Consider the following 132,155-nt stretch of genomic DNA (forward strand, 5'->3'; position numbering starts at 1 on the left):
AGAGATTGCAAAATATTTGTCATAATACATTTAAGTTCATGCCGAGCGGAGATTATTTCCCTGTTCCGGGGCCTCTGATTGACACATGTCAGTGTTACGAATGGACTGAAGTCGAGGGCTGTGGCTCCCGGCTCCATTTGTTGTCTCCACTTTCGTAGTGCCCACCCAATCCCATCACACGGGGTCAGTTTTATCGATGTGCTGGCAAATTTTTTATTCAAAAGGTAGCCGGCAGAGGAGCATCAAATAAATAATTGTTTGGCATGTTGGCCATCGAAATGTTGGCCGGCAAAAGTGGAAAAGGCTGAGGACCCTGCGTCGCGCATGCCTTTGCTGCATTATCACACATCCTGTCTAGCCTGGGCGGATTGGTCGGGGGAGACGGGAGAAGTGGGCGTGGGTCCTGTCCGGCCAACGGATGATAAATGATTGCCATAAATAAATGCGTTACTGGCAAGGCCGCCTTTTAATCGCTTGGCACATTTTATATTTCTTTAACATTAATCATTCGTTGTGATTTTCGCTTTCCCTTTCACCTTGCCTTTGTACTTTTAATATTCTTATATTTCGGGATTATCATTTCCCATTTATATGATTTTAATTTATTAAAAAACTTTCCAACCCCAAGACATTCATGTATTGATAAACTTTTGCGGGCCCGGGGCATTAATTATGCATTCGGCAAACGGGCATGAGCCCATATTAAATCTAATGCATTTGGCTTGTTGTTAATTTAATGCGTTTGCCATTTTAATATTTTATGCAATTTTGCCTTGATTGCGGCTTGCACATATATTCATTGTGGTTAATTTTGATTTAAATGTGCAGCGCAGAAGGGCGAGGGTGAGGGGTAGTATTTTCATTTCCCGTTTAGGGGTAGTTTTGCCATTGCGACCTTCGGACTGGATTGCGAAGGGGAAAGCCAATCGCTGGCCACATGTTGCCATGTTTCCAGGCGATTCGGCCCTTTTCGGAGTAAATGTTGAGAAGACGGCGAATAATCTTTTGAATTGTGCGCGCGAATCGCGTTTTTCAATGGCGAAACTGAATAATTCTATTTTATAACTAGGCCGGGATGAGGTAATTACAATTACCGTTTTAATTAAAAGTATATTTACTTTTTTCAATACTCTCAATGCTGGGAAATTGGTCTGACCGTAATCAGAATTTAAATTGCGTAAGCTACAATCTGCAAATAATTTACGAGAATACCTATTCCAGCCATTGTGTCGTTTCATTAATATTAATTCAACATTTTACAGGCCATTGACTACTTATTTAATTGTAATTTGCGCCATTCCGTATTCATCGAACAGCACACTGATGCGGCTTAATAAATGCAATATTTAATCGCGGGGCTGAAATTAACAGGCCGAGGCTCCTGGACAAATTTCAATTTAGCGGCCAGCATATGAAACATAAATAAATTATCGTAGCCACGTCACTCGCCTATTTCATTAAGTTGCATTTTAAGTGAATGCAAACAATTATGAACTTATGAGATAATTAACTGCAAAAACAAAGTCATTTGCATAAGTAAGTCAATAAGCGTCGAGTAATTATAAATTATGGCGGATTTCGCTTTGTTTATCTTATGTAATCAGCTTTACGTGCTTAAATAATTAACATTGAATATGTTTTAATTAATTATGTATGCGAACTAACGGAAAATTATTTGATGTGGCGGTTAATGAAATCGTTCAGTCGACAAACAAGAATTTTGAATTAATTCGCAACATATTTAGTGGCCACAAAAATCTTTTGAAATTCTTTCTTGATTTTCAGGACATCAGATCACACACAGGACATTTTTTTTTTTGTGGTAACCTAATAATCCCTTGAACACCATCGAGAGTTCGTTAACAGAAGCGATATGGGCGCTCATCTATATGAATCTCATGAGCAAACTGTCATGGAAGGGTGCCCCATTCCCCCACATTCCTCGGGATCTGCCCCACTCCCACCTCCGATCCGATGGCACAGACTGTATTAATGCGCTTCATATGTCAGCAGGGGCCATTCATCATCATTATGCTGATGCCAACTGGATGGCTGGCTGCTTGGATGCTCGTTTCAGCCAAACAAGCCAACAAACATACCCCTTAGTTTATGAGCGGAGCTCATCAGAGCAGCCAGAGAAATGATTTTGATACAAGTCTGTGTGCTGGTAAGGAAAAAGTTTAAATAACTTTTACCCGGTTTCATGTCACAGCATTTAAAATGTACAAACGTTTGCCTCTGTCTGGCGGAGTGTGTATGTAAATTGATGCTGGGGAAGGGGAAAGTCTGGCCTGTGCTGGAAAAAAAGAAAAAATAAAAAAAAAGCTCAGCCCAACAACTTACTGCCTGTTGTTATGTGAATGCTCTTGTTGTTGGCCTTGTTATCAAAACGTTCTCGCTTAAACTTTATTAGTTTGACATGTGTGCTTTTAGAATTTTAGGCACGTTTGATGAAACGTAATCAAACAAGCCGCAGAACATTTTTGCCCTCTGAGGATTCGTGTACCTCCTAATGGTAGAGTTTAAGGGTATATCGTGTACATATACTCAATCTGAAAATTTACGTCGGTTTTGATACTTCTTAAAAATTTAAAACCCAAAACTTATGAAAGCGATAAAACCGAAATTTTTGTGATGTGATGTAATTAGTAATTATTTTTCAGCTTTCCAGAAATGATTTAATTTGTTCGAGTTTATATTGGGTATCTCAAAGTTGGTACAATCGAATATTGTTTTTTTGTTGATGAACCTAGTCAGACTGTCGCATTTTTAGGGAAATTTAAAAAGTATAAGGCAATCTCGGGCCCCTTAAGAGCACTTGTGCTAATACTTGTCGTAAGTTACAACTTGTAAGTAAATGTAGCTTTACTAGAGCGCAGACTGATGCAAAACTTTGCTCGGCGACATGTGAATCCTTTGTGTCCTCATCCTTAACCCCCAACCCCCTTCCCGCTCTCCAAACTCCGATGCCGATTACGATGCCATGGCAATAGTTAAGGCTTAGCCACTTCGCAGTGTGTCGTCGTCGCTCGCTGAACATTTTAATCGGCAGGAAATGATGTGAAAAACTTTTTAATCCCTTTAAATGGCAACTTTTCAATGCGAGCAGGAGTTCGGGACGTTAAAGCGATGCCAGCAGGGCCGGAAAAGGGCTTAAAGCCGGCAAAAGTCGTGAAACTTAATTATCCAGCCACTCAGGTGTGGGGCAGAAGTTAATTTAAATGCTCCTTAAAGGTGTATTTATTGCAGGCATTTGACTTTTGCCGGTGAGATTTAGGGCTTTGCCAATCTTTGATGGTAAATATAATTTGCAGCTGCTTAAATCTTTAACACAGCCACCCGCCTGAAAATATATGTACATATATGCAAGTATATTCCGGCCGATAAGCACCTGCATATTCATAATTCAGATAAGTGACGCTTTTCGGCCAAAACCCAACCACCCTGCATCCGGCCAGCGGAGCATTAGAGCAACCCAAATTCATGCAAATTATGTTAAAGTGGAGGTGCTGGAAGGCAAAAGTGTGTGGGGGACCAGTGCAGCTGAAAATTGTGTGTTTCCATGCCCGAGCATGAATGTGTGTAAAATAATATTTTTGCACATTCTACGCCTTAAAACCATAAAATTGCATAATTTATAAATTTGAATATCTCACACATAAAAGGGGGGGCGCCCGGCAAAGGTCCCAAAAAGTGGTATGAATTTATATGGGCCTGGCTTCGAGGAGGCCGAGTCAAACGTTATTGCTTCGACCGAGCATTTCAAACACAATTTGGCCAGCTGAAAATCGAGAAGAGACAGAAGCATTTTTGTTTCAGGTCAGTCAGCAGAATTTGTGGTCGAGCACATGAGCAAAGTAATTTGACTACGAAATTTAAAATGTTGTAAATGCCTTTTTGCGTTTTGGCCAGGACACTGGCAATAACAATAACAAGGCTGGTCAATATTTATTTGAAATTGAGAATTTCCTGTGACTTATTCAAAACGAAATCCAATTGACAGTTGATGCTGATTTCTTGATTACACGCCACACACTGTGAGATCCCCAAAAACGTTCGAGGGTGAAATAATAATTTCTGATTTATGGCTTACCGAAGCAGTCGGTCCGGTTTCGTCTGTTTGCCAATTTAATTGATTTCTGGCCTGCAACTAAAATTTGTGGCATTTCTTTCTAATAACTTTCAAGTCCTTGCGGTTGCACTTTGGGGGCGTTTGCGTTCTGCTGCTCCGGCCCCTGAACTTCCATGTTTATTTTTATCGCACTTCCTTGACGCGTCGAGTTTCAAAGTTTTGCGAACAGACAAGTGCGAGGGTTTCGTATCTATATCTACCAGCTACATAGTGGCTACATACAAGGCACACGTGTAAACACCCATGAGTTTGATTTTTGTAAAGTGCTATGGGAAAGTTGCCAGGCGGCAAGGTGGCAAGGTGGTAACCCCGACATGTTTATGAGCGTCTAAACTATGGAGTTCATGGACTGCCGCAGCTACTAAATTGATAAAAGTTTCAGTCTTTTCCGCGTGCATAAATGATAGTCGTCAGGATAGTCAGGAATTTTTTCCTTTTCGATGGACTGTAATTTTCATTGTAGGATATTATCACAACAGTTTGATTGATTTGGGGATAAGACAAACTTGCTCGTTATCCCCAATTTAGTTTCCTATCTGTGTCCCAGCCATTACAATTAACAATAATAATTATTATTTACGGGCACCTTTTCCAGTTAGACGTGACAACGGATTCGTTTCATTTAATAATGCCGACACACATTTCGGGGGAGTAAATTATACAAATATCTCGAATGCCCGGGGACCTTAATTGTCCTACGGTCATCAACTTGTGGCTGCCTGCCAATGTCCAGATAAATTCTATGCGGCAAACTATTGTCTCGGCGCTCTAGGAACTCTGCTGAGCTGTGGAGCTGTCGACCCTCGAGTGCGTGCTACCGCAAGTATTTAAAATTGTTTTGGTAAGTGCTGGTTTACACCCAGTAACCCAAGCCCAGACCCGCCCACCTCCACTCCCACTTTTTGGCTGCCTGGCAGCGTTTGGCAGCAGGTGATAAAAGTTCAAAGTCATGTAAGCCACGTGGTCGAATGGGTTGGGATTGGGGTCGTGGGTGCTGGGTGGTGAATGGTGGGTGGTGGCTCCCCCTTGCAGGAGGCGCTGAATCTGCTTTTTATTTGAATTTTCCCATCGCTCGCACGCAACTCAAGTGTCGGGACAACAAAATGGATTTCATCCTGTAGACTCGCTTCATTTTTCAACTCGTTCAACTTGGCGGCTTGTGAAGTTGAAACGTTTCAAGACAAGAGCAAACAGACTGCGCTTTTGTGAACCGAGCTCCAACTCGTTCCCCCTAGGATTAAGTCAATTGTCGGTATCCGTGTTTTTGTTCTAAGCATTGAGAAAATCTTATATTGTGTATGTAGTATGCAGTATGCATATCATATCAGCCAAAGTTAAATAACTAAAAATAATAATAAAAAGCTTTTATTGAGTGTAAACCACATATACCTAAATTTGATACAAAAGAAGACCGAATTAAAGTGACATTTTTAAGTTATTTTCTACAGTGTAATATTGTCAGTGAGTTAAAAGCGTTTTCCCCCAAGGGACCTTACTAGAGGGGCGACTTCCAGGTTGGCAGTATTTTCCAGATGCACTTGCAGACAATGCAGATCGTGGATGAGAGCCTCAGATTTTTTCGCAACGGAACGGGATGCATCCACTGGCGCCTCATCTTGGTGAATTCGTTGCGCTGAATAATGTTGTCTCTGTCGTGATCGAAGATGGAGAAAATCACATCCGTAAGGTGTTCGGAGAGTTCCACGCCGGTCACTACATGTGAGATGTGTCGCAGTGTTTTGGGTGAAATGTCCGCCCCGGTGAAGTAGTAAAAGGCGAGGGCATTATCCATGACACTCACATCCTGGACAAACCGAAAAAAGGCCAAGAACTCCTCCAGACTTATTCCGCGATCCATATTTCCAAACTTCTTCTTGACTCGCTGCAGCGTTTCGAGTCGCTCACTGTGGGAATTTCGAAGGCCCAGCACCAATTTGGCAAAGTCCAGTTCGGAGATCACCGATCTGGGGATACCAAAACTAAATCTTTGATAATTAAACCTGATAAACTAAATATACCTTGACCCCTTCAAGAGATTCTCAAACTGCAGCGTGTGGATCTCGGTGTGCAGCTCTTGCAGGAACTCCAGGAAGTCATTAATACCCATGGTCCTACTGAATCGCGAGTCAAAGAGATACTTTCTCAGGTGCGAGTTCATCACGGATGCCTCGCCCTGGGTGATGGCCACAAGGACTTGTTCCATGTCCTCGATGGTCACGTCGCCGTCACCATTCGCATCAAATAGCTTGAAGCCAATCCGAACGTTTCGCTCCGGAATGGAGAGCAGGATTGAGAGCAGCACATAGTCACTGTAGGTCAGCAGGCCCCGCTTCTCGATCTTCAGGAAGATGCTGTCGTCACTGACATCCGGCTGCCATTTCTGTGCCGCCTTCTCGTCGAGAACATGGAACTTGTCCAAGCCCAAATGTTGTGGCTGAATTTCCCCCGGCTGTATGGATCTCAGGAAATCTCTGGCAGTCATGTACAGCTCCCATTTGCCGGATTTGTTCTTCATCTTTATGGTGGCAAAGTAGCGAAAAATCTTCGTGGGATGCGAGAACAATCTGAGTCGATTTTCATACTGCCTGATGGTATAATCACGGAACGAAGCTCGATGAGAGCTTAAAGGTCCGCGTCGCTTAATGGTATTACTAGTATTTCCATTGGAGGCGATTCCAGAGGAGATTCCAGAGGTGGCATGCAAAACGAAGGACCATGGCCATATTCGTATCCGACTGGTCCAGTTTTCACCATTGTTGTCGCTCAGAAAGTGAGAGAAAATTCCCGAAGTAGAGCGGGCCCAAAGGAAAATCAGAGGCCAGAAGTGCGTCATATTTGGCTATTTCAAACTATCATAAACAGAAGAAGAAAACCACGAGTGATGGAACTCCGAATTTAGCTGGTGGTGCGGTGAAAACGATTTGGGTTTGCTCAGAATTTGGGTCAATTTTCTTTTCCGGCCAAACTCAAACTGATTGATGTTCCTAGGCCTCTTGATGATTTCCCCGCCCACCCCTTGGACCACACACACACACATTCGCACAGCCGATGGAAAGCATTAAAAGTAATCAGCAGCGCAAATGTTTGCACTACGGAAATTCTGGTGGTGATGGTGCATGGTGCTCGGACTTTATAAGGCCCCAGGGAAATTTGCGAACAATAAACTGGGCCGGGCGGTAAAGGGGAGAAAGTTTGCTTCGATTTGTGGATTTCCTCTAATTTCTGCACTGGATTTCAATGCATTTATGGGCGGTCAGCCGGCAATTTCGCCTGCCATTGTACTGAGGTGCTCGGAATATCTGAAAAAGTTGCCCCCAACTTCTTATTCTCGGTTATAGTCGGGGTGCGACTGTGAAGCACCCTCGTCGGTAAGTTTCGTTTTCAAGGACTCTCGTTGGTTCGCAAAACTTTCGATGGGTCCTCAAGTCCTGCATTTGGCTAATAAAAGATGGCTAAGACGTGTGAGACATGGGAAAAAAGTAATAATACAAAAATTTGCAACAAACGTAGTATAAAAGTTTCTAAACATTTTTAAACAAAGCCTATTAAGCAAAATCAATTAATGCACAAATATAACTAATTTATGATAGGGTTTTTGTGTTCACAAATATTGCCTTGAAAAGAACACAAAAGATTTAAAAATAATCCTTAAATTAATCTTTTGTTAAAACCATCGCAATTTCATCCTTTATTTTATTTGTACTAATTAAAATTACAGATTTTCATTTAGGCCTTGCAAAAATCCCTTTGTTTTGACTTATTTGAACTGCTCTTAATAAAAGGATCATAAAAGAATTTTCAATATGGCCAAATAAATGTTAAAAAGTTGAATAACTGTTTGTTTAAGTTAGCCGAACTTGTTGAATAGATATTTGTCGACAATATAAATTATGCGTTTTAATAAATTCGAATAATGCTACTGTAAGTTATTTGTGTTGCAAAATGTTGAAAGCATTTTAAAATATTTTATATATTTAAATATTAAATTGGTGTTCAAAATGGTGCTTTATTTGAAACTAAGTTGACAATATGTGGCTGGTTTTGTATTTTTCCATAACAATATCGTTTCACAAGCGTAATTTTTGTAAATGCTGATTGGCAAACGGATTGATTTCGACGCCACGTCCCGAATGTTAATTTAGACATGGTGTTTGACACTTGATTAAAGCCTGACACTTGCCGTAGAAAAGTCCGTGCTGCTCCACTTTGCTCACGTAGGCCCGTGGAAATTCCCCTGTGACGGGTGACGGGTGAGATTGGAGATGGGAGACTTGTGAAAGGGAACGTGGCCAACCAGGTGAATAATGCTCGCCGTGGCACTTAAGCCGGGCCAAAAGTTTAGGCTTCCCTTTTGTCAAACGGCTGTCAACCCGAAGCTCAATCCTTTTGTCCGTTTCGTTGGCCTGGCATTCTGGTATTCTGGCATTCGGGTGTCCTTGTGTCCTGGCATTCTGGCATTCGGGCATCCTGGCATTTGCATATTGTGTGTGTGGCCCGCTTCACATAAACAACAATCAGAGCATAAACAAAGGTGGCGCCAAAGCCAAAGCCAGTCGAGCATTTGGGCGCAGCCGAAAATTAAGTTAAACAAAAAACAGCCGTCGTCGCAGTGCAGTGAAAGTCAAACGGAAACGGATACGCCCCCAGGCGGAATGACAGAAATTGTCACGTTTCTGCTCTTTGAGTGTGGGTGACAAATACGTCGCCCCCACACACACACACATTTATTGCTTTGATTTAACATCAATTGTAAACTGCTTGCGTTTGTGATTTGTCATGTGTCACAAGCCTGAAAATGAAAATGGGGAAAGTGGCTAGTGGAATAAGGAGGATGGAATGGTGTTGCCTACTTAAATGCGCGCAAAATTAATCTACTACTTTATGCGACGATTTACAGATGCACAGAAAAAAAATATATTTGCATTGGAAATATATTGGTAAACTTTGAACAATAAATTTTAAAATTTATATAATTTTTCTTAAGCCGTGTAGTCGGTTGAAAAATGAAAGAAAATTGGTATCCAAAAAGTATTTAACTGAAAACTTCTTTTGAAATCCCCATCAAAACCAAATTCTAAATCCGCCAATGTTGTAATTTCTTAAATGTTATATTATAAAATTTTGTACAAAATTCCTAAAGCTAAAAACTCTTTTTTTCCTGTACCTAATCCCTTTTGCCTTGCATATGCAAATTGCGAAACCGCTTTTGGTATTTGGCGGATTTGTCATGACCACTTGACACACACAGACTTCCCTTTCATGATTGGCAGGCATTCTGCGAACTAATATGTGCGGCATACATGCCAAATGCAGTGAGGGAAACTTTCGGTTTCACCCACTCACTTTTATCGAACTGCTGCACAGTAACGGATTTCCAATCGGCTGAGCGGAAAAGCCGGGAAATCGTTCGGGGAGTTGTCTTTCTTCGGCGGCACTCATTTCCCCTTTTGTTGCCGCATTGCATTTCTTTCACTTGCCTGCTTCCCAAGACTTTTAATTTTATAAATTGTCTCGCATGTGTGTGCGAAGGCGAAGGCGAGGGTTTTCCTTTGTCGCCGGGCTGCCATTGTCGTCAGCTTAAGATTTTGATAAGCCATTGAAAAGTGTGTCTATAAGCACTCGAGCATTCAAGTGTCGTTCGCTTTGTTTGCCTTAACTATAAATGGCTTAATAACAGATTTCACAGCGACAGTTTCTTCAGCTTTTCCTTCCTCGCCTCCACTTTCCTTTTCTTTTTTTTCTCTTATAATTTTTCTGCACTCTCCCACTTCACTCCTCTTACTATAATTTGTTTGCGTTTGCATGTCGATGGAAAAGGAGAATTATTGAAATTTGAGTGGACTTCAAAGCGATTGCAAAAATCGAATTAGAGCGCAGGGCAAAAGTGGGAGAAAGACAATGTGAAAGGACTCTTGTCCATGGAGCGTGAATTATGTGATTTATGGCGGCGGCTTGTTTGCCAAACGCTTCGCAATTACATAAGCACTCCCATTCTGCCCTCTTTATCGGATCACAAAAACAAAATAAATAAAAAACAACCCCGAAATAGGCGTAAAATATGAAATAATATTCGTGCCATCGTATGTTAAATGCGTTTGCAAATATGTTTGCCAAGAAAAGTTTTTCGCGAGGGTTCGGCTTGGGGTCACTCTTCTCGACACAAGGGTTTCGGTTTCGGCAGGGTATTCACAGACCTCCATCATCCATATGCTGGTTGGAATTTTATTTTTGGCAAATTTGTTGCCTCAATGGACACACAGCGTACTTCCGCTTTCTCCCGGAGCTCCTTCTGCTTTTTTTTGCTGTTTTTGTTGTTTTGTGCTCGGTTCCTGGGTAATAATTCTAGATTTATGAAAATTGTTTTTCCGTTAATGTTTGCCATGTTTTCGACGTTTTTATGTTGCCGCTCCAAGATGAAATTTACCCGAATGCACACGCACACATACCCGGCATAGAATCTGTTTCATTCCGTGAAGTATGTGTATAAACAGCTGTGGTTAAAATAATAGGACTACATTTTGATTATCTCGTCTTATGAAAAATAAATTCTATCTATTTCATATATGATCTTTATAGATAGAGGAAAGGCTTAAAAAAGGTAATATATTTAAAGGATTTTCTACTAAGATTTATTTTAAAACATATAAATGTTGTTTCTTTGTATTTTCACCTCATATGTTTACAAGTAGACTGTAAGTATTGTATTTGAAGGACATGTTTCTGGAACGAGTGGTCCACATTCCTGGCTGTGGAATGTGATCCCCGCAATTTTCGGCCATTTCCATTACGGTTCTGCTACCGTACTCCTTCCCCCAAATTTTTCCGGGTGGATATGAAAGTTTTCGCCCAGACGCAGTTTGCAAATTTCAAAATTTGATTTCTGGAACCCACGAAAGGGTTGTTCGGCGTTTGATTAAATTTCCACCAGACCCCCTGACATTGTCATAAATCTTTCGGGACTTTTAGAGGGCGTTTTCTGGGGGGTGGTGCCTGGAAAATTGCTGCATACGTAACTGGGTTTTATGGTGCGTGTGCAGTTAGGAGAAAGTGCGTGGTAATGAGCGCTCGTCCTGCAAATCCTCTGCTGATAAATGGGCAAAGGACCTGCCTGAGTAGGAGTGTTTTTGAGCCCCAGCACCTGCTGGTGAAATCTCTGACCTGGCCACTAATTAACAATTAACTTACCCAGACAAAGGCAAATAAGCCACAAACAGCAACTGCATAGCCATTGCAATTATTTTTGCATGCAAATAATTATTTTTGCAAATAAACAAATGCAATCGAATGTAAATTGATAATTATGCAAGGCATGTGGCTGCTAATTATGGCCAAGTCTGGTTGTGATGGCGATTGTGGCCCGTTGAATTGGCAAGATAGCCAGTCGAATTAGTCGAACTGCAATTTCCATTGGCTAGTTGCACAATTTCAATTTGTGAAAGGGGGCCTTCTTTGAGTTTTTGCTTAAACTCCTCCTAATGCTCTTCCTGTGGCCAGCAATTTGGACCGCAATCTGTTTATAGTGTCAATTGTGAAAGTGAATTTATCTAAATCTACTTTTCGTTCAGCAGCAGGAGCAGCAGAGTAAGTTCATTGGCTGGCCAAATGCAAATGTAACGAGCGGCATTTGCATACATCGAAGCAGCCAAGGATCCCCTCTTTTTGCTCCCTGCTTCCTTTACTGATAGTGTGTGTGTGTGCTCCAGTGGTTGGAGACAAACAGATATCGATTTTGTTTCGGTGTGAGTGCGTTTCCTGCTAGTTTTGCACTTCCGCTTCCGTTGTTTGGTAAATTTGCAATATCCTTTCGTTCTTGGCTCGGCACCATCTCTTTGGGTCTTTGGGTCTCACAAAAGCCCTGGCAAGACCCATTAATGCCGCCCATTGACTGTTGACTATTTCTACATCTTTGAGCCTTTGACGGGTCAGTTTGTTTTCTGCCGGTCATTCGACTCTCTTTCGAGTCAGGCTCTTTTTCAGCTATTTCTACCATTTTTTTCCTCTTTTCCCCAGCTGCAAGTGCTCAATATTGCAATATACAAACACAGTTTTTCTTGCCTTCGGGCACGCCCCGAAAATGTCATTTCACATTCTCACTAGCCAGGCGGCCAACAGGCGAACAAACACTTTGCATATTTTAACCTTAAGCGGATTTTGCGTTTGCAAATCAGCTAAAATTTACCAACCGCCTGCTCCCCCTGCTCCACCACCGAGTGGCTTTTGTTCCAAAAGGACTGCAACGGCTGCTGTTGCTCCTGGTGTTGCAGGATACTACTTTCATTGTCTGATGGCAACCGCAAAGGGTGACGCAGCTTCTTCTGCGCCACTTCGTTTCCTGCTGCAAGCGGCAGCTGTTGCCCCTTGTGGACTTTTTGGGGACTTCCAGCTGCCTTTTGGTGCGCTCTATAAGCTGAGAGAAAATTCCATTGTTACCGGCATCAAAAAAAATATGACAAAATTCCATTGTTTTATTTACAACTTTTGAGGTCTTAAATAAAAATATTACGTCATCTAAATTTAAATAATTGAATGGTCAATCTATTTTATTTAATTTACTATCTTACAATATTATTGGTGGGTGAATCTCCTGGAAAAAATTTAATTGACTTCAATGTTCCACGTATTTTTCCTCAGTGCCATTGCATTTTGTTCCCAAGGACCCCTAATCGTCTTTCGGTTCCTTGGAGGTTCATTCGCTCGGCGGGTCTGGTTTTTAGGTGGGTGCACCTTGTTAAATTTTGCATTGGATTGCCATCTCCCCTAGTTGCTTGCAGGTCGCCTCCACGTCTCGCACGTCCGCCGGCTGCGTTTATATTTATGCAGTTTACGTGTCAGTCGGTCCCGGGTAGTTCCTTCTCAAGTTTCTTCTTTTTTTCTGGGTCTGTATGTGCAACAGCATTTGTCATATTTGGCATGATGGTAACTACTTCCGTGTGTTGTGTGCCCACCCGCTAAGTTCTCCCTCGGCCCACTAAAGCCAGTGCATTACCTTCGATTGCTCACGTCGCCCCAGAAAATGTTGATTTCTGGCGACCTGAAAACATACATAGCCATGGAGCAGCAGCAAAGTCGTCTGGCAAATTAAATTTAAACAGTTGCGACGTGCAAAGTTGCTGTGCGCCAGGGATGAACATTTTTCCGAAACTTTGTTAGTTGAAAAATTGGGATTCTTACCGAACAACACCCGCAAATTTTCGATAGTTTAATAAGGCTGCTTGCATTTTAGGTACACAGAAATCCGTGTTGACTTTTACTAAGATGACTTTGTTTTGATTCTTTTATTTATTTTTAAAAGCTAAAAATGAATTCGATTTAAAAAAAAATAAATTACATTTTGTCCAATTCAAAAGAAGTAAATTGTCCAAACTAGGAATGAAGTAATAAAATACCGTAGTAAAATCAATTGGGATTCAAGTCAAGACACTTTAATTTTATGTGCTTTTTTTCAAAAACTATATAAGGAGCAACAATTTGGGTGGGGTACTAATTTTAACAGAATTACGACAAAAAACGCAGAGAAATTACAATATTTTCTATGGCATTTTGTAGTTAAAAGAATTTATAAATTCAATATGATCCACATTATTCCTGATCCTAGATATTCTTTCTGTGTAGGGAAGCGCATCCGCAAGTGCATCGCTTATTAAACAGAATAAATTAGATGGGCACACCGCTAATTTGTATAGGTGACACGGCCGCAGAGCATATAAATTTCCAGGGCGGCCATTAGTGGTGCCGTCTATCAGTCGCCATTAATAACATTCAACATCCAAGATGCACATGCGGCTTTTTGGGGTGGCAAGGATCCGGGATTGGACTAAAGCTGTAGCTTTAGCCGAGGGTGAAGCTGTAGCTGAGGCTGAAGCTCCCAGCAAGTTGCTCCCAAATTGCACTTGGCACTTTGCGGCACAAACAGAAATTGGCCCTACCAATAACATTGGGCTCAGGCCGTGTCCGGGCCTGTTGACTCTGGATTGCCTTGGCCGTTGTTGGTGGTGCTGCTAAAATGGCTAAACCAACAGACAGCTGGCAGATGGAGGCCCGGGATTACCCGGGATCTGCTCCTCGGGGCGTCTTTTGACCAGGCCATCATTATGGCCCATCTGTGGGTGTTTTGGATTCGCCACACCCCCTTCCCCAAAACTGCAACCCCCCCAAACATTTGTGTTTGAATACCGGGCATTTGTCGGCTGGCTGGTTTTCGGTTGGTCAACTGAATGCGAAAGAAATGTTTGCAATTATTTATTAATTTCATTTGTACCGCTTACCGGTCATTCGTCCTGCCTCCTGTCATGCAGGGCACTTAAATATTTGATTGAACATTTAAATATTATTTTAATTAATTTTGCAAGTTTACCTTTACTGCATTGTTTGCATTCGGCGGGCTTATCGGGGGCGATCGGAGCTATTTGCCGGACATTGGCAATTCAATACACAATTGCCCCAACCATGCATAATTTATTTAGTGGTTTATTGCGCTGCGGTCGCCTGCAAATGGTATAGACTCCTGTCAGAGGACGACGACTGCCGCACCCGTTGGTGTAGTGAGTACAATATAATCATTATGACACACGACCGCAAATTTCAATAAAGAGATTTTTTGGCTGGTCGATCAATCATAAAGGCATTCGCCACGGCTTAATATTCAGCAAATTGTTTCCAAAATTTTTTTCGACTTTCTTTCCCAACGAACACTGCATTCGCCTTAATTATTTCCCCACCTTTTTTGATTTGTTTTGCTTCTACTCCTCGAAAAAGGCAGTGCGAATGCGTTGGTTGTTAGCAGGTGAGTGCAGAAACATGCAATTAGTGCCAAAGCCAACTGAGGCAAGAAGATGGCCAATGGCTAGTCTGCGAGTGTGAGTGTGGGCCAAAATGCGATCAAATACACACACACACTGCACACACTCATAGCCAAACGAAATAAACTAAAGTGCCAGTGAGTTTTTGGGCCTGTGCACCAGCTGCTTTTTGAATTTTGGTGTTTAGCTTTTAGCGCCTAAAACTATGCTTTAGTGGTCAAGTGGAACAAACAACAGAATCCAGCAGCAGCAGCAGCACAGGGCCAGACTACAAAAATCCCTGGAAAACCAAGGCCAGAGTGGAGTGGGTGGATGGGAGGTTGGGTGGTTCGATGGAGGACCCAGTGGGCGGTGGGAGCATAGGTGGTCTTGGGGGCCAGGCGGGCTAATGGAGGGCCAGGGCCCACGTCTGGTCATTTGCAACATGGTTTATGTGCTGGACAATGCTTTTTGCACTCAATGAGAAGGGCCTGTAGCCTGTACATGGATGGCCATGTGCTGCTGGGGTCCGGCTCCCTGCACCACCGGTATGATTTACAGCTATGCAGCTTAAATATTAAATGAATGAATAATATGTGTGGTGTCGAGACTGTTGCTGCTGCTCCCACTTATGTTACTCCAGCACCTTTTTGCTCTGGGGGAATCCAATTTTGTTTTTCGGAACAGGTCTCGCATGTGAAAAGAATGTTCCACTTTAAACTAAATTAAAAACAAGAATTTACCTAAGCAGAAAAAACCATAAATAGTTAAAATACAATATGATTGGAATAAATATAAATACCTACTAAAAAGTAGATAATAAAAAATGATTTTAAAAGAGAAGAGAATTTATTAAAGCCAAAAACAACCTACTATATTATTAATTTTTCTTAGTGCAGGCGCCTCGTTGGTTACTGATTTATAGAGCTAATGTGTTGCTTTTTGCCAACCAAAGGAATGAAATTTGTAGGCCGCTGGCAAATATTGAATTTTCTTAAATTCCACTCCTGCGGGATGCGAATCTTGCTCCTCTTCCACTCCGACATTATATGTATTGCTATGCAAACGAGCAGTGAAGTGCACATTAAACTGCAAGTAAACGATTCCGCCGATGAAGCCGAAAAAAGTGCAATGCAAAATGGCAGACACGAGGAGCAGGGACACTTGACTGGGCGATTATTTTTCGGCCAACTGGCAGGAGCAGGAGGAAAAGCGTTTAAGGACGAATAAAAGAAATTCCCTCGATTGCTTGGCGCGTGCTTTTTGAGAGCAATCGTGTGCGTTGAATGGTGCAAGGCAAGCCAGGAATGTCTACCTGTTCGTCTGGCGCTCGATAGTCCTGCCCTTAATTGCAACTTCGATTTGTTGATTTCGCCTGGGGAAATGGAAAGGGAAAGGTTCTTCCCAACTTCCTCCCGATTTGCAGCGATTGAAAAATTAATTTGCAACTAATTGACTTTCGGGCACTCAGATGTCTAATTTACGATCCATGCAGGAGGGCCACAGCCTGCACATCCACATCCACATCCCTGCCCATCCTGGCCGGCACAAAAAATGAAGAACTCCGAGAAACGGTCAGCATTTCGGCAGGACTCAACTCTACTCGACTCAACTCAACTCTCAGCAATGACAGCGTTCCATTTCCGTTCGTCTGCCGGCGTGTTAATTGCATTTGCGTGTTGCAGACTTGGCCAGCGAAAGGGTTTTGTTATCGGGGGTCGGCACTGCGACTTCTGCAGCCAGTGGCAACGGCAAACAAGGTTGTAAATGCCAGTTGGCAGTCAGCGGGGACACAGACACTGGCTAAAGTGACTTCCGCTCGCACAGGACACACACCCCCACCCCCTCCTCATCCAAAACACACACCCAAGCACACACGGTTTGAGCCGCAGACACATGAGTTGGTCTGTCAACGAGAAGGCTCATTTACTTGGTCCATCATTGTCTCCAGCAGGGATGAAAAATTAGCCAATTTCCTGCTAAATCTAGCTTTTTTAAAAAGTCAAATTCGGACAAAAATAAAAACACTTTCATTCATTAAAAAAAAGTTCTTATATTTACAAAGCCACGTAGTAATTTTTAAAAAATATTAGGGGTTAAAATGATTTGAGTAGCTCGTTAATATCCAGTTATTTATAACAGTGAAAAGGTTTATTAGGATTTTAATAAAAAAAATTTTCCAAAATTCCAAAGAAAATATCATATTTTATCAACACCACGCGCGGATCGGGTGAAAAATTAAATAAATTTGGGTATTCAAAAAGTATGCAACAAAAAATTTCTTCGGATATCCCCTCAGAATCAAATTCTTAATCATCCACTGATCAACATTAATCATATGCTTTATTTATTCCTAGGTATTCATGAAATCCAACTAAATTGGTCTATTGGAATAATGGGTGTTTAGGATCTTACCGTATTTTTGTGTTATAAGTGTTCATTGTTCTACTCACTTTAGGTGTTCTGTTGTGCACAACACTGGCCTCCAAGACCTCACTGCCACAATGTGCTCTGTTTGGGTGAGTGGTGCTATAGCTGAGCTCAATGCACCATGGGTCTTTGTGCCTCGTTTCCGGTCATCGAGCTGCGTCTCAGTCCTCAGTGCCCGGCATCATCATCTCCATCTCCATCTCGAGCAGTAATTGCCTTTCAAATAGCGCCAAACTACGAGCTAATGAAGGCCTTGAGTGCATGCGTAATGGTGTAATAATACCTCCTGGCTAGCTGGATGGCTGTATAGCTGTATAGCAGTATAGCTGGATAGCCTGCCAGCAGCCACAATAACGACCCCATCATCGGGCTCATCCCCTCCTAGTCGGCTTCCATATTGGGGCTGCCTTCTGTTTTCTGGCTTGCTGGCCCTCTTGTTTGTTTATTGGTGACGCAAAGTTCTTGGGCCTGCTGTCTGGTCGCAAATTGATTGCCATTGACACACTACTGTGGCACATTTCACTTTTATCGAAGCCAAATTTGTTTGCCGACCAGCCCTGTTAATTAATCCTCAAGTCCTCGACGTCCTGCCACCTTTTTCGGTCTTACATATGAGCGTACATATTTGAAAAGCTGGTTGGCTCTTCCATTTTGCCTGCAATTAAGCTGGTAAAATGTTTTTCTTTCTAAATGCCCAGCAGAGAGCAGGAATTCAAATATCTATCTATTTCCTCGGCCGCCCAGTTCGATCGTCGTCGTAATTGCGGGCATTAAAATAAAATGAAAATTGCTTCTAATGCGGCAATTTTCAGTTGCTGCAGCGGCAAATGCCCGGCCAAGTGAGTTCAATTAAATATTTATTGCTCCTCAATGCTGAAATCGTCTTTTGTGGGAACGGTAGTGCAATTTGATATTGAAGCGCTTTGCTTTGGCTACCACTTATTTTTTACTTTTTACTCGCTCGGCTCTCGCACAAACGATTTTTTGTCATTTCACATTGTACATTCTGTGGAAGGAGGAGCGGTGAAAGCACCAAAAGCGGCAAGAGCAGGAGCCACGCACACAATGTGTCCTTGATTGGCCGGCAGGTCCAGGTGGGTTCGCTTTTGTGTCCAGTCCATTCCATTCCATTCCGGCCATACCAGCCATGCCGTCCATTCTTTGCCGGCCCGAGGAGAGCGTGAACCGGCAGCAACAATGACCCGTCGAGAACAATGGCCAACGACCCGGCCAAGTCGCCTTCAGTCTCTCAGAGTCTTTAAATGTTAAATATTGTGTAAAAGTAGCTCCTCCGTCGAGGGCTGATCACTTTCAGGTGCAAACCGCCCACGAAACGATTACATCCCCGCACGTAGCTACGTAGGGCGAAAATACGTTCAGATAAAGTGCGTGAGTGCGGGCGACAGGAAGTGGGAAAGGGGAAGTTGGAAACTGAAAGCTGGCGTGTTGCGTAACCGCAGTCCCTGTCTGCTCCACTCGGCTCCTGGTAAAATGCCAGAAAAGTATGTTAATCAGTCGAAATGCCGAATTTCGATACAACGCCCCCAGAGAGGCGCCGTCATCAACATCATCGGCATCATCAGCAGCAGTGCAGTGCAGGTGGTTGGAAAATGGTACACTTGGAAAACTAAACATCGATTGTATAATATACATATATAGATATATTAAAACCTTATGGTAGTCCCATATTATTTCGTTGAAGAAATTTAATTTTATGAGCATTCCCTTAGAAATAAATTTATTTTACAATTGTAAGGAATTGGCGCCCAACGAAGGATCTTACCCAACTGCATTTCTTGAAGGCTTTTGCAATGGTTACAATATTTCTTTACGTTTTTTGAAGTCTTACAAATCTAATTGATTTTTCAATAAATTCATTCTGGAACCCTATTTTATCCAAGTGCGTTTCGCTGGCTTACAAGCCCATTTGCTTTTCCGTGTGCAGGTGGGTGCTGTCGTTTTATGTTAATCATACGCCACGTTGGGCGATAATAACGCGGCAAACAAGCAAACAAGATGAAATACGCGTGCCGCATGCGTAATAAATTTTATCAACATCCCAGCCAGAGCGCATACGTAATGAGTGAAGTTTTGTCTGGCACTTGAAATGCCGCCGGGAATTGAAATGCGAATGGGAATGGGTATCCGAATTAGAATTAGAATTGGTAGCTATCTGTGAAATGCACTGACGTTTAGTTTATCGGCACAAGTCAGGCCTGGCATGATGTATTGGCTTCTGGCCGGCCCACAACGAAGAAAATAAATATTTATGTTGCGCTGCCGAAAAAACCTTTGAGCGAGGACGAACCAATGTTCGTTTTCCTTTGAGCGGAGCAATGAAGCAATTTATCGATTGCCCGCAGAGATTACTTGTGCCGCGCAATTATATTTCTTTTTGTACATCGCTTTGCGATTTTATTGCTCCAATGAATTTAATTGCCAGGCGGTGGATGGGACACATATGTAGACGAGTGCGACAATTTGAAAGCAACATAAATTTTCGCCGAACGAAACCCGGAAGTCGCTTGTCACACGTACTTAAGCATTATGTTAATTTATATGCCCAGGCCCGCTCACAAACGCACAAGCTTACAAACTCACGCATCCAGCGTGCAAGCGACTATGAAATTTGAAGCGACAGAGCGTCGTTTAAGCCGGAAACAGACAGCAGGCAGCAGGCTGGCTGGGAATCTATGCATATCTGTATCTGTGCGACTATGTCCCGGCATTCCGTTGCTTGGCAGCCATGGGAATCGGAATCTCAAGCACATGCAGCTAATTCTCCATCGCCCGCGCTTAAAACTCCCACTTCAGTTCCGTAGACCCGTGCACGTAGCCATATTGCGGATGCGAATGCGGCTGGCAGGAAGCCGCTTCGGCGATCACTTGTCGCGCGATTCCAGGACCAGAAGCATATAAATTTTCCCTCGAGGTGACACTTGGCAGATAAATCTCTGTTAGATTTACCCAAAACAATATCTGCGATGTGTATTTATCGCGGGCACGCACTGTATCTGTATCCGGTGGCCCAAAGCCGAAATGGAGGAGGTGTATAGTGTAGAGTGGGGTATTTAATATTTTGTGTATTTTAAAAATAATAAATAGTTAGATGTTAATCAATCTATCTTATGTCCGTAATTCCGTTTGTCCGTTTGTTCTGAAAACAGTTTGTCCGTTTCTCTCTGTCCGTTTATCCTTAGGTTCATTTGGAGCTTATGATTATAAAACCATTAAAAATATTTAGTAATTATTATTAATAACCATGTGTTCGTTTGTTTTAAAGATAGATTGTCCGTTTCTCTCTTTGTCCGTTTGTCAGTCTGTCCTTTTGTCAGCTGTATTATCCGTTCCTTATCCTTAGCACATTTGCCAGCCAGATTCAAGGAAACGCCTCGAGTTGTGCAACATAATTTAATTAAGGGGCAATAAGTACTGAGCATCTCCTTGTCGTAACCCACGACTACACCTACAGCCTTCTGTCTTATTTCTGTTCCACTTGGCCTAATCCATGCGTATATGTGTGTGGGAGTGCCGAACAGCTGTTGCTAAATGCCTTTGATCATTATGCCATGCGCTGCATAAAAAATGACAAGGATTTCTCGGCAAACGAATCGCCCGAAACCGAAATCTTGACCCCCAGCAAATGGCTGGACATAAAGAAAACTCATTAAATCATTTAGGCGGACGCCTTTGACACAGTTTTTGTTGTTTCTGCTGCAGGACGCCCCCCGAAATGAAATAGATGAGCGTACATAAACCACAGCACTCGCTAACTGGAAATGGAAGAGGTAGAGGTTATGTGGTCAAGGGCAAAGGCAAAGGCAAAATGGCCAAGAAGGTAGGAGCGAAGCGAAGGTGGCAAAGGTAAAAGGACAATGCTCAGACAATGGCCTCAATATTTCTCTTTCTCGGACCAACAAAAGGCAGACCTCGTGGCCTGAAAAATCACCAAAAATAAATTTCAAATTGTTAATAGAACCCTTCGTTTCCTGCTCCGCATCCCCCCATATAATTACGGCCGGTGGTCTAAGGCTTTGGATCCTTTCGGTTCCATCGAAGCCGGGGAAATTCAATTAGAGAAGCACACCAAACAAGTTTGAAGAGCAAATTTTAAGTCTGGCCAAGACAAATACAATTTGTGTTGCAAACAAAGTGCAGGGAAGTGCTCAAAATTGATTATTAAATGCCCAGGAATGGCTTTGACAAATATTTAGCAAGCAATTCAATGCAAATTTCATCGGCCGGAACAATGCGAGTGCTGCCATCATGGACTTAATGCATATTAAACCATGCGCCATTAATAAAACGTGCACAAATGCCAAAGCATAGGCAAAGTCTGGATGGTTAGGTGGTTTGGGGTGCTTGGGTGGTTGGGTGGTTGGGTGGTTGGCCAGTTGGCCTGCTGGGTGGTGCGACTGTCGGTGGTCATCGTCAAAGTGCCATAAACAGCAGACAAGTCCTGTGTTCGGCCGGGTCACAGTACGATTGAGTCCTGGCCCTGGCACATACTATATGTGTTTGTTATGAATAGCTGCAGACGTGGAAATACATGCATACGCTCCGAAATTAAGCACAAGCTGGTACACTGCTCAAAATGGGACTGCTATTTTCTATTTCTTGGTTAGTTCTTATTATGTGCTGTAGGTATTGTTTAAAAATAATTAAACAATTCAAGCAGGCTCTTAACTCATTATTTAAGTGATATTAATTAACTGATTTTTTATTTTATGTCAATCAATTATTTATTATTATTATTTCCTTTTAATCTGATATTTTTATCATCGTTATCGAATGTTTCAGTCCTTTATTTTCAAAGGGCTTTTTCCCAAGTGCTTCTACTACAAGTGAGGAGCCACCCAACCTCCGGCAGCGTCCTTTGGCGTAGGCGCACGTACGCCTGACCAAGTCGGTTGCCCATCTGTGGGTCTAACCCAGTTCCCAGCCCGGACGCCAGGTGGCCCAGGGGGTGGAATGGTGGGAAGATGGGTCAGGAGTTGGCCATACGCACGTGAGCGTCCGACTGATGGCCCATAGAAAAGTGCGGCTGGCCGCAGGCCGAGCGAACGTATGTACGTGGAATCGTAGCCACTCAATGGACTCCGACCCGGAACTGCACACGTACCCCTACTGCGATCCCGAATCCCGACTCCAAGTTCTGCTCGTTTTCGGAACGCATTTATGCACGAACCCCAAGTGGGACATGTGATTATTTATGTCGCTGTTGATTATGAAGTTGATGACCTCTCGGCTTCATTGGCAGGCAGTTTTACGTAATCTCCCAGAGCAGCGGGTTCAGTGGGGGATTATGGGAATGGAATGGGTTGAATGGAACGGAATGGAAACTGAATGGATCGACATGTGCACTTGTGCGCCGCACTGTTTCAAACAAGAGGTCCTTATGCTATGCAAATTGATTGATAATCGCCTTGAAATTCCTGCATTCGATGCATGTTCTTGGAGAGGACTTTCCCCAGTGAATGGCTTATTTTAATCCAAATCTGGCACATATGAATATTTTGATGGAACCGTAATGCACTTGTATTGGAGGCAAGAGCCACAGCTGCCTTGAATCCATTTACACGAATAGAGTTGTCAACCTCAAATTGAAACTATAGCTAAATCGGGTACGCAAATATCTTACTAATTAAATTCATTATTAAAATATGATTGAAATAAATATGTAATTTTTAGTTTATATTAGTAAGTTTAAATGTATTTCTATGAACTGTATGGTTATATTAAAATGTAGGGATATTTATTTACAACCTGATAAGCTATAATTTTAATGATTGCGCTATAGTTTAGCCAAATCGACAGCTCCAATGATTGATTATACATTCGTATGAATAAGCATTCACAGGTCCTCCACAATTGTAATCAATGTCGGTTTACACTATGAGTGAAATTGGATTTCCGTCAAGGAATACCAGTTTGGTCCTCTCCATCTTATTACTGCTGCTGTTTCCCCCTAGGCTTCCACATCCTGTTTATCTGACACGCTTCATCAATGCCCTACACGGCGTATGCGTGTTACGCTGCAACGTGTAATCTGGCCCATCGATTGAATAGATTTTAGTGCATTTCGAATGGAATACCCACACCCCCGATTCCAGCTGCAACTTTGGCCTTCAAATCCGTGTGCAACTGATATCAGAACGGGGCTGCGTGCTCATTAGTCGATTTGGCATTTAATTAATTTTGCTAAATTGGATTAATGAGATGGTTTGCCAATTAGAGATTCATTTCGTGTTCGGCCCCCTTTGTTGTTGCTCATAATGCGAAATGGGAATTTACATAAATTAATTTGAAATTTACAACATTTACATATGTACGCAAATAATTGGAAAGATGCGATGATTTGCCGATAAGCGTGGCGCTCTCTCATCCTAATTGAAACACCACTGCACAAATTGGTCAAGTTGCTGGGATGCTGCTGCTTTGTGATTTCAATGCAAACATCCATCCAACCACCCACCCAACTACAGAGCCACAAAAACACAGACGACCACGACCCCACAGCCATGATAATTTGCTCGACAGCGAACTCGTAAAAGTGCCCGCCTCGATAGCCACTGAAACATTAGTCTATCGGAAACTCGATATTTTATTGTTTTCCCAGTTAAGCTCTGGACACGAGGACATGCTTCTCGGACTATATCAAATCAAACAGACACTGGCTCACCCGCCTGGTCGCATAAACAAACCCATTCGGACATCGTTTCTGTGTAACCCCCCTGGGAGTGGTCTACACTGAGGGAAATATGGCCTGTTCTTGTAAAATATTCCTACAAAAATACACAAACAACGAACTTTTAATACTTTATGCATTACAACACAATAACAATAAATTTTGTTTATTTTTAGGTCAAAATAAATTTTTTGAAAAATATGGTATGCATATGGTCACATTATTTTATAGATTTTCATACTGTGTGACCATGCACTTTCATTTATACAATTAAAATGAATCATTTTTGTTTATCTAATTTTATTCCGGGTTTTCTCTCTGTGTACAGCATATATTGGCCGAAAAGCTTATGAAACGACTCTGAACTGGATGGCTGAATGATGGCACAAAGGGGCTGACTGGCTGACCCTCACGATAGTCGATTCAAACCGCATAGACTTGGTAATGTTCTGTTTTTCGGCACAGACCCTAAGACGCACATTTCAATTTATTGCAATTTTTATTGCTGAAAACTTCGTGCGAAGATTTTTATGCGTCGTCAAGTGGCAACGGGCCAAAGAGCTGGAGTTTTGGGGTAGTGAATAAGCGCTCTGCACTGTCCGGGCTGATAAGAAAATAATAAACTTGGCCAGTAGCAAAAACATTTCACAATTATCGTACTCTCGTCGAGAGTGAAAACTTTCTGCCACCCCACAAAACCACTCTTGACTTTGACTGTGTTTTCCAATTCTTGGTTGGATTCGTATACGTACTCATATACGTTTTCCTTTGCCATTGCAACTTGCACTTCCGCTCGGCACTTTACGCAGACAGCCAGATAACAGCACTAAACATATAGAAATATGTGCCCGATTTACCATTGTTGTTATTTAGAGAATTTTTGTTATTTCCGCTTTAAGCTTTTCACACTTTATGGCGCTGACTTCCGCTGAGCACGGCTGAAAGCAAAAGTTTTCCCAACTTTTGTTTTGTTTGGCGTGGGCGGTGTACTTTATGCGGTATATATCCGCGTTTACATTGACATTGAAATATCTGCAAGGTGGCAAGCGAACCGCAAACCAGCAGGAGACAAAGGACATGGCGATTTATTTGTGGGGAGCGAAGCTGGACTTTAAAAATTTGTTTGGCACTGGGTTAAAAAATTATTGTTTTACTTTTTGGGGTCAATAAATGGAACATGCTAATTATTTTTAAAAACTCTTTTTTAAAAAGTATTTTAATTACAAGCCATAGAACAAAGCTTGATTTTATAACCATTCATATTTATATAACTTAACATATTTAAATATATTTCTTTCTTTTTTTCAGTGCACCTGTGAATAGCAATCGATCGACAGAAAATGCGGAAGGAAGCTGACGAAAGGACCGCCAGCCAAATATGTTTAATTCATCGAATGCACTTGCAGACGAAACCCCGTTGTTTGGCATTGTTTTCTCGTCCTGCTTGCGAAGCTTGCTCCTCTGTTGTGGCTTTTTGACTTTTGAATTTGCCGGGTAACTTTTCTAGCATTATTATCTCCCTTTCCGCCCTTTTGTCTCCTACATTTTGATTGTCATGGCAGTTAGTGCTGTTCGCTCGATTGTTTGATATTCATCATACGCCACATTGGCTGGGAAAACTACAAGAAGTGCTGCTCAGGAAAAACCGAGCACAAACAATCATGCAACCTGACAGATGGAGTCAGCTTAAGTGCTCGAAGTAACAGCGAAAAAACTAACGAAACTGCAAACAAGCGAAATTAAGAACATGAAGGGAAACTTTGGGAAACATTAAACAATTAAAAAGTTTGCTCTGTTTGGCCTTCGTTACTTTTCACTTTTCACTTTTGTTCGTTTGTCAGTACGAGTATCTTCGGCTATTTGGCTTGCAATGCCCGCAGGTGCAGCTGCATGAACTCTTCACTTATTAACTGGGCTTCCTTCGGCGCGGTCCTTCGCCTCCGCCAATTAGCTGATTACACTGCCCCGCGAGTCTCTGAGTTTGTGTATTTGTGTGTTTGTGTGTGGGCGGCAATATTTCAACTTTCCTAATAATAAAGTTGTTGCTGGGGAACCCTTTGGACCAGCACGCAAGCGGCCACTGCTCCACGACCCAAAACAAGGTCCGTCGCTGATGCGAAAAGCCGTTAACTGGCCAACGAGCAGCATAAACTTTGCTAAAAATGTTTGGCTGCCAAAAGTTGGCTTACTAAAAACAAAGCCCCGCCGATGAGAAATGAGCTCGAAGTGGGCCACACAACATGCACCAACCAAGGGCCATCCAGTGGGTGGGGCTGGGAGAAGGGGGGATCCTTCGGACCATGCAACATGCAGCTGGCTGGCCCAAAACCCAGAGCTCATAATGAGGACGCGACAACGCCAGCGAGAAAGCTTCGTTTTTATACCTATTACTCTCTGTGAAAGCAAGGTATTCTCATAAAATGGGGTATTAAAAATCATATAATAATGATATATTTTGAAAAGCTTCATTTACTATTTTTGTATTTATTAGGTTCTCTTTGAAAACTTGCAATCCCAATTCGACAGCACATACATCATTTATAATATCATATAGTTTTTTTTAATAAATAATTTTATTAAAAAACCCTTACAAGAAAGCTTAGAATTGTGTATCATATTCTTCATTCTATAACCCAATTATATTAAATCTTTTTTGATATCAGGTATTTTGCAGTCGACTCATAGTTATTTCTCTAATTTTTTGTGTTACTTTTTGGCAACACTTGGCTTTGGGTTCGAGGCGACAACGACAAAAGGCAACACACGCTCCAAATGAGGACGTTGGCAGTGCCGCTTTTGAAGTTGTTGCTGAGTCCTGCCCCCGGGCAGTCCATAAAGTCCAGCCGAAAGGGATGGCGGGCTGAATGGGGAAAGGATGATGTATGCGAGAGTCTGCCTTTTGACGACAAACTTTTTCGGGCCATAGTTTGGCGCTTTTTCCACTGGAGAAAGAGGCTAGAGGGGGACTGGGGCTAGCCAGCCAAGAGAGTTTATTTTTCGGCATGTTTACAGATATTAAATACTTTTTAATTAGTTTGGCACACACTCGCCGACAGTGAGCGAACATATTAAATTAGTTGGCAATAAATTCAAGGCCCGCTTACACGCTCCGCCGGCGATTGAATCGCTGCATAAATTGGTCAGCACTTGCAGGCAGTCTTTTACCCTAAAAAGCACTTTAGTGTGCTCGAGCAATCAATTTCGACATCGACTACCAATAAATTCGGGTAGAAACACAACCAAACTTGGCCAGAAACTTTTTCAATTTGCACACACACACACCAATCATGTGGCATTAGTGCCTGTGTGTGGGTGATGTACTCCCCTTTGAAAGTGTGGTTTAATTTGCTGTTAAATTGCGCCAAAAATCCAAATGCTACCCCCAACATACATATGTCTGTATGCAGCCCCATCGAAAGACCCTCAGTTTGACTCACATGCAGCAGCAGTATTTTAAATGCCCGAATCCGACTCCCCGGCTTTGGGCCCTTCTTACATCATCATCATCATCATCTTCGTCATCCTCATAACAATCATTTAGCTGGGGAGCCCTTCCTGAGGCAAGTGTTTTTGCACATTTCTTTCGAGTGGCTAAATGCGCACTTCGCCAACAATTTGTGCATGCACATTCGTAATTGTCTGGGAGTAAATTAGTTCAAGTATCGCCGGAAAAATAAGTCAACGCGACTCTCTTCAGTTCCCCACCAAAAAGCGCGCATTTTCATAAAAAAAGGTTGGGGTAAATTCAAAGTTGTTGCGAATTAAAGTTTTAAAATGGGATAAAAAATAAAAAAATAAATGTGTTTTACAGGAGTATTTATTTGGCTCCCCTTAGTTGATTACCTGATATATGGACAGCCCGTTACTCACTCTTTTACAAAAAGTGTCTCAAAAGAACCCGAATCAAATAACATCCATTATGTATTTTCAATTCATTTGGTGTAAGCCGCAAAAAGTGTTTTGCGTTGAATTAAACTAATTAAATGATAGTAGAAGTGTTCATGTGCATTACTTAATTAGCTAAAAATTGATTTAATCAAATTGTATTTTTACAAAGCAAAAACAGACAGTGTAAAATGCACAAGCCTTAAAGGTTTTTTTTTTGCAAATACATGAAGAGCCGCCCTTCGTATTTCATCGCCATTGAGTTTTCCACGTAGCAAATCCTTCGCCTGGCCATAAATCCCTATATTCATAAAATTTCGACAGAAATGTTCTTCAAGGGGGAGCAGAACATAACAGAGCTGGATCTGGATGGTTCATGAGGCGGCCTGCATTATTTATCTGCGAGAAATTCGCATTATCATTTTAAAAATGCTCAGAAACGACGTTAAAGTGCGATATTTCATAGGCGTAGACAACGGCAGTGGGCGGGGGTTCGCCATCAGGAGCACTTTGGCCTTGGCTCCTGGCCGCCACATGGAAACCCTCGAAAGAAAATATTCGGGATGGCGCCGATGAGCTGCTCGAGGTTTTCGCATGCACTCTTGCAGCTGAGTGGCTGCAATCGCATTTTGGGTGGTTTTAATAGTGATGACGGCCACTTATTTAAGAAAGTAAAGCAAAGAGTTAAGGCAAATGTTAAGTGAAATTCTTAAATTACGAATTTCATTTTGTGTTTTAAAATTACTTATAAAGGTACGTGAAAGTATGCAACAAAATTTAAAAAATAAAATTGTTATGGATTCTTTGCTAAACAATCCTTATTTTTACCCAAAATTATTTGTTTTTTTTTATTATTATATAATTTTTATTTCACTAAAAACTGTCTGATGCGCAAGAAAGCCTCTAAATATCTGAAAATGATTTTGTAAATTTCCTAGTTGCTGACTTAAGAATAGTAAAAAATGTAAATAATTTTGTTAAAAATGTTTCACCAATAAAAGCCCTAATTGGCATCACTGGCGTGTGCGAATAACTTTCAGTGCATGCGTTTAATGAGCTGCCGCGATGCAGCGCGGATGCCATTTTGTGGGCAGTTTGGTTAAATACTCGCCGTGCAGGCAGCTATTTGGGCCAGGCGACGACAGCCGCGACAAGGACTTGAAGTGGCCAAAAGGACGAGCAGCAGCCAGGAGGTCAACAACGCACAGATAAGCAAGGAGACAACAGCGCTAACGACACCAGCAGCCAAAAAAAAAAAACAGAAAAATACGAGAGCAGAAAGCAAAACGAAGGGCAAACAACTTCCGGCCCAGCGACACAACTGCGATGGCGAAAATGCGTGGAAAATGTGTAAATGACACCGAGCAATTTACAATAATTGCTGGCCGCGTCGCGGGCAGACAATACAATACAAGGCAAAGCGGGCCGAGGCAAGCCAACCTTGTCTCCAGATGCCTTAAAGTGCACTTGAACTCAAGCAGCCGGCACAGAACAGGACGAAGTCAACCGGGCGGGGCAAGGCCTCTGGGAATCCGGTGACCAGATTCCAGATTGAAAGAGCCAAGGAGGAATTGTGGGCGGACCTGCGGACCGAAACGGCCATAAACGACGACGAGTCGTAGAAATCTTATTAAAACTTACAGCTGCAATAAATAAAATAAATTTATTCCATTATGTTAACCAAACACGATTTACGGATTATAAAGATGATTTATAATCAGATCCAAACACCGTAATCCACTTGCATAAACAGGCCGAGTCGAGTCGAGTCGAGTTGGGCCAAAAGGGGAGCCGAGCACAGGGAAGCGTCGACAGAAACAACAACTTGGCAAAAACATGAAGCATAACAAGCAGTTGGCGAAACCACAGACCGAATCCCCCGGACTCCGCACTCGGACTCCCTGCTCCTTATTCCTTATTCCTTATTCCAACAGGATGCCAGCCAGTCGCCTTACCTGACTAACGGAGGTGGCCGGCTTATGAAAACTGAATCGATTTCAATATTTACACAGGAGCCCGACGACGGCGACCAAAGGCAAGACGTATCCCGATCCTGAGTCCTGAATCCTGAGTCCACCGTCGTCGTCAATCGAGCGAATGTCGGCGCACGGAAGCGGAAGTGTATAATTTAAAATTGACCCCAAAGCGGCGGGCGATGGGTGAAATCTGTGCAAAAGGTTAAAAAGGTGCAAATATGATAAGCACAAGCATTTCTCTCTATTTATTTATTTTCCCTTTTTTTCCCCGACTTTGTCGATAAATGGTCGCACTTAAATAAGCTGCGATTTGGGTTAGTCGGGCTGCTTTTCTCAGCTGGCTGAAATTGCGCTAGATTAGCCACACCGCCAATTGAATGTGCATAAAAGAAGCCAATACAGTGCGAAAGCTTTTAGTAAATGCATTCGTCTTTCATTCCCAGAGCATGAGTTACCCATCAATGTTGTCGAGCACTGAGGGAAAAAATAGGACTTAAATTAAGGTAATCCTGCGGTAAATGGTACTTAGTTTAAATTAAAATTTTCATTTTATCCTATATTTGATATTAAAAATGTTTAAAAAATCTTACTTTTTATAAAAAATATTTTCTAGCTAAATGATTTATATTTGGTTTGTATTTTTTACCCCTTTGCCTTAGTTTCTTTCAGTGCATCACAGCCCAGCTGTGTAGGTGGAAGTGTGCCAAATGACTCCGGTTCTGGCTCTCCACCTGAATCTCCTATCCCATCCCCGATCCTTTGGACTGCCGTGTGCACGGCTGTTTGGCTGCAGCAGCTCAGTGCGGCTCAGCCGAGATTGAAATGAGGTTTTCAGTGTGTCCTCGATGGAATGCGTGTGCCAATGCCGTACGAACTTCGAACCGATGCCGGTGCAGCAGTAAAGGGCATCCTATTTGCATATCATTACGGGATGGGCAGGGCGGGAATGTGAACGTGTGTGTGCGGGACTCCACTCTGGGGGTCGTCATTTCCACACCATCAAACCGAGACACTCGATAAATCAGTTTGACAAATACACAAATCGATCAGATTGAAATTTTCCGCGGGCGTCGAGCGTGATTTTAGTTGTTGAGCTCTGCGATTTGTGCACTTGAAATCGTGTTACAGTATTTTCTTTTATTTCTTTAATGAAGTAAAATCGTTTGGTAGTTGTCCAGATTGTCGTTAAGCCATCTCCTAATTAGCAATAAAATGACTAAAAGCTCATAAACATTCGATGCCCAGCAAAGTTCAGATCTTCGAAACTCCAGAACTCTCTCTATAGAGCAGTCTACCCGCCCAACTGTCTGTAACTTTATGCGATTGCTTGTTTCTTGTGATTTAATGAACTCATTAACATAATCTTAACATCTCATCAACTCGTCAACAAGGCGAACTCACGCCAAACACGCATGTGTGTGTATTTCGATGGTTAGTTAACAAAGGGCAGTGGAGTGGGGCGAGGGGAGGGGGAGGGATAGGTCCTGTGGCAGACAACATGTTGCATGCGTAAAGCGGTAGGATACGACCTCCGTGAGTTATGTTACGGAAATTGCGCTCATGTAACCATGTAATTATTGCATTGCAAGCCAAATCAATACACAAGCCTGGAATTCGTACTTGTGCACTCGAACAAAAGGGCATTAAGTTGTGGGTAACCTGGGCTGTGAAGTGGAATAAGGGTTATATTATAATTGAAGTTATCATTTATATTACTTCCTGAAAGTACAAACTCATTTTACAAGTGTCATATTTTTAATAACGGGTTATTTGTTATGGCGAGTATATAAAAAAGAACAATATTTAATTTCACAGAGTTTTGTTCCTGGGATTATAATTATCCATCTCATTTTCAAATTAAATTCCTAACTTAAGGTCCTTTGTTCCTTTGCTTTCCCGAAGTGCAGTTGCTAGGCCCAACTACAAAGCACAATAATAATCATTATGGCCGCAACCGACAACTGCCGAGACATCTGAGACAACCGGCAACAGGACGAGGCTGGGGTTGAGTTTCAGCTGGAATTTGTGGAAATGCTCAACTAATTGGGAACACCCGATAAGCATTGCCTCTGTGTGTGTGTGTGTTGTGGGTGGGAGTGGGTGTGCTTTGCCAGTTCATCAACAATTTGGGAGGAGTGCATCGCTTTTCGGTCTTGTAGCCAGGTACTTAATGTTTAGCTCGTTTAGGGGGCCCATAAAATGTGAGTTCTGCAGTGCTTTGACTGATTGCATGATACTACGGCTCGAGGGCTGTAAATCACGAGAAGGCGAATTAAAACTCAAGCGCATTAGGGCAATATCTCTTTGAAGGAGGCAGAAGGATAAGCCTTGAACGCGGGGGCGTGGTCTAATAAACTTCATAATCTGCATAAAAAAGACCGCTTGGCCCCCGACCCACTGGGGGAATTTTATAATCAAAAGTACAGAATGAAATATACACGCGCACACATTTAGATACATCTTGGATCCGGAGCGACACCAGCTTGTTGAATACAATTATGGCAGCCCGGCGGAGATTGAGGCGGCTCCGAATCCCGCCCCCTCGAGATGATGAAGTTGCCACTTAGCTAGTAACAGCAGCAACAATAACAGCAACACAAGTGCCACATTAACAAGGCAGCAACAACGGCAGCAGCAGCAGCAGCAGCAACAACATAATCTAGGGACTTTTTATTGCCCGAACAGGCGGCAGGACGAACACTCCACTTCCACTCCTCTCCTCTCCTCTCCACCATTTTCCTTTCCACTCCCAAAGGGCAAAGTGCTGCAGCAAGTTTATATTTAATTTCTTGCGCGGGAGGCTCAGATGTGTGGCATGGTTGGTGGAGATGGAGGATGGAAGGGAGCTCCATCGAAAGGCTACCAGCAGCACCACCCATCGGGAGTTCAGGTGCGATGGCAGTCAACGTGTCGCCATGGATCAAAGCGACCTGGCAGCGGCGGACAACTCGTCGACGGTTATGAAAAATTACCAGCATGAAAGGACTCAAGGAGCCGGGACACTGCGACAAGTGAGTCGAGGCAAGAAGAGTCGCGTCGAGTCGAGTCGAGTTGGCCTGAAGGGCTGAAGGGCGTGCGAACGCGCGAGTGAGCAAATAAGCATGGCCGAAATGAGTCCTCGACTCGTGTTGAGGAGGGGGCGTGGCAGGGTAGGCAAATGGGGCAGAAGACCCTTGCAGATCAGGGCTCAAAATGAGGTAGGTACACTAGGGAAAAATTGTGACGCAGGAAAAGAAAATATAAATTTCTTTAAAAATATTTAAAATTTGGGTAGAGCTAAATTTAAAGAGTTTGTAAAGTTAAACTGTTATTTTCAGTGACTGCTTCTGGTAAATAGTTTTATATTCTTTAGCCTCTCAGAATATTTTTGTTAAATTGCGAAATCGTTTTTCTGCATGTAAGGCTTTCTGCTGCTGGCAGGAGGTTGGCCGTGTAAAAGACAATAAGCGCATAAATTACGCCCGAAATGTGCAGGGTGAAAGGTGAAAGGTGGCGAGCAGCCCACTCATACACACACACATACTTTACCCACACCTACGGCCGAAGACACACTCACACCACGACGCCTGTCTTTACTTGTGAGGTTACAAACGTAATGAAAACGTAAATCCCAGCGCGGCATTCACAACTCAACGCAATTTCTTTTGGGCCGGCCAACGCATCGCCCGCCGCCTGAGCTTAACCGAGGCTCCGGGTCTTGGTCTCCGGGTCTTGGTCTCCGGCTTTTGCGGAATACGAAATACGGAATAAGGACTACGGACACACGGATTCTGATTCTCGCACGCACAGTCAGACACAGCAAAAAAAAGGTGGATTTACATTTGGAAATAAGTGTTTGATGTGCGTATTATTCGTGTGTTTCAAATACACCTTAAAATAAGCATTTATTGTCAATTTAAATTGCATTGTTATTATTTATAATAATTAAAAAGATGCTACTTTTGTTATAGGAGTTAAAATACATTTCTGTTTTCTATCAGATTGTATAGGAGTTGACCTAAATCTATTTTAAATGTCAGATAGTATTTATAATTCTATTTTAATTGCAATTAAAATTCCTTTTTTGAAGTGCAATTCAGGGATATCTGCTGCCCGGACTCCGTTCTTCTTCCCGAAGATCCGTGAACGCCGCCTCACTGAGCCCACGAAATTTATTATAGTTGGCTGGCAGGTTGCCTCCACCTGCCACGCCCTCCGCCCTCCGCCCTCCGCCCTACGCCCACTGCTCAATTCCCGGACTGGGCGGCAGTGTAATATTTTTATAAGTAGGCAAGGGTCTTTGCGGTTGGCGCACTGCTTGAATGTATTGCAGGATCTTGCCGAGTCATAAAGTAACTCGTCTTTTCCGCTTATACTTTTCGTTTTTCTTCTTTTTCCCTCTTATACTTTTTTTTATTTTTTTGTTCACCTGCCCATAACGGAAATTACATATTTCTATGTTAATTTACAGAAATAGAAGTGCAGGTGTGGAAGGCAGCAGCAGCCCCATTTGCCCATTTTTCAATTTTTCCCGCCCGTAGTGTTTACCTCAGTCGTGTATTATGCGTAAATTGCCGCAGCGTTAGCGACCGCAAAATGTGTCGGGGAAACTTTGCCTAATTAGAAAATCACAGCGACCAGGAGCAGACTGGAGCGTTGGTAGCAGATTGCATGCTTTTCCAGCTTTCCACTGGGTTTTGCACTCACTCGCCCCTCGCAAAACCTCAGTTTTACGGCATAATTTCGTTGCGTTGGCCACGTTTTGTGGCACTGGCAAGTGCTAACAGGACTAACTGGTTACAGAGGTAGAGGTTACGGGAAGGAGGACTGGCAACACCAACCGAGCGGTTTAGACCGACCAATTTAAATGGGGGGCGCTGAGGGCGTGGCCTTATGCAAGTATTTCTTTCATTATTTGCGCGCTCCACAGGTTGCAATGTAATTAGTGCATAAAGCGGTATTTGCACGCATTCCCGCTGCCATTTGCTGTTAATGAAATAAATATGTTTGTCGGTGTGGCCACAACAAAGGCGAACGGAGAGCAAAAAACGAACTTTCGCCATATTTGTTAAACATTAAGTGGGGACACTGACAATGGCCGCCGGAAACGGATATGGATAGTATTCCTGTGTGTATGTGTGTGTGGTTGGTTGAGTGTATGTGCGCCCTGCGTTAGGCAACAAAAATTTGGCGCTAACCGCGGAACCGAAAAATTGATGTTGCCGGCACCAAAAGCAACCGGCAACCAGCAACAAACAACATCCAACAAGCAACAACCGACAACGGCGAGCGGTCAAGAGCCATTTCAACTGAACATTAACGCGTTAATTGCATTTTCATGTTGTCCGCCGACTGTTTATGTATGCGTGTGGGCACGCATGTTCGTCTACATGTGAGCGAGTATGTTTGTGTGGTCAGTTATGCGCTGGTAATAGCTGTACACTGCAAAAAAATATTATTTTAATTTAATATTTAAAAATAAATATACTATATTTATTTTTTATTTTTAGAAAAACAAATTACAAATTTGCACAAGGTATGATAATAAAATACTACAATTTTTCGGATAAAATTACTTATTTACAGTACCAAACTTAACCGATTTAACTGCTTTAGATCAAAAAGCAGTTTTTACTGTTTCAATTAACATTTATTATTTTAGCATACTAAATTAGAAAGCCTAAACATTTTTGTTTTAAAATAGTTATTTTTTGAGCTTACTTTCAGTGCATATTTTTTTTATGTAGTCATCGTACATATGTTAAAATTAAATTATTTTAAAATCACAAAAATTAATTAGCCAATCGCAAATGTGATTGCCAAACCATTTGATTTATGTGTTTTTTTCCGTGCACACTTGTTAGCCTGCCGAAAGACGGATGCCGCCGTGGCACATAATGCGTTAATGAAGCGCACTGGACCCCGGACCCCCGATCCCGACCCCCTGCACCACCCTTAGTCAGCGGACCTGGCTGCGATTCCTCTAATGGCCTAATGAGTCCGCAGGCCATACAAACCCAATACGCAAACAAACAGATTGCCGGCGAGCGTGGGTCAGCTACTATTAGCTGGAATTTCAGCTGCGGCAGAGGAGTGGCGGTGCCCATATCCTCGGCAGGATCAGGAAGTGGATGTGCGGAGCAGGAGCAGGAGCCAGAATAACAACAGTTGTCAATGTATCATTAGCGTGCTCGTCACTCGCTGTTGGCCAGTTACTGCGGCAGGACAAACACGGCCCACAAGCCGCCGACTGATGCAATAGATTAGCCATATCAGCAAATGACAATTTCCATCGGCGTTCAGTCGTCCTCCTTTCGCTTTCAGAATAATTGCCAGGCCCTCGGGGTTTTCCTGACTGGCTAATGAGTCTTGGGCCCGGTTGTTTTCCTTTTTTTTGCACAGATTTTTTGGGCCGAAGGGAATTGTTACAAATGCGGCAATTGGATTTCACGCCGGGATGATGAAAAGTTTTTACATTTTTAAGTGCAACCCTTGCAGATGTCGCCCTCGAATCATTAGTGGCACTCAATCAGGAAAGAGAGATTGTTGCACCACTTGTTAGCCCAATAATTGCGGGGTGCTTTCCCTTCCCTTCGGTGTTAACCAGCTGAGTGTTTTCTATCCTGGCCCTTTCCGCACTTCAAAGGCGAACATTTCGCACCTTTGTGCTCTTCGCCTGTTTGGTTGTCGGTTGTTTGTTGTTCCTGGCATGTCAAACACTAAATGTCTTGAGGGGCTTTCCCGCAGTCGCTTCGCCATTTCGTTTCGTTCCATTTGTTTTGAATTTGAATGCGGCTTCTGTTTGAATTGCGTTGCCGCTTGGTTATACGCGGTAACTCAATTGTTAAGGGTATATTGAGCGGGGAAAGGTTGAGCAGGAGGGTAGCAAAGATCATAAAAATATCTTAAGATCAAAGTAATTTTAAAGTAATAATTTTCCCACTTTTTGAGTAACAGTGTTGTTTTTTTTAAGCAATAAAAACAGGTGTTTTGTTATAAATAGCTGAATTATATAATTCGTACAAAAGGATTAATATCCTCTTCATGGAAATCTGCCTTTATAACTAAGTTTTTTTTCTTGTAAGAATCATCATTCATTCCTATTCGAAGTACCAGGTACTCCAAAAGTCGTAATAGCCATGTATACCATTTATTCTTGTTACTTTGGCCGTTGATGTTGCTCTGGCTGTTGGTGCTGCTGGTATTGTTGTCGTGTTTGTTGTACGCTCTGCACAGTTTGTTTGTCCAAAAGGCAATTTGAGTGGCAGCGTTTTGGCTGCGGGTGCAGAGTGTGTGTGCGTTTGACTTGTTTGTCTATTAATTATGCATTTTTGGGCCCCGCACATAACTGTCTAACCGGCGGTGTCAACATTTCCGTTTGATTGGCCACGCCCACTCGATACGGCTTCCGCCTAAATCAACGCCACGCAGTTGGAAATTTTAATTGTTTATTTGCATTCAATTTGCATTTTAATTTGGCCATATGTTGGCAAAAATCAGGGATATATTTTTCCCAAGCATCCCCTTTTCTGATCCCCTCTTTGGCAATCACAGCACTAAACACTAAACAGTAAACACCCCCCAAAAATGTATAAATATATATGCTTATGTGCTTTAATAATTTAGTTGACTTATGGCTAAGCACACACGAGCATCCCGTTTGGGCCATCATTCAAGTGGAATCGCTGCTTCATTGGCATTTTGTCAACATGGTAGCGCTTTTTGATGTCACTAAACGAGAGACGAAATGAAATAATTCCAGCTGGCTGTGATTTATGCGCTCCCGGCTTATTTGCCATAAATTTGCCATTCCCAGTATGCAAATTGGCAGCTGCATATTTCGGCTTTGGCCAATACTTGTGGCATGCGTTTGTTGTGGCGACTTAGGTCCCACCTTTTGGCCGACATCTTAATCATTTGTGGCGCCTCGAATTAATCACTTAATGCGACATTTATGCTCGAAGTTATATGCAGACTAAACTGCCGCTGGGATTTGGTTTTGACCCTAAGCTGGATTTTGGCATCAATCAATTGAGCCGAGCGGTCGGTGTAATTTCCCCAGATGAACTGCAGCTGGAGGGCTGCCCCGGCTAATTGAGATAAATACCCCTCGAATCCACTGCCTGCATGTTGCAAATTGCTGAGAGACATTCTCAAATTCATTTCGAATGGCAAATGAGTCTAAACAATTCAACTTTGCCCTCCGTTTTCCCCCTTGTGCGTGGTTACTTTCTTCTTGATCTTGTTGCTGGGGTTAACTGAAATAAATGCTGATTGACTTTTATTGCTCTGTCATTGTTGTTGCCGCTCAGCTAATAGGGCCATAACATTAACGCCCTTCCCACGATTTACTGCACTTTGGCAATTCACTGGAAATATTTAAGAAATACTTGAACAGGGGTTGCGATTGCGATTGCGAAAAAGAAGGCCAGCGAGTGAAATCGGAACTGCAAATTGTTGGCAGGCCCCGATAATAAAAGTGCCCCAAACTGACAGCGTACACATATAGTACATACGTATGTATACGTGTAGCAACCCCTCCTGACATGAAACAATAACAGTAAAAGTATTGACTGGATTTTCCAAGCGGTTGCATTTCATACGAGAGCTTCTATTGTATCGCCTGTATTCGTTCTCCCTTCAGGCAGGGGCTGCAGTTTAAAGTTATTGGATGCGAGAAGCGCTGGGTTCTGGGCTCGCCTCCAATCTGTAAATTGCTTTAATCTTTGAAGTGCGCGTGTGTTCTGGATTTATCTGTGAGAAGCCCCCAGCTCTTCCTCCCGGATTCCCGGAGATGTTGATAAGCTGTGACAAACTGCACTTGGATAAGCGCTAACTTCTCCCGCAGTCATCAAATTCTGTATATTTATACAGGGTATTGGTGAAGTGTTTGGGTATATTGCATTGCTGAAAATGTATGTTAAAAAGGGAGATGATGATATTCTTCATCAATAATGTTCTTTCCAGGCCTAAGAAAAATATTTTTGGAACTGTGGAATAGCTGTTTAGCATCTCTTGAAAAACTAGGTTAATTATATAAATGATTCTCCTTGATCTCTAGTCAGAATTGGGTATTTCGTAGTCGTTGACTTGGACCAACATATTCAAGTTGTTATAAACTTCGTTTGCTCGCAGTTTTCAATTGCCGATCGTTTGTCAGCGATAATATCGAATGTCAATGTCAATTTTGGGCCGAGGAGGGTGAAGTTTCCCGTTTCGCTTAACTGATGATGTGAACAGAGAGCTCTCTGCACTTAATGCAGAACCGTGCTCGAGTTGAGGCAATTTTCGAGCGATTTGTAAGCGATTGCCTGAAATTTATTGCCCAGAGACAAGGGGTTTGAGTCAGTGCACAGAGCCATCCTCCTCCTAAGCCCCAAAACAATTTCAGTAACTTTCATAATTCAGACTACGCTCTGCGATTCAACTGCTGCAAAGTAGAGCTTGGTTTGGGCCACGGCAAAAGCACAAGCAAAAGGCCAAGTGCTCGTTCAATTTCCATTAACATCTACAGAACGAGTGGGCCAATAAAATAAAGAAAATATGCAACAGCAGCAGCAGGTAGAAGCGAAGAAATGGCAACCACATATATAAGCAAATGCGGCAGACAGGTGGGTTGGCTTTTTGTATTGAATGTTATTTGTTTTCTAAACTGCCGCCAAAGCTGGGAGCCAAGTGGGGGTATCTGCACTTAAGTGTATTGAAAATTATTGCAAAAATATAATTGAATTGCCTCGATGCGATGGTCATGCGGGAATTGCAGGAACACGAGTTTGATGGCCCTTTTCGAGTGGTTTTAGTTTTTTTTTGGCCAGTCGCGCGCCGACTTTTGATTTATTTTTTTGTGGGCATTTCTCGCCAACCTCGGGATGATGGCTTAGATTTTTTTCGCCCCTCCATTGGCCGGCACTCAAATTTGGCAATGCGTGTTGGTTTTATTTTTTACATTTTTTCAATTGCCTATTTTTTTTTGGGAAAATACATTGCAGCTAGCATATTTGCTACCCTTTCAGACAGAGTGGAAATTCAAAAATTACAGAACGAAATATTTACGTATGGCTATTGCTGTCGGGCTATTAGAATAGGTCTAATCCGGCATCGATTTCACAGGTTGCTGCGAGTTTTATTGCCGCACTACACTTTTGGTAAAATAATTTATGAGGGTCGACGAACAGGTCGAACTATATAAGCTCAGTCGATACAAATAGAGCGGGAATACGGAATCCAGGATCTGGGTCCTGGGATCCTTGTGTGAATTACGCGCCGTGCCAAAGGGTTCAGCGCCTTAATGGCTTTATGAGCGCCACGGGGCAAACGGCAAACGAGGCATTATTATTATGTTTACGAGCAGGAAGAGCAGCGGCAGGGGGGAAGCAAAAGCAGGAGCTGGCTCACATGACTATTTACCGGGCCACAACACAGAGCGTTCCATTGTCGGATGGAGTTGCACAACCGAATGCTGCAGTCATTAGCGCCGCCTGTCTAATGAGCTTCCCGGGGGTTGACTGCTGCGCCTCCGGCTCTGCAGGGCCATGTCCTGTGTGTCCTGCGTCCTGTGTCCTGTCTATCGATGCAGCGCCTAGTCCCCCGGCACTCCCTCGGTTTTGTTATCGGGCAACTGCAATCGACACTGTTCCCCATTATAAACTGCGACTAATTTGGTTTTTGGTAGCGGCAGCAGCGGGGCGGCTTTATGAGGATGTCGTGTACATCGCACATTCATTAAACCTGGCCAAAAATGAAGGGTGAGCGGGGTAGAAGGGAGCGGTAGGAGGGGTGGGTATGGCTCAGGCGGACGGGGGTGGCTCTGCCTTCAGCGGTTACTAACCATTGCCATTGCCATTGCCAATGCCTCGGCTTTATTGTTTCTGCCGTCGTTTGTTTCAATATTTTAATATTTTGACATACGCGCCGAAAGTCAGGACCCGCCTGGTCTTTGCCCCATCTCCTCAAACGGAAGACCGCACCCTCGGGCTTCGCTGCCAGCCCTTTTCGGGGGATTATGCACTGTGGAAAAATGATCTTTTAACTTTAAAATAAATGATAATAATAAATGATAGTACTTAAAGCTTCTATATAAAAACTTTAAAATTTTGGCTTAAGGTTTGGATTGGATACAACATTTTAGCAGAGCCAAAAAACTTAATGTTGCTTAGAGACACTGAAGTTATGGAGATATTTGTCATCTTATGATTTTTTAAAGTAGAATATTCTTTAAATTTCCCCCTAAATATTCTGTGGATTTGTTAAGGTACCAACTTAAAAATAATAGGGTGTTTCATTTCAATATTAATTGGATTTCTCGCAGTGCAGTTGAACCCTCTCATTACGGATTGCCGGAGACGCCGCGGGATATTCCCGGCGACTGCTGACGTTCGCTGTCGCTTGGCGTTTTCCTTGCTGTTCCCATTGCCTTTGGGTGCTATATCCTGGGTACTGGGTGGTTCAGATACTGCTATAGCTTCAGCTGATGTTGTTCGGACGACGACGACGATTCCTTGGCGAAATTAATTTTAAGTAGGTGGACAGCATTTCGCCGCCGCAATAATTCTTCATGTAACTGGCGCTGCTGTTATTTTGGTTTCCCTCTGCGTTTTTGGTTTTTTCTGTTGCCTTTGTTGTTTTGGCTGCGCCGAAAATTTATAGCGATTTCTTTTCCGGTCTTTTGGCAGCCTCTCCCCGTCCGTCTGGCCATCAGTCGCTTTCCGTAATGAATTTTTATTGTGATGGCGCGTTTGGCTTCACTTCCTGGCTTCCTCTTCCCGCCCTCCCCGATTCTCCCGCTTTTCCGACTCAAGGCGGCTGCGCTTTATCCCTGGCTGTTGCATATTCATGATCTCTATCTTGGCCAGCAGGCCTCCCCGTTTCTGCTGCTTTTCATTTTAATGGCCTTGCCTCGCGCACAAATAAACATCACTCATTTTTGGCCAACTTCGACCCCCTCTGCTGGTTTCTGACTGCGGGCCGTAAATTTATGTATGGTCGAGAGTATTCCGTCTTTCCCTTCCATATGCCGCACATTTCGGAATTCCGGGTTCTCCGCTGCTGTAATTGTTAAATAGGCAAACGGAATCGGCTTGCAAGTACTTATGGCAGGGAAGACGCTGCCCTAAAAGCAATTTCTTGCTTTATGCTGCGGCATATTTCTCCATTAAGCACACTTTCCGAGTGCTCGAATCGAGGTGAGTTTTCTGGTAAGAGGTTGGGTGTAAATAAATATTTATGCCAAGAACATGACGGCATTAGAGCAATAATCTTCTGGCCTAAAATAGCAACTGGCCGGGGAATACTCCTTTCGCCCAATCCCAATACCGTTCGGGTTTAATTTCCCATTTTTCTATCTATCCATTGAATTAAAATTAATGATGCCTGAAGACCGAAAAGGTGTAAAATGCACACAAAATAAAAATTTATTGAACACGAAATTAAAATGAATAAAACTTAATTTGAAAAGTAGAAGATTATTTACTCTTGCAATTGCAGGAATTTGTATTGTAAATTCAATAATAAATTACAAGAGGTAGAAGAAAGTTTCGAAAGGAATCTTTGGACATAAAGAAAATATAGTTGCACACATTCCTATACTGAAAAAATATTATGATATGTATGTTTAATTATGAAATGAATAAAGACAATTCTAACAAAATTTGAGGCTTCTTCCGAAAGGGTATAAAATTAATATCACAAATGGTATTCAAATTTGTTGCAAATTAAACGTCAGCCAGTAGAAACTGGCTTAGAATTCGAAATGAATGATATTTTGTGAGCAAAAAAGCAGGAGCGCGAGTCACGTGCCGCTCATTAAACGCATCACTTGAAATCTGAAAAATCAGCTGCCAGCCCGCCTGTCAACAACTGGGGACTCAATCGTCGCACGTTGCAGAGTCCCGGGCCGCTCGGCTTAATTACCGGCGCGTCGCAAATCTGCGGCTTAATGCATATTTCAGGACTCACTGGCGAAAGGAGAAGGGGAGAGGGACAGGGCAACCCTTCTCGGGACGCCTTTCTTGGGTCCTGTGGAAAAACACGTTTAGACTTGAAGTGCGTTTGAGCGCAAATTAATTAGACCAATTAAAGCGGCTTAATTGAGTTGTTGCGTGCCAGGCACAAGGACACTGTCGTCAGTCGGCTGTCGGCAGTCAGCTCAGCATCAGCCTGCTGGGAAGCTGGGAAGGTCCTGCGCCCCCGCATCCCGCGCACAGATTTGCAACCATTTTGCTCTGCCTTTCTCGAGCTCTTTGTTTTATTGCCACTCCGGCTGCTCCTGCTACTGGTTATTCCACCAGTTGGTTCTGGCTTATCTGGCAGCGGCATTTGACAATCTGCTGCTGCATTACTTAAGTCATTTGGGGGACAAATCAGTCCGAGTGCTGGCTGCTGCTCCCGAAAGGACACTCTGTCGTCCTCGTCCTGATCTGATTGCTCCTTTCAAGCCACTCCAGCTAATTGCACTCATTTGGGGCACCTTCTTGTTGGGATTTGCATTTGGGCAAAACTTTAACCCTATAAATATTAGCAGAAAAGATTTAAAAGATACAAAAAAATTTTAAATGTATAAGAAATGTTTATTAAATATTTTTTAATATTTTAATTGCATACATTTTTGCCAGAAGCCATTTTAATGCATTCTTAAAAACTAACTAACTAAATTCTCAAAAAGATCAATCCTTTGCCAGCTCTTTCTTTACAATCTGGGTTAATCACCCCGATTTAAAAAAAAGATATACGATTGAGTCGATGCTAGGGCGACATGTCTTTCGCAACATTAGCCACAGCGAGTTTCTCAAGTTTTCACTATCGATATATACATCAAAGGCGACAGCAGCAGGCGTTGCACTAGCCGCAATAACTTCAAAGGCAGTTTGCTGGGCGAAGATGGAGCGGGATGGGAATGGAAATGGGATCGGGGCTGGAAAGACGAAGATGCTGCTAACAAAGTTCTCGAAAAGTCAAAGGGAGCCAAAGTGGCAAACGGGTTGAGAGAGAGGGATATAAAGGCGGCCAAGAGGATGGAGTCGAGGGCCGTCAGAAATTCCCCAAAGTCGCATAACTCCAGCCAGGCAGCAGTGCAAAAAATAAAAGTCGAACGAGGAGTACGGTCTGCTGAAGGAGTAAATTCTAAGCGAAAGGAAAGTAGGAAATGTGGCGCGAATCCTTTCTGCTCTCCGGTTCTTCCTCTGTTTTTGTGCGTCACCAGCGCCGTGGCTGTGGAAAAATGGTTAAAGGGAACTTTTCACATTATTTTTGAGCCATTTCGACCTCATTGAAGCGCAGCACAAAGCAGCACAAAGTGCCACCAATGCCGCAAACGAAAGCCAACATAAACTTGAGCGAGTGATGGCCAGTGCTGTTCAAAGCATGCTAAAAAAAGAGCTAGAAATAAAAACACAATTAAAAAAAAAAAACAATCATAAAATTTTCGGAATTTATAAAATATGCTCTATACTTATTCTCTTATTGAAAACGTTAAGATATTTTGTTAAATAAAATTTAATATTCTTCATGAAATTTTAATTCTAATTTATTGTAGGATTTTCTTAAAATTCTAGTCAACCATTGTTTAATAAATATTCAGAAAAAGAACTTTGGAATTATAAAATTATAAAAAACTCTTAAGATTTCAGGAAAGAAGTGGTGTTTTCAGGTTTTGAAAAATGCTAGAAAAAAGCTAGAGCAGAAACAGAAAATCCGAAGAAGGCGTGGCGGGCGCCAGTTTCCCCATTTGGGAAATGGAGGCAGCAGCCTGGGAGTTTTGGCCAAAAGTCTCGCAAGGAAATCTATTTGTGATTTATACTTGGCATTGGAGGGAGCACAACTTGCTTCCCCTTTGTTGCAAGACTCCCATAACCAAAATTGCGGCTGCCATTCAAGAAATGGGTTGGGGCTATGGTGTGGGCGATGTGATGTGGGCAAAGGTACGTAGGTACATTAAAGTGGTGGCCGGGGGTGAAAAGGACCGCAAGAAGGAGCTGCAGCCGCACAGCCATCGACCATGGAGTGCAGGTCAACCCCCAGGAATCCGGCCAACCGGACGACGATGAGGACCCAGGACTCCCTTTCGATGACGCCTAACGACTTGTGAAGCAATCGAGTTGAAAGCTGAGCTCACTGGGCAAATTCCATCGTCGCCGTGGTACAAGTTTTCGGGCTACAGTTGCGACATGATTGCGCTGCCGTTTCTGTTTATGCAACTCAATAAATCATGGCCCCATCCGGCGGCTAAGTGCTCCGCAGGACCCAAAACCCCCTTCCATCCTGAGCAAATGAAACGAAACAAAGGCAAGCCATAGGAATCGAAGGCATAACAAATAAAAAGGGGAAACGGAATGAAAGCCGAAACTGATTTCACGCCGTGCGAATATCAATTTCAAATTTGCCCAGCCCGCCGATGCAGCGGACGGCCAAAAACACAACAATAAAGGGCGGAATGGCCGGGCAAACCCACAACAGATACTCTGTCTCTGAATCTCTCTTTCTAAATTGAGGTGACAAAGGGTTGCCCCGACCCCACAGAAGCACGCGTCTAATGAAGTGCCGAGCGTGCGCCGAGGACTTGCAGATTGTCGAGTGCTCTTTACAAACTTCAACTGCACAGAAAAAACCGAAAAAAAAAAATATATTTATTTTTGTGCATTAGCGTATTTAAATTTAATATACTTGTGTCACCACAATCCTCAAAAACAGGAAATGGCTCAGCATTTCCCTAATCTTTGATTACATTTTAATATTAAAAATATTTTTGCGATCTTATTAAATAGATTTTTTTAAACCCTAACAAAAAAATTTATAGCTATAAAAATATTACAAAAATGTTGTTTCTGATATAATTAATATAATGTGTATTTAGGAAATATATATATTTTGTCTATATCAAAGCAACAACTTGTAAAAACATCGGTTGGCCATTAAATAATTTGTTCTTTACAATCACATCGTATTTTTTATTGAATTTCGAAGCAATATGAAATGCGTTCAGTGCATTTTGGGTGGGAGTGGGAAGGGGAGTTTGTGCAACAGCAACAGCAGGAGTTCGCTCTGTTTTGCCATAATTTGTTTGACCTTTCAATGGGATTTGGCCAAGTGCTGTCGGCGAGCGGATGCAGCGGCTGTTTGGCTGTTTGTCCGCTTGGCCGTTTGCCTGTGTTATCTTTAGCGGTACCCGTTGCGCGGTCACGTGTCACGCGCCATATATATGCGCTCTATATCCTGCCGGGCGGATCAACTATCTCCGGCAGATGCTTAAACGGATGCCGGCTTTTGGCACAGCAGCACATTGTCTCGTTGTCGCCTCTTGGCGGCATGGAAAAATAATCAGTTTCCCATAAATTCAAATCAGTTTTGCCCCGACCCGACGCGATGTGTGTGCGCGCTTCTCTATTGTTTTGCGAGAGATTTATGTGTCTGGAGCGGCGGAGACTGAAATATGAGGCACACACATAATAATTTGGCTTTTTTACTCTGCTTCGATTGCACTTTTGGCAAGAAAGTTGCCAAGACAAAGACGCACTTTCCACATTCCGCTCTTGACTCGCAAATTCAATGAAGACCTTTGCCAGCCAGACAAAAACACTGCCGGCAGCCAACTCCTCTTAGTCGAAATCACATCCCCATCCTCACATTCACATGCAATCATAATCAAGAGGCCTCCTTCTCATTGTTGAGCTCTGATTTATGCCCCACTGGCGGCTTTCCAAATTTAATTACAAAGCGTCGCTTTGAAGCGCCCAAAATAGGCAGAAAATTGATAAACAATGAAAATTGAATTGTGCGCCGCACGCAAAAGAGCTGGGTGAAAGGAAAAGCCGAGCGAAACGAGGGTTGCGACCTGAGTTGATCGCGGTCGAGGTTGCCAGAAAGCGAAAGTAACAAAGGGTTGCCTCTGTCCTGCCTCTCACCGCCCTTTCTCCGCACACACTCCACATAACTTGTTAATAAAATAAACAAAGTTTATGTGCGCAACCCCCGCACACGAAAACACACGCACGTACACACCCACAAAGTATCCTTAAAAAAAGCCACCCCCCTCCATGTCATCTTTTCGCGCCCTCTGAGTTCGCAACTCCACGTGAAGAAAATACATAACCATATCGGCTTCATATTACAAATGGAAACTAATCTATTTAGTGTCAAAATAAATCGTCAAGGGGATAGTTTGATGGAAATTATTATTTTCGAAATATTTGAAAAGGATATTTAGAAGGTATAACTTGAGGGTTTTATTTATTTGATTTTTAATATTATTTAAACTATGTTATCTTTTCTCAGTGCCGTTTCGTATGGCAAATACATTTGTCGCCCTACAAATCACATAATCGCTGCCGTCGCTCGACTTTCAATAATCAAATTTAAAATATTCCTTCTACACATTTTTCTCTTTTCGCGGGCGAATCTCGCTGTGGGGGAGGATTGAGTTTTGGGGAGTTTTTTGCCCCCCGCACCGCCCCCACACTCGCAGGACCACACTTTTCCAGGACCACTTGCTGGTTGTTTGTTTTGCGACGCTTGCATTGGATTGCTGGTCCTGGTTCGCTTTGTTGTGCGACTTTTATTGAGATTTATTGCAGTTCATTGGGAGGCGCCGTGCATTCAGCGACCCCCGCGGAGCAGGTATTTTTTTGAAGCAGCATTTTTTGCGAATACCCTTCTGGCAAACCATAGAGAACTTTAATAAACTGCACTCATGAATTGCCTGGAGAAGTTTAACCGCGATTAAAAATTCATTTAGTGGGTGAGAAGAACCTGACTGGGGTCCTGATTAGTTTTCGCACCACCTTCAAAGGGTATTCACACTTCAGCACTGCCTGGCTGATTTTTTCTAATTCTATATTCACTTTGTCTATGTTTGCGTATAATCTCTGGTTTATTGAACATGTGCGCAGCATGGCAGCCGCTGCGAAGAGAGATTTATGAGTGCATATTCCCCGGCAGTTGAGGATGAGCCACGATGCTCACCTTTAAGCATACGAAATTATATCGAATCGTAGCTGCGAAACGGCAAACGCCCTCTGCTCTAATTAATTTCATTTGGACTTTAACAAACACGAACGGGTTTGGGTTTGGGATTGGATTTGGCTTTGGGTTGGGGTTGGGAACCTGTCGCCAAACCCCCGAGTAATATCGAATTCCAGTCGCGACTTGATTTGACTTCCTAACTGCCCTGTCATTAGTCCGACAATCATTTGCTCCGTACGCACAGCTCATTTCATTACTGCGTTCATTAATTTGTCTCCCATTTCGGGCTGTTTCACTGGATGTTTTTCCCCTTTATTTTTTTTTTTTTGGCCAGGGTTCGGTGCGTGTTTAAATGTTTAAATGCGAGCGCGGAGAATGCAGGTTGGTCTCGCTATGACGGCACCATATTGCAGCAGTCGTCACCCGGCGGACAAACGAGGGGGTGGCTAGGCTAAATTTCATGGGGGTGGACTGACGACTGACTGACTGACTGATTGAATGAGTGAGGGACTGAGGGAATGGGGGAATGGCAGCGCCTTGGACGGTGTCTCACATGCAACGGTAATTTGTTTTCATTTAGCTTAACGCTTGTATTTGGCATTTGGACATGCACACGGCGCACGGGCCAAGGGTTGATCCAGTTTCAGAGGTGCCCAAATTAAAGTCATCAAAAAGTAGCTAAATAATAAAACCTTCTTAAAAAAAAAAAAAAAACAAAATAATGTGGCAAAAAGAAATGTTAGAAAAATAACCCCCTAAATAAAATTTTTAATGTAGAAGTATTTTAAAATATTTTTTAGAACTAGGAAAAGCAAAGCCAAAAGCTTTTTCTTGTGTATTTCTTACCACATTAACTTACATAATTTTTAAACTATTTATTTTATATAGTAGGTATATCTGAAACCTAGCTAACATACCAACACTATCCAACCATTATCGCTCCTTGCCGCATTTCGACAGTTCCAGTTCAGCGACTTGTTTGGCGGCGGTTTTTTTGGGCCGCTTCATAAATGTCATATGAGCGGTACGTTTCAATTAATATTGTTTGTGGATCGTTTACAGGGGCTTTATTTTCGGCTTTCCCAGAACTCGCGTGCTTCGGCTGTGATGAATGTGGCGTAACATTCGGCGTAAGTGATAGACATTTGTACACAACCCGGCTTTCCCTTTGTGAAAAAGGGGGAAGTATTCGACTTCTTCGAAGCCGCTGTTATGAAATTTTAATCCCATTTAAGTGAGGAAGAGGGAACAGTGCGCGTCTGCGAAGTTTGATTCCCAATTGTCTCAAGTTTATATTCTTGCAATTATCAGTGAGACGCAGGAGACTTGTCGCTGACAGGCAAAGTCGGGGCCCCAAAACAGGAGCAAAAACGGGCTCCAATGAATGGCAAATGTCTGGGAAAGTTCTGCGTTCTGCCGCCGTTTCTCTCTTTGCCCAAAACCATTCGGCATTGCAGAAGGCCGAGCAGGATCGGGATCTGAATCCGAGACTGGGTGGCAGGAGTTTCGCTTTATTTTTATGCTTCTCGAGCGGAAGCCGGAAGTTGCTGCTGTAAAATATGGACAAGAATATGCAGGAAATGCAAAGTTTTGCATCCAAAAATTTCGCTTGGATTCTCGGCGGAGGATATCTTGGCCCTAGAACAACAATAACAATTGTGGGGCTAAAGTCGAAACAAAATCCTGGGCTGGCAGATTGAACGAAACGGCGGGATTCATTAAAAACATTTCAAGTTTAATGCAAAAAGTTCAATGTCACAAAACAACGACAGGTCCAAGTGTATATTGTTTGTTTCTCTCCCTTTTTTTATTTCCCCCAACTTCCGTTCGTAATGAAAGTTTCTCGGCTTTTTTCCCCATTGCGCATAAAAACCCAAACAACTCAAACTCTTTGGCAGGACAACTTTCTGTGTGTCTGCTGCCTTTCCTTCTGCCCTCCCCGAGTGTTGTGCATAATTTTCGAATTCACTTTTATGTGTTGGGGCCCAACACTTTTCTCGCCAAGAAATTGACTTCCTTGCCGGCTCGGATTTACTCCTCAATTCGCTTATATGCGCTTAACATGAAATCGTCCAGTTCCAGTCCGAGTTCCACCCCCTTTTGGTGGGCTAATCATAACGAGATCGGCTGGACGGCCAAAGGAAAACCTGCCGCATCATTGCAAAACATTTCTTACTGCCACTTGGCATTTCCCTTTGCCCACTGCAATCGCAATCGCCCCTCATCCTCCGCTGAATTTCGAAGGGGACGGGACGGTATACGCCCCTGATCCGAGTGCCACACATTTGGGTTATTTCCAGTCCCCGGTGCCGTATTACCTTTTTTATGTTTATGTGGCAAAAAGTGCCGAATCCGATTCGTGCGGCAAGGAAACCATCCCGCTCGTTCTTGCCATTCTACTTTTTTCCGGGGCGGAAGTTTAAAATGTTCACATATCTGACAAATATCCATTATCACGCCACGTACTCGAAGTTGTTGTGCCTCAATATTCGTAATTTATAGTTGATGATATTGCAGAAAATGTACGCCTCCCTTTTTGCACCCCGTCAGAGGATTCCAGTTTGGTTTTTGTTATTTTTTTTCTCCGCTGTCGGTCCCTTTTGCCAATTCAGCTTTTAATTCGTCAATGCTATTTAACAGCGGCCAAAGTGCGGCCCACGTGTCCTGCGTGTCCTGTCCCCGTGATTCCCCCGACAACCCACCCACTCCTCTGCTCCGTCGGCTGGGATGACTGTCGATATTGTCGCCCGACGAAGAGGAGGAGCGGTAGAAGCAGAGATTCGGGCGGATCTGCACTGGGAGAAAATGTAGGAAATAAATTGTAAATTTTAAAACTTTATAAAATTAAATTTATGGTAAAAGTGAGTAGAAAATACATACCTTCTTATTGTCACTTTTAATTCTGTTTATTTAAATTTTAAATTGAGTGTGTAAAGTTATTTATTTTCTTTAAATTTAAAATGTTTAAAGTTTTTAAATGTCAGAATAAATGATTCTAGAAACAAAAAACAAATACAATTATTGTTATTTACTGGAAAATCCTCTAAACTAATAGGTTTATTGTATGAGAAATGACTTAGCATTAAATTAAGAATTAAAAACCCGTTTCTCAGTGTGACAATCGAAATTCGGTGGATAGACGTCTGGCCCGCATATGGAAGGCGCGTACGTGCGGAACATTTGACGATTGGACGCCATGAGTTGCGCATTCGGCGCTGAGGGATGCGAATGCGTTTAAATCTCGATGGCCCAGCCAGAGCTTGGATTTAAGCCGATGAGCAGGCGGAATGACGCGCAATTAGCAAGGAGGAAGAGGAGCAGGACCTGGAGCTAGAGTATCGCCAGCAGATCGTCTGAGTCCCCATCAATCGGGGGGTCAACCAAATCGGACTCGCTCTGATTGAGTGGCCATCTCGCCAAATGGCCAACTAGGACGAGTTGAGCCACGAGAGGAGAAAAGGACGACGGCTTAGACTTGGGAATAAGTTGATGTCGAAGGATGAGCACTTGGATGTGCACTTGTGCGCCCGGCAAACCACAAAGCTAATTAGCTCTCAGCGGCACATTTCCGCACGTTTTAATTTTCCAATTTCCTTTGTGATTGCTCTGGCATCGGCAGACAGCTAGGCAAAAACTTAATGATTTTCCAGCACAAGTGGAGCTGGGGAAAATGCTCGATTTCTATTTATCCAAGGGGGCTGCCATTCGGATCAATTAAACTTATCATGCAGATAACTGTGCGGGTGTGCTGCATGAACTTTTGCATTTCCCACATGGGCTGTGTCTACCGTTGCGTATGCGTAATATTTATGTTTCATTCCGAGCCAAACGCACACATCTGCTGGCAAAGGGGGCAGGGCAGGGCAGGGGCGGGCAGGAAGGGGGTGTAAACTCTCACAGGCAAACAAACAAACAATTAGGCAAAGCATTTCCATGTTGGATCTCAACCGGAATTATTGCCAGCTGGAATTTTGCGAGCGAGGCGCTCGTATATTTATTACAAATGTTTATGCTAATCTTTGCCGGGGCTCCGTTTCGATTCCCGGAAGATGTGAGCATCAATTAAATACTTTGCCTGCAATCCGGCCGCAAACAAATTGGCCAAATGGAACGAAAACAAATCGAAGACAGGTCGAAGATTGAGGCAACGTTGGATTGCAACTGAGAGGTTTCTAATTGGATTTCAGGATAATCAAAGGGATTTGCTCCAAGGAAGCATTCAAATGGGTTGTATGCAAACCGACCAACCCACCCCCAGCCCCTTTTGCGAAATGGACGATGCCAGCACGTTGTGAGGACTTGACATCGCCTAATGTCCGAGACGTGAATTGCATAAAATCGAGATCCCCAGACGCGTCAATGTCGACCTCGTGTCGCCAGCGGAAATTGTCCCCGTCTCGTTGGGAAGTGCAGTCCCAGTTAAAAAACAAGAAAACGAAGAAGGGGTGTTTAATATTCGGGAAAAAGTTAGCACATCTTCCGAGCTGATGGCCACTCGCTGATATTCCTTTTATGGAGCTGACCGAATCGCTGTCTGCATACCAAATTCACCCACTCCTCGAGAGCGGCGGCTTAATTATTTTTAAGCAACATTTAATAATCTCTTACGGCAATTGTTCATCTTTATTCACTCGAAGTTATCGGCCCGACATGTGTCAGCTGTCATGCAAAACCGCAAAAAAGCTCCTTTCTGCCGTCAAGGAGGATGACGAGAAAATCAATGCAATCGGAAAAGGCAGGGTGGAGGTGGAAAGCTTCAGGGAAATCTCCTGCCAGAGATCAAAGTGCCATTGTGCAATACAAGGACTGCGATGGAAAACAACCAGCAGGGCAGCAGGGAGAAAGGAAATGGCAGCGCCGGGATAATGGAAAAGCGTAATCGCGTAAAATTTGCCTTGTACCGCGCGCGGTGATAAATGATTGTCATAAATAAAAGCGCAAAGCGGTCAATGCCGAAAACGGTGGAGCCCAAAACCGATGGATATTGATGCTTAAGAATTTTTATCGCACGATTTTGTACGACCTACTCCTCCGTTTGGATTGTGACGACCACTCTGCCTGCGCCTCTGCCTCGCCGTTGCCATTTCCATTGCCTCTGCCTTTGCTTATGCCCAAGTCATTAATCACAAATCGGAACAGCGAAAAGCCAAAAAACGAATGCCATTTGTAGCAATCCCCTGGTGGCAAGAGGGTATCGTCTGTTTTTGGGGCCACTAGATGATTAAAGTTTTAATTGTTTGCAACTCTGGCAAAGAACTTGTGCAACTGTCCAAGAAGTTAATCCAACTAGCAGATACTCAAGCAGGTATTTGCATTTTAAGTTTAGGTTTGCTATCTAGTCCCCTTTGCAAGAAGAGGTAGAATAGTAATTATTATGCGGTTAAATAGTATTTAATAAATACTTAATTATTAAAAACTATGTATTATTATCTGCTTCAGTTTTCATTAAATTGTATTGTATTATTAAGGATTACAAAAAAAGTAAACCACATATTTGTAGGTACATGATTTCCGGGTTAGAAACTCAATAACACTATTCTTACATCAAATATGTATGTGGATTAATAATTCTATCTGATGGACAAGATCTAGAAAGACCCTTGATAGTTTTATATTTCTTTTAACGTTTGTTTCAAGATCTCCGACCTGTTTTCCATAGGTGGAAACGACCCCCACACAGGCACATGGGCGCTCAGGCACGTACTCTCTGGTGAAAACCCGGGAAAAGTCGTCTTCTTAATCTTAATTGCGGCACATTAGCACAATAAACCAAACGAATGACCAGACATTATCATAAATAATAAGGCAGCTTGGAATGGCTCAACGCGCGGCAGGACATCCGACCGACGTCCTTCCTCGTTCTCAGCGGGGGGTGGAGTGGGTTCGCCTAGGATTGTGATTCCGATTCTGGTCAGTCGTTGATTTTTGGTCCAGTGCTAAAATATGAATAGTGTAATATGGCAATATTGTCGGAATGATGTGGCCACGCCCGCCGGAAATGAGATTCGGGGAGTCGCCCACACCCGCACACACATGCCATAAATCGATGCTAATGCATTTTTGCATGTCCTCGGCTCCTTGGAGAAACTTTGGCCTTATTAAGTATTAATTCATAGTTCCGCTTGCAATCAGTTTGGTTAATAATTCAGCTTAGGGGGAGCCATTACAATAACATTCCAATCGAAACGGTTCGTTGCCTTTAATTGATGCAGGACATTTCCGCCCGTTTGCCGTCCAAGGATTCTAGGGGAATAGTGGGCGTTTCGCACAGATGCGATTTTATTGGATCCACATTTGATTGATGAGCTCGCCAAGGGGAGTATCTTTAATTGATCTGCGAATTAGCCAAGCATTGTTGCAGTCGACGAAGCGTTAAAAAGCAGCGTGTAATTATTTGCCACTAAAGGGGGGCAAAAACCTCAAAACAAAATTGCAATTACCGCACTGAGAGCAAAGCAAACAAACAGATGACAGACGGGTCCTGCACACAAAACATCTACAAATGACAATTCTAAGCATATAAATTATTGCCTTTTAACACCTTTCACCCCCTGGAAGCAAATGTTGTTTTTCCTGGTGGTGGTGGTGGGTTTTCCCTTCCCCCTGGCGTTGCCCCGCCCCTTTTCCCATTTGGCCATAAAGAAGTCAGGGTTGCAACATAAAAAACTATTAGCACTTTTAACGTTTAAGCGGATTAAGTGCTGCAGGAGCAGGCTCAACGAAGGACATTTAAGTGCGAGTAGTACCAGACTGTCGGCTGTCCTTGTCGATGCTGCTCTTACTTTTGCTGCTCCTGCTGCCTCTGTTGCATGTCGCATGTGGTCGAGGCTTATGCCAGAAAGTGTCAAACAAAAACTTTCAACAGCCTCCACACCCTTTTGGCCAGGCTCTTTCCCAAATTCAACTAATTTGCCAGCACACAAACAACAACAAACACCAGCTGCTGGAGAACAAAACAGGAAAAAACGGAAAAACAGCAAAAGTAACCACAGTAAAGCAAATAAACAATGCAAAAAAAAGAAAAGTGGGAAATGGGAAATGTGAAAATATGTGCGAGTGTCGGTGGAAGGCCGAGGGCGGCGTCTGCGGCGGCTGTTTACATTGCAAAAAGCATTGAAGTGCAGTGAAAACAACACACGGAACAACAGCTACACTATGCGAAAAATTACTGTGAAGCCAATAAAAAAAAACTATTAAAAATAAGGGAACTTTTGGAACAAAGATTGTAATTTCAATTTTAGAAAATCGATGGGTTTCAAATAAAATGTAGACATGAGAATTAAAAGGTATTTAGATTAAAATGGTCATAAGTATCAATTTTAAATTATAATCATTCAAATAAATTTAACTTCATTGATTAAAGCTTCAAAATAGCTTCAGGTATTCTTAGAACTTATAAATAAAAAAAAATAGTTAATCTATTAACTTTAATATTAACTGGAAAAAATGAGTATCAATAGTTTCTCCATATAGAAATCTTTTGTAGTATTTTGTAGTAGTTTTCAACTTTGATAAGTCATATCATCTATTTGGAATTTCTAATATCTTGAATCGTACTTTCGGCAAGTGCAGGAACAACCCAAGGGCTTCGAACAGATTGGCCATCGGTGGAATCATGCCTGTACGCATATCCTGGCCGGACTTCGTTGAGGCATGCTTAATGCTATCAACACCATTACCGGTCGAGTGAGCGGCCCTCGAGCAGCAGCACCACCTTTGGCCACCACTGCCAACAGGACAGCACCACAGCACCACTGACACCGCCAACAACCACCCAGACCCCCGAACCCAGACCCCAGACCCGGTGGTCCGTTGTTGTCAATTCAATTCAATTGTTTTGCCTTTTTGCGCAAATGTCCTGCAATCACGGCGCGGCCTGTTTGCCAGCCGCTTGTTTATTTGTTTGTTTGTTTGTGGGTCCGCTGCCAGTGCAAGTACCTCTCGGCTGAGAGCCACCCACCCGAATTCCAGCCCAATCGCCCTCAACTGTTGCCTGTTTGTAACGCACCCGCATTGTGACTTCCTGGCGACGGCAAAGTAAATCGAATCCGAATCGGAATCGTAATCCGCTTGGCCTGTCCGGCGGCAGCTGAGTGCAGCGTCACCCACCCCCTCCCTATAGAGCACAAATATACCATTACATAACCAATCCTGCACTCAGGTGACCAATCTTAATGTTCAATATTGAATTTTCGCCAAAACCTGAAGCGAATCGCGCGTCTGCAACTAATTGAGGAATGTTGCAATAACTGCGAGGATGCAAAAACGGAAGGAGCTGCAGCAGCTGTGGAAAATAATTGGAAATGAGAAATTATTATTGTTCACATATTATTTTATTGTAAGTATAACTTTATTACTTTAATGAGTGCCTATCATTTGCTTGATTTCATTTTGAGAATAACCTGATTAGTTTCCAATCGGCTTACCCGTTATCAAAGAAAATTTATGATAAATTAAATAGAGACGCTTTTGCTGCCAAATGAAGTCCTCAGGACAAAAGACAATAGATGGAAAACAAAAGATTAAGTAATTAAAACAATTCAATCGAATTTAATCGATGGTGATTGGAGTCAATGTTTCGCAACTCAAATCGTTTTGTTTAATTTAATGGCGGAGTCTTTAAAGAGGCCGAAGGACGAAAGATTTATTTGGAGAATGCGTATAAGCTCAGCTCATTTCACGCTGACCGCCCCAGCTTGTTTCACTTGTTTTAGTAGACACGGGCCAGATTGCGTAATCGTTTTTCATCCGCGTGGACCCCAGAGACCCCCGCGTTGGTCCATACCTGTGCCACCCACCCACCTGTTTTTCCCCCTGCTCTCCACCCACCACCGCCCACGGCATGCTGTGCTTGATGTTCGCATTTTCGAAAAACAAATTTATTTTCAAGCGCGCCCAATAAATTGAAACTGACTGACCCACCGCCGCCTGTTGACCGTTGACTCGGCAGTTGTTTCTATTTCCATTTTCCCGGAAAAAGCGGTCGTGGGGGAGGATTATGTCTTTATGTGCATATTTTGGAATTTTATAACCGTTGCGTTGCGTCGCTGACAGTTTGGTGGATGGGGAATGGGCAATGGGGCAACCTGGACAGCGCGGACAGATGCCTGTTTTTCACTTTTCAGCCAGATTCCGCCATTACTTCTAATGAAGTCAAAAGCCCCGTTGCTACAAGAGCGGAAACTGAAACAAAAACTGAAATAAAAGCAAAGACAAAAGGCCAAGCGGGGGAGGGGGCCGCGTTGGAAAGGTTGGAAAATATTCAAATTAATTTCAGGACATCTCTCGCTCGCCGACTGTTGTGACAAAGTTCCTTTTGACCAGGTTGTTGTCGCCATATTTTGCGTGTCCGCCGCCGTTTTTAATCCTGACTTATGGACTTCCATATTCGGTTTCGTCATCAGCGTAATGCCCGTGCAGTCGGGCGGTTGTCCCTGGCATTTCCTTTGTCCCTTCAGCAGGACAAACTGCTGACTGGCTCTTTACGGTTATCCGGATGACCCGCGGGTGGTTTGTTGCCCCCGGTGTAAATGTTGATGTTGTTCCTGGTGTTTAGTTTTAATTACACGCGAGCCTGAGCCCGGTGGTCACGCCTCGATAACTTGATTTTGTAGCTTTTCTTGCCTTTCCTCATGTGAAAAGTGACAGCGTTCCACCTGGGAACCCGCCACGTAACTTTCACTCACCGAAATTAGCAGGACATGCGGCAATTTGTCTTCCAGTTCGAAATGTTGCAGGGGGCAATTCGAATGTTGCCAGCACATTTCCAGTGCGGCAACCTTTTTCTGCCACCCCTTCGTTTCGGAGAGTATTCGGAGTGGCATTCGTGGCGAAGAAATGGTAGGGGTAGGTTCTCTCTATGGGAAAAACTGGTGGAGGGTAACGGGTAAACTCAAAGTGCTCTAAGCGACAGGTTAACAATGTTGAATGACAACTTTTACATGATCAAAGAATCATGTCAAAAAGATAGTGATTAATGATAGGTTTAATTCCTTAAAAATAAAATGCACGATATGGTCTTGAATAAAAGTAAGTAATATTGATAATCAAGAGAAATAAATATATATTAAAGAAAAACAAAGTAGATAAATTGTATTCCAAATTATAAGGTTTTTTGAGATTTTAAGGTATTTGTGCTACAACACTATATGTATATATACCTCATCAAATATCGAAACTATCTCCTGCAATTAAATTTTTTCCTGATTTTATCTATTGTAAACAAAACTCTTCATTATTTTTAATGTCAAACAAGTCTAACAACTTGAGTTGGTAATGCCCAATTCGCCGTGGCACACTTGTCCTGCGGCGAACTGGGAGAGAGCCAGGACCTTCGTTCTCTCTGAGCAGCGACCTCGCTCTCTGGCACTCGGCTGCCCTCGTGGGCGTTGCCGAAGCGAGCCGAAGCCGCCCGAAGTGGTGACCGGAACCCGAATGCTGAGAAACGACGGCGAACCGCCAGCAGTGTTTCAGTTGAAAGTGAACCCTTCGACGCAGTTGACACGAATCGCGCGCGACTCGCTTCTAGTGACATTTTCAGCAGGAGCAGAAATCCTGAAGCTCAAAGCGCCAGCCAAAAAGGATTCTTGCTGCAGGACTACGGTTATTTGTGCAGTGTGTGCTAACTAAAACCAAGCAGTTTTCAGACTGCAACTAACTAAAGCCCAGTGGATAAACTAACCAAGCTAACTGAGAAATAAAAGTGCTAACTTTGAGGATAATAAAAACTTGAAACGATCGCTCATCACGTGAGTTCCAGTGGTGCTGGCCCAGGTAATAATTTGCAGCATATTAGTGAATTCTTGTGGGAGCTGTTCGCCCTGAAATATTCAAATTGGCAGGGAATGTCGCTTAGAATATAAACGTGTACGTGCTGCAAGGACCAAGGACTTGTGCCAGTGTTTACATTTTGGATTTTATGCGATAATACTCGACGCCATCAACGGCAGAAGCTTGGGCAAGTGGGTGGCTGATTGGGTGGTTTGGTGGATTGGCGGACTGGTGACTGGGTGGCTTTGTGGCTCCTATTCATGCTCCCGCCAGCTGCCAAATAAATACAGCAACAATAACACTGGGCGGGCAATAAAAAGCCACCGCCAAGGGCTCAACCGCAGAAACGGTCTTAGCCAAGAAGAGAGTCTGCGAAAGTAAGCAAAGTAACAAAACCAATTTTCATTGTTTTGCGGTGGCTTCCAAGTCGCACTTTTTCTGCGGGCGGGTGTAGGGGGGAGTAGGAGCCGCCTTAAGAAACCAAAAAGTATAACAACATTTCCTTCAACACACACACACACACCTCACACATTGGTAAAAAAACAAAAAGAAAATGTGCAAATGCCGACATGAAATGAAGTAGAACTTGGCATGTGGCGTCTTCGGTGAGTGTGTGTGTGGGTGGGAAAATGTTTGTGAAAATGAGAAATGAAATAAACACATGCAATGGCGAAAGGCGAAGGCGAAGGCACAGGAGCGAGTTGGCTACGTAAAAATCCGCTGAATTTAAATACTTGAGAATATTCACGGGAAAGCATGCCATTCCTTTCGACTTCTCATTTGGCCAAAAGTTTATCCTCCCCTTCCCCAGAAGAGGTAAATACCCAGAAGCTGTGTAAATTAGGATTCAGGCAGACTTAATCCCGAGCAGCAGGCCATAATAGGGATATCATACGGGGGCTTCGGGATCCAGGGGAACGGGCCTCGAATTCTTTGTGGCATAAATAAGTCGTTTGCAGCTGTTCGTCGGCATTTATTTGGCTGCCTGTTCCGGCCAGCACAATTGTTTCTGGCATACGCCTGGCATATGCAAGTATTTCGCATACGAGACGTGTACAGCAATTTGGTATGCTAAAATTGTGGGCCAGGGGATCCGGATCCCAACCACACGGGTTTGGCAGCCCTAAAGGGGCGAAGGCACGCGCTAGCTGCCATTTAATGCAATTGATTTGTGTTGCCTAATTCGGTTAGACGCGCTTGTACAATTTCATTGTGGGGGCGCTTCAAGACACTGATAAAAATAAATAAAAATATTTCATTAAAAATTAAATAATGTAATACAGATAAATGCATATTCTATATTAAAGAGAGGTACCAGAAATAACGGGCAGTTTTTTATTTCCTTTAATCATAAAATCTCAACTGTAGAACTTCAGAGCATTTCAAAGAGGATTGGAAAAATCCGTAGTTTAATGCTGTTTGTTGGAATCTTTTCTACACATTTTCAAGAGATTTTAAATAGCGAGGGATTCCGGTTTATGATAAAATCTCAACTGTATAGATAAAGCAGGAACAATAATATTTTGATATTTGCAAATTCCTTACAAAGAGGATTGGCAAAATCTGCAGTATTATTTCATTTGTTTGAATTTGTAATACACATTTTAAAGTGATTTTAAATAGATAGATTTGCCCGAGGAATTATAAAGATAGGTTTTTCTTTTTAGCAATTTTTAGATGCCTAAAAACTTGTATGAAATATACCATTTTTGAATATGAAAGTAAGCCGATTATCGTTTTTTTCCTGTGCAGCAGCCATAACACTTGCAAGACAAGACAGCCTATCAAGCAATTTGGCCCGAAATTGGCAGTTTTAATTCCATTACGGGAGTGGTGGCAAGGCCACTTCACTTGGTCCACACCCACACCCGCTTTTATGCCTCCTTTGTTTCAGCTCCTCCTTGGCTGAGGGATTTCGACTGGTGCCGCCGCACACACGCACGCCCCAAAAGTTGATTGATATTCAATTGGTAGGCTTTCCCAGTGCTTCTCGCCTCCCGGTTTTCCTCCTTTGTTGGTGGAAATCGCTTGCGGTTTGGATTTGCTGCTACACGATACGCTTTAATCTGCTCAGCAGCCCAAAAGACCGGGGCAATAGGAGAATCGTCGAACATATTGCCCGATTGGCTTCGAACGGTTGGTCACGCCACAAGTTGTTGGCCCGGCCACTCCACTTCAGTCCGTTCTACTCGCTTTCTTTTGCTCTCTCCGGCCTTTAAGCGCTTTAAGTAATTTATAAACGCCTTTCGACCAGCCGAAACAAAAGCAATAACAACTTTATTGGATTTGCTTTTCTGCCATGCACTTTGGACCGTCTTACTCTTACGAGCGTTTTCAGCTTTGTCTTGCCCTCGGCCAAAGTTGCGTTTTCTTGTAGTTGGGGTTTCAGCTTTTCCTTTGGTTTTTCTGTGTTGTGTGTTAATTGAATGCGATTAGGCGGCCGGAGGAGTCGAGTGGCGGTTGTGGGTCGGCAATTGCAGGAGATAAATTGTGGCTAAGCTGGCTAACGAGCTCTCGGTGGTTGTCAAGGTGACAACGCAAGCCTCCTAAACCCCACAGAGCACCCAAAGCAGAAAAACCACCCAAACCACCCGCGTGGGTCGCTATTCATTGGAAATTCAATGCGGTCGCCATATCATTTACGACATCGCCCATTAAAAGCCAGGCAGCGGGGGCTCCCAAGATTCCGTGACCACATTTTTAACATTTTAATTATGGCGCTGCGTAACGCGATATCTGTGTGTACTCATATTCCGCGGGCTGCCAAGATAAAGCAGAAAATCAATAGCAATTTCGAACGACAGAGATAACGAACTTTAAGAGTCCTTCCCGGGGAATATTGGAATATTCCTGATGGCATCGCCGAGGCTGCCTGCCTCCCAAAGACATCCTACCTCAATTCACTCGGCATTGCGGTCGAAGGGCACTTTGCACAGTTTTTCCTGCCAATTTGCTCAATTTGTATTTCAAATCATGCCGGCAGTTTAAATGCCTCGAGAACGTCTCGAAGTCTCGATGTCTCGAGGTCTCGAGGTCTCGAAGTACCGAAGGGCGGGTCCATATCCTCGTACAACCTCGATTCGCTACGAAACTATGCCACCTTCTTCCTGTTTTCCCATTTTATTTTTTCGGGAGGCTTTCAAAGTGATATATATTACAAAGACGTGGTTTAAGTTCGGCACAAAGTGGCAGGAATTTCATGAATTTCATTTGAATTCGTAATTGGTTTTCCTTTTGCCGCATCGGAATCGTGGAGAAGCGGCTGCCTTGGCATCGCTATTTTCAGCCATTTTATTTATTTAAATTTCCGCCGCTGCCTGTTTTTTATCTGCCTAACTCCAAGTTCGCTTAGAATTTTTTACGGCCCACTTCTTGTCCAATACTCTTGGCCAATTTAACTAACTCCAAGTTCATAGTTCGTTCGTTGGCATAGAAATTGAGCGGAGACGTCACAGGGAAAGAAAGAATATAGCAAAAGTATGTGGAAAATTTCTTAGGCCTTCATACATAATATTCTTGTTTGTTCTAAGACCTTCCTTATAAAACATTTTGTGCACATACTTTTTAAATTTTTTATCATTATCAACAAGCTTATTTTTAAATGTTTTCTTTATTTAAATATTTTTTTCCGTGCACATCTTGGACTGCCTCAACTTGCGACTTGGAAGTTCCGATTGCCGTACCGAAAAGATACAAAATTCGCCGGCAAGTCGTCGTTGGGCCTGTTTTCCTCACGTTTTCCGCTAGCGCTGCATTATGTTGTTTCATTTTCGAAGGCGGCGCACGCCCCATCGTTGTAGTTGTTGCAAAGTTTTTAATTAAATTTTATGTTGACTTTTGTGTGTCTGTCCCGCTCCTCTCAGTTCCTCCATTCAGCCCAGCTCAGCTCCATTCCGTAGGTTCGTGCGCCTCGTTTCGTTTCCGTAATGTATGCCGCCTCTTGCTCCAGTTTACACACACACTGAATGCGGCTCCTCCGGCCCCTCGAATCCCCATCTCTGCCACGCCCCTCCGACAGCCGACTGCCTCCTGCCTCGACTGTCATTATTGCAATCTTTGTGAATGTTCAACGACTTTACACAAAATATTTAGTAGCCTGGCAGAAATTTGTGTACCAAAATATTTGCGTACAAATTTGTTTATTGAAAGCAGCAGCTTCTAGGCGGACGTCGATGACTCTCGGATGCTCGAGATGTTTGTCCAGACTCCGAGTTTTCGGGGCGGATTAAGTTCTGGCTGAGGCTCAAACTTTGCCTCAATTCGGGGGATCCATTAAAAAGTTGTCTGACAAGACTGTGATTGCCTGAATACCCAGAATACGCCGATAACTTTCATTAATTCGCCTTTGGAGTTTCGGAGCTTTTGCTGCGGAATGCAATGCACACATTAAAACTGTAATTATCTGCATTAGTAATGGCTTACGAGTGGTGCGCACAAAAAATGAGAACATGATCCTGATAGAGCGGAGCGCTAATGAAACCAGGAGCGTACTCCGCCAAGTTAATGTGACTTTTGGGGAATTTTCAGGCAGCCAAAGAAAAGGAGAAAAAATGGAAGCCCTGAAGCTTCCACGTTGGAAGCCATTTTCACGCCCAATTTAAAGCAATTTTTCATTGCCACATCCAAGGTTTTCACTAATTACTCGTAGCTCCACTCCCCCGCGGCAGAAACTTTGCTTGTAATTTAACAAATCATTGCAAGGGTTACACATTTCACTCACTTTTGGGGGAAGCCGGGGATTCTGGGGCAAAGTCCCTATCCTCGGAAGTATCCTTTTCTCCGTACTTGGGCTGCGCAAAAAGGGTCCTTTCTTTGGCCCGGCTTTTCAGTCTTTTCCCGCTGTTTGCATTTCTAAATGTGCAAATAAATGTATTCAAAATGTGTGCCATTGCTCCTTGGTGTTTATTTTCGCTCTCCCTTTAAGTTGCATACTTTTCAGCGCGCCGAATCGCCTTTCTACTCCGCCATTTGTTTCCCCCTTTCTGTTGTTTGAGGCATTGTTGTGACATGAAAATAGTTTTATTTGCATTTAGATTATTTTCTTTATTTTCGGCCCTGATCTCCGAATTCCACCATTAGCACTTTTGAGGGTTGCCTTGCCAGGTGAAGGTCCCTTCATCTCGGTTCCCTTTGTTCGACTCTCTTTATTTCCAGCGAACAAAAATAACCTTATCTTGTTGGACAAAAAGGGTTCTCCATTGTATTTGCCAAAGATCAAGCGCTGATAACAATTTTCACTTTGTGGCAAAACATCTTTGTCGTGGGTCGTGCAAAGGGAACAAAGGGAAGCCCAAATTAATCAAAATATTAAAAATAGCCAGTAGGGCAGTTGCAAATTTTATGAATTGTGGCCACAAAGACATTTTGCACTGGCCCTTTAAGATTCCTTTTTGGGGGCTTTCACGGAGCTAAGCAGCTGCGAAATAGAGAAAAGGTCTGCAGCCTGTGCCGGAAAACCTCAATCACGCAGAAACAATTTCCCTGGTAGAGAAAAAGGCGAGAAGCAGCCCCAAGGAGCGGAATGAAAACAAAGGCTGTGAAAAGCATTTTGCCCAAACAATGGCTGGCCACCAGCGGTCGGTCGGGTTTTTCGGTGGGTCGCTCTCTCTTTCTTTCTTTTTTCCGGGCCTACTCATCTGGAGCGGCAGCGGCTTTTGACGCGCCTTTTGAGTTGGAAGCGTGGCCAGGGTACGGGAATTTCGAGAAGGTTCTGTTTTTTTTTATATCGGCCCTGAAAAGTGCTAACTGGTCTGGCTTTCGGTCTGGTGTGAAATTGATTTAATGAGTTTTTTAACAGCCCAAAAGGAAAACGTCGTGTTTTGCTTAAATTAAAGTTGCCAAGCTCCTCAGCTTTCGAGGCGTTGGTGTGTAATGAATCTAAGGACTGGACAGAGAGTGCCACAAGGCAAGTTTGGCTATGACTTTGACATGCTCTTTGATATTAAACATTTACAATGGAAAATTGAGATACGTTTTACTAGCAACACTCCGGGGGAAATTAGTAGGGAAAAGGATTTGTGACTTAAAGTTCGAAAGAAAGTGTTAGTATATTATTTATATTTAACTATTATGAAATTTGTACAGTCATTACACCTCCGAAAATAAAGATTACAAGATTTCAGTTATTTTCTCAGTGAGAGATTTCTGGTAATTCTGGTTTCTCTATTTAATTTTTAAACTATCCATAAAATTATACAAATCTTTATATTATTTGTATGTTAAATTTCAATGTATGGACTACAAAACTTGATTTGTGAACTAGGGCCAAAGCCAATGGGCTGCCAGTAAATGGGTTGTGGGCTGGCTAATTGATAGCGCATAATTGAAAAGCCATCAAAACGTAACAAAATGAGACGAGAGCCTGGCAACGAGAGCCCTGAAATGCGGAAAACAGGGGAAAATCAGGGGAAGGCGGGTGCGAAGCTGTCACTTTGTTTGCGTACCTGACACAGCTAGTTGGCTGCCATTTGCATACCGAGCGGTAATTACTGCAGCCTCCGGCAAAGGAGCCTCAATTCCTGATGGCGGCTGCCGGCAAACAGTTAACCTGCTCCAGAAGAGTCCTCACTGCCGGCGCCTCCCATGTGTTTTGCTCAGCGAAATAATTGATATTATAATTTAGCAGCGAGGCGACTTTTATGTCTGCAACGTGTGCCGTCGGAGTAAAATACTCCGAGGAGACGAGGCAGCTCAGTGCTGAAAATTCCCCAACATCACCCACCGGATTGGCTGGTTGTCTGCTGATGGGTGATGTGGGCATGTGGCGCAGGGACATGTGCGAGCTGAATTGAAATTAATTTCAACTACTTAAATGGCTGCGGAGTCGTCGACTCCTGCTACTGTTTTATTTATTGCCTTTGTGTGTGCCAGCTGCAGATCGCACATTCCGCTTCAGTTTCAGGTTCAATTTTAGTTTCTGTCTCAGTTTCAGTTGGAGCTTCCAGTCTAGATAGACATCCTGTGTGGCCCTCTCGTCATGGCGTGCCGGTAAGCCCTGTCCCTGTCCCGGTAATTAATATGCAAAATTAGCGCTTCACGGTTCTTTAATTAAAATTCTGTCAACGACGCTGACTCTATAAGCATTCATTAGTTTATTGAGTTGCTGTCAGACGAGAGTGTGTGTTTTTGTGTGTGGCGACAGGCATTTCCCCGATGAAGCCATCGCCGGGCTCTCATTACACTCGAGCTTAATACGTGCACAGGGGAAAAATGTCTGATAATCAGTTTAGTAGGTTTTTCGATATTATAAAAATTTCACATTAAATATTTTAGTTCTCTGCCCTGAAATACATTTTTAAAATTTCTACCTAAATTTTAAAGTAATATAAATTCGTCAAATTAAAAATTTATGTTATACAGAATAGTTTACCGTGTATTTACTGTCATCCCCAATGACAATTGCCATTAGCAAGAGTTAATTGCCACCAGAGAGCTTCACAAAAAGTCAATAAGTGCAATTTATTTCATCGATTCAATTCGATTCGTTTCTATTACGAGGGGAAGCCATCAGCGGATTGTCATACATTAGGGCTGCCGTTGTCCAACTTTCACCAAACAAAATCAAAAGCAATCTAAACACTAAACACATTTGGTGAAATAATTTGTAAGCACTCAGACGTCATTAAAGCCGGTAGCTGTGGCCCAAAAAGAGGGCCAAAAGGCACATAAGATGGCCCGAACCGAATATCGGCAAAACTTTTCCAATAGTCGACCGCAAAGAGCGAAGGACACGCAAGGAAACGAAACGAGCGAATGGAATGCGGCACAGGGAAAAAACTTATAATTGAATATTAAGACACTTTGCCGTTTAATGTGGTAATTAGAGTTAATAACGCTGAGACGGAGGCCAACGGCTTGGAAGAGGCAAAAAAATGTATCACCAAGTCGCTCGCTCCACAAAAGACTCAAAGTGGGCCGAGGTATTTTCAAAGGGAAAACTTTCTGCCCTTCGGCAAGTCTGGCGGAAAGGCATTCAGCCAGCGCCTAAGCAGAAAAGCAGAAAAGCGGAAAAGCAAGCAACAGCTTTTGTGTCCGCTTACACACTCGCCCGCAAACACTGCACGCATATTCATAAAGCAAATGAAAACTATTCCCTGGAAGGCGGGGAAATCGGGGAAAGCGGGAAAAGAAAGCTGGCAAAGCGTTTTGCTGGCGACGAACGAGAGCGACGCCCAGGAAGTCGGCCTAACCGCCCGAAGGAAGCCAACTTAGACCAGTTGGCCAGGTCTGCACTACAAAAATATATCAGATTTCAAGTCTTACGAAGGGACAATTGAATTTAGTTATGTTACTACATAAATATTTAACAATAAATAATTTCTACACCATTTTTCAGCTTTAATTTTACAAAATAAATATTTATTTAAAAATGTTTTTAGTTATAGTATTTTAAATTTATTTGATTTTGTATAAGCCGATTAAAATATTTTCTGACCCATTTACGCGCAACAAAAACTTTAAATTTATTTAAATAATTTTTGTTTTAAAAATACCATCCTAGTCATTACTTTAATCATCTTTTTTTTACATAGCTAACTATTTTTCTCTGTGTTCCTTGCGACAAACTGAGGACCCTAACTATATAACTCGCTGCAGGCTAGACGCTGGCCGCCGTTGAAATTTCAAGACAGCAATTTTTAATTGCCTGGGCGGTGTCTTTCCCTCACAAGCAACCCTCAGAAACTTAAGCCCTCAGCCCCGCGAAGGTCGTTGTCATTTATGGGGCCGACAAAACCATTCACGGCCCAGCCTGTCAGCGTATCTCGAGCGTTTTCCCGCTGTCACCCCCCCGGGCAGGGCAAACAATTAAAGAGCACAAACAGTAAATTAGATGTTTACTCTCTGCCAGTGCGAAATGGATCCGAGCAGCTGGACAACTGGAGAATGCTCGGAATCGAGCGAGAAACGGAAACGTGTCACTAATCCAATATGCCTAAGCTTTTTTTCGGCCATCTTGTCTTTCTTTTCGCCGACGCTCCTGCTGCTCCCACTGTTCAACCACTTGCACTTCCATTTACATAAACAATTTGTCAAACTGTCAGTATTTTGTGTGCTTTTTTGTCTCGACCCGTCAGCGAAGACAGCTGCCAAGGTGGCCCGAACCGAATGCCGCTTGCTTCTTGGCCAACTCCCGCCAACTTGGTCAATTTGCGTTGTCAACTGTGATGGAGCCGCGGTCAGTAACCCAACGCCTTTGGCAGGAAATTGCAAACGAAATGAACTTGTTCGCACACACCGCGCAAATTAATGAGCGTGACAGAGGTCTAGGGGTCAGGGGTCAGGGGGTCAGGGGTTCGGAACTGTCCATCAGCCAGATGGGCAAATGGCCAACTGGAAATCCAGACAGTAAATGGAGGAAGGAGGGAGCAGCGTCTTCGTCAACATGCGTTGACATTCTAATGACACTTACTTGACATGCTGTTTGTTAATGGTAATCAATAAATTATCTGCCATGCCTCCTGGCCAAGTCCGTGGGCCATGTTGTTAAAGGCCATGTTTTTGTGTGTGCTCGGATATAATTGATTTGGCCGGGCCAAGGGGAGTGGATAAGCCGGTGATTTATTGAGTCGCGTCTTCGGGTCTTTATTTAGCCGAAGGTATTTCAATTTGTTTATTAATCACAGCTGGTCTGGTCTGGGCCGGGCTAGGCTTGACTTGGCCTGGCTTGGCTTTCCTGTTGACAGAATCGTTGCATGTCATCAGATATCCTGGGGCCGTGGAAAACCTAAAGCCAAGTGTGTTTTTCGGGTTTGCCATATACATATTTTGGGTGTGGTGGGTTTGGGTATAGTGGGTGGGTGAAATCCGAAAGTCATTTGGGCGTTAAACAAAGAACACCTGCTGCTGGCCGGGCTGCCGAGCGTCTATCAGTGTGCGTGGCCGTCATACGCTGTCATGCGAATTTCCTGGCCAAAAAGGAAATCCTAGCACGATTCTGGGACGAGAGATTCGGGATTTCCCCCGTAATACGGGCAATCAATATTCCCAATAACGTATTATTATTGCCATTCCAGCCAGCGGCATTTTCTCTGTTGCTCTGGCATTCGCGTTCTCGATTTGGATTGGGACTTTGGCTTTGGCATTCTTGGCTTGGGCTTCTACTTGGCTTCATCTTCATCCTGGCCAGCTGACGCCACAGGAAAACTGACACATAGACAGGCGAAATGCGAAAGGCGAAGGGAAATATAACTAATACGCCCCGGAATCCTTTCGCTGCGATGTTTTCCCATTTCCCATTTCGCATTTGTTGTGTGTGCATTTTTGTCTGCTTCTGTTTTCGCATGTTGCGTATTATTTTTTATGTCATACGAGGATTTTCATTCAATCTCGTTGGTTGTCTTTTACATTACTATTTGTGCTGCTGCCTGCTGCTGCTTCTGTTTCGACTGTTTCTGCCTGTTTCTGCCTGTTTTCTGCTGCTCCTGCAACTCCGGCTGTCGCTTTATGGCATAGTCAACAATTTTATTTGTTATCCATACGCCCCGTTGCCAGCCTCCCAGCTCAACCGATTCCATGTTGTGTTACGGCCCTTCGGTGTTTGCACCGGTTCACTCCCCCTTTTCTGTGTTTGCTCTCGCGCTGTTTACAATATTTACTTGGCCATTTATTTATTTGTAGGTGTCGAAAGGTTAACTTCCATTGCATATCGCCCCCGTATTGTTCTATTATTATTATTATTGCTATTATTATTGCCTTGGTTTTGTTCTAACTGCTGATTGCCATTCAAAATGCGGTTGCGGATTTTATTCAGCTCTCTGTCTGATTTTTGTTTTGCCCCTCTGTTCGTGCTACAAAAATGGCGACATTTCGCCTCTTGCTGTCGATTTTTTGACTCCAAAATAATGGTTTGGCCTGCGGTTTTTTGTGTTGGCAATTTTTCATGCTGTCATTTTATTGATTTGATTTATGGATTTCGTGTGCATCGAATTTGTTACAAATGTCGCCGTGCGCCAGAGGCCAGCGATGTCCGGCAGTTGTAAGCAAGGCTTTTAAACAATGCGGCTCTAGGAATTTGCATTTAAACTGCAGCAAAATGCGTTCAAAGCCCTCGCATTTAATGCCATTTGAAGGGCTTATTTTTGCTTAATTCAATTGTACGGCCAGAGAGTATTTTTCGCTTTAAAAGCCACTGGATTAGATACACGAATGACGTGGAGATGGAAGCTCCAGCCGTAGGCCTTGTTGCCACAGCAGAATTCTTCCATGCAAATATTTTCCATCGGGAGCGACGACGACACAAGTGCTTCGGAAATTTGCAGCATAGATGGGGGTAAGGGTTGCAGAAAAAATGTTGACGGCACAAAATAGCAGCACAAGCAGAAATTGCATCCCCGGGCACTGCAAGGGATAATCCATTTCGGCATAATAAATAAAGCAGTAATTGCCAAGTGAATACAGCGGCAGTCAGGATCTATGAACTCCAGCCAGGCACGAGTCCCGAGTATCCTGCCCTTCCCCATGCGATCCCATGTGTGTGCTCGTCCTGTTCTGTGGCAGCCTGCATAATAGACGAATTATGTTTGCCTCAGCAAAAATGCAAAGTATCAAGGGCCCAGGAGCCGAGATGTCGGGCTGCCTCCTTTTGCCGGCTGGCTGCATATTAAAGCAGCCGTCAAATGCCTTAATATATGCGGAGATTACTTTCATATTTCATGTACGGGCATTCAGGCTACATACCTCCGGTGTCCAGTGAGCCCAGAATTTAATTTGCACTGCTTGCGGACAGATAACGCAGAATTTAAAGCCCCACAGTTGCGGTCAACATAATAGTTCTGGGAATGGTAGGTGTCGCATGCTAACACACATGTAGGTGGTACAAGAACATGACAAGTGAGCATGGCCAAAATATATTAGATAAAAGTAGTTTAGGAAGCCAACAGCCTCTTAATAAAATATTATTTTTATGAAATTTGATGCACCATTTTCCTGGCCCCATCTGTACAGGGGATATTCGCATGCAAGTCGAGTACTACATAGATGGGTGCTTGACTTTTGCTTGTGGAAAATGTCTGTCAACTTTGTAGACCCGCGCACACGTGAACTGAGGGGCCGTCAAGTGAGTGAGTTTCCACCGCTTTTCCGAGCGTAAGATTTTGTGGATGTGTGTGCCTGTGTGTTGCAGATAACCTTTTGAACCTTTGACAAACTGCTGCAGCGAACTTTTGCCATTCGTTTGGAAAATTTTAATAATCTTTTATCGAGCGGGCTGGATCTACATCTTCTTCAACTTCTATCCCGTCGTTCGTCTTCTCCCCATATATCCTAGTTTTTTTCTCCTTTTTTCATTAAAACTTGTCAACTGCATATTAGGTGGGGATCCGGAGGCTGAGATCCCCGTGCGTGAGGGGCTACGGCTACCATCTTGCCACATTGTTGCCGTGTCAATCCGCCGGAGTTTGTGGCAAGTGTTCGGCTTGAACTTTGCACGCAGCGGCTTTTGTGTGCGTGTGTGAAGAGCTTTGGGGTTATCCGTTTACTTTTTTTTTTACCCATCCAGCCAGCCGCCTTTGTGCTCCAAGTTGGCAACATTGTGGCCCGCCTTGTTAATCATTTCGATGACAATGTGGCGCCCATGGTCGCTGTCACCCTCGTTCTCGCAGAATTGCAAATAAGTCACTGCCAACGGCGGCCAGATGAAAATTCACAGCGTAAAAAAGGATAGGGAGCATGTGCGTTTCTATTAGATTTTCAAGCCATATTCCCCCCTTTGATTACACGCCTCGGAGGTTGCTTACTGGCTCTTCCAACTGGCTAAATATACCCTGTAGAAGGGATTTATTATTTAAGTTCCAGAATGTTTAGCTTTAAGTCCTTGAAATAGTACTGATGTAATGAGGATTATAGCCTGAGGCCACCTACTTGCAATCATTAACAATCGTTGATGAAATGCACACCAAGTAACTCGTAGTCGATGCCCTGGAATTTATCCTTAACTACTTGTTTTAATGATGCCCTCGACGGTTGCTAGGCGAAAGTAGCAAAAGAATGGCAAACCCGGCGAGAGGGTGAAATTGCAGATTTATAAATAAGCCAAAGCTCAAATCGAATCTGCAGCAGCAAGCTGGTCTCGTTGGTGTTTTTGCTGCTTTGCCGCTTTTGCTGCTCGGCTGTCTTGTTGCCCTCTTGTGCCACTTGTTTGCCATTTGTTCGTTTAGTTTACAATGCAATTAACCCATTTTAAAGTTCCGCCAGTCAACCACAAGGGGCGGGGATGGAGGGGCGGCTAAAACCCCCGGCTGACAAAAGACGCAGCTATTTCTTTTCCTTTCCCTCGGATTCAGTTCCTCCACAGCGCCCTTTTTCCGCCCGTCAAGTGAAAATCAGTTTCACAGCAAACCAGCAAAAACTAATTACGACTTGCTCTGGCAAACTTGCAGCTGGAAATTGTACCGCAAAGTGCAATTTAGTCGAAAGTCGAGGCATCAGCAGGAGGCGAAAGTCGACTCAAGTTGCTCTGTTTTTTTTTTTGCTCTTTGGTTTTTGCGGTTCTGCGACAGCGAAACAGAGCGCGTAAAAATTAAAAACCAAACCGACGGCGTTTGGACGTGGCAATGTTGTTTTTAAATAATTAAATCCGCTTTATTAGAATATTAAACTTTTATGGCGGCTACCACCGGGCGACCGCAGTCACCGCAGCGGCTCGACAAGAGCCCGATAAAATGTTAAAGCATTTAGCCAGAGCTCTCTGACCAACCGACCAACCGAAACAACGAGATCAAATTGCAGGACTTCAGAAATTTGTAGCCCGGGTAGTCTGCGATGCTGCTGGGTTGGTTGCCTGTGTCATAAATAAGGGCAGCAGCGCACAGCATGTGGCTCACATATAAAAATCTGTAGGCCAAAGCCCCATAAAACCGATAACCTTGGACCTCCACAACAGTGGATAACAACAGCAGCTGCACAGGGAAAAAATAGGGTTCTTGAAAATAGCTTTTTAATGATATTTACAACATCATAATCAATAGATTTATTTTTATTAAGAGAAGGAAAAGTTCTAATATTTTGTAAAAAACTGTTTTGATAAATTGTTTTATTTAAATAAAATGAATAATAGACAATGATTAATAGACAAATTGCTAACATTTTTATATTATTTTAATTACTTTTAAATTTCCTGCAATGAACCTTGATTTTTCTGCCAGTGCCCTGCTTCTCAGGCTAATGCTCCTCCATCGGTGGCGATGACAACAGCGGCAACCTGGGCTCGTCCTGGCGCGTCTTTTGTTGCCGTTTTATGCGCCGACCTGTTTATTTACGGCTATTTACCGCCTACATGATAAAAGCCTTTTGCCGGCATCATCGCGCATAAAAGCCGAGCTATCCCGGCTATCCTACACCCGAGATCTCCCGGCGAGAGGTAACTTTTTGAGTAATTATATGGCCGGCGCAGATTTGTAGCGCCGCCACCTACGCGACCTACTTTGGATAGACCTCGGTCCGGGATAGATACAAATATTTTATTGCTCCTCCAGGACATGAGCCGCACATAAGCGCGGAGGCACCATGGAGCGTATACTTGATGCCGCGCACTGGATGCCCAGGGTAATAATGAAAGCGATAGATAATTATGGGGCCTTGTGACTTTTAATGGACTTTCCAAGCCTTGTCCGTGGGCCCAAAGTGAAAGTGACTGGCGAGTCAGCCATCGGCTGGCTGCATGGGGTTAATCTAAATTTATAACTTAATTTTTTCCGAGCCGTCGCGACCCATTCCACTGACCACGACACATCCTGCTGCTGCTGGGCCGCAGTTTATTTTTATGGGTTTTTCAAGCGCATTTCTTTTTTTCTCGTAGTTTTGCCCTGCATGGAAGCGATAATGAAATAATTTGAACTTTTCTTTTTGCTGATTTTTCTTCGGCTTACCAGGGTTTATGTGTGTGTGTATATGTGTGGCTAGGATAACGCAGCAAACTCATAAAATTATGCAAAACTTTGTCATTAAATATGGCACAAGGGGGAGGGATGATGATGCTATAGGATAGGGTATATGGGGATAGGTCTTTGCCGCCCCAGGAACAATTTGTTATTTGGCTTTGGACTTTGCTCTTGAAGTGTTGTTTACCCGGCTCGCTATTCTACATTCTCCACTCTCCAACCCTTTTGTCGAAAATTTCCATGTGGGATCAGTGCTGAGGGGAAAAGGTTAAAAAACGGAACTTTTATAATTTAACTTGTGTGCTAATTGCACTTTGTGGGGTAATTTTGCGTGTCAGTGAAGTTTTGCCGACGCGATTCGGTGCATGTGTGTGGGTTTATGGAGCGCATGCGAGTGCCACACGCACACATCTAGATATCCAGAGCTTTAATGCTCGCTTTGAGCACCGAAAACATTCCTGAGCACTGCACTTGAGAGTTTGTGGCCCAAAGTGGAAGCGGAGTTTAGTTTAAAGATCGCATAAAGCCAAGTGGAGCTGGAGCTCTTTTTTTTTGTGTCCTGCGGGGGCTAAACTTTCAACCTCTGCAGCTGTCATGCTGCAACTGAAAAATAATAATAGTTATTTATTTGTTTTCCACATTTCCGTTGCAGATACTCGGCAAAAAACCATCCATACGCAATTTACTTGGGGCAGCGACAGACAAACAGTGATAATTAGTTGCCCGGCGCAACAACAAAGAGCTGTGCAATAAAAATTAATTAGAAAATATTTCACATCACACAGCCGCAATTTGTCAAGGGAAAGCGCACAAAAGTGCGGTCTCGACCACCCCGCTCGATTTATAATTAGAGAACTCCAGCAGGCGAACAAAAAAGGAGACCTCGAAAATAAACTAGAAAACTGGAAATTAAACAAAGCGGCAAAGCGACTATGCAAAGTATGTTGGCGCTTAACCAAATGAAAACTTAAAGCGAGCAAAAAAAGTAGCCAGGAAGTCCGCAACTCCAGTAAATTTAATAACAAAGCTGAAAAGAGAGGAGAACTCCGCTCCGGAATCGAGTAGCTCCACATCATACGCGCCGAGCGCGGAACAATGAAAATAATTTCGCGTAGCATACGTACAGGCGCCTTGGCCCCGCCCACCACTGCCACCGCCCCCTCTGCCTCCGCCGCCGGCATTAGGAAAGGCAGCCAGCGACGCAACCGCGCTCCGCTCAAAATGAATTGCCCCATTCTGATTGTAATTAGCCTCGGATGGCTGCTGCACGCGCACGCCGGAAGCGGCGGGTTCACCGTCGAGGCCGCCATTTCAAATCGAGGTAAGTGATTCGGATTCGCCCTCCTTCATATACCTATATATATATAAACATGGAACGGTACCCCTGGTTCGAGTCACATCTGATCCAGAACAATAGCCCGGTGGAGTGAGGCAGTTGCGCGAAGGGGATTGTGCAGTTTTTCTAATACACTCGAGAAAAAATCTGATAAAATTGTATGATCTATTGTAAATTGCAATACTACTTATTTAGATATTTCTAGAACATTTAACCCATAATTCTGATAATACTATAAGATGATCCACATAAAAAAAATACTATTTTACTAGCTATCGTATTTTATTCCAGAATATTTACTTATCTCTTTGTTATCAATTGTAAAATGCTCTTAGCAAATCTATAGTCACTTAACACTAGCATTTTAATTTATTATATTAATATGATCTTTAAATAAAAAATAAACTAATTGTTACGCCTTACAAAAGACGAAATATTTTAAAATTCCTTAAAATCCCATTTCCAAAATCTAAGTTTTCTCTGTATTTATTTCTACATCGCTTCGCAGTCATCGCTTTTTATTTCGCACAGCACTCAACGCAAGTTGCATTTATGTTTTTACATAATAGAGCGTGCGAGCGGGGCAATAAGAGCCGGGGCCGGAGAAAAGCGCTGGCGGGAACAGAAAAAAATAATGTAAAAAATATAATAAAATACGAGAGCTGGCTCTCACTTCCCCCGTAATCCCTTTTTGCTATTTTAATGCCAATGTAACGCTGCATAAATCCAGGCGCCGGGGTCCTCGAGCACGTTGTGGTGTTTAATGCTGAAGCCGCTGGCGAGGAGCGCGAAAAAATAGAGTAAGAGCTTACCGCGAGATAGAGAATGGGGCGGCAGGGAGAGGGAGACCGAGGTCATTTGCGGGGCGGTCAGCTGAGCCACTGCTTCCAGCCGCGAACATGTTTTGCCGCCCACTAAGCCCCAAAACCCCAACCACAATTAATAACTCGTTATGGCCGCGCCAAACTTAAGCAGTTGCCTCTCTCTGAATTTAAACGCCGAACTTTCAATTGCAAAGTTTCTCACCACCCACAATTCCCACTCCAAAAAGCATGCGGAAAAAACAGGAAAAGGGGAAAACAGACGAAAATTCTGCACAAATAGTTGGCTTATCTCGGCACAAGTTTATCTGGGACTCCAAGTCCATTGTCTGCCACTTTGCTTTTCTTCTATTAGGCCATGAAAAACATGATATAAATTGAAAACTCAGGTGCGCCGCCAGCCAACTTTAAAGCTAAGCGAAACGGCGAACACGGGGCGTATACGCAACGTTCGTTCGAACGAACGAGCGGGCGCACCCATAAAAACAAATTCGCCATCCAGGGCTATATTTTCCTTTGGTAACTTTTGCCAACCAATCGATAAATTTAAGAGCACAACATTTGTCTCCATTATCGCAAAAATCCGAAGGCAAACACTGTGCAAAAAATGCGGCAGAGGGTCGCAAAAAAAATGAGAAAAATAAACGAAAAACTGCGGAGCGCATAAAAGAGCCATCGATGCGTGGCCCGGGTTTCGGACTTTTCCAAGGTGGGCGGGGCTTAGAGTGGGTTTTGGACAGCCCACAACAACCGAGCCACCTTGCCACCTCACCCCCAAAAGCACCCAACCACCCACAGAGCCACAAAAGGGCGGGCACAATAAAACAGAACAAACCAAAGACAGACCTGTTCTTATCCCGGCTACATCTGCAATATAGAGTGGAAAAAGGGGCAAAGGCAGTAAAGCTATATCAAAGGTGAGAATGTGCTTTTGTCACTGATCATAAATTTCTCCGTGCGCCAGTTACCCTTAGCGTTAGCTCTTCCCTTATGTGTGTATTACAGACGCAGAAATATGAGTTTAATTCGGGAAATAAATTGTACAATATTCGGAAAAATAAAAGGTTGGAAATCCAACATAAGACAACAATTTAATGTAGTGGGTTAATATTCATGAAACAAAATGTTTAATCGAATGAATTACTTTCAAAGCAAGCAAATAAAATATCTTACAATCTTTGTTCAAGAAACAGTATCTCTTCTGACTTTTTCCACCTGCAGTTCTTCATTTCAAGAAGAAAGTCTTGAATTTCGAACTCTTTTCCCACGGTGTACTCACTGCAAGGAGAGAGGCAATAAAACGTAACAATTGACATTGGAACGCTCTGAAAAGGGAGCCGAGTTCGCAAAGGAAAAGCGAAAGGAAAATGGGTTTCTGCCGGCTCTGATAGCAGCAAATTGGCGGGACTTTCGAAAGGGGGTGGCAGAGCGAAGGTGGGCGGCTGGGAGTGCGAAGGTTGCATCGCCTTGACAAATGTTTATTGAGTAACACGAGCCATAAACTGCAAGCGATCTACCTCCGCCCACTGGCCAAACTTTCAGCTTTGACCCATTTTCATGAGCCAGCGCCAGAAGCCCTAGGCTATCAGCTACCAGCCACCACCCCCGCTTTCCGCCTCAATTTTCTGGCATCAGTTGCCTGTTTGAGAATCTGGTGCACGTGATGCACTTGAAGGATGCGCAGTGGCTCACATCCAGCTACCATTTTATAAACTGACAACAATTTTTCATAAGACTGCGGGAGCGGCAGACGAGCATCATCAGCAGACAGCAGCAAACACAAACAACAGCTGTTTTCCGCCTCGAGGGCTTTTCCGCCCACTGGAACTCCCCGCCCACTCGCTCTGCCACTAACGCTGCATTTTTGCATATCTTGCTGTTTTGTTTGGCATTTTTAGTGATTTCACTTAAATTTTCATAACAAAATATGCACAGTGCGTGCTTGCAGCTCACTTTTGGCTCAACACAGCAGCTTTGTTTGTCGAATGGCGAGGGGGTTGGTGGGTCGGTGGGTGGTTAGCAAGGCCGCGGGATCGGGATTCGGGTTGGAGGGAGAGCTGGCAACATGTTCTAGCTGTCATATATTTTTTCAACAGATTTTTGTATACCCACCGCCACCGACGCTCCCTCCACAGATTTCCTCTCAGCGGCTAAAACCGCATTTTGTATGTTTTTGCAGATGCTTTTGGGAAATTGTTCATAGGGTTAGTTTTCCCGCCCGCCAATTCGCTGGCTCTATTCGGCAGACCCTGAGCCATGTAAGCACAGCACAGCGACGGGTCGAAGCTGGAAGGGATCGAGCTCGGGGCTGGCAAACGGCCTGACATGGAGTACGTGTTTGTACGCAGACCTCGCCTCCATTTGCTGATCCAGCACTGCGGGAAAAGTCATTGGTTAAAGTGGGGAAGGAGAATATATATTGGGTTTTGCCTTAATAGTTTACCATTTGAAATTAAAAACCCTTTTCTTTGTACTTAAAATTAAAACTAAATTTCAAATTAATGATGATTTAAACTAGGTGAGTCTTAAAAACCCAATAGAATAAGTAGATATTTTCTCAGTGGTCTGTTGCCTCAGCTCCGTCGCTCCGACTATCGTATTATATTTGCGAATCCCTTTGGGTATGTTGCCAGCAATAAATTTCCATCAGACGCCGTCGCCGTAGTCGTTGTCGTTTGTGCCAGGCGTCCAGGATTTTTCCAGCCTCTCGCCGACCGCGCCTCCATTTCCATTAACTCGATGGGCCATGTTGCCACCCATTACGCCCCTCCCTCCAGTTACTGGTTACTGGGGAAACAAATCTCTGGCTCAGCTGGCGCATTCGTTGGTTTGTATTGCGGTTTTTCCGAATTCGTTTTGATTGTTTGTCATACTTTCGTGCATACAATTCATTTTCTACTTCTATTGCCCAGAAAGCGTTTGGGCTAGCTGTTATAGTCTAGCCCCCGTGGTGTAGGGCTCAATTACGTGACCAGGACGACCCGTGCCAGCTCTTCTCGCCGGGTTGACAAACTACCAGCTAGGCCCAGATGTACCTACTCCTGTACTGCATTGTAGATATATCTACACGCTGTCATGTTTCCCCTGGATCGGCGTATCAATGAAATATGCTGAAATGGAGAGAGGCGGAAAAAATGAACGATTCCCCCGGAGGACCCAGTGGGCGCATAACTTAAAACAAATAAGAAACTGCAAAATATACGAGCGGGCAAATGGAAATTGAAAATATCCTATTACCAGGGGATTGACGCCGACAGCGCAACACCGACGACTGTAATTGAAGGCTTCGCTTAGCGGGATTTCCATGCCATCCTTACGAGCAGGATCATATGGGAGCTCCCTCTGTGCAGGAGTACATCCCACATAAATTCGAATATTAGCATAGGTTCCCCAGGGCGATTGCCATGCGATAATTATGGCAGGCAGCCCGCAACCCGAAAAAGACGCTGCGAGAAATCCCCGAGAAATTTATTAATTAACACCAGGGCGGAGGGGAGAGGACCGAGGGCCCAAACTTCCACTTCCCCGCCCCATTTTGCCAATTAAAGCCAATTTTGCCATGTTTCTTCAGACGGGCGGTCGCATTCAAATGTGTTTTCCTTCCTCCAGCGGGGATACATGCTGGTTTCGGGCTCGAAGAGGAAGGAGCCGGTGGCTGGTAGTCGGGTCGGTGGATCGGAATGGGTCTGTAGCATCCACTAATCGCATTATTAACGCGCCGTTAACATTTTGCGACATTGACTTGAACTTTGCGAGTGACTTTCATGGCTAAAACATGGGGCAAATGTGAAGTGGAGTGGCGCGATGTGGATTTGCCTGGCATTCAAAATATGCTTAGAAGACATGGCCAGGGCCAACATTTATATAATACCCTTGAAGTTTTCGGCATTTGCCAAATTCCGCTTGAACGAGCCGCAGCCAAAGTTGAAGGGGGGAGAAGTTCAGGGAGTGCTTCCAAGAATGTTCCATGTGCCATGGCAATGCCAATCCCCTGCGCCAATAACGAGTGTCTTCGGACTCCGGCCATAATCATAATAATTAATACCCATTTACCTTCTTTTGCCGGGCTGAAAATCAAGCCATTATCGCCCATCCACTTGCCGGGGCGATAATTACGGCCGCCCCTGCACAGATTGTCGGCTGTCCCGAAAATTATGCACCCAGTGTAGTATGTACTAATGACAGTCCTCCGAGGTGCAATGTTTTGGGCGGTTGGGAGCGTAATGAGTGCGCATAAACTTTTATTGCTATTCCTGTGGCGAGTGGTCAAAACAGGTGGCCCAAAGGCAGGTGCACGGGAAAAAACAAGGGTTATTTAAAAACATTTTTTTATTTTATAAAATCCCGCTAAAAATCAGAGTAGAGTTTTGGATTTCCATGCCAAAAACTTTAAAAGCGGGGAATTTAAAATTGCATTTATTTGTAGATTAAATGGAAACGGGATATTTTGACAAAAATACTTATAATTAAATTTTTAAAAGGGAAAATAAAAATGGTAATACAATTTGGCAAACGAAAATTGATCCAATTTTTTTCGCAGTGCGAATGCGTGCCAAGCAACAATGCTATTGACACTGGGCACCAGCGACTGGCGGAAAAAATCGGCGAGCATTTTTCCATCCGCCCGAAAAACACTATATATTTTTCAGCGTTTTTAAATAAAATTCCCGCGGAAGGCGGTGGGGGAAAAAAATATCAGACCAAATGACTGTAATTTGCATTGGCAACTCACACAAAGAGACGCGGCGCAGTTTAACACCTGCATGAGTGTTGGTCGGCCTGTGCTTGTGTTTGTGTTGGGCCTTTCAATTTAAATACAAACACACACTCACACACACACACTAAGGGAGGCCGAGTGTGTTTGCACGGACTGTTTGCGGCACGTCACAAAAGTTTCCTGTTGAATTTCCCTTCATTTCCTGGCCAAAGAGATTATTATTTTCATTTCATGCCATGGCCAACGACACAGAAAGCTATATATGTATACTTGTATATATATTAAGCAGAGACATAAGGGGGCGTGGCCGAGGTGAGGTCTCATTCGCATTTTCATATTTATGCTGTCGCCCCAAAAACAGTTTACTTACTCGCCTTCATTAACGCTTCATTCGCGGCGGACTTTTAATTTTCAGGGCGACCTGTTAAGGCCAGGGTTTTTCCTTTGCTTTCCCTACCTTTCCACTCGCCTTTGTAACTCCGAACAACCGTATATCCGTACATCCGCACATCCGCATCCGCATCCTTCGTCTTGGGTCCTTCGAGCCGTATATTTGCATACTTCCGGTGCGCGCAAAATGATTATCATTATTATTTCTGTTGTTTGCTGTTGTCGTTACCGCGGCCATTACCGTTATTGCAACAGCACCCGAGCTGCCTGCTCCGCCTCTCCTTGGACGGACATTTCGGTCTTCTTGGTCCTGCGAAAGTCCTGCGAAAATGGCCGACAATCGGAGGGTAGCGGGAACGTGCGACGGTTATGGCTTATTTGTGCAAATGAGCTGACGTCCATTACATTCTCCGTGGGGAGGTGAAATGCAAATGATTGTTTTGGCGCTGGCTGGCTCAATGTCTGCCGCACAACAAGGTCACCGCAGGAGCCCCAAGGACACTAGTCCACACACACGCATGCATCAATTGCGGCTTAAGGACACGACACGAGTGAAAGTAAGTGAAATGGCCTCGCCTTTTGCCTTTGCCTTTGCTTTGGCCTAATGGCCAATAAGGTAAGCTCCTGGTACCGCTCCTCGATTGATTCTGCCCTATAAATTGGCACATTTACTTATCGAAACAAACTGGAGAGCTGCAAGCTGCAAACTTTCGACCACAAAATGCTAGCCAAGTTTGCACGTTGCGCAAACAAATTGCACCTGCTTGAGTTTGATTGGCCACCTGCAGCCCGCTCCTTTGGCCGCCTTTTGCCTTTGGCCCTCTGGGTCTTTCGCTTCCAGCCAGGTCGTAAAACACTTTTGCCTATTTCGCTGAGTTGGCTTCGCTAGCCACTCTCCTCCAGATCCTCCTGCCGCTTCCTCTCCTCCCGCTGTTGTTTTTAAAGGGCCATTTGTCCGATGCCCGCGGCTATTTACAGCCATTGTACAGACTTGGCGAATTTATCAAGCATGGCGGAGTCGCTCAGTGGGTCACTGGATGGTGGATGCTGGATACTGAATTCTGGTTCTGGCTGGATGCCGGATACTAGATGCTGCTGCAGCTGACGTTTCCGCCCCTTTTTCCCGTTCTCTTTTGGCTTAATTTCAAAACAGTTGCGCTTATATTGGCAGTTATGCTGCAAATTTATTGGCATGCTTTGTAAACTGGGTTAGTTGCATATATCTCGCAGCCGCAAGCTGCGAGCCAAACGATTAACGTTGAGTAACCCAAATTGATGTCACCACCCACCTCCGCCCAACGCCCAACGCCCACTTTAGCCCGCCTGGAACATCATTTTTTCCCACTCAGCAAAGTTTTCCGCAGCGGCTGGTTATAGCCCATAAATTCTCATACATTGTCAAGTAATAGCTAAACCCTGTTTACCCCTGACAGGCACAAGTTCATAGAGATAAAGAAAAAATGTTGCAAAAATGTAGTCAGGGTTTTTCTTTTGCTTTTTTGGAAGAGATAACAAGCTTTATCTTCGATGAGCTCTTTAAAGTGGATTAAAATATTAAAATATTATGAGTGGGTTTAATGGTAAATAGAAAAACTTAATTGAAGATCGATAATACTTTTCTTTGAGTAAAGAAAACAAAAACAATTAATTTTTAAGATCGACAATATTTTAAAGTGGATTAAAGTGGATTAAAATTTATTAAAGAGTACAGAAATATTTAATAATTATCAAATGAGACGGACGATGGTATGGTTTTTGGGCCATTTATTTTCAATATCGATAATACTTTCCCTCAGTGTTCTGTGAGCGTGAAACCCAAGCTATTCCAAGTTCATAAACCGCCGACAATGAACGCGAATCTCTCTGGCGGTGCAACGGCTGACTCGGGTTAAACCGGCGTGCGTGGTGCTTCTCATTTAGCGGTCATTAACATAGCCAACCGGCGAGCTCCGAGTGCTCGGAGGTTCTAGCGGCTCGAGTGGTTCCGTTCAGAAGACTGAAGACCTTCGTGGGGCGCAAATCGCTTTCCGGCTGCTCGGCAAGAAGTATTACTCGAATCGAAGAATCAGGATGCGGCACAACATGGTGGCCTACCTGTACTGCCTGATCAGGGACCTGTACTTGGAGCACGGCGATCCGCGGGTGGCCCACCTGCCCCTGCTGGGCAACCTGTGGATCGTGCTGGCCATTGTGGGCGTCTACGTGGCCTTTGTGCTCCACTACGGACCGCGCTGGATGGAGCACCGCGCTCCCTTCGAGCTGAAGCGCGTGATGCAGGTGTACAATGTGGTGCAGGTGCTGGCCAATGCCACCATATTCGTGATTGGCCTGAGCAACACCTACCTGCAGCCGGGTTACAGCTGGACCTGCCAGCCGGTGGACCACACGGACACCTCGCCGGCGATGATGAAGACCCTGTATGCCTCGTACGCCTACTACATGCTCAAGTATGTGGATCTGCTGGACACGGTTAGTGGGGATGGCCTTTCTAGTTATTCCACCTTGATGATTAAGTAATCCCCCCCCTGCCAGGTTTTCATTGTGCTGCGCAAGAAGAACTCGCAGGTGAGCTTCCTGCATGTCTACCACCACGGCGGCATGGTCTTCGGGGTGTCCATCTTCATGACCTTCCTGGGCGGCTCCCACTGCACCATGCTGGGGGTCATCAATCTCCTCGTGCACACGGTGATGTATGCCTACTACTACGCCGCCTCCTTGGGGGCCGTGGGCAACCTGCTGTGGTGGAAGCAGCGCATCACGCAGCTCCAGCTGATGCAGTTCGGCTACCTCACCTGCCACTTCCTGCTCGTCATCGTCCGCAATCCCTGCCAGTTCCCCGTGTTCATCGCCTTCATCGGGTTCATCCAGAACATCTTCATGTTCTCCATGTTCTTCGACTTCTACTACAAAACCTACATACGCAAGCAGCGAAAGTCATTGGAGACCAAGCTGAAAACCAGCTGAGCTCGGAAGGAAACCTAAAGTTCAAGTTCACCGCGCGTCATTTCCATACTAAATTGTGTAATAAGCTGGTCGGTCGCTTATGCAAATAGGCACCGATCGAACCCAAATTCGCCTGGTATAAATAAACATTCGGATTGCGCCCCAACCCCGCCGCTTCATCGTATATTGCTCAATTGTTTTGCTTTGGTAATCAATTTCAATTTGCCGGCGGCTAAATTTGGAGGCTCCCTATAGTTTCCCCCCCGAAAACTTCTTGGCCGCCTGGGAGCGGCGACAAGTTATGAAGTAAGTTCGCCTGCCACATCCTTTATTAAAGGGTTAAATGAAATATCGATGAAGTCGGCCACCAGTTATGGCCGCCACGTGTTTTCGAGAGCCACATTTGCGTTACGAGTATATGTCGCATGTATGTGGCCCAGGGCCACCTTTTAACTTTCTGGCCAATGTTGTTTTTTCCGTCCCCTTTCAAAGCCAAAGAGTGGAAAACGCCGCCACCCATGTTAAACACATTTGCCTAGAAGGCTGCCTCATGCACGGCTTATTCATATTTTTCTTCCCTCTTTATTTTTTTGCTTTGGCATTTTTTCTTTGCCAGAAGTTTTACATCTGCTTTCGCTCCCGAAAAAAAGAGCCGAGGGGACAAATGGGGGAAACCGCTTTAAAAATGCTTGTAAGCAGGGAAAGCCGCAGGGCGGCGTTTGTGCCTCGTTTAGGCCCGCCCGCACAATATTTTTTCAGTTATGTAAATTTTTGGCCCAGTCCGGCGGTGACGTCTCCCAGCAGCATCCAACTTTGATGCTCAGTCGAGCGAGAGCCTTCGATGGCGAATTAAAAGCCAACAAGCCGAAGGTCGCCTTATTTTTGCGGCTGGCGCAAATGGGGCTTATTAAGTGGCAACAGCAGATCATTGCCAGTCGTTTGTCAAGCTCATATTTGCGGCTGCCCGGCGGAGTCTCAGTCCCTCAAACTCCAGTCCACATGATGCCAAAAGTATATGCATGTGCGCACTCAGAAAATTATTCTTTGACTTTAAATTGAATAACAAGGAACCATAGAAACTTTCAAAAAAGTAAGAAATATTTTATAGAACTAATTTTCTTGATGACTCTCAATATTCAATTAATTTTTCGTCTTTGGTTGGAAAATATTAGGCTACAAATAAATTCTTAAACCTATTAAATTCTGGGCTCCCTATAAGATAGTTTTTCCAAACCAATTTAGCCCGTATTTTTGTGGAGTGTGGCCTGTGTATTTTGCTCTGCGTTGGGAAGGAACATTAAAACTTTTCTAATAACGAACTTCTGCGACTGAAGCCGAGCGTAAACATTCGAGACGGAAGCTGGTCGGCGGATGTTGTGCATGTTCTGCTCGGAACTTATGTCCGGGCTCATGTATATGTGGGCTTGATACATTGTAGCATCCAGCAGCATCATTAACATCAGTACAGCCAGCGATCATTGCCAAAAAGGGTTCGATGAACTCGCAGCAGGTTCCCTCTGCAGGGATATCAATCGGGCCAAAAAGATTGGTTGCCGAGCATACATGACGTATGCTTGATATCTGCCCGGCATTTATGACTCGCATGGCATTTAAGTGCCGGGCCGTAAAACTGTTATGTAAACTACGAGTGCGAGTCCGATTGCGATTGCGAGTGCGATTCTTTACGGCCACTCGCAGCAGCATTGCAATGGCTATGGGAGCTATGGCCATTACTCAGCATAAAACTTGGCCGGGACCAAAGGACGAGGCTCCTTGATTGTGTGCCCATGTACTCTACGTATACGTATATCGACTGGGTCACGACCGCACTGGCCATTCGAATCCTGCGACAATGTTGTACAGCCGAATGTAAATAATAAGCACGGGCGCATACGCTCCCAATTATTCATGTTGTACAGTGAGCACCCACTTTTACGACCCGTGCTCCAGTGCATTCCAATCAATTCCCCGCGGGTCAAACAACTTTGCTGTATGTGCTTTTCGTTCCCCCAAGAGTTTCTAGCCCCCTGCAATTATCCACAAATATAGGCTAATCCTGTTTACCTTTCCGAATTATCAGGAGCAAATCAATTTGCTATTGATGTTGTGCTCAAACATTTAGCCCCGGGGCCAAAGGCTCTTTATAATCCCATGAAAATGAACCCGAATATTAGGCGACCCAAATCTGAAATCTCTTTCATGTGTGCAGGTAATCAAGTCGGGGCCAAAGGGCCACGTTTCGATGCTCCTTTCACCTGTTGCCGTAATGAAGAAATCTAAATTCCATTAAGTTTATGCCCGCTTCCGTTCGCAGTTCAGTGCTCAATGAAAAGCACTTAGAGTGACCTTTTCCACCCCAAAGCCCACGTACTTCCCACGTACATCCCACCTACATCCCATCTACATCCCAGCAGCAACAATAGAACGCGTCCCAAAATGGGTCACAACATTTTCGGTAAGCTCAACGTATTTGCCTAATGGAGATTAGCCGGCATTTGGCTTTATTTGAATTCTGGCTGGCAATTTATTGCCGATGCTTATCGGTTTTTATCGATGTCTCTGCTCCTCGGCCAGTTCCTTTTGGAACTGCGAATGTCGCACTTAAGCACTTTGTAGCTTTTATCGCCGTAATTTTTGGTCTAACAAAACAATAAATTCGGTGCTTCAGTCTCGAGTGGCAGGTGAATTGCTCGCTGAATCGCTGGCAACTAAGTTGAAATTTGTAATAAATTTACTGCCCCGTGGGTGGGCTTATCTGAGGGCCGGGCAATTTCGTTAATTTGTAAGTACACGGCGCTGTAATTAGGCGCGATTTGAAATATGTGACAGCCGGACCACGCATGTGTATAACTCTCGAATAAATCAAAGTAATTAACTGCACGGGCGAACATGCAACAGGTCACGGGGTCACGCGGCCCAGTTAATGTGGAAAGTTATCAATATCTGGGCTAACAAAGGGGGCGGGCCAAAGCCAAAGCACTCAGAAATTACAGAGAACTTTAAGTTCAGATAATTTCTAAACTTTCCAATTTAATTTTCAAAGGCTTTTTTATTTAAAAGGAATATTATAAATATTTCTAAATTTATATATACAAAACTATTGTTAAAAATTACAACTCTAAATTTTTATTAAATGTCATTTCCTTACAAAACCTACAATATTTTCAAAATTAGATCAAAAATTCCTTAAAAAGTGCCTTTAAATGTTTTGTTGTTATATATACTTAAGTAATTTATTGACATTTCTCTGAGTGCAAATGTTATTCGATTCCGAACCGGAAAGCCTTTTCGTGTTCATCCGTTCAATCAACTCAATTAATATTGATGGAGCGGTAAACGAAAAACAAAAGCGGAGAAAGGCGGAAAAAACAAAGCTGTCAGGCGAGCAAGTGTAAAAATCAATGCGCAGCTGGTCATTAATAATGCACTGCCAACTAATGCACTGCTAATATCTGAGCCATTGGCATTTTCCGGCCAGCGGGAAACTTTGTGTTTGACTTTGACAAACTTTGTGACGCAACTTGGGAGCAACTTATGACTTATCAATGACCGAACTCCAGCCACAGTTCACTTGATTGAACTTCCAGCTGGCCACAGTCGCAGTGGTCGCTGGGTAAACTTTCCAGCAATGTCTCCACCTTGGGCTGTCCTGCCACTCGCTCAGTTGCAGCCATAAATCAATACATTTCGATTCCTCTAGCTCTCAGCCGGATGCATTCGACTCGAGTGGAGAGCAGTGGAGTGCTCCTGCAGGGTAAATAACCGACAAGGACTTTGCCAAGGACTCGAGCCATCTCGGGCATAAATAAGCATTTGTGTTGCGAGGAGACACTACAAGCACTCACCTCCATCCCATCCCTTTAAGGAATTATCTGCCGGTAATGGAGATTCACAGGCAGCGAACTCTAATGAGCTGGAAACAAGCGCCCTTTCAAATGCATTCTGAGTGACTGAGGGATACTGGGATACTGGGATACTGGGATCCCTGGCTGCCTGGCTGCCGAGTAAATCACGTAGCTCTTGCACTCATTAGCCGGCGGAGTGGTGCCAACATTCCGATTCCGAGTGGCGAAACACTTTAGCACTGCCAAATGGCTGTCAGGATGGAGCCGGGGAAATAAATGCTGAAATAATATGCTTTATTGTATTGCCGGGCGTTGCCATGAATTTTGTTTCGCTTTTATATGGCTATTTATTTTTATTAGGCCCAGGTCCAGGTCGCAAGTCGCAGGGGGTGTGTATAGTGTACAGTGTATGTATGACCAGGTGCTGTCGTGCCAAGACACGGCTCTGCCAAAATGTTCGAGACTCTCTCCCTTTCCTTTTTCCATCCCCCAACTCACCTTTCATGGGGCGGCCAAGTCGAGTGTGTTTACAGAGGCGCCAACAAAGGCAATATCCATCGACATCGACTACTACTTCTCCATTCCAATGGCTGGGAGTCCCAACATTGGAAATTTCCCGAAACGAGTTGTGGACAAACAGATACACAATTGGGTAAACTTGGCCAAAGTAAATACGGAAGAACATTTGTACAAATAAAATAAAATGCTAATACCACTGGCCGCAAATATTTTGCCACAAAGTGCAAAAATAATAAATTCTACGCAGGCGGAAGGAGGGAAAACAAGTTCTTAAAGTTTATCTTTCTACACGATTGTATTATTAGGGATGTGTCGAATAATAATATCCATCGTTTTCCTATGGAAATATTTATTAAGCAAGCAAGTTCACAGGTTCACACCGATCAAAAGGAATTGTTATTTTCTTCAAATTAAAATCGATTAGGAATTTTAGAACAAACTTAGAGGTGCATGGGATTCCATTCCTTGAAATATTGTTGCTATGATTAGTGGAAAATGATGTTTAATATGTTGAAGCACCGAACTTAGTTAGTTTTATGTTTATTTTAAAATAAATACAAATAGTTTTTCCATCTCTATCCAAACCATATACCGTCACTGTCAACTGGGCGGGATGACGACAAAGGCAGGGATGGTGGCCCAAAAATTGTTGCCGCACGCCCGCACACAGAATGCAGTAAACATAAACTACAAGTGCAGCGACCACACCCACAACAACCAGGACGCCCAGAACGCCCATCGCCCGAGCACAGTTGGTGCTAATAACTTAGTTTTCTCCTCGGTTTTCCCTGCTTTTTTTGCTGCTGTTGTTGTTGATTTCCCTTGTTTTTCATGCTTATTTTTTGCTTTCTGTATTATTGCTAGCCGTGGCAGCGACGGGGGGCCAAGTTCAAAACTTTGCGAGCCCCAAGTCCGTCGCACTTTTCGTTTCATTTCGCTCCGCTCCATGAGCCATGCACATTCGCATTCCCTTGTTTATACCCCCATAGAAGCCCTGTTACTCCGGCCATTCATCGGCCATGCAGCTCACGTAGCCACGAATATAAACCAAAACCAAAAACTAAAACTAAAACACAACCGAGGCGAGCCAGAAGTTTGGCTCGAAGGATGAAAGGTGCCCGAAAGGCAGTGGCAATTGTGCTATTTAATTAAAACTACATTTCGGGTCTCGAGGAGCAGAACTCGAACCTCGGACACTTGATGCGCCGAACTTAGACCCGAAATCATTCAGACTGGTTCTTAACCCCCTTCTGGGTCGTAAAATCATGGCTAGCACCCCTCGAACCTCCTTAATTTGCCCTTTTCACATAATTTACTCTTTCAATAATTCACACGCCACCAACGCGGCAGCACGCGTAAATTGCGGCCAAAACATGGCCAAGAAATTAAAAATACAACACGGCCGGCCGAAGGAGAGCGGCGAAAGGATTGCTCTGACAGCTTTACTAATTGGTTTGTTTTACTCGTGACTCTAATTAAAAAATTTACTTTACGACTCCGGAACGCCGAGGAAAAGGAGCGGACGTAATGACGGTACGATGGCGGCGTGCAGAATTATTTTTTGGTGGCCCAGGCCAAAACAAACAGAGCAGCGAGAAAAGAAGGGAAATAAATAAAAAATTAAATGAAGAAGGACGCAGGACGCAGGACGCTGGACGAAGGACCGGAACAGGAAGAGGGCGCGCAAGACAAGATGCTGCAGCATCGCCGGAAGTGGTCACTGAAATGTATGAAAAAACCTCAATAATGGCGGCGAAAATTGGCAGCTGAAAGCGTTGCCCCCCTGACCACTCACCCTCCAATCCCTAACCATTGACATCATCTGCTCGGCGGGAACATGTTCCATTTGGCCTTATCGCTGGCCGCAAATCTGTGACCAGAAGCTCTGGGCTCGGTGCCAAAATGCGCCACCTAATGCCACACATTTAATTAGGAAGAAACGGGGAAAATTGAGAGAGGCGAAAAGAAAAACCTCAACCATTTTCCGGGTTCGAGCATAATTTTTTGCCATCATTTAGATAGAGATTATCAGGGCGCGAGGCTGAGAGATGCGCAAAAATCCGAGTGAAAGAAGGAGCCGAGAAAAAAGGGATAATTGTGAGAGAATCGCTATTTGTATTTTAATTAAACTCTGGACCAAACCAAGAAAAAAACTGTACATAGCTCTGCCAAATGTCATCAAGGAACTCTCCGCTCGAAATTAAAATATCCATCTTCGGGGTAAAAAGTCCAGAAAACACTTTCTTGGCCGCAACAACCGTAGACGTATTAAATCGAATTAAATGCAATCAAAGCAAAGACTAACCACCCAATCCGTCGGGAATCGGGGGGCTTCGGACTCTAAAGAGCTAATTTATCGGGCATAGTGAAGTCTTTTTTTCTTCCTCCGACAAGTTGGCTGAAGTTTCCGGGTCGGAGGATGGCCGGAAAAATAACATGGCAAAGAGAAAGGAGGGATAATTCCGTTCAATGATTGCAATTTCAAGCTGCGCGTGTACTCTCGAGAAATCAGGCAAACATTTCGAGTATTTCGGTTCGATTAGTTTTTTCCGGCTTTCCACGAGGCCGCAGAGGTCAGTGGATATGGATGTGGATGTGGGTGTCTGGCCAGGTGCATGGCCAGTGTTTTCCCATGTCTGGGCTTCAGTTCGAGTCAGAGTTAGAGTTAATGTCCATGTCTGCGTCTCTGTTTATCTATCCTTTTTCGGTGCACAAATTGGAAAAGTTCCGCGCGGCACTCACAAAACAAATCCACCAGAGCAAAAATAGCAAAAAAGAGTGAGAAAAAACCAACTCCATTTCCCATCTATATTAATTTTCAGCTCGATTCGTTCGTGTTTAAATTGCGAACGGGCTGAAAGCTTCTTTAATTTCGCTTAAATTAGTCGACCATTTGTCAGTGGCAAGTGGAAAGCGGCTTTTTAAATCGATAATTGTGAGTGCGTTGGGGAAAGCGACTTCTCCCCTTCACCTACGTGTGCTTGTTCGGGACATAATGTGCGCCATAATCATCTCAAAGGACACACAGGATTTGCATATTAAATACATTTCCCAGGACCATCACATTTTGGGCTTCTTGCTTTTTCGTTTTTTTTGTGCCCCCCCAAGGAGACAATTTCACTTTGTTTCCTTTAAACAGACAGTTTTGTTAAAATCAAGTACAAAGTGGTGGGCGTGGCAGGCCGCATATGTGCGCCTTCCAGAGATGTCGTCATCAAAACGACAAATAAACAACCCACATGTGCGCGAGTATATTTTTCAGCCATATGAATAAGTGAAGAGGCCGAGGAAAATGAGAATCCTGCGAGATTTCCCCGTCCAGTGCTGATATTAAAATCTGAATTTAGCCGAAATTCATTTACTTATTGACATAATTTAGCATTGCATACTTCTTGGGGGCGGCAGTTGCGACTGCTGATAAGACATTCGAGTCTTAAATATAGAGGGAAAAACGGGAAAAGGACGAGGGGAAAGCCAGCGAAACAAGGAAAAATCAAAGCTGGAAGTTGTCACACCCCTGGGACCTTGGCGGTGGTATTTTTATTATCGGCCCACAGATAGCAACCGAGCCACCCAACCGAAACCGAATTGAGATGCTAAGCACTGCGCCGAGATTTTCCATTTGGTGGGGGGATGGAAGGGGGTTTTGTGCCCCAGGAATGTCGCCGAAGACCGCAGAACCCAGAAACGGGTGACACTGAGACGCCGGCGGTAGACAAAAGCGGTAGATAAATTACGAGCAGCAACAATGGTGGACCTCTCAGGCGGGGGAACGAATGAATGACTGCTGGGAGGATGAAGTTTCGCTGGCATCGTTCTACTTTCATTCCTCACTCACCGCAAAAACCGAGAAACGGTTGCGTGAAAAGAAATAATGAAGACCACCCCGGCAGCGCTCAATCAGCAAACCACCCCCTTATCAGAGAAGTCAAGGGTACTACCTTTAAGCGGTAAATGTACCTCAGAAAATATGATAGCATAGCCATTAGAAAAAATATTCAAATATAATCTTAAGTGATTTAAAAATATGAAATAAATATTGCACTTCTCGTTTCCAAATAAATACTGGAAAAAATATTATTTCGAAATGTACCTTGCCCTGTAAATGTACCAAAGTACCACCAACAGAAAACTTGACAACCCTGTCAGCCAGCCATATTTTCCCTTCGAAAGGCAAGGAAGTGCCAGGTGAGATTGGTGCTGCTGCTGCCAAGATTGAGATAACGCGCGAATTTGTCGCGCTGGCAGATTCGAAGCAGCGACATTGATAAGCCGGCAAACGGGAGCCAAAGTTGCCATTGTGATATGACTGCGATGCCAGGAGCAGGGATCAGGAGCAGGAAGCAGAAAGCTGAAGCAGGAGCAAAAGTCTCGGGATGCCAATCACAATATCGCAACAAGGCCGCTGGGACTGTTTCGCGCCTGCCGGCAATCGGTTACAGAAAATTCCAGGCGATAAGTCAGAAGGATGTCGCCGAGGAGAATGACGGATCCATTAGCCGCCGCTGTCTGTGCTTTGCATACTAAGGGCCAACACGTTCTGGCCAAATGAGAAATGGAACGTCAACTGTGTGGGCTTATTGATTTAAGCGCTTTTAATTGCAGACAACAGACGGGGAGCGAGAAGTGGCCATCAGACAGTTGGCAGTCCCCTCGAGTGGAGATGGAGATGGAGGTCCTGGCTACGTGATCGTGCCTTTTAATATGCAGGCGCATAAATTAGAATATTTAAATTGAGTTCTTTGACACCGCGTGGCCGGGCGAACGAAATTATAGAAGCTTATGTTTTCAATTAAGCAGTTTTAGCACATCAGGTGCGTTTTATGCCACTCATACTATGTTTATACGATAGCAATCACGATTTCTTGAAAGCGCGATATAGAAATTGCCCCTGTTTATACGACAGCCGAGAATTCATGCTTTTATTCACTCTCAGCTGATAGGGATGCCGGACCGGTAAAAATATCTAATTCTTAATACCACTGATTAGAGAAATAGCCTATATAAGGCCTTCAATTTCTAGCGATCTGGCAACGTCGATCATTTTTTACAGAGTTACCATATTGCTTATCACCAAATCACGCTTTTGGGCTGAAATCATAGTCAACTTTCGTGTGTTGCCGAATTCACGAAATGGCGTTTATACAAGCACGAATCGGCCGAAAGCGTGAAATGATAGCGTGAATTCGGCATCGTATAAACACAGTATCAGACGGTCAGAACGGCTGACTGGGTGAGTTCGCTTGTATCCTGTGATGGGAAAAGCAGGGGGCAGCCAAGGACCTAATGACAAGGACAACTGAGCGCGCCATCGTTAAGCTTTTTAATGTACAATTCCTGCCGCCAGACGAGGACGAGGCGACCAGCTGCTGTCAGCGGAGACAATGGCAAAAAGCGGTGAAAAGCCGCTGAGCCACAGAGAAACGGGAATGCGAGAATGTTCCAGAAAAGAGGGATATATTAAAACCGACAGCCCAGAAGTGCCGAAATTGAAATGAGAAATCGAGTCCCGTTTGCCAAGATGGCGTTAAGCATTTTCGCATAACCAAGCTCAAACACAGAGGGAAAAACAAAAGCCAGTATTAATGATAAGGTGCCAGTTAGAGAAATTTGTTACCATAATTTAATTCAAATTTTAATACATTCAAATTTAGTTTCAAACCAAGAAAATAAAATCCTATTAATTTTATATTTAATGCTATATTATTTATAATGTTTTAAGGGTGTGAGCAGTTTCCTCTTTAACTGTAATGCTGTAAAATGTTACTTTATTACTTTCCTTAATTTTGCAACAATTTTCCCAAGTGCACTCCCTCCAAGCAGCAGGTGCTGTCGAAGATGCCCGGCAATATGGCCATAAATGTCTGCAACTCGTCGCAGTACCGATGGGGGCGGGGGCGTTGGCTTTGACGTGGGCGTGGCTGTCAACCCGGCATCATCAAGTGCAAACAATGAGCGCTTCAAGTGGCTGCCGGAGGGAAAAGTGGGGTGGATGTGGAGACAGGAGGCTGCCTTGTTTAATGAAAGGACACAGAGTGGCAGGCGAAAGCAAAACATATGAGCAAAGGACTGTTTAATGAATAGCCCCGGGTTAATATTTGTCTTGCCTTCTTTCTAGCTCGCTTTCTGTGTTTGGTGCTGGGCAGAAGGGACAATATTGAAGTTTCTCGTTAGGAGGAAATAAAAAAAAAAAATAAAACGCCACCCAAACAACTCTGCCAAAGGTTGGCAAACAAAGCTGCTTTTGTTTTCAGTTTTCAGCTTTTCAGGAGAGTCTGAGATGCCGCAGGTGTAAACTTCAAAAGGAGCTGAGGGCATGGGAAAAGGGAGTCCTGCTTCATCGGATGGAGGGGGATAATGAGACAAACGGATCGGGATGGGCAATCTTAATACGATTTATGTCCATAACGATAGACACATAATGCATAAATCACTTATCCGGAGATCTGCTCGACCCCGGGGTAGTCATTTAGCTCAGACGACGGCTTATCAAATACCAGCCCAAGTCCATTTCGATTCCCAGTCCCTGTTTCCCTGTTTCATGGAGAGCAGCAGCAGACATGTCACCCGGACGAAGTGAAAAGAAAAACAAATATCTGGCGAGGAATAGCAAGTTAATAGCAAAATGCTGTCAAAACACATCCGAGACACACACGCTCATTGGCAGCATCATTCATCTCTGCATACGGATTGTAAATACGGGCGATATGCCAGGGAGCAGGGACTCAAATATGGGTGGGGAGGTTGGAAAAGATGGATAGACGGATGGCCAGGAGACGCAGAACGGAAAGGAGACACTTGTTTTTGCCTTATCTGGCTGGCAGCTTGTTGATTTGCATCTGTTTTTCTACCGCTCACAAAATAACGAAGAGCAATAACCGAGAAGAATCCAGAACACACTCATTTCCATACGGGCCACGGGAAAAAAAGAAGAAAATGAACGAAAGACTCCCCTCCCTCAAATGGAAATTGAATGGATTTTGATTTCATATTTTTGCTGTTGGCATATTTTAAAATTTGATTTACTTGCCACATGCTTGGGCGAAAGCGAAATGCAAAAGCCATTGGTTCGCAGGGCGAAGTAATCTGTAATACCGTCACACTTTAAGAATTATGTAAAGTCTTGTATTGCCTTGGCTTTAATACGGTTTGTTTATGAACTCTGGGATGTAAATAATTAAGTTACTTTGACATGTTTCAAGTTCTGTTCCTTTATGATTGTAGAAAAATATCTTAAAAAGTTGAAGGATTAAAGATAGTAAAGATCCTTGTCCAAAAGGTCGAGTTATTCATGGGGTCATCTGGAATCCTTGGGAGCTATTAACGCCGGGCCACCTAAACGTCCCCGAGGGACTCACGACTCACGCAATTGCAGGGACGGGAAGTCCTTCGCAGGTTCTTGGGCTTATCCAAGATCGGTTGGCTGCTTTGCATAATCGTTGACTGTGACATGGCCCTTTAATGTACGACACACGCAGTGGCATTCCATTCCGTCCACTCCCCTGGGGAAGAGGCCACGCCCCCCGGTGGGAGGAAGCCTTGTACGCCTCGTACAGTTTTATTAATCGACGCGTGTCACTTATTAGCCGCAGGATTTTTCATGTGCCCTACACGCACATAACAAAGGGGGTTGGGTGGTTGAGTGGGGTGGCTAAGCCGAAGGACGTTCCTCAACCCTTTGACGGCAAACAAGCGCGGCATTTTGCTCTTTGATAAATGAGGCACACACATTAGCCCGGCTGCAGAGAGAAAAATAAAAAATAATATAGAAAAGGCAGCACTAACAATCGCATAGGGGAATCAGCAAAAAGCGGTTACGACAACAATATATTATAATTTTTCCTTTCTCCAAATTAGATGTGCATGTTAACCACTCATATTTTATCAGATAAGTCGCCGACTAAAATTACCAGTTTACTGGCACGATTAAAGTTCCCAGAAATGGAAAATGGCGAATGAAAATTGTTCATAGGAGAAAACACAACATTGCTCTTGCCAATACAATACAGTTTACTTATCTTGTTAGCGCTGCAACAGCACACAACATTTAATTAATTACTTATTTTTACAATAGCAAACCTTTGCTCATTCGTTTTGTATTTTATTTATTTGCAGGTGAGTTCTGCTTCTGGACGGACAGACAGACGAGTCCTGAAAAACAATGGGTAAACATAAATTGCGCAAAAAGAGCAAGGCAAACAGTGGCATTCGATGTTATTTATTAATGGGGCGTTTATTGTTTAACCTTGTGTTGTGCAAGCTGAATTTAAAAACAAGGAATAAAATGGTAAACGCCCTCTCGTTTGCCATCCGAACTGAAACGACCGAATCGACTGAGCCGACTGATTAAAAATGCAATAAATCCAAACCGAGATACACTGGCATGTCGCTCCGGATGATCAGTGTGTGTGACAGCCGATGCATGAAAAATGCAAAACTGCAGGGGGTTGCAGCTGGTTCTGCAACTATTTTCAAGCAAACTGCCGAGCAGATCAGATCCCCGGAAAACTAATTCCAAATGCAACCCACAGATTTAATTTCCATCCGAATCCACTCAATGCTGCGGCACAAACTCGGGCCGAGATTGGCATTTCTAATTCAATTATAATTGCCAGCTCATCGCCCCGACAGCCCCAGTTCCAGTCCCATTCCCAGCCGACCGCAATATTAAAGTCTTAAAAATGCATTAAAGCCGCAGCTCAGCGAGCGCCGGCAGCCTCCTGGCTAAAGCGAAAATCAATAAAATTTATTACATGTCACTTTGGCAGGGAGGCATCCTCAGATGTGCACTGAAAAAAGGATAAAATAATATATTTTAATAATTTGTAGTCCACTTTAATTTGTTTAAGAGGGCTTAGATGAAATACAGAACTCTTGGAAATTTATTGAGATAGGATTGAAAGTGTTATTAAAATGAATTTTAAATGCATTATATTATAAAATTTAATTCTTAGCTCTTGTTAGTTTCGAATCGAAAGTGCTCTTTAATTTAAAGAACTTGTTTTTATTCCCAGTGCCCAGTGAAGTGGGTTTGTCTGTTTGAGCCCGCCAATGCGGTGGCTTGTGTCTGTGTGCACACATTTGGCACAGTTTTCAATTTCATTTTCCATGCTGAATTAAAAGCAAACTACACTCGAATGCATGCCACATGTGAGTTTGAGAAACGAGGCAAGGAAGAGTCCTCCCTTTTGTCCTTCGTCCCTCGCCAGCGAAATATCGAGTCAACTAAGCAGCATTCCGTCTGCTGCCGCAGGATTATTCCTGGCTGCCTTTTTTCCTTCTGTTCGCCCCATTTGCTGCAACGACTTGCTGACTAACTGTGCCGGCAACGACAATCTCTGGCTCTCTGGATCTCAGGATCTGTATGGCTGAAAGGCTGGCTGGCTGGCTTACTTCCTTTTGGCCGCCTCCACTCGTGTGCACAGCTTGTTTCCGTTTCCGGCGCAGACAACATTTGCTTGGCCCCCACTTGGCCGCCGATAACTCTCAAGTTGGCAAACTCACACAGCTGTTCGACCCAGTTGCAATGACTTTGATTCGGAATTCCCATTGAATTGCGGCCCATTATCGAGCGCACTTCGAGGCTCTAAATTAAAGTAATTAGAAGGCGGACACTCTACCTTCATCACTTGGGAAAATTCTAGGGGAAGCAATACATTGACACATATCAAAATCCAATGGGGCCCCATACATAATTGATTGGCAAATATGCAGGCCGGCGACCAGGGAAAAATACCAGACAGAGCAAAAGGCACTGGGATATAAATTCATGCATACATAAGCAGGGATTTGACTTGCCTCCTCAGCCTCGACAGTCTGAAGAGTCTGAGTCCTGTCCAGTAGTGGACAGGCTGGACATGGCCATTAAATTTGGCTTAAATATGAAATAACTTCGGGCCAGAGAGACGCACACAGAAGTCTGGGCAGTGTTTATCTTTAAAATTGTAGAGGACCTATGAGCTCTGCGGGGGTGACAGATTGTCCGGGTTGTTCTGCAATTTCTGCTTGATTTATGCCCAGCAAATGAAACCACAAGCAACCAGGACAACCTACCCTCTACTTACTCCTTTGCTCCTTGCAAAAGCCAAGCCAGGATCTGAAAAACTGTTGCCCAATTTGTCTGCTGCGTGTGGATGCATTTCCATTTGACTTTGAGTTTGAGTTGCCCCTCCTTTCCTTCTCAGCCTCACTTTTGCTGGTATTTAAACAATCTAAATGATGCTCTTGGTCCTGCCAGCAAATTGAAATTTACTGCCCTCTCCAGCTTGACATTGCTAAATGTTTGTTCGGTTCCCCGGGCTTTGGCTTTATCTTTCGCAGTGTCACCATGTCGGGCAGATGGGCTGGTGGATATCCTAAACCTACGTATATATGGGGAAGGAGACCCAGACCAAACCGACCTCATTAACATTTTGCTAACAAACGCACCACAAATTATCCCGTTTAATTTATTTTCAAACTCCCCGCTCCGCTCGTCCAGCAACTCTAAAAAGAATTCAGAAAAACGGAAAACAGAGAACAGTAGACCGCTGGGCAAACAAGGGACGGGAAACAGCAATCACAGACAGAGGAAACACTGTTAAATAAATGAGCAGAAATAAGCGCAGTGCAAAGTAACAGACAAACATTAGTTAGCTGAAACTGAAAATTGGCCAACGGCACACTCACATGGCTGAAATGGCTGAAATGGGGACGGGGATTTGGTTTTTCTAAACCGCTTTCCCGTTGTGATTAAATGCACGTAATTATCCCGACTAATAGTGAAAATGCGGCCGGGCCAAAGCTCTTTAAACGGATGCTGTCGGCTTATCAAGTCGAATCCGATTAGGCGCCTCAAATTATGCGAACATTTTTGGGGTATAATATATTTATTATATGAGCGGCGAAAGTTATCAGAAGATATCAGAATGTTTACGGCCACAAAGGCCTTCTTTTAGCGGAAGGAGGGCGGCGACGGCCCTTGTTTGCTCTTCATATTAACAATATTGCGCCCGACGACACTCGGCTGACCCTCATAATAAAATAATAGGATTTGCGAGGCGGCCAAACATTTGCATTTCGGCCTCAAACGAACACACTCGCCTGGGCAAACAGTTAACACAAATATGAGGCGGGCCAAAAGACAAAGGTCGTTCGCCAACATGGCCGCCGCCTCGACTTTTGGCCACGTTTATGCGGGGTAGCATATGGCGAAATTATGTCCCGAAAAGATTTGTTCCATTTTAAGAATTTAATAAATTGAAATTTTACAAATTGGTAAGGATTCCAGTCTAGAAATCATAAAAAGTTAGAACTAGAATTAAATTAAATATTTAAATATTAGAACAAGAGTAATGTTACTCTTTCATTCTATTAAATTTTTTATTATAATCAAAAACAACTTAGGTTTTGTAAGTTTTAGAATTCATGAAGAGCACGCATAAACGTAGTAACTGTGTTTCTGTGTGCTGAATGAATTTACCCAAGTTTTTGCACTTCGGGCTATTTGCTGAATGAAACTTTCCACTGCCAGCTGACTGGAAATAAAATGCAGCGAGCACTTTGCCCCGCTGGAGGGGAACTTCGATTTGATCGCAGGGCCAAAGCCACTCACCTTTTGCTTAGCTAAGCTTCCCTTCTACCAACCTCTTCGGAGGCGGTAATTAAAAGCAATTTGTAAGTTAAGCCGCCGCACACTCGCTACTAGGTTTCCACCCAAAAAAACACAGGATACGGCCGGATTTTAGGCTAGTAATAACCAAAGCCCTGTGGGCTCTTTGGTCTTTAGTTCCAAGGACCGGCCATAACGGAGCATTAAATTTATCAGTTCGTTTAACAGCGCGAAGAGGCGGCAGCTTAAATGCTCAACTTTCGATGGCGGCGGCGGAAGCGAGCGAAGTCAATTTTTATTGGGCGCTGCTTGTAAAGGGAGCAAATCTGATACACGAAATTGCAGATATCTACAGGAAATAAAACAAAACGATCGTGGGAGCAAAATCAAATTGAAATTTCTCGTCGCTGCTCCAGACATTTGCGGGGCAGGAAGCAAAGGAAAAGGCGATGGCTGGGAAAAATCAGGCAAGCCAAAGAGAAATCGAGCGAGCCATAAAACGGTGGGCAGACGTAGAGGGCCAGAAGCATCGAAAGCATCTACCATCTACCAACTTCCAACTACCGACTACCAAAAGCTTTGGACAGGAACTGGACATGCGGCGCGGAAATGTCTTGTACAAAAAAGTACGAGTACAAATGCTCCGCGACAGCCAAAAAACGAGAAATGTGAAAAGTTCAAAGACGACGGGGCCAGAGAAAAAATGAAAATTGAATGGCCACGCTCGGTTGGTTTTTTCATCGTGGATCCTGGGGGGTGGTGGGTTCCGTCCCCTCTCTCCCCGTCCGCCTTCCCCCCTTTTTTCGTCGTCCTTTGCTAGGACCAGGAAGATGGCCATTATACTTTATGCAAATCTTGCGGCAGCTTTAACAAACCTCCGTCCCGGGCTCCGTGGAAACCGCACAGGAACAGGACGAGCAAAAGCGAGAAGCTGCTCGGAACGTCGGTCCTTGGTCCTTGGTCCTTGCTCGCTCGGTCGCTCGGTTGGCCAAAAGCCGCAGCAACAACAACGAACGAGAGCGAACGCATTTTAATTTAATTAATTTAAATTCTTAATGTGATATCTTACGCCACCCACTCGCGACGCCTCTAACTCCGAGGGCAACTATGTTGTATATTTAATGCCATTTTTTCGCTGGCACTGCAATTGCTTAATGTTTCGTAAACAATTTTGAGGCGTTGCAAATTAATGGCCACCGCAGCGACGACTCGAGTGTCGAAGCTTTCCGTTTTCCGAGCAATTGAAATTGGAGTGGTGCTGGCAAATGGCCTTAAAATTCAAATTAGCTCGGTGCACGAGAGCCGTAAGCCGGCGTCATTACTCATACGCCGTGTGGGCGTCCGTTTCTTTTGGCTTTCGTTCTTCCTTCCGCCTTCCCAAAACCCATAGAACTTTTTCCGTGTGCGTGTAAAATATTAGTGAAAATTCCTGTCAATATATAACCGCAAACATTTCTGTCTATTGAGAAGTTTGATTTACGGCTGAGGATGCGGATGTGTGGATGTGTCCTTGTGGTAGATATATGGCCTGTTTTTCCCCACTTTCCTCGCTTATTAGGCGAACATGTGCGTGCTGTTGGGCGCGTGTTTCTCTAGCCATTTCCAGCATTTCCCGATTTTTTCTAAAAACCATAACTACCCAGTCAAGTCCACACGTTTGTGCTGGCTTTAATATTTTTATAACGCCCTTTTATCTGCCTCATGCGCTAAACGTACATATGTACGTATATTGTGCGAAAGGATTCTTTTCCTTAGATCCTTGGCCATTCTCCTTGCTCCTTCCTTTTTGCTGGCTCAGCGAACGACGGGGCCAACGGGAGTATTGTTTTTATTATTTAATTTAAAGGGGTTGCCAATGTGCATGAAATATAAATTGCCAAATAAATAACAGGAATTCATAATAAGTTTATGGCCGGGCTATAAGCTATAATCCGTAAGAAGCTGCCTGGATGTTCGAGCATGACAGGGCAATAAAACAATTTACGACGCCTCTTTCGAGCACCATCCTTATCCGCACTCCCATTCTCATTCCCATTCCGAATTCGACATTCGGAATGTGAAGAGGCGAGTCAGTGCTCACACGCTTATTACGCATACGCCAAGTGCAGCGTCAACAAGCGTAAATCAAACGTGGCTCAGCTCGAACTCGAACTGGAAGTCAAGCTCAAAATGGAACTGCAACTGGAAATGCAAATTGAGAAAACTGTCAGCGCCAGCAGAGGAGGAATCGGTGGAGGACTCACAGGACTCAGGACTCAGCGAGTCCTCGCTGTTTGGCAGTGCATGCTAAGTGCAAACGTAAACGAAAATAGCTCGAAAAAATAGCATTTCGCTTGCGGATTTATTTGGCATTTCAGAATTTAATGCGAACTCTGCTCAAATAATGTTATGCAAATGATATGTGCATAAAAGTCAAGCTCGATTCTGACAGCGGCCACGCCCCCCGCCCCCACAGCAAATCCCGTTGGGCGGGGATGAGCTGGAAAATGTGTGGCAGCTTGGCAGCTCCGGCAGCACATGTGAAACCAGTTAGAAAGATGAATAGATTGACTATCGACAAGCGCGAAAGCTTGACGAGTTCACGCCCATCATCGCTGCATCATCGGTGGGAGGTGTGGGGAAAAGTAGGTGGAAAAGCGGAAGTAACGAGGGAAAAGCAACGCGGGAAAGCTGACAGCATTTGCATATTTCGGGTGTCAAATGGCAGGACTTCTCCACCTGGCTGACGGAAGCCGATGGCTTTTGGGTTGGGGTTGGGGTTGGGGTTTGGGTTTCGAGGTTGGGGCTTCGGGTAAATGGCATTCGCTGCTTGAATGACATTTCACTCGTACGCTTTTTGTCATTTTTTCTGCGAAATTGCTGGGAAATTGCTGTGCCGACGTAGCAGGTCCGTGGCACGTTTTCCACGCCTCTGTCGTTGACGTGCACTTTTCCGCCTTCCCCCCTGTCGTTGCCCCTCTCAAAAGGGGATTTTGATAAATGCACTTACTACTCCGTAGTCAGCCAAGTCACTAGAGCTTACCAGGCTGCGAAGTTGGGGCAACAGCATCCCCTAATGGCCAGGGTGGGCCCAAAATTGCAGGCAATAAAAATGAATTGGCCGCAGCTAGCTGCGCTTTAAAAACAACATTGCACCGCGGGCTAAGAGTCGACACCGTAAATAATTTGCATGCATTAAATATGCAACAAGGTAAAACAACGGAAAATGCAATATGCTGTGGGAGTCGGGCTCTGGGTTCTGGGATCTGGGCTCTGGGATCCGGACTTTCCCGGCAGGTGTGGCAACGTATCCCGCGGCTCTCCGCTCCATATGCATGGAAATCTCGGCTAACAAGCCAACTCCTCGCCAAGAAGCTGCCGCAAACAACAGAAAAAAATAACAACAGAGGCAAAAAAAAGTGGAAAATGTAATGAACATTCCCCAAGTAAACTAAAATATTTGTTCTTCGCTTCGTTTTTGGTTAGTTTTTCTTGGCTCTCCTCCTTACCTCCCCTCGCTATGCATATTTTAAAATGCATTGAAATGCAGATAGCACGTCAGGGGGCGGTGGCAGGTGGAACTAGTGAGTGGGGGCGTGGCAGGTGGCGAGTAAACACTAAACAAATGGCAAAACAAGCAAAGATGCTGATCATATACAAACACTACGATACCCAGCACACATGTAGCCACGACACGTGGCGAAAGTTTTAATGAAACAAAGTGTGGCTGCTGTTGCAGGTATTGCTTTCCCTGCGACTTACTCTGCTGCCAGGGGCGAAACTACTTACCCTGAGAGAGAAAGTGGAAAAAAAATACTAAGTTAGATATTAATTTTTATTTTATTTAAGGAGTTATTAAAAAACAGCTTTTAGGACTTGTAAGCCTCATTGTAACTTATAAAAACAAAGAGTTAAGATCAAATATTCTACTTCTTATTTATTATAATAAATAAAATAAAAAATGTTCTTGAAATCAAGGCGAAATTTCTCATATATCTCTTTATATATGAATAAATTTTTAATAAAATGTTTTCATCTGGTTACAAAATTAAACTCTGTTTAATTTAGTTTTACTAATTATTTTTCTGTGCTTTGAGTTGAAAAAATTCACGAGTCCGCCTCTGGTTTAGCTCGACGAGCACTTTTGCCAGCAGAATCGTGGGAAAAATGCTCTGGCGTGTAAGCGGAACCGCAGAACCGAAAGCAGAGCCAAGTTGCCATGGAAGCGGCAACCACGCAACGGAAATGAGAAAACGCTGCATGTGCGGGCTCTGTGTCCGTCGAAAATAATGCAACAAATTTAGTGCGCTGACTGGGAAATGGAGTGCATGCATATATCAGTCGCCGGTGACAGCGTTTCCAGCTGCTCTGCTCGGCTCCTCATTGTCAACCGCCATGTCGCTTGCCGGCACAAAACAATTCGAATCGCAATTCGAATAGCACGAAAGTGCTGCTGCAACTGAAACTAAAACTATTGCTGCGGCCGCAGAAAAGCGCAGAGCAGCGAGGAGATGCAGCTCCAGATTTCGGCAAAACAATTTGAAATGCCTCGCCTCGAATCGATTCAACTGGGGTGGCGAGCTCTCTCCTTTGCTCGCAGCTCGCGGCCACAGAAACTGAAACTGCAACTGGAACTGAAGCTGAAACAGAACCCGAACTGAACTGAACAGATACGAATGGATATGGGATGGGAACAGAGGCCTCTGGCGAAAGTATGCCAATGCGCTTCGTTTACAAAAGCAGGCGCAAATGCCGCAGTCACCGCTGCTCGCGGAGCTCAACCGCCATTACCTGGTTAGGGGGCCCAGAACAGCCTGAGAACGGGAGATATGGTACAGGGAGAAGAATTTCTCAATCAGTCTCTAGCACTAAAGAAGAAAATTTAACTATGCCAGAGAGAAATTTAATGTCTATTATTAAAATTTATTATTTTTAAAGATTCAATTTCCTCATCAAATTGTTTCACTTAAGTTACAAATACAGTATAAAAAGCAAAGTTATAGATACAAAATCTCAAGATGGTGATCTTCGTCATTCTAACCTCTGTGTCCCTAAAAACCAGACCACCAATTAACACTCTTCGTAAATAAAATACTACAGAAAAACTGTGTTCGACTTTAAACGTTTAGTAACGAATCAATTGTTAAGCATTCATAGTATATGAATGTTAAGCAACTTTGTTATTAAATCGCAAATATATGGATGTGTTCTTTTCAGTGCATTCCCCTACAAGCAGCGTCGCTATTTATGCCATCAATGCCCTGCCCACTTTTGTCGTCAGCTGCTAAAACCCTCGCCACGTAAAGTGTGTGTTTGTGAGCGAGATAAATTATTTAAGCAACAAACTGTGCTTTTCGCACCACTTTCGCTGCGAAGTGCTGAGCATATCACCGCTTACTCGCTGGCAGGTGGAAATCAATCGGCATGAAAAGGGGATCGCATATCCACTGCATTGTCGCTGTCGCAGTGTCGTTGTCAACAAACAATAGGTATCACATGGCCGAGCTTGAAGTCTGTTTCAAAATCGAGTTTATTGTGCGGTGCAGCTGCAATGTTGTATGCATTTTTGATGTAAGTGCTTCGCATGCGAGTGTATTTGCAAGGGGGTTGGTCTGCAAACGTGTAAATGTGCAGGGGCGTAGCGGTGTGCGTCAGTGCGAGTGCGCACTGTACTGTGGACTCATGGACTCATGTGACACAGTTTCCGCGACAGCGAGGACAAAACCCATTCGAGCTCATTTTTCAGCACGGACAGAGAGAAAGTGTTCGCTCGGCGCGGAAGTGGCGAAAGTTTTTGCGTTCCCCGCAACGCACGCGACTAGCTACGTGAGTCAGTGGAGAGTGTAAATTTAAGAACTCTTAAATTTCAGCTCGAATTAAAGTGGAGCACAGCGAGAAACAGAGATTGCAGCTTCATAGCACTCAACTCCGGTCATTATTTTGATGGACTAAAAGCTTAGTTCAGAGTATGATCCTCTATCTGCAAAGTTTCAGGGCTTAAAGAAAATCAAACGCGGCGAAAAGGACTTAGGAATTTTTAACAGAAATTTTATAGTCTAAAAGATTAAATCTCTTATCATATCACAATTTCTTACATTATTTGTAGTTTTCAAAAATCGTTTATTTTAAAATGTATTTTTGTGGTAATCCTATTAGTTTTTATTTCTGTTGAAAAATATGCCCAGCATCCATATTTCTACCAGTGCAAAATTACTGATTTTCTCGTCGAGAGACAGCAATAAAGTTTGCCTTTCCATCGGAGCCTTGCTCCCCAGTTTCGCCCAGCTCTGCTCAGTTTTAATGAAATTTCGTGCATAGTTGAGAACCACTTTAAAATTGTTTAATGCGCCTATAGGCCCCGCCCACACATTTTGGCCATTCTGCCGCCCCCTACTCCCCCGAAAAAGGCTTACGCACACAACAACTCACACAAATCACCCGCCTGCCATTCGGCCTTCTCGGTGCGAAGTGGTTTGCATGTTTAATGCATTTCATGCATGCAATTTAAGGCCAACTGCATTTTTGGTCATTTGAAAAATATGTGCTGGAGCCCCGACATGTGCCACTTGGGTCGTTTGTGGCCCGAATGACCGGCAGCCAAAGGCGAACGGCCAAAAGGAGGTGGCTACCCGAGAAATTCATATGCAAAACTCTAATTTCGGCATTCCCCTGAAAAGGGGACGAGGTGCATATCGCGTCGACTGCAAAGCCCAGACATATTTATGCATGCCGAGATATTAACGCAGGGGTCGGCTCGTATTTCGACAGGCGGTGGAGAAACTCGAGAGTGTCCTGAAAATAAAAGAGATTTAAAGTGCTCCTCCAGGGCCCGTTTCGACACTTTTTGTACTTTGTAGAGGGTACTGTTTAGGGGTGAGGGTAGATTGCTTTTGTGGTGATTTATGTAATAAGGAGTAAGCCTTGTCTTCATATGAACCCAAAAAGAGCTTAGTTTTCGAAATACCTTTAAAATTTCAAAATAGGCGTCTAAAAGTATGCAACAATATATTTCTAATCCATAAGTGATATGAATTCATATTGGAAGACGACTTTCCTTTATTCACTGCATACTTTTAGGTACATATTTTAACTTTTAATACGAAAACAAAGTTATATTCATCCTCCAGTAGAGTGTTTTTAAGTTTGTTAGTACTGAGTATCTTTTATTCGGTTTTACTACCCCCCACTTTATTACTCCTGTGCGTCTTTAAGTTCATTTGACTGCAAAATTTGTGCAATTTCACACGGGCGTGCGCTTTTGTGCCGAGACAATATAAAATCTGAGGGTCGACAAATTCGCACGGGCCATGTCCAGCATTAAAGCCTGACCAATTTTCGCCCGTTTCCTTTGTCCTCTGGCTGCCCCCAACCCCTCGCCCCATCGCTTCCCCGTAAAATGATGATCTGCGAAAATGTCCTTTTATGTCCGCTGGGCGCTAAGGACCTGTAAAAGTGTCTCTTAAGAAGGGGGCGGCTAAGAGCAGACAGGTGGGTGTTTCGTGGGTGGTTCGGTGGGTCAAAGGGGGCGGCAGATGGCCGTGTCCAGGGGTATCGTAAAAGATAAAACGACCGGGCACAGACACACACAAAACGGAAAAGTGCAGTGGGTAGTGGGTGGTTTTGGAAAAGCAAAGACTTTTGGCCTGTTTGCTGATGTTGCCGTTTTCTTTCCGCCAGCAGGCGACTCCTTGGGGCGTCTTTTGGCCAAAGAGGAGAGTCAGAGTCCTCCTTGCCTGCAGTTCCTGTAATCAAATTTGTTACGTTGCGTTGGTGTCGTCCTGTTGCCGCGCAGGACCTGCTCTTGAACTGCATTTAGCCTTGCTGAACATTTGTTACGCTCCGCTGCGCTCATTTGTCGCCAAAGGCCTGGGTCAGATGGGTTATTCTTGCCGCCATAGAAATTGGCTTTAAGCTGCTGCTGGGCGACAGCAATTTTCACGTTGGCCATGTTGCCACTCGGACATTGGACAGGACGAAACAGGACAGAAACGATGCCCCCGAGGGCACGGCGAGTGCGTTAACACACTCTGACGGGTCACACGCACCGAGCAGCGAACACCGAGCCGTGTCAGTGGGGCCAGGACGAAGGACGAAGGACTTCCGTCCGCATCCGCCATATATACGCCCCCCTCACATAACGCGCTAACGTTCCGGTATGTGCGTACAGCGCGTTTATTGCCATCCTGGGAGACCTGGTAGTCCTGGTAGTCCTGGGGTCTCGGCGTAAGCGCGAAGGACCCGCTGCTACATTTTTATGCTAATTGAAACCCATTCAGATGGAAACAAATTGCCATCGATAGACGGGCCCTCTAAGCAAAGAGTGTGAGTGCACTCAAAGAAATATTAGTTGTAGCTATTGTGAGAAAATATATAACTTTGTTGTATTTCAAAGCCAATATCTTAATTATGAAATCAAATAAAATATGATTAAGTGTCTGTGGCTTGTCACATTTATTTGGACTTTAAATCACACTTAAAAATGACACAAAAAAATCGTGTTTGATTTATAAGACAATTAAGTACATGAAATACAGCCAACTCTTAATTATAATTTATTTTATTTGCTATTTGTGTATCATGGTTACGCCACTGCATTTGCTAATTAGCGAAATCAAGAACTGAAAACGACAGCCAATTAAATTACGAAAATAATTTGGCAAATCAATTGTTTAAAAATCAGCGAGGAGTATTTGTAATTAAATCTGGTTTTGCCCAATAATTGAGAAAAGGTTATTGTGGCTGACTTATTTGATAGTAGCATTTTACTTTGTGATATTGATATGGCGGAAACGCTAATTGGTTTGCGGCACAATAAGTTTAGCTTTCTATGCCACAGACCACCAGATACTGCTATGCTTGTTTTCCGTGTAGAGCCGCCAGCTAAACCGCTTTCCATTTTCCATTTCCAGGCAGCAACAGCCGCTCGATGAGCAACGTGCAGCAGTCGGCGGTGGCCCCCTCCGCGCTGGCCGCCACCCTGCCCCGCTTCCTGTCCCGCGGACACACCTACCGCGCCGTCGTCGGGGACACGCTCGTCCTGCCCTGCCAGGTGGAGAATCTGGGTGAGTAGCTACCGGGTGACCGGGAACTGGTATAATTAATCCGACGCTATTAGTATTGCGATGTGAAAATTTGATCATAAAAATAAATGCTGAGCCGGGCCAACAACAACAGCAATAATAATAATAATAATAATATTTTCGACGGGCGGCAGGCGTTGCAAATTATGCAAAATATATGCAAATATGCTTAGGCAAAATGTCACTTCACATAAATTTAATATTCGAGTGCGGCGACAACATTTGGCCAACCAACAGCTGTCAACAGCCTGTCGCTGGGTTTCGGCCATACGCATCGACACATTTTTCCCATTTTCCCTTCGCATTTAGAAAATCGGCTGGCCGGCAAAATATGCAACCTCACACATATTGGCAGCAAATAAATTTGGCTGATTAACGTTGAGCATCGGGCAGCCGTTTGTCATGGCCAAATGGAGTTTAGTTTGGCCTCGATTCGGCCGGCTGATAGATTTCCACTCCGGATCCGGCCTACAGCAGCCAGGCGGCCAGTCAAATGGTCAGTCAAACGAAATGCAATCCAAGCGTGAATGCAACTGGGCTGCAAATAAAATGACATTTGATTGCCCATGGATGCATGAATGAATGGAAAAGCTGCCGTTTTGAAGGGGAATCCGGTGGCATATTAAAATATGCAGAAATGCCAGAAATGTCTTGCTCAACTTCAATTAGCCCGGGCTAATACAAAAATGTCAAAACGGATTGCAATTTATTCGCTTTGATTGCTTGCATTTCGCATATGAATATCTTAATTAATGAAATTCCCGAACGAAACTCACTCAAGCGTGGCCAAAGAATATCTCTGACGGATCAAAGTCCACTCTTGGCCATCACAAAAGCAGCTCGATTCAGGTCAAATTGGGTTGGCTTTTGCCTTTGCTGCCAAGCTAAGTTTATTATTTCGCTAAGTGCCGCAAAAACTTTTAGCCATCGTCGATGTGGTCAATATGCTGGGCGTTGTTGGCAAACAACTGGCCTGTCAGGAGGACAGGAAGTTACTCTGCGTATAATGCCGCAGACCCACAGCCACAGGGCCAATGAAAATCGAATTTTAATCAATTAAAGGCAAGGGCGAGCGGAATATTTGCCCCGACTAAACAATTTCAACTAATATTGACCCAGCTGATGGCTTTCCTTCGCGCTAGTCATTATCGCCGGAACCGCTTTAATTTCGACCCAGTCGCACGAAAAACAAGGGGGAAAAGTTTAAATTGCGACTGCTGTTGACATGCCAATAAATAAAATGCAATTAACCGTTCGCAGCAAATGAAAATAAATTGCACATTGATGGCAGCGACGACAGTCCGCGCAGCATGCACTCCAGCGCCCAGATTGACATCAGTCAAAGTTTCCCACTCCGCGATTGTGGAAAGCCAATGTAGATCAAACGGATAGTACACGGTGAAAAAAAGGGAACTTTTTGTAACGCTACTCATAGTCAAAAAACATAACAATCTAAAATAATAACTAAACATTAATTAAAAGTAATTAAATTAAACAAATAAAAAGACCCCAAAGCATTACAATTGATAGCCATTAAAAGACCGTTCCTTTTACTCTTTTTCAAAGCTCCCGTGGTAATTAGAATTATTTTCTCCAAGTGCATGTCCAACAAATGCCGTGTGCATTTCCGATTGTGCCAGCTTGTTTGTGCGTAGCTTTTTTCTTTCGCAAAATATTTTCATTTAATTCGATTCACTTGCCAAGGCATTAAAGTGCAATGATTTCCCATTAGCGCCTGATGTTTCGGCTTTTTGTGAGGCTGTTTCAGCTGGTCAACACACATTTTCAATCTGCGCCTGAAGCTGTCATTCGAGCTCAGCTGGGATTTATAATTCACTCGGCTTTATAATTCGCCACATGCATCAGCAGCCAGGTGATATGTCAGTCTGACTGGGGCTTTAATGGCAGCTTCGGACATCAGGAGCATTCTGCTGGTAATTAAACTAGAAAATCTCTAAAAGTTTGTTGCCAAATAATCATGATAATGGCTAGAAAACGAAACATCATCAGCAGCAGCAGCAGGGAGTAATTTGATATGTATGTGGCTTCCACTATTTGTTGCCGGAAATCTCTCCCGATGCACTTTACTCTTGTTGCGGTTCTGGCCCTGTCACTGCCGATGTTTCTGGTAGTCAGACCACTGGGTGACTGTGTATCTGCTTTTTTGCACTTTTTCCCTGCACTGTCATCAATCCGCTTCAGCTTTTAACGACGGGTGACATGGCGAGGGTTTGATTGCAGCTTTCATGCCCCAAGAGTTTCCGGCGAGGTCAAGCAGAAAGAGGGCGGCGGGGCAAGCCTTTAATCCAATAAAAGAAATTAAGTATCAAATGGTCTATGAAGCCGTTCATTGATTGCCGTTCGCTATAGTTCGAAACGTAAACGTGTATGTACCCACATTCGTCACATATGTGCGAATCAAATACGTATACGTCATGTTGTCACCCGTTCGCCATTCACGTGAATGGCAGACAGAAACGCTGGTCAATAAATATTGAGCGCGGTTATAAATTGGATTTTCATTTGTCTAGAGGCTATGGCGAGCGTATTGACTTACCAAATTGCTTTCACCTAAAATCTATTTGAAAAAGGTCCCGGAGAAAGTGGGTAACTCATTTAGGATTTCGAACCCATCTCGCATGCCTTTTAGGGGACCCAGAAAATACGAGCACTTTGCGGGCTGAGAGGGCGGCTCCAACTTGCCTGCAAATTCATATGTCGATATTGACGAGCTATAAAATGAAATTTTTATGGCATTCCTCTCTCACTCCAGCAATATCAATATACAGCCATTAGACTCTAATAAAATGCAGGACCGGAAGTCGGCGAGGACTAATATAAAATCAAAATAAAACCCTCCGCCACCTGCTGCCCCCCACAAAATGCCGGGCCATTGCCGTGGAGGTCTGAGGAGTCGATTCAATAATAATCGAGCCCCAATAAAATGATGATTGCTCGAGTTTAAGCCGGAAAAATCGAGAGGGGTTTATGGGGGAGGGCTTTTTTGAGCAACTTAAGCGGGCATTTTATTCGCATTTGAAGAGGGCTGCGTTTCTTTTGCCCTCAACGGCAGTTCCTGTTAATAACCGGAAGGATGGAAGGCAAATGCCCAACTGAGCACACTCATTATGGACGCGAATGCATTTTAAAAGCGGCATTAATAATGCATTACTTTAAGCTGTGATTATTTAATGGCAGCTTAAGGTCAGGAAAATGTCAGCTGCCAGTCGACGGGGCACACACGCATAACGGAGGTCGGAGGGAAAATAAAAACATTTCATTAAAATTTCATATTTCGAATGCTGGAAATCATATTCCGGCAAACGGTTGACCGGCGACCGAAGGACCGAAGGACGAACCCGAGCCACCCACTTTTACATTGGGTAAACGTTGACGACGTTGTATTTACACAACTCTGATTTCGGTTTTACAGCACGTATACGTAATACGTCCGTGCGGCGCTTTTTCACGTTTGTTTTTTTAATATTTCCATAATAAATACAAGTTCATAAATTGTTCGAGGTCGTCGGAGTGGAGCGCTGGTCGGCGGGTCGGCGGGTCTGCGGGTCTCTCTTTCAGGACTTAAGCATACAAAATAAATAAACATATTATACGCCACTTAATCTCATTTAACAAATTCTCGTTTGCCTTTTTGTGGCGACGACGACAATAAAAGCGATCCGAGTGGCATAAAATATGCAAAGAATAAAAAAGCAAAGAATTATGCCGGCAACATCTGCAAAATTATGTCATTTATATGAGCAAACATACTAAAAAATAGATGAAAACAGAAGCCCACACATATCCTGTGCCATCCTGGCAGGACCTCAGCTCGGGATAGACAAACAGAACGGAATCTGCAGAATGTTCACAGCCGAGAGACGAAAAGATGGAGAGATAGATATGTATCTGTATCTGTGAGGACGAAAACTATTTTCGCTCGCCTGCCGCTTTCCACTTGCCACATCCAACTTTCCCTGCCACAGTGACAGCTGAAAGTATATGTCTACGCTGGCAGCAAAATGTTTCATGTTTATATTGCGGCATTTTACAATAAATTTCGTAGCCAACGAGAAGACACATTTTGCTCTATATTTTTCATCTGCTTATAAGACCTCAACCTCCCCACTCTTTTACTTTTTCTCGCCCCTTCTCTATATCCATATATCTCTATCTCTTGCAGGCAATTTCGTTCTTCTGTGGCGACGGGGAACAAATGTGCTCACTGCCTCCAACATTATGGTTACAAGGGATGAGCGCGTAAGACTGATAGATGGTTATAATTTAGAGATATCCGATTTGGAGCCCCAAGATGCCGGGGATTATGTTTGTCAAATCAGTGACAAAATAAATCGTGATCAAGTGCACACAGTTGAGATATTGGGTGAGTACACGTCGACATGTTTGCACAGCATTAGGGCACAGATTTCCATTTGACAAGTGCTCCTTAAGTCGCACACATCAATTAGCCACTGATTCACTGATTTGCCCCCTCCTAATTCCCCCTTTCGATTCTCGCCCCCAGTTCCGCCCAGTGTACGGGCCATCCCCACATCCGGACAGCTGCAGGCCCGCAAAGGAGGACCCATTACGCTGGAGTGCAAGGGATCTGGTAATCCGGTGCCATCCATTTTCTGGACCAAGAAGGTTCGTTACACATCGCTTTGTGCCGATGCCGTTTTAAGTGAATTTCATTTAGTTTAATTGAATTTAATTCTCGCAACTGTTTCGCCTCGTTATGTAAATTTAAATTGCGTTCAGTCCGCCCAATGGGCGCCTCGTTTAAGCTGCGTGGGGTCAGTTGTTAAGCACTTTCCCTTTTCAGACTTCACTTTCACTCGCTTTTAAGCTCCTGAGAGCCCGCCAACTTTCCTGCTGAAAATCGGGCGAAAAGAAGGGGGGAAAAGTTTTTCAGCCATTTTGGATGGCCAAAAGTTCGTTATTAATTAAAAATGATTCGCCTACATTAAAGTCACACACAACGCAGGTCTGTTTGTATTATAAATCAACAACATATCTCATCACTCACACTTTTCAACACATTCGCAGTCGAAATCTCCGCTCGGCAGCAGGAGCAAACAAAAAGTGAGATGATAAATCGCAAGGCGGCACCGCCGCCCCAACAATCTACGATTGCGGCATGTGGCTGTAATGGGGGGCAATTATGAATTCAACAAACACATAATTTTACGCATGAGCCAACAAAGGGATAACATATTTGCCAGCCATTCAAAGTGGGCCAAAACGGGATGGGAAGCGGCAGCGGGACAAATGAATTTATGCCGACCTATATGACTTGCAAATGCGGATGCGAGTTGGCAATTAGTTTTCGCTGCTAATTTCGAGAAGTTTATCAAGTTCCCAGCCAACTGGAGCGGATAGACACAAAGGCAGCCAGTTTCATTACCATTACCCATTTCCCATAAACCATTGTATAGAGCTGAGCCATATATTCGGGATCCGAACCTGGCATTGATTCGATGCCAGAGAATTTACACTAAATCACTGTCAGCGACAGCCACTTGCAAATGAAGCTATGAACCTAAGGAGAAGGTGAGCTGAGATTGCAGGTTGCCAGCTTCTAGTTGCCAGTTGCCAGGGAGAATTGCTTGCTCGCACTCAAAGCGTAATTAATGCGATATGCGATTCATGGACCCACAAAAGTATGCTACCCAGCATATACCTATACATGGGGCCCCAGGAATTGCCAGTTGGCAATCGGCTAGTGACCCACTCACTGTCAGTGTCACTCGAGCAGTTAGCACATACACAGAGGCTTACACTCAGAAAATAGGTCATTAGTTCTGGGGCAGATTAGTTTTTAAAATAAGGGGAAAGTAATTTACTTAGTTTGATATATTATTGACTGAACTATGGGAAAAATATGTATTTGTTTATTTACAAACATGATACAACTTGTAATAAATTTTAAATTAATTTCAGTAAGTTAGTCGTAACTTTCGTATAAATTAAAAATTATTTTGATTTAAATTCTTAGACATTAAATTTAATATTTCTTAAAAGTACAGTGTTCTTATTTATTTTTTGTTATATAAAATATACTTAAATTTTTTTCTCTCAGTGTATCTACTTCTATTCGCACACAAACTTTCAATAAAGCAAGTGTCGGAGTAAGCACTCCACGCAATAGAAAGTGTGTGTATGTGCCATATGTGTCCATGTCAGAGCCCGAACATTTGGGTAAAAGTCTCGTTTGCATTACTGCACTTTGGCGCATTTGACATTTCCGTTCGATTTGTTTGCTCCACAGGCAGGTACGATGAGTTGTTCCGACTCCACCTATGTATGTTATATGGGAAGGGTCCTTCTCGTCCTGCGCCTGGAGACACTGCCAAGCTGGGTGTCACTCCATTGGAACTGCGTTCCATTTCAATCTGCCCCAGTGTTTCCGTCCTGTTTTCGGCTGTCTGTGGAGCACAGGTTGACACGTGTTCCCCCAGGGGCGTCACTTGGCCCAGACCAAACCGAGCCAAATCGAGCCAAGCCAAAGAAAAGACGCTCGCAGCCAGAAAGCCAGAAAAGCAGAAATCGAGGAAGCTAGAAAGCCAAAAAGCTGACTTGCTACAACGCCCTTTTTGGCCCTTTGAGACCCGCTCCGATGTCTGTGTTTACATCCAGTTTTGCATGCTCCACATCCAATATTTGTGCAACTTGCCTTATAGCCTTTTGGCCCCCGAACTCTGTGCAGGCGGAGCAAGTTTTTCGCCTTTCGCCGGGGAGATGTCTTCATTTGGGCTCTATTTCGTTTCGTTTCGTTTCGTTTCTTTCCCGTACTTCTTTTCGCCTGCCAACAGCATTTGTCTTTTGACATTTGCTACTTGCACTCTCGCCGACTTCATTTTTGCCGGGGCCAAAAGATGGCTGCGATTGATTCAATTTGTTGCCACTCTGTTTACAAAGCGTTACTCTATATATGCCACCCCTTTTCTCTTTCTTCCTTTTTTTACTCCCTGCATCCTTGCAGAGCGGCGCAAACAAGTCGTCGGCCAGGATCGGAGACGGACCTATTTTGACCCTGGAGAAGCTGGAGCGCACGCAGGCGGGAGTCTACCAGTGCACCGCCGACAACGGAGTGGGTGATCCGGTCACAGTCGACATGAGGCTGGATGTGCTATGTAAGTATGCCAAAATAAAATAAAATTAAAAAAAAAATATTTTAACAGCGATAAGTAATTAAGAAAATATATTTATTGACAAATTTAGACAGTAAAAAGTAATCAGAAATTCAATATATTTTAAAATTTAGACAGCGTTAACAATCTAGTGATTAAACTTATTTCAAAATGTGGAATGCAATAACTAATCAAGGAACTACATTAAATTAAAAGTTTAGACAGCCATAAATATTTAAGAAATACAATTTAGTTAAATGTAAAAAACACAAAATATCATAAACATAACCGCAGGGACATAATCGAATTTTGTTCAGAAACAATGAAAATGCCATTTTTTTGGTTTGATTAGATTATCTCTGTAAAACTAGAAAATGATATTACTTAGTTGCCTATTACTATGTTTATACGATAGCAAACACGATTTCTTGAAAGCGCGAAATAGAAATAACCCCTGTTTATACGACAGCCGAGAATTCATGCTTTTATTCACTCTCAGCTGATAGGGATGCCGGACCGGCAAAAATATCTAATTTTTCATACCACTGATTAGAGATATAGCCTATAAAAGGCCTTCAATTTCTAGCGATCTGGCAACGTCGATCATTTTTTACAGAGTTACCATACTGCATATCACCAAATCACGCTTTTGGGCTGAAATCATAGTCAACTTTCGTGTGTTGCCGAATTCACGAAATGGCGTTTATACAAGCACGAATCGGCCGAAAGCGTGAAATGATAGCGTGAATTCGGCATCGTATAAACACAGTATATGTAACCGTATCTGCACCGCGGAATCTGTCCATTAATCATTGCGCGAATAAAGCGGCAACTTGAAATCTATTTTGGGAGATAACTAAACTTTCGCTCTGCAACTGCAGATGAAAAAGGGAAGAAAAATCTAGAAGCGAAGAAAAGTGTTTTGGGGCCAAAGAGTCTCGCGGGGCTCGTAAATCAGAGCCTTAAAGCTGCTGACTGCAGCGGGAATCCAAATCCTTGGCCAGAAACCGCTGTGCAGATACAAGACTCCAGATACTGGATGCATGCAACAATGCGGCACCGGCGATTCCGATTCGATATAGACAAATGCGGGGCAGAAAACAATTTGAACGGGCGGAGAAAGCCGAGACCAAACGGAGTCTTAGCAACTGTATATAAATTGATTTTTGACTGTAATCAGATTGCTGCTTCGTGTGCTAAATTCCTCTGCCGCCTCTCTTTGTTTCTTTCTCTGTGTGTCCTTGCTGCCTCGCCATCCTGCCATCCCGACTGCCATCATCCTTGCAACCTGACGGATGCCTGGGTATCTGGGTGCAGATCCCCCGGATATACAAGTGGAGAAGTCCTGGATACACTCGGGCGAAGGATTCGAGGCGAAGCTCGTTTGCATTGTTTACGCTGATCCAGTCGCAACGGTTTGTTGGCTCTTTGAATGCACCGTTCCATTCGTTCCATTGTGCCCAGATAGTTTTTGTTATTTTTCGTGGATTTTTAGATTATTACGATTACGGGGCCATGGGCAGGCAGGCTGCCGAGTCATCCTGCCTTCCCCATACGCCCCGGCCTCCGGTTTATGCAAGAACTTTGTTTTCAGGTCACTTTTTCCTGTTTTTCCTGTTTTTCGTTTCTGTCCTGTTGTGTTGTATTCTGTTCGGTTCTTTTCTGTCCTGACTGCCTTGTTCTCGCAGGCTTTGTGCCCAGGCTGGCCTGCAATTTCTTTTTCCGATTTCTTGCTGTGGCAAATTAATGCCATTTTTATTTGCCCAACTTTCATTTCATTTCGTTTCGTTTTTCGTTTCGAATTGTGGCAGGAAGAAGTTACTGCAAGTGGGTCAAATTTTGAGTTGAATTTATTAGTTGCAACAGCAGTAGCAGTCAATTGACATGTGCTTCATCTTCATCTTGATCATCGTCATCGTCATCCCGACCCAAGCTAATCCCCAGCCCTTCTCGCTGCAGGTGTCCTGGTACCAGAACTCATTTCCGATCCAAACGACAGACAGACGCACCATGGGCACCCGGGCCAACCGGCACACGCTCACCATCCGGCACATCCAGCAGGAGGACTTCGGCAACTACAGGTGAGATTGGGCTCCTAACTGGGATCCAACTGAATCGTCACATTCGACAGAATCGGGGACAACTTGTGGCTTACAATGAACTTTGCTGGCCAGCGTTGATTTAGTCAATTTGGCAACTTTGGCTACAACTTATTTCACTTTCTGCCAGCCAGTTAGCAGTTCGAAGTTCCCACTTGTCTGAGTTGGCCGAGTTGGCTCCCCGAGAAACGAGGCTTAGCCATACATTCGTTACATGCTATAGTACACGTCCGGCTTTGGGGAATAGTCTGTGCGGGCGGGGGGCGAGGGGGCGTGGCCCACCCATTTTGCGGACAAACAAGTTTTCCACATCAATGTCAATCTGTCTGAAACATATTAAAGAAGCGGAAGTTTCGCCATGTTGACACAACATTTCATGCACAAAGTTTTAGCCATCTTCCAATGGGGGCGATGGTGGTGATGGTGGTGTTGGTGGAGCCCATCGAAGCACCCAACCACCTGGTCACCACCCACAGTGAGTGGCTTTTGTGCACACGACGTGTCGACGTGTTTGGATTAGTTGAGTCGAGTTCCCCAGTCGGTTGCCAGCCACTTGCCGACTGCCAGATCGATGCGGGCACCAGTCGTTCGTCCACGGGGCGGATGGTTGATTTTCTCTTCGCCCCTCGCCACTTGCCACTTGCCACACGCCCCACGTGGCGTATGAGTAATGCTGACAGAGTTTAATGCAAAATTAAAAGGAAATTACATTTTTGGCCGTGTGCAAAAGTGATTGCAGGCAAACATGACGCAACCAGAAACCAAATAAAAACAAAATAAAAAGGAGAAAATTCGAAAAGCCAAAAGCCAATTAAGGCAATTAACCATTTAAGCCATATGCTAATTAGAAATCCCTTTCAGCTGCGTGGCGGACAATTCGCTGGGCCGGTCCCGCAAGTACATGGAGCTCTCCGGACGCCCCGGACCCGCCGAGTTCTACTCGCCCAAGTGGGGTCGTTCGACGGACAGCTACAATCTGACCTGGAAAATCGATAGCTACCCGCCGCTGGAGGAGGTCCGCCTACTCTACCGTCGAGTGCTGGTGAGTTCAAGAGGGACAAGAGGTATAAGGTACAAGGAATACGGGATAATGGGTGGGGAAGCCACTGGCAATCCGATATGAAAGGAGTGTATTCAATTAATTAATTGTGAAATATGCACAAAGCCCGATCCCGCCAGACTGAAATCCAGACAATGGGCTGGGAGATGCAGATGCTCCGTGGATATGGCTGCCTTTAAAGGCAATCCGATACCTTGATGTCTCGTCTCGAAATGGCTTTTGTTTTTGGAGACGTCGTCGGCGCTCACTAATGAAGTACGTGATTAAAATTACATTCACCGAGGAGTCGAAAAAATCGAGCTCCAAAATGCTCACAAAAAAAGCCGAAACGAAGCCATTGAGTGGGAAGTATAGAAAATGAGTACAGTGTGAAAAATAGATTTTGGTTTATAAGGAAAAACTTAAAATAATTTAGAAACGCAAAAAAAATGTTGGAAAAAGATAATAATTAATAGATCTCCGATTAAAATATATGAAAAATTCTATTTACCATTAGAGTATCAGTATTACTACTCTTTTTTTCATAAAATCATAATTAGTTTGATCTTTAAAGATAAAATTGTAAGAGAAAAGTCGCACTATAAAATGTTTTATAAAAATCGTGAAAATATTTTCCCTGTAGCAAATTCAAGGTGGGCAGAGCAAAGTGATTTTTAATACGAGTATCAGCGTAGACACATGAAAATGTCGCTTAATTGCGACTCTGGGCCATACACACGGGCAAATCGGGTGGGATTTTAATGAGATTTCGACTCACGCGCACTTGGCGATGAATGTCAAACTGCAGTGGCCTGCCACGCTCCGTTGATTGGGCGGAGATAATTTTTGGTTTTTTCCTTTCTGCATTCATGCGCCATTGAAGTGCAATTATTGGAGGACTTTCCGCCGGAGCGGCGAATCAAGAGGAGGAGGCTTAATTGATGTGATAGCTGTCATAACTTGATCGGGCGCTCGTAGCGGAAATCATTTGGTTTCCTCGCGCAGGACATAAAATTAATTAAGGAATCAAAGGAAAACTGTCAATGGCTGAAGCCGGCACTTAATTTGGCTCTTCTTTTCCTTCTCTCTCCCTCACTGTCCCTCTGCTTTTCCGTGATATCCCCTCCGGATAGATGAATGATTCGTACCAGCAGCCGGGCAGGTGGCACGACTTCATCCTCACCCCGGAGCACCGGCCGTCCTCGGAGCCCCTGACACACATCATGTCCTACACCATCAAGAATCTGCATCCGGGCGCTTACTACGAGGCAATTGTGCAGGCCAAGAACCGCTACGGCTGGAATGAGGTGAGTTCTCCAAGGTTCTCCATGGTTCGGTGCCAAAAGGGCCGGCATAAATCTAGTCCGTGCGACAGAGCGGCTACTTAATCTTGATTTCTGTGCCACTTTTCTGTACTCAAACCCTGTACGCTTTTCTCGCCTTTCCCCTTTTCCTCGCAGGTCAGTGATATATTTCAATTTATCGTCGCCGCCAACAAAGAGGACGTCGTCCCCGAGGAATCCGAGGTGGTGGCCAGCTCCAAGTCGCGCAGCAACGGTGCCCCGGTCGGCAGCCTGCCAGGATCCATGCCCCACAGCCTGCTTCTCCACACGGCACTGCTTTTGGCCCTGGCCTTGAGTAATTGTCAGTTCGACAGACGCCGACTGGGCCTGGGATAAGCACTTGATTCGGCAGGAGATCGGGATTAGGATCACGGAGAAGCACAAGCCGAGGGCTCAGCACTAAGAGGAGTAAGTTGGCGGGGAGGGACGGAAGCATAAGCTGCAAATTCAGAGAAAATTAACAAAAATGCAAGGCTAATTGTGTTCCCTTCCCGGCCAACCAAAAAATAAGAGAAACGGAAAAAAGACAAAGAATGATAGGAAACCAGAAAGCTGAAAGAAATTAAAATGGAACCCATGTAAATAATTTTTCAAGTGTTTTGTCCACGATTAAATTAGCACACACACACCCTCACACATCACACACATAAAACCGGAAAATGGTTAATGGAAATTGCGATTCGAGAATGCAAATCCTCTAACCAAATCCCACCCCCCAGTTCCATCCCCATGGTAGTGTAAGCAACTCGAACTAGGTCATGTAAATAAGCATTAGATATCTGAATGTGAACTGCATTTTACTTCATAAATGTCGGGCTTACGCTCGATGCGCAGGATGTGTATGTAAATTAAGCAAACATTATATAGTGATATTATTTAGTTTCAGGCGAAACCATAAATAACAAAATATTGAGGATGAAATAAAACGGAAAACAGAAATACACTGCAAAATGTTAGTATGTAAAGTATCTGCCATTTGCCACATTTGTGTTTCGAACTCGAACTCGAATCGAAATCCGTTTCCGTTTCACTGCCATTCCTTCGATGGTTCGATTGCAGCTGTAGTCTTATTTTAGCCAGTAAGCGCGCACCCATAACCAAACCAAAACGATAACAACGCAACAGCAATTCAACGTAATGTTTTTCGATGTAAATTAGAGTTTAAGCAACGTTTAAACGTGTTGTACCACCAAAAAGAGCGAAGAAGAGGCGAAGGAGCTACGGAACTAAGCTAATCCCCCATTCGGAATATTAGTCGGAGCATTTGAGTGTGAGTTCTTGCATACATATTAGCGGCACGCGGAGTGTCAACCTGTAAATACATGAATACATCAATACGCCACTTATTGAGTGTTACGAAAACCCAGCAGGCATTTTATCAGCTTTTGCACCTTTCCAATTGTACGTTCCGAATCGAGTCGAATTTAAATTCAAATCCCACTCGAATCCGATTCGAATCCGTACTGTTTCATTTAGGGCACACAATAGAGGTCAAAGCTCACTTGTATATTTTATTGGCCGCGGCCCCCCGAATTCGCATAGAACCTTACAGCTCCTGTGTTCAGCATGTCGAACGGAGCCAAAAGCGAATTAAAAAGGGAATCGAACCGAAAACCAAGCAAAAGCGTTACAATTTATCTACATAAATGTGTATGTGTGTGTACCTTACATAGCCAGTTGGATGCAGGAGTAATAGGAATCGCGGGCATTACTACAGATTAAACAGATAAAAGATAGACGGCTCGGATCCCAAGACGATCTAGTCGGAAAACTAAATACCAGTATAATTCAGATAATACGGAGTTAGATAAGCACGTGCAATCGCGTGCTCATTTAAAGTGAATTCATTAATTACTAACTACATAGTACGATGCTAATTGTATGATTAATGCGCATAAGAAACCCTAAAATATTCAAAAATAAAATAAAGCATTAGATGTAAACTAAACAGTGCTGGTTTCTTTTATTTGTTCGGGCGGTCTTAAGTTTCAGCACTTGATTTTTCTGTAATATTTATTTAAGTAGACTTTCATAGACGAGAGAAGCGCTAATCCTTAAAACCAAATATATTTATTTTGAATTTGTATTCCATACACAACCCATTTAATATTTAGTTTTGCTAACTTTTTTACAGAAGTATAAGTTATTTTATTTTCCAAAGAAATTTTGTTGTTAATTTTATCAAAATATTGAAATTAAATGTATTTATTTTATATTTTGTACTTCTGGACAAACAAGAATTGCACAGAATTGGACACACAAATTAGTTCCAAATTGGTATTGCAATTTTTCTTCAAGCGGCTTTTAGGTATTTTCAGTTTGAAGGGCCCTCGAGTCTTTCGTTTCCATAATGCAAGTTCCAAGTATGAAATTTAAATGTGTCACATCCTTTGTGCCAGTCAACGGACTCGCAAACTTTCTGCAAATTTATATGAAAATACATAATCATCGATGGTCCTTTTTGTCGATTTTTTCGAGGACTTTGCCTGAAGCTCTTCTAAGCTCTTTCTGCGAAAACCCAAACGCTGACCAGAGGCCAGGGGACAGAGGGCAGAGGACAGGGGGAGGTCGACATACGTGCACGGTTTAAATTATTAAAAGTTTTGCATTTGGCAAAAGTTTATGCATGAAATTTCATAGGGCGCACAAACTACTTGAGCTGCGTTTTTATACAGGCGGATACTACCGTTGCAAGTTTCATTTGGAACGGAACGCAGAGGATGTCCGGATGCCAGTTACTGGTTGCCAGTTTCCAGTTACCAGTTGTCCCTGCCCACGTCGGTATTTGCATGTTCCGAGGCCCACTTGACGACCCCCCTCCAAGTTTGCCGGGCGCAAACTTAGTGACCATTATGCATGCAAGTCTCAATATATTGCACATGAATTTTAATGAAAACTGTGTCGTTGAACTGGCCGAGAAAATGGGGACATTCCGCAGAAATATGGTGGCTGTGGGCGGGAGCTGGAGAACTTTTGCAAATCATATCGCATAATTGGCGGGCCACAAGCGACTCTTTCCAGCCATTTGCATTGGCTGCCACCAGTTGGCCCAGGGACAAGTTTTGGCGCATATTAATTAGCTCGTTTATCATTTGAACACTTTTCTGACAGCCAGCGAGCAGTGCACTCGCAGCAATGTAAAATTAATTAAGTTGCGCCACAAGGAAACTCTTTCACTTAGCCCCAGCATCCGAGTATCCTTCCATTGCCATTCCCATTGCATTGCCATTGGTATTCATTTCAAAGGAACGTGGCAGCAATAAAGAATCGCTGGGAAAAACTGTTAACTAACGAAAATGAAATCATAATTAATATTGGTGAAATTGGCAAAGTGCAGAGTACGTCGGGTGGTGAATGGTGGGTGAGTAGTGGGTGGTGGTGCACTAATAACCCCCCATTTCGCAGACAGCCAGTCAGTCAGTCAGCCTGGCAAGCAGGCGTCAAGGCGAGCAAGATCCAAACTTTTATAATTAAAATTTTGCAGCTCGGTATTTTCGCTTCTTTTTTCTTTCTCAGGCAAAAGCAAAGCAAAGCGAAGCGAAGCAATGGAATAAAACGCAAGCAAATCATAAAGCTAGCTACATGGCAGCCAAAACTTTGCCGTTCAAGTGCGAATTAAATTAATTTTCAGCTGATTTGATTTCTCCAACAGTTATTGCTAAAAATGCAAGTTCCAACAATGGCCGATGGAAAAGTTACCGCTGGCCAATCGCAGTCAATGTCCGGCAAATTAAACTAAATTGCATGGAGAATGCCAATAAATTAAATTAGTCGAGGCAAACAAAGAGGAAACTTAAGAATTTCCCATATTATATTCTATAGTGTGTCCGGCTCAAAGGCAACCGCACAGTGCCAACTATGGCAACGCAGGATGTGTCGAAAAGGCGAGTCCTGCGAGTCCTGGACCATCAGTTGCCCTGGCAACGCGCAATAATTCAATGAAATCCGCACGGATGGGTGAAGTGGCGGAGTGGCGATGTGGGGGGCAGTCGTAGTCGCCCTGTGACCAACCGAATTTACATAATTCTTCTTCGGGGCGGCTAAAGTGGGGGGCGGGGCAGCCTGATATTTATGGAGGCAACTTAATGGCGGTTTAAAACGTTGCAGCCGAGTTGGAAAAAGAATCGCTGTAGGATCCAGGCGGGGCTCAAGCATTATGCTAAAACAAATCTACATAATTTAGGAGTAGGCTGCCAGGACAAGACAACATTTCCCCTCGAACGCCGCCCGCCGCCTGTCATTGACGCACAAATCAAAAGGCAGCCTCTTTCTGGGGAGAAAATTGTTTGCGGATGCTAAGAAAAATTTGTACATCAATCGATTTTGTTTGATTTTTTCCCAGCTCGGCCGTTGCCGCTGCCGCTGCCTTCGCCTCTGCGTTGAGTTGGCCGCAAGAGATTTGCATAATTCATGGCGCTGATGGCTGGTGGAGATGGGAATGGGCTGCCGGGATGGGTTCCTTCGGCCGGAAACGGGGGCCGGGGCTCTGGAGCTCGGCTGAGTGATTGGGTGGGGCCAGAGATGTGTCTGCCTGATTGCTTTGAGTGGCTCATTTCGCACAGTCCGCTCCTGCGATGGGGTGGGGGTAAATTGGAAAAGTATGTCTATGGCCTGGCACCCTGAGCCCCCTCGGATTTGTTTCTTCCACAGAAGTCCCCTCATCCGCATCCGCATCCGGATAAGTATACTTTTCGCCTCGACCTGCGTGCGGCACGTGAGTGGAGCACTCTCGTATAGTTTTTTAATCAACCTGCAACATGCAAAACCAATGACAGTTCCCCTGTCTGCGTGCCGCAAAGAAATACCGACGAAAAGCAAACAAGTTGGCCCGTCAATTTCAATTTATATTCTAATGACATATTGTTCCTGCCATTTTCAATTCCGTCGCCCGAATGCCGGATTGCCGCCTCTGCCGCGCGTGTGACAGCAAAACCGGGGGTCTGGTAAATTTAAAAACAATTTCCCAAGCTCGCCCCACAGATTTGTATTATGTTTAACTCATTTTCATAAAGCGCGGACAAAGAGACGGGAATTGTGCGAAAGCGAGCTGAAATTATAATGCGAAAACAGCAGAGCAGCAAGAGCAAGAGCAGCTGCAGAAGCCCAAGCCCCGAACTCCAAGCCGCGACAAAGTTCAGGCAGAACAAAAGTTTATCTCGTACTTTGTTTGCATACACAAAGCCAAAGGAGCAGGACTCGCTGCACAGGAATACGCGGCGGAAACGCTGCTTTGCGGTGGCCACTCCATCCTCCGTGCTCCGTCCTCCGCCAGTTTGCCAGTCCGCCGGCCTTCCTGCCCACCGCCAACAACCAGCTCTTGGCTAAGACAAAGAGTCCCCCACCGAACCGCTCTTTCCGCCGAGCGCCGGGCGTTGAGCGATTCCTTTTCACAGAGATAAATGCCAGAAAGTTGGGACACGACCAACAGCAACGTACTGAAACACCTGGATTTACACTAAGAAAAAATCACTGTAAAATACTTACCCGTTATATGGTAAAAAACTTTCAATTTGGTCAATAAATATTATATTTAGACTTTTATTTCTTTGAATTTGAATGAAGGATACTCTATGAGTGTGATCTCCTGAGTCGCAGAGCATTAGCCGCATTTAGTCCAATAAATTCTAGAAAAAAATGTTCTAATTTTTTTGCCATTTATTTTAGTCATATAATTAGCTTAGTTTTTCATCAGTGCAGTTAAACTGCAATCTGCTGCCGTTCCAGCATTTGGAACTTGCCGAAAGTGGGGCTCATCCTGCATGGCTTCCAGCCTCGGGCTCTGCCTTTTAAAGCTCCGCTAGCTTCACACTTGCCTTTTGGCCTTAAGTCGGCCATGTTAAGTAATTTACAGCGCTGCATTGCAAATGACATTGACTTTTCGCCCCTGCAGTTTTTCATATTTCGTGCGGCGGTTCGCTTGCGTTTTGCGTACCGCGTCACGCTCGCTTCCTTTGGATTGCCTGTGTGGTGCACATTTCGAGGCGGACTGACCTCCCTCCCCCCATCCTCCGTCCGCCGGCCAATTGACCAATGGCTGCTTATCAGGCGAGAACATGTTTCCATGGAATTTCATTAGGCCTGCCTTGGAGGCCCCGCCACCTTGGCCAAAAGCCTAATGGTCGGTTGTTGCCCTTTTTTTATTACGTAGCCACTGGTTGTCGCACCGGCCGCGTTGGCTAATGGCGTTAGTTCGTTAGCCGAGCGATAAGATTGGTGAGCAGAAGTCGTGGCAGCCCGCTCACAATCACCAATGTTTGTAGCAGGAAGCTCTTTAATTATGAAAAGTGTACTATGTTCATGTTTGGCTTGAATCTAAACTTGCTTCCCTCTAGACAAAGACGTCAGGAGTGGTCAACTATTATTTTATTTTTCATTTATTTGTCTGAATAATAATAAATAACATAATAATATTTAATAAATAATTCTTTCACGTTCCCTGATTTGAGGATATTATAACATTGCATTAATTTTTAACTTTCAGGTTACTTTTTAGCCAAACTGAGGTCTCTTTTCCAGAAGAATAGGTTTTTTTTTTGTAAAGAATAAATTGTTCGTTTTTCGCCATGGGTTCTGTTTCCAGTCGAACCAAAGTAAGTCGGAAGTCAATCCTCGCTAAAAAGAAAAATGCTGCCGAATGATGCGTATTTGAATGCAGCCCGTGTTTGGGAACATTTTTCGTCGGCCCAGAAGATGCAATATGTCGAATGGTTTCCATAACTTCTTGGACTTTAGCTGGAGAATCTCTACTCTGAGACAGGGTACTTGAGTCGGGTGCAATATGACCAAGGATCAAATATGGAGATATAGATGAGATCCCCCTCGAACGGCCCACTCAATCAATGCTCCACGCATGGCCGCCTGTCACGAGAGAATCCAATTCGGAATCAAGCTTAGCCAAGCGGTTACACAATCGCCGTGAGTTCCGCGCCCCCGAACACATGTAAGTATTCCAGCACGCAACCGGCAACCGGCGACACGAAAGTCCAACACAGAGCAACAGAGTCCCAGGCAGGAGCAAAAAATAGAAACAAACAGAAGTCGAGTCAGAGCCACAATCATTCACATTTAAATTAACATTTCCCGCCGACGATTATCCTAATTGGGAGCTGGCCTTAGCCTAGTCATTCGTCCTAGCCTTTTGGCCTCCTGGCAGATGTGGAGCATTCACCGTTCGCCATTTACTATTTACATTTACTTCGGTGACGGCACGCGAGTCTGCTGAAAAATGGATTTAATGCGACGCAAAACAAGCGCGGCCTCATAAAACTGAAATGCGGATAAATCAAATTAGCATTTTGTACAAATAGCAAAGCATTAGCTCGCGTATGGCGGCAATTTGTAATGCCCGAAGGCCGGAAGGAGTCTTCGAGGAGCAGGAGAGTAGAAGAGTCCTGGAGCCTGAGAGAAGAGGACATGCAAGCGGTTCCGTTCGTTTCGGTGGCCATGCCGAAAAGTGATTGCATAATTACCCAGGAGGATTTCGGAGAGGTTCCAACCGCTGCAAGACCATTTTTCCAACCCACACAATCCCGAAATGGGAATTAAAACTAATGACTGGAGCCGCAGCAAGACATCCCGATTCAATTAGGCTTGGGATAAGCACTCGGGGTCCGAAGTACCCACCAGTTCCAGGTCGGCGTTAGGTTTATGTGGCCCATATCCTCTGCTCTCCGGCCAAACGTTCGTGTTTTACTATGGCGACTTTATTGCAACACAATGGTATTTTAAGTGCCAACAATAAAAATGATTTATTACCCCACAAAAGCCTCGAGCATGTGAATCTGCTGGGTATTTTGTTCTGCGCTGGTAATTAGAATAAAAAATGCATGCGATTCGAACTCGATTCGCCGAATTGAAAGATATTCCGTGTTACGTATTGTACCTACATCAATATTCACTCAACCTAAATTATTTAGCCATGCTTTCGTGAAAGCCTCGAACGTTCTCATTAGGAACGTTGGCCCTGAAAACCTTTTTCCTGGCTGACAACTTCAAGGGAAATTTTTAAGTGCAGGCAAGTACAAGAAAGGAAGCTGCACAAAGTAGAGTGGAAGCCGAAACTATGCCAAATGTGCAAAATGAAAACTTTTAGGCAAACAATGCCGGCAAGCGGAGAAAGAAGGAAAATGGGCGGCGGGTAATGTCAAATGTGGGTTAATATGATTTATGGAAATTTGCCAGCTTCGCATTGGGAAAAGCACTCGACCTGCTGCTGCTGCTTCTGCCGCCTCTGTGTGTTTGCTTTCCCAGGTGGCTGATTCACCTGCCATGGAAAGTCCCCGTCCCCTCCTCACCAAACCACATTTGTCTGCTGGCTGGGACATTTTTACTTTTTGCTCAAATTTGTCAACTGAAACAGTTGACGTTAGACTCAATGCAGCCAGCAGCCCGCATAATGCCAGGCATTTTGGTGTCATTGTTAAGAAGCAGCCATTGCCATAGCCGAAGTCACAGCCACATCCACATCCACACACAGACTAATATACACAAAGAGAAAGCCATTTGCCAGCCTCTGCAATGTCATTGTCATCTCGGCCAGGAGCAAAGCCAAGCCGAGCCGAGAGCTGGTGAAAGGTTTTTCATTTGACAAATGCTGATTAAGCGGCCGACTGGGGCTAAAAAATATTTACTCACGAGTGCTGGAAGTTCGGGGATCTGTGGGGTCTGGGATCTGGGTTTCTACAGGGAATTCTCATTCGATGCGCCCGAGCAAGTCATGTGTGTGCACTTTAGATGTCTGGAACTGGTCTAGGCCCATTCAATCAAGCCGAGCCACGGGGATCTGGCAGATGTTCGAAATATGTTCTCAACATTATCCAGATTGGCCCTGCCGCCTGAGCTGAGAGTCCCCAGCGTCGAGTGTTCGGCGAGATTGAAAAGTCAACATGGCCGAAGGTGACAACAAAGCCAAATAAATGGACACGACACGCATATTTAATACGCCAGCCACCCTGCAAGGACTGAGAGAAAAGGAGCAGTCTGTCTTGTATATGGTGAAACAAGAAAATATGGGTTACGCCCTTAGTTAGTTACTTTATGAACTTTTTAACTTAATAAAGGAATGCATTCATTTTAATACAAAATTTAAATTTTTTAAAGACCCTTAAATAAGTAAATTGTATATTTGCAATTTAAAATTCATAAAAGTTGAAAGATAAACACCAAATTTTAAAATTATGTATGAATTAAAAATAATATACATAGGTCTGATTTGAATAATAAAATCATAAATTGAAAATATCAAAAATGTTTTTGAAAAACTAATTTTCCCCACATTTTTCTTAAATTTCTGTTTTCCGTTCCATTTCTCTTTCTGGTAGCCATATGTTCAGTACCATTTTAAGGAACCTCTGATGAAAGGATCCAAATTAAAAAATATATTTTTTCCAGTGTACTCCCCCCCTTTTTAGCCGCCCCTACGCGCGTGGCCTGTGTCACATTTTGGCTGATAGGATCGCTTGAAGAGCCAAGGGTGGCGAACTGCGCCGCCAGACTGCTTGTTATGATATTTGTGTTGCCTTTTTCTTGATTTTATTGTGTGAATATGTGGCACATTATTCATGATTAGGTTGAGGTCGTTTGCTCGTCGTTTTATGTGTGCCTACGAGTGCGTGTGTGTGGGTGTGTGGTGTTTACCCGCTTTGATTGGCTGACAAGGCGGAGGTAAACAACCCATGAGCCGGAGGAGTCCTGCCGGAGGATGTCTGGCAACGTGCCCTACCCATTCATCAGAGTGGTAATTAGTCGAACCCGATCCGCTTTCGGGCTGCATCCCTTCATTCCCGCATCCCTGGAGCAGAAAACCAGCGCTAATGAGGCCAATAACTCAATTGCGGCTAAATAAAGTGCCAGAACGAAGGCCACACAAATCTCGGAAGTTTAAAAGCGTTTACACACCATTTAAATCAAAATTAATGCCGCCGACGAATGCTACCTGAACCAGGAAGTTCCAGTTTCCAGTTTCACTGGCCTGGCCATAGAATCCACTCGAGTAGTTGTATTAGCCGGCCTCGTTTCGTTTTTAATGACTACGCGCTTCGAATAAACTTTTTAATTACAAACTTCAATTACAATTAACGAGCGCGAGGGCTGAGCCAAAAAAAAGAGGGAAGCTCTCCTTATCTCGGCATTGTTTTGCTTTGTCGGTCGCAGCGTTTGCATAATTGCCCCGCCAAGGAGCAAATCCGAGGATCTGGGCAGCTTTCAATGGGTTTTCCTTGGCCCCGACAACCCAGCCGTAGATAATTAGGGATAATAATTACCTCCCGGGCTGCAGTCTATCTGCGTCTGTCTTGGCCATCATTTTTCTCGAGACTGCGCTGGGATAATGCAAATGCAGTGCAAGACTAATTGCCAATCGATATTTCACAATTATGTGGTAATCCACTCAGAGAAGGCAGCAAATTTAAATTGGAGCGCTGGCAATAAGAGTGCTTCTGCTTTAACTTTATATTTGCTATATGTCCCCAAGTTTTGGCCGCTATTTGTTCTGCTCGAGTTGGAAACACAACTCGGCAATTGGCCCGCGCTGCCAACTTTGTTTCACTTTCCCCGTCGCGGCTTCTAATTTCACTTTTTCCCTCCACTGCTGTTGACAAAATAAAAACTTTTCAATTTGACTTCTTGTTTGTCGAAATGCGAAAGTTTCGCATGAATAAGAAGGGACCTGGATGGGAACAAAAAAAGGAACGTGGATTGTGGACTGGTCATGTTGACAGTTCAAAGGAATTTAAATTTGGGCCCGGATTCAGAAATCATTAGGCAAGTGAGCAGTCCATATAGAGCCATATAGCCAAGCAGCCGAAGGTGCGATGTGGCCTAATGGCTGGCAATTCAATTATGCCATTGTTGCAAGCGTCCTTTCAGGGCTTTTTGCTGCCACTCCATTTGCTGCAAACAATTTTCAATTTCCAATTTCCATCTCCAACGTGAGCTGCCGGCCAACAACAATATCCGAGCGCCGGGCTATTCAATTTCGTCAAACACCAGGCAATAAATTGTCATAACACACGAGCGCAGGTCCTTTTGTGCTGCCTCAGCCCCTCTGACAGGGGTCGAGATTCAAAGGGACATATGCGAAAGTCAATCAATGCGAGGGGCCCGAATATAATGGAGCCCTGCATTATCCTTTCCGCCGCCATCGAACAGGCCGCAATGTGTGACAGTATCTTTGCATGTCTTACTGACATTTAACATTTGCGTTTCGTGTTTCATACTCGCTTCGCGGTGAGTCCTGTTTGCAGTTGCAAAATACTCCATATGCGATAGCTAGCACTTCTTTTTTCTCTGATTTTTCGGATGTGGCACTGGCAAATAGACAATCAGCGCGACGGGAGGGCCAAATTGAAACAACAACAGCAGTGGGTGCAGTGTCTCGTTGTCATACAAGTTTTAGATTGCGTGCACATGTCCCTGGCAACCCATCCGGATAGCAAATTGAAATTTTTTCCACCGATCACAAAACAAAACAGCTCAATAAAAAGTGTCAAATTGGGCGGGTGACTGCCCCCCGACCTTCCCCCTCCTAGTTCTTTTTCCCCGTGGGTTGAAGGGGCAAGTCCTTCAATGGCAGTCAAACTTTAGCAATTGGCCCTTGGCCATTCGAATGGCCTCAATGGGAACAAAGCAAATCCATCAATCAATCCAAAGTGTGTGGCAATCTTTTAACTACTCATTTATGCGCTTTAAGTGCGCTCGACAACTCGTGGCTTTTTATCGGCTGAACTGCAGGGTGTTGCGATTAATTGGCCGCGTTTATACGGCCTGTGTGCTTCGCTTGTCGACGCTGCCTGCAGTTGCAATAAATTCCCCAGTTCTGCACTGCGAGTGGCACTGGGTTAATGGTATAATGACTA

At 43.9% G+C, this 132,155-nt stretch overlaps 3 protein-coding genes and 1 long non-coding RNA gene across 6 annotated transcripts; 2 read left to right on the plus strand and 2 right to left on the minus strand.

Moving 5' to 3' along the window:
* Nucleotides 1-5,481: 5,481 nt before the first annotated feature.
* LOC108069873 (calcium uptake protein 1 homolog, mitochondrial) lies at nt 5,482-7,117 on the minus strand. Of its 2 annotated transcripts, none has more exons than XM_070217434.1 (2): nt 6,151-7,117; nt 5,482-6,111 (listed from the first exon to the last, which is right to left on the minus strand). In XM_070217434.1, the coding sequence occupies exons 1-2, from the start codon at nt 6,963-6,965 to the stop codon at nt 5,628-5,630; spliced, it is 1,299 nt and encodes a 432-aa protein (XP_070073535.1). In that variant the 5' UTR covers nt 6,966-7,117; the 3' UTR covers nt 5,482-5,627. The 2 variants fall into 2 exon arrangements, with proteins under 2 accessions (XP_070073535.1, XP_017015619.2); XM_017160130.3 differs by having other exon boundaries at nt 5,482-6,096; nt 6,151-7,115.
* Nucleotides 7,118-12,712: 5,595 nt separating this feature from the next.
* LOC138913607 (uncharacterized) lies at nt 12,713-13,597 on the minus strand. Its single transcript, XR_011419402.1, has 3 exons — nt 13,519-13,597; nt 13,304-13,424; nt 12,713-13,242 (listed from the first exon to the last, which is right to left on the minus strand). It is a non-coding gene; the product is annotated as an uncharacterized lncRNA (long non-coding RNA).
* A 44,709-nt stretch (nt 13,598-58,306) lies between these two features.
* On the plus strand, nt 58,307-121,297 carry klg (klingon). Of its 2 annotated transcripts, XM_017147473.3 has the most exons (11): nt 58,307-58,593; nt 74,119-74,787; nt 108,516-108,668; nt 112,870-113,070; nt 113,212-113,333; nt 115,672-115,822; nt 117,137-117,234; nt 117,779-117,900; nt 118,780-118,960; nt 120,091-120,264; nt 120,418-121,297. In XM_017147473.3, the coding sequence occupies exons 2-11, from the start codon at nt 74,562-74,564 to the stop codon at nt 120,634-120,636; spliced, it is 1,647 nt and encodes a 548-aa protein (XP_017002962.3). In that variant the 5' UTR covers nt 58,307-58,593; nt 74,119-74,561; the 3' UTR covers nt 120,637-121,297. The 2 variants fall into 2 exon arrangements, with proteins under 2 accessions (XP_017002962.3, XP_070073561.1); XM_070217460.1 differs by lacking the exons at nt 117,137-117,234; nt 120,418-121,297 and having other exon boundaries at nt 120,091-120,224.
* LOC108061368 (very long chain fatty acid elongase 7) lies at nt 82,736-83,857 on the plus strand. The gene is made up of 2 exons (XM_017147487.3): nt 82,736-83,199; nt 83,263-83,857. The coding sequence occupies exons 1-2, from the start codon at nt 82,801-82,803 to the stop codon at nt 83,692-83,694; spliced, it is 831 nt and encodes a 276-aa protein (XP_017002976.2). The 5' UTR covers nt 82,736-82,800; the 3' UTR covers nt 83,695-83,857.
* Nucleotides 121,298-132,155: the final 10,858 nt, after the last annotated feature.

The sequence above is a fragment of the Drosophila takahashii genome, chromosome 3R, assembly GCF_030179915.1.
Source record: "Drosophila takahashii strain IR98-3 E-12201 chromosome 3R, DtakHiC1v2, whole genome shotgun sequence".
Lineage (NCBI taxonomy): Eukaryota > Metazoa > Arthropoda > Insecta > Diptera > Drosophilidae > Drosophila > Drosophila takahashii.

What these genes read in the sequence shown, in the direction of transcription:
- LOC108069873 (XM_070217434.1), bottom strand. Translation starts at nt 6,965, where the DNA reads ATGACGCACTTCTGGCCTCTGATTTTCCTTTGGGCCCGCTCTACTTCG. An exon ending in AATCTCTTGAAGGGGTCAAG is followed by an intron (nt 6,112 to 6,150) that starts GTATATTTAGTT and finishes TCAAAGATTTAG; the next exon opens with TTTTGGTATCCCCAGATCGG.
- klg (XM_017147473.3), top strand. Translation starts at nt 74,562, where the DNA reads ATGAAAATAATTTCGCGTAGCATACGTACAGGCGCCTTGGCCCCGCCC. An exon ending in GCACACAGTTGAGATATTGG is followed by an intron (nt 113,071 to 113,211) that starts GTGAGTACACGT and finishes TCTCGCCCCCAG; the next exon opens with TTCCGCCCAGTGTACGGGCC. An exon ending in ACCGCTACGGCTGGAATGAG is followed by an intron (nt 120,265 to 120,417) that starts GTGAGTTCTCCA and finishes TTTTCCTCGCAG; the next exon opens with GTCAGTGATATATTTCAATT.
- LOC108061368 (XM_017147487.3), top strand. Translation starts at nt 82,801, where the DNA reads ATGCGGCACAACATGGTGGCCTACCTGTACTGCCTGATCAGGGACCTG. An exon ending in ATGTGGATCTGCTGGACACG is followed by an intron (nt 83,200 to 83,262) that starts GTTAGTGGGGAT and finishes CCCCCCTGCCAG; the next exon opens with GTTTTCATTGTGCTGCGCAA.